Source organism: Motacilla alba, chromosome 1 (assembly GCF_015832195.1).
Source record: "Motacilla alba alba isolate MOTALB_02 chromosome 1, Motacilla_alba_V1.0_pri, whole genome shotgun sequence".
Taxonomy (NCBI): Eukaryota; Metazoa; Chordata; class Aves; order Passeriformes; family Motacillidae; genus Motacilla; species Motacilla alba.
The window spans coordinates 18942826-19087004 of NC_052016.1; the positions used below are offsets into that span (position 1 = coordinate 18942826).

General features: G+C 40.4%; 1 protein-coding gene and 1 long non-coding RNA gene across 7 annotated transcripts; both read right to left on the minus strand.

The window, feature by feature from the left end:
- Positions 1-1999: 1999 nt before the first annotated feature.
- On the minus strand, positions 2000-75224 carry NRIP1 (nuclear receptor interacting protein 1). Of its 6 annotated transcripts, none has more exons than XM_038148168.1 (4): positions 74940-75224; positions 68136-68220; positions 25015-25063; positions 2000-10828 (listed from the first exon to the last, which is right to left on the minus strand). In XM_038148168.1, exon 4 carries the CDS (start codon positions 10477-10479, stop codon positions 6985-6987), a length of 3495 nt encoding a protein of 1164 aa, XP_038004096.1. In that variant the 5' UTR covers positions 10480-10828; positions 25015-25063; positions 68136-68220; positions 74940-75224; the 3' UTR covers positions 2000-6984. The 6 variants fall into 6 exon arrangements, with proteins under 6 accessions (XP_038004096.1, XP_038004925.1, XP_038005776.1 ...); XM_038148997.1 differs by lacking the exon at positions 74940-75224 and adding an exon at positions 74678-74911; XM_038149848.1 differs by lacking the exon at positions 25015-25063.
- Positions 75225-85300: 10076 nt separating this feature from the next.
- Positions 85301-96453, minus strand: LOC119707808. The gene is made up of 3 exons (XR_005258927.1): positions 96303-96453; positions 96049-96174; positions 85301-86700 (listed from the first exon to the last, which is right to left on the minus strand). It is a non-coding gene; the product is annotated as an uncharacterized LOC119707808 (long non-coding RNA).
- Between the last annotated feature and the right edge of the window lie 47726 nt (positions 96454-144179).

Below are 144179 nucleotides of genomic sequence, written 5' to 3' on the forward strand. Positions count from 1 at the left end.
CATTGTATTCTTTAGTTTCAAACCCACATTTTTTCTTGGCACGTTTATGGAGTCAGTGAAGAATAATTTGCTTTACTTTTCTTATTTAAATACACGTCTGTACTACTGTAGTAAGTTTCTCTAGTCTTACGAAGGCTTCCACAATGCACATCCCTGCAAATGATCTATCAGTCCACACCTGTCCTTGACAGTCCACCCTTGACACTCACAGTCCACCCCTGACACCCACAATGCTACAGCTCATTTCACTCAGGAGCAGAGAAGACTGGGGTGCCAAGTGCCATGAACACTATTGCTGTCCCCTTCCTCCCCCCAGTTCGGAATCTCTGAAGCAGAAATGAAAATTCCTCCTTTCAGCAGCTGTTTTGTGGAAAAGAGCCACCAACACCACATGCAGTTTTCACTCTGTGAGGAACAAGCTGGGCACCAAGATGATTCCATGTGACCACAGGTCTGTCTGTGAAGAGTTCACTGGCAGCGTGAAGCACTTCTCAGGGAGTTCATCCTGAATCACCAAGCAAAGGCAGTTAACATTCCCTCAGAGGGGAATGGTTCTTGGGATATCACACCCATTCCACATCCCCATCACCCCACAGGCTGTTCAGCACACCATACGCTCAGCTCTGCAGCCCTGCTTGTTCTGGTAGACACTGCAAGTTTTACTTTACAACACAACTGATTAAATATAGTGAATTTACAAGTGCCTGAAACCCCCACCAAGTAATAACAGAAAAGTCAGAGGTATTCAGGTGCTCCATGGAACTGTCCTAGGGCATCACCACTGAAGAGACAGAGGTAGTGTTGGCTTTGCCTGGTGGGTAGACTCAACACTGAAAGAAACACAGGACTAATGAAACCACGTATTTCAAGAAATTATTTCCAAGCTGCACTGCCATTAGAAGATTAGATTGGCTCCTGAGTGATACTGCTTTTTCAGGTGGCTGCCTTTTGGCTCAGCCATTGATCCCCCACATCAAGCCTACTTAAGAGACAGAACCATCTGGGCAGAACCTGGGTCAGGGTCCTTTCCCTCTGAAGCCCAGCTGAGCATCACTGGTGGCATTACATCCATACTGCAAGGTGGTGTATCCAAAGTGAGACGGGACCCCCATGCAGCTCCATTTTGGATACTGAACAATTAAAATGCTCAGTTATACAGTTCAGGAAGCCCTAGCTGAGCATTACTGATCTAGCTGAGAATTACTGTTTTAACATTACCTTCATTTATTATATTTTCTGCTCTCCAGAATGCTTCCAAAGAACCTCAGGCACACAATTTATTGCTGAGACCAGGAAGCATAGGATGATTAATGAAAATAGGTGTTACTGTTACCCAAGACAGTCATGACCCATCCTATGTGCTTGCTTGCAACTGTACGGCTCCAGACACTGTCTGGACACAAAAATTTTCTGGAAAAACAGCACTTGCACTAATGCTGCAATCCATCATTTGCACTAATGTCATAAGCTGACTTAACTCCAAAAAATGCTGGAAGTGCACTGTTAAACCATTGTGTGGGCTTCATGGGCAAACTGTGTTCACTTGTTATTCTATTTATGTTCTTAAGCAAACATGTAGAAACTGAGAAGCCTTCTTTGTGATATGAACCAAAGCAGATTTTAGTGAGAAAACAGATCTTTCTGCCCTGCACAAGGGACCTGAACAATGTTTTAACATTCAAAATTATTTTCACATGAGAATTCCCACTTAGAGGTTTCCAGTTTATGGTCACTGATTTCAAGTTAATAAGCAGAAGGGTATTTAAATAAAACATAATACAGAGCTTTGTGAAGTAAAGCTGCTAATCTGATTTAGATTGCTTTATTTCCAGCTCCACAACACTCAGCTTCCAGTCAGTAGCCTTGCTGAAGGCTGCCTAAGTTCCTTGAGGTACTTTTGTTGTCAGAAATTTGCATCAACAGCACTGATGCAAAGAGCCCACTAACAGTCCAATAATGCAAAGTACACATGAAATAAAGCAGATCTAAAAACCATCAAGACAATGCATTTTTCTCATTTATTCAAATCTTCTGCAGGAAGTAAACACTGAAAGATTTAAAAAAACTTCACACTGCAGTATGTACAGTTTTGTGACATCACATGAGGAAATTAATTTCTAATAAAAAAAATGAGACCAGTTAAATTACTGAAGACACATCACAATAAAACTGGTTGTGGTAAAATCCCAAATTCTTATGTATGGCAATGAAAATCAATACTCCTTTGTTTTACAGGGATGGAATAGTCCAGGTACAATATTTCAATTACGCAAAATGGAGTCCTGAACTTACATGACTTATTATAGTTGTATGAGCACTTCATGTATTAAAAGTAGGTTTGCATTTTTTTTTTCCAGACCCTTTTGAATTGAAGCACATTCTTTCACAAAGCTAAAATACCACAGCAGAAGTCATGTCCAGAAGTGGAATACTGTTGTGTTTTGAACTGACCTGACTTGTTAAGACTTTTTTTTTTTTTTGCCAACGCACAGATGCACAGGGTCCCCCATGCACTTTTCATGCAGCAGTTAATCACAACTTTAAATAAAAGAATTTTTCTATACATTCTTCCAGACTTGCAACTGTATACATACATGCAAAAGTTTTTAAACCTATGTGATCATATTTACACTTATACATGGAATATACATAACAAAAAAGATTAAAAGTTTTTTTTCCTTTGCATTAGAACAATACAAAATATGTATTTTTCATTAAGGAAACCACTATTTACATCACCTTTTAAAAACCAATTTCAACATATTATAGGTGTAACAAGTCAACATATTTACATTATATATAAATATATATATAATATATACTTACCAGTTTACTCCTCTGTAAGATGTGGCAGAGAACAAACTGGTAATATCATGTCACTGACGTCAATGAGAGCTGTAATACTTTCACCAACATTTAACAGGGAAAATTTAAACCGCTCATTTCTTTCTTTTAAAAACATTTGTAAATCAAAAATTTAAAAACTTCACTAAGAGTAAATGGCTACGAAAAGTAAAAGTTATGGCTGAATTCCCTTTTGATCTCATATAAACCTCTCAAACTGAGCTGCCCAGCTGTGTAGTATCAGTAGAGAAGCCCTCCAGCTCTCCACTTTTGATTCTGTAGTCAAGCATTACCCACCATCTTTTCCTCAAGCTTTGGCAGAAGAGACACTAGAAACGTGGGTATCTGAGTCCCAGACACCTCCCTGTGGAAAGAAAAGGCATATCTGCATGGCAATTCCGAGTCAATCCCCAAATCCAGCGGGTTTGGGTGCTCCACCAGGCGCTGGTGATGCCCCTTGAGCAAGGCACCAGGGTCTCCACAATGCAACTGCTGCAGCCCCAGGCCTTCCCAGCCAAGCGGGGCCAGAGTTGATTCAGGCTGAAGTTCCAAGGGGCTGCAACTGCACTCTCAGTGTAGTATAGAGACAATTCCCTAACTCGCTTCCTCACTGAGAGCTGGAGCCAGCTTTCCCCCAGCAGTCTCTGCTAGCTGTAACTGGGATATGCCCTCCCTTCCCTCCCTGCTCCTTTGAGATGGCAAGATCACACAACAGCACCCATTGATCCTGCACTGCTCTGCCCAAACAGCTGCTGCTGCCAAGATCTGCCAGGACCCCATTTTGCTCCAAATCTGTAGTCTAAAGGCCTAGAGGAAACAGGAGTTGCTGAGAGTTACCAAGGGCTACTCAAGAGATGACCTTGGTTTGCAATTCATCTACAGGGACTGCTGGAAATCAGGGATCTTTTCTTGCTTGGGAAAACGTGGCCAGCCCTACCAGTCCCTCCTGGGACAACAAACCCAGCTCCCACACCCCTCTTTTCTGATGGAAAAGTCCCCAAGGAAAAAAATAGCAACTCCTTTTTACTCACCCATGCTACAAGACAAGAAGTAATTAAAGAGCCTTTGGTCCTAAGGTGTCAATGCTGTAAATGTGGATGGGGTAGATTCAAAGAAGACCTCTCTTCTCTAGGGAGAGAGTAACACCAGTGATACTGGAGAATTCCACATAGGAGAAGAAAGTTGCCCTCTTAGCAGCTGACTGAGCATTCCCTTGGCATCTCCTGCCCTCTCTCAAGGGCCTTACCTGCTGTTTGAGAGTGCAATGTCTACAGGAGAAAAGATTCTTCCATGAACACCATGTCTCAAACTTAAATTCTTGTATATTAGAGTTTACTGACGTCTGTGAGAATGGCAATACCCTTTTGTTAACATCAACTAAAAAGAAAGCTAAATCCTTAACTGGTCAAACTGTTAACATTTTAACTTTACTGTTTTACAAAACTTTCAAAACTAAATGTTCAAAGGTATATATTATAACAATAGACTACCCTAGATTAAATACAAAGTTCAGCGCATTGCTCGATTCCAGTATTATTTTTTGTTAGGGTCAGAATCTCTTCTCCACTCTTCATTTCAACTTAGCTTTGGAGAAGTTTTTTCCACCAGATAATTCCACATCCTCTCACACTGCATTTTTCTGTGGAGCTCTTCAAGCAAATTATAGCCCTGTATTTAGTCTGGGGACCATCTATTATTCTATATTGTATATATTTCCTACCTATATACACATTGTTTCAAGAAAAATAATCAATTAAGACTTTAAAAGACATTTAATGGATGGAACAAATACCATCTTTTTAATATTTCTGCTGGGTTGACTCATATAAAAAGAATTCAGTTTCACTGTCAATCCAAAATATACTTTTTTTCATTAATGATTATTCTATGAGACATCTGAATTGTCATTGGGCTACTTATAAATGCAATATTAAAGAGAAACAAAGTTTTATTTTTATATTATACTTCAGACAATGACATTTAAAATGATATTAGATTTGTGTGAAGGTTTTAAAATATAAATCTTCTTTGTACAGCCCATTAATATATTATGCTTCACCAAAGTAACATAAAAATATATCTTTAAATTGCTCTGTTATTTCTCATAAAAACCAGGGGGAATGTTTTATACCAGATACTGCCAAATATTTGTGTTCCCTAAAAGAAGGTATCCCCCGGAGGGAGGCAAAACAGAATAGTGGTGCATTTTCCAGCTGTCAGACAGAAGAAGTCCCTTTCAGCAGGAACTGCACTGGAAAGAGGAGGAACTGATCTCGGGCTGGGGACAGGAACAAGAGGGGGACAACAGCTTGCTCTGTCTCAGCAAGCCAGGAGTCTGGGAAAAGGATCTCTGAAACCAAACCAGATGGAAAAGAGCAAAATGTCCCGTCACTCATGTCTGCTATGCAGACATGGGATGGACACAAACAGCAGTTTTGTCATGTCATTGGCTTTGCAATGGTGAAAACAAGACAAAATTAAATAAGAGTGCAGCTTCCATTATTTGTGCAAGCCAACTGCTTAGCTGCCTCCTGATGGCAGAGAGGATTATCTGTGAAATCAAGAAGCCACAGAGAACTTTTTTTTTTTTTTAAAGGGAGTAAAAAGTTGAGCACAACTTCTGCTTGCCTATAATTCATATAATTTAGAGCAACTGGATTTTGTCCTCTTCCTGCCCCCAGAGAAATAAGGGCTGCAAATGGAGTTAACACTGACAGTGCTAACGGGAAAGCAGAGCCACACGACTCTTCCCCAGCCAGCAATTCTTTTAAAATGTCTCAGCTCTGACTGCAATTTTCAGTTCCTCCCATCTCAGGCTGATACTGCCAGATGTTACAAATCACAGCACAGGTGGGGATTGAGGAAAAGGGCAGGGAAGGATTTCTCAGATATATCCCACTATCCATTACAGAACATGACAAAACCACAGTTTTATCCTCAGTGCTACCTGGAAAATTATTCTAAAGCCAGATTTTCTGCAGTGAAAGGGTAGTGCATTAAACCATGTATCAGCTGTTCAGAGAGTAATAAATATTGGCAGATTATAGATTCTTTTCCCTGGTTGTAGGAAGAGGCCAACACATTTTTCATTAAAATCCTATTCCATCTCAGAGTGGAAGTCTGATGTGCTGCTTTAGTGCAGATGGTACTCTTCCACAGGGAAGCAGGATGGTGCTGAACACACAATTCTGTTCATCCCCTTCATCAGCTTTCCAGCATTTTCCTCACTGAATACACGTACTAAGCCTTCTCAATCACACTACTCCAAGAGGCATTTTGGCTTTCCCCTTTTAGGCAGGAAAGCGACAGGAATGTGCCGACAAAAGGACTCATGCAGTATTTGCACGGCCTATGAAAATCCGCCTTTTTATAAAAACCTAGAAAAACCCCTTAATTCTAACTAGTAACTCATAACTATGGCTAAGAATTCTGAGGAAGGCATTTGTTGAGAGCAGAGCAAGGAAGAAAAATAGATTTTACACCACTATTCTGGCAGGACCACAAACAAGATTTAAAAATAACAATACAAATTTTGGAAGCACTAAAAAATACATTTCAGTGCACTTCAATTATTAACACTGACGCAGGTTTTCCAATATGATGAGCTAATACCTTGGACGGACTGCTCCACTTCTTAAAAGTTATTCTTAAAATTTCACAAAACATATTAAAACATTCAAAAAAAAAAAAAAAAAGTATGCTGTCTCTATGCTCAGGCTTCAAAAAATAAGGATTATTTTACAGGGAGGAAGGAAACGCAGCATTACCATCACCTAGGCCGTACGCTTACACTTTATGTTATACCAAAAGCTTGCAAATCCAAATAAGACTCTGATCAAAGAGTACTCATAACTTAATCTGATACATACAGAAATGTCTTGTACAAATTACAACCCTTCTAGTTTCCTTGTGACAATCTACTGTAAAGCAAATTTTATCTACATGTATTTTAAATAACATCACCAGAAAAATAAAAAGTTTATCAAATGAAAACATTTCAATTAGACCATGCTTTTCTTTTTAAATCATGCTCAATTTATACAGTAGTGAAGTTCATACTCATTTTTCTTTTTTCTTTTTTTTTTTTTTTAAACAAAGATTCAAAACCGCTGATTGTAAACTCACTGAGGAGGCTGCAGTTTATTCTGGCTCTTTTTTGATTGTTCGCACTTTTTCCAGAAGTCCATGCACTTCTCCATTCACACCACCATGCTGATGAGAGGTGTTACTCCCCATATGGCTGTTGTAAGGGCTTCTTAAGTTAGTGAAAGGAGTTTTGAGCTCTGCGTCAGATGTCAACTCCTCTTTGATTGTAACCCGAGTTGAGCTCTCGGTAAATGAGGGTTCATTCCAAATTTCTTTGTCATGTGCTTCTTGGCTGCTGACAGAGCTGCCACCTTTCTGTAACATGTAGTACAATATTGGATTGGTTTTGGTCAGTCTCGGAGAGTCTTTCTCATAATCATTCTTGTCCATGCCCGTGATCACCCACCTGATGGGGCCCTTCTCACTGGGCATGGAACACATGCTGAACTGGTCAGACTCCAGCCTGGACACCGTACTCCCCACATGCTCAGGGAAGGGGGAGCTGGCTGGACTTTTTACTGCTACGGGATACTGAAATGTTCTGTGATCTACACAATTGTTCTGCTGCACAGGGCTTCCCACCAATGATCTTACTGAAGAAATGGTGAATTCAGGTTTATTGATTGTTGCACTGGTTTTGTTTCCTTTTTTCTTGCCCTCTGTTAGTATGTTATTCCTATGTTGTGACAGATCTCTCTCACAGTTTTCTGAGAGAAGCAGCTGTTTCAACACATTAAAGCCTTTACTATCTCTAGACCAACTCCTATTTTCAGTTTCACTATTTGAACCATGACTTACAGCATATTTAAATTCAGCATCATTTCTGCTGAATTTCAGTTCTTGCTGGTTAAGCAAAGGCCCGTACAGCGCCTCAGTAGGAGAAGTGTGATTGTTTCCAGCATCAGACACACTACTTTTCACCTTTTTTAATGGGCTTTCCAAAGGCTCAGCATGAAGCTTCCTCTTCTTCGGTACTGTGCAAAGACTCTTGGATTCAAGGTGTGTCAGCTCGTTGTTTCGGTGACTCCTGTCCAGCTCATCTGCAGGGTAATTGTCTTGATTCTGTCTCAGCAACCTACTTAGCAGGCCATTTTTGGAAAAAGAGAAATCTTGAGGTGAAAGAGGCTCAGATTTCACCTCCTCGGATGCTGGAGAAGCAGCTGTGTTTCTCTGCAGTGAATGAACAAACCCTTGGAATTTGTTACCCTTGCATTCTCTTACTTGTTGTGCATTTGAATTATAAGGAACATTTGATTCGTCAGATGGTTCAGTTTTTATTTTCACCGTCAATATTTGCTCATTCAAAGCCTTGTCTGCCTGTTCTTGAGAACTTTCATCTCTTAAAAGCATCCTCTCTTTCTTTTCACTTTTACCTTTATTGGGAGTTCCCAGAAGCAGCTGAAGGACAGTGCGCCTTTCAAGGAGATTTTCTATTTCCGAACCTGGAAGTCCTTGTTCAGCCGGTGCGGGTGCGGGCTGACAACTGAATATTTTGTTATTTTCTTCATGCATACTCAATTTATTCGTAAGCAGAGGGCTGTTCAATCTATCAATCAAGCCCACAGGTTTATCCATGTTCCCTGCCAGCAGCTGTTTGCTAGCTCTTTGTTCCTCACTTGACATGGAACTCTGCATGCCGCACTGAGCCAGGTTCTGCAGCAGCTTGCTGGCACTGAATGCTGAGGAGTTCTGGGGACTATCAGTCCTGTTCAGCTTAGCTCCTTGGATTTCCTTGCTTTTGGACAGGTCTATCAAGTGTTTAGATGCAGAATTCATCAGTCTGTCCGGCTGGATGCTGCAGGCATAGGGCGGCGAGCTCCGCTTGACAGCCAGCGACTGGTGTGAGAGATTTATAGGAGAGTCTGCTTTTGTAGAAGCCAGCAAGGGTGGAGTGCTTAACGGAGTCATTCGGTTGGCACTGGGACTGTCAGCAACAGGAGTCCTTTTCCCAGTCTGTACAGTGAATTTTGCCACATCAGCTGTACTGTGTGGTCCCTGAGGATCATTACTCTTGTCTACCTGTTCTTCACTCTTATGCCCAAGTAACAGCTGAAGTAGTGTTACCTTCTGGTGGGGATTTAGCTTAGAGGCTTTCGGAGTGTCTTTCTCTTCCTTGTTCTCCGGACAGGAAACTTTTGGATCCCAGTTACGAAGCAAGGACTGAGTCAGGTTATCCAGTGATGCAGGTGGACCTGCATCTGGTTTATCTGTCCTCTGTTTAAAGGAGAGGTCTATAGGAAGACAGTTAGAATGGGAGCTTTCATCATCACTGCTGTCTTCTGTAAAACTGGGATTGTTGTCTGAATACTCATCAACAGTTGTTGGTGTGCTGCTGTCTTCAAAAATGCTGGCTCTCTCACTTTGCTCACGCCCTTTCATGTGCTTGGTGGTATTCTGGCTTTTCAGCAGATGTAAGAGCAAACTGTTGCTGGGAGAGGTTTTCAGGTTACTCCTTTCCACAGTACTTTTGTATCCCACAGTTTTGGGAGGTGAGTGCATGATTCCCACTGAATTCTGAAACGGTGCCATATTGCCTTTGCTAGCGACTGTTTTAGGGGATGATCCTGCTTGACCATTGAGATGGCTTGTCATTCCTTTGGCCAAACCAAACTGGCCTATGTCCTTCTGAGCACTTTCTTGTAGTCTGGCCATTGCTGCAAGTCTCTCGCTTGCAATCTGATTGGCATTTTGTGCTTTTAAAGCATGTTCCCTGGAGTACTGCTGCAAGTGGGCCTCACTGGAAAGGAGCAAAGCCAGCTGGCTGCACGCTACGCTGGGCTTGGGCGAAGCAGCAGGACTGGATCGTTTCTCTACCATGCTTGCAACAGCTTGTAATCTCGCAGCACACGACAGGGGCTCATTCATCACCTTGGGGCTGCTCTGCACTGCATGAGGAGATTCGATAAACCTCTCTTTGGGCAGGTTCTTAGTGATATCAGGCAGGCTGTTGTCCAGCTTCTGATCTTTTGCTTTGCTCTTCTTCAGCAGAGTCTTCAGGTGGCTGGATGCAACACCATAGCACCTTAAATCTTTTTCCACTTGTAAAGAATCATGGCTAAGGGAATACCCTTGCTCCTTAAGACTCTGTCTAATCTGCTGTGACAGAGCAACACTCTGCAGCCTAGAGCTGAATGACTGAAGCAAAGAGGCAAGTAATGTGCTATCCTGTTTGCCTTTAGGCACATTTTCAACCATGCCAGCCAACAAAGCTTCCTTTTTTCCATCTAAATCCACAATGGAATCAGACAACCGCCTTCTCTTTGCTGCATTCCAGTCTTCTGAAGACTGCAACAGTCTTGCTTTTTTGAGGTGCAGCATGCCAGATCCCCGATACGTATTTGAGTTAAGAACTGGACCATTACTCTGACAGCTGGGAAATCTATTTCCTGAAATCTTAAAGTTTTGATCCTCCCCACTATGCCCAGTGGACTTCTTGTCAACTGCAGTACCTGAGCCTCCTGCTGCTTGATGCATTAGTAATCCCTCTAGGTAAGTTAGAACAACAGAATCCTGGTGCATCTCAGAGCCAAGCTCTTCTCCATGAGTCATGTTCAATAAAAGTTTCCAAAAAGGCTCTGTTTCTGTTCACTTCAAATACTGGTTTTGCTCAATCAAGATGCAGAGTTAATAACAGGTAGATGTCTACAGTGTTTTCTTAGAGACTTTCAGAAACAATAGAAAATGTAGGCAGGCTTCTCCCAGTGTACACTGTTTGATGAGCCAGGTTTCCAATCATAGCAATCAGCTGATATCTAGGATATTATGGATGAAGTCTAGGAGGAACACTCAAAACATGGCTTCACAGAAAAAAAGTTCCATTAAATATTCACTGCCTTCTTTCTTCTGGAGGCCAGCTTGCTTTTCTTCCTTTTCCATCTCCACCAAGCACATAAAATTCCTAAGTCAGAAACACAAAACAAAAAAAAAATATTTAGGATTAAGATATAATTGCATAAAACATTTTTCTCTAAAAAAAAAAAAAAATCCAGACCCAACCCCCTGTGCATTGTTTTAGGCAGAGATTCAGGATACATGAACAACACATATTCCAGAAGAAACTAAAAATCAAATAAAGGACAAAATACATGGTATCCAATTCAAAAAACATTATGAAAACAATTCTGAGATGAGGTTTTACACAAAAATTAAGCTTACTTATCGTAAGCACAGCTACTACAAGCCTTCACTGAATTTCACTATTCTACAGCTAAAAATAAGGAATAGCAAACCTGACAGGAAAATCTGAAATCACTCTAAACACAGTTTAAAAAAAAATCCATTGAATTTTCAACTTCACAGTTGCATGAACTTTTCTTCTGTAAACATAAATACACAGGACATGCAGCCTATCACTCTTAAACTGAACTAATAGGAAAAGGCAGGCCTAAAGTCAATGTTTAGTTTCACGTTGCATATGTTCTGAAATAACAGAATAGACAGCATCATATATATGAGTACATTTCTGTTTGGCAGGTGGATGATAATATTGCTGAAAGTAGAAACAAAGTTGTTAGCACTGCCCAAGACCATGCACCAGTGCAAAATCCAGTATGGTAACACAATAGGGGTGAAATCTGTTGTCTTACAACACCCAAACACCACATTAGAACAATCATGTGATAAGAGTGGGGAAGAGGTTGCATATGCACCTGATGCAACAAAAATCTTGGCATCAAAATCCTCCCTTCCCTGGAGGATTTTCACCTTTGCGTTCTCTCTACATGAAGCATACGACGGCAAAACCAAACCAAACCAGTTCTTCCCTGAAGTCTTGTTATTCTTCAGGAGTGTATAACAGCTCTACTAAATACCTCCTTGGATGCGGCAGTATGGAATAAAAAGCTGTTTTAAAATGCACAGACATGGCACTTGTGCTGGATGCAACTCTTCAGTTTCACTTATAGGGCTGGTCAATGGCAGCACCAACATTTCAGTCACCACACCTCAATAATGGGACCATTACACTACATGTGCATCCTCCACTGACTCAGTACTAAACTGGCATAAGTATTCAACATGAGCAAAGGTAAGTGTCCTTCTGCATACTGAACTCTGTAATTTGCTTTTATGGGCTAAAGCCCATTGAAAATTTGTATTTACAAGTTTAAAAGGGATGCACACAGATGAAATCCTTTCCTCCTTAAAGTGAATGAATATTTTATGATTGATTTCCCAGAGGCAAGTTTTTAATTCAAAATCTACAGGCAACTAGAAATCAGAAAATAATCAGATCTTAAAAATGTAAAGAATAAGAACTACTAAACAGCTGTAATGTTAACTGTCCTTAATCTCCCTGGGCAAATATTCCCTTACTTGGTTTTAAGTCATCTAGAAAAACTCTAAAAATGGAGCTATCTTAAAAAAAGAAGCCAAAACCAAACCCAAACAAAAAGTCTAACCAGCAACGCATTGTAGTGTAAATGTGTATATCCATGCATTTAAATATCAAGTGCAAAGCTGTTAGCAATTATTGAGGTCTCAGTATTTCTCTCAGAAATATATTAACCAGCATTTACAGAATTACCTGTGGAAGACACAGTGTTCCTTCAAACATGAAACAACTTAAATGTGGATTCAGCTAACTGAAAATTACTGATCATCTTACTGTTCCTTAAAAAACTCTATACCTCTGAGTGGGCTTCTACAGAGTTTCAACCCAATACCAGAAAAAAAATCACAAATAAAAATCCCCCCCCCCCCCCATAACAACAAAACAAGATTTCTAATGAAACTATCAAATAGCCAGCAACAGGAACAGCAATACTAATTTCCTCAAACATCTGGGAACACAATCTGGAGAATATATTTTTCCAGCTTCCAAAAGTGTTGCATTTAAGACAATAAAACTGAAATTCTGTCAGGATTTCTGACTCTGGTAAAAGCAAGGCTTACAGGACACCTTTAATATACAGTCCCAAACAAATGTACCATTAAGCCAATATTCAGTACAACTTTACTCACTACATCTTTGGGTAATTCAAAAAAGACAATGCATTTATGCAAATCCCTCAGGTACTCCAAAAGCCTCCTTCAGGAAAAGATACTTGTAGCCAGTACAGTTTATATACAATAACTATTCTAAGAAGTGTTCTGCCACCTTTTTAATTTTTTATTTTATTTTAATTACCCAGTGCTAGGGAAATACTGATAAATTTAATGAAATTGGGTTGCTGCAAAGAAGCTTCTTTAAAGATAATGAAATCTGGAAAGCACTTAACACATTAGAACAGGACATCAGCAATCCTTTTAAAAAGCTTCTTTTGATTTAGTGCTGTAACAGATATTAGTGTTAAAATCTCACATGACAATGTCCATCTGAGGTGTAGTCATGACAAATCTAAACCAGCTTTGGAAATTAATGCTCAGCGGGACACTAAGGCAACCATTCAGCCACCTTCTAAATACATACAAAGTGTACAAAAGAACTTCCCAGGATCCACTGAAATGTTAATATTTTTTCTTTGAAATAAATATTTAAAAAATTATCAGAGCAGTGCTAAGGAAAAAGAAAAGAAAGTTAAAAGAAAAGGCAGAAATGGAAAAAGGAGAAGTCAAACAACAACAAATTCCTTATTTCTCAGCAAGGGCTGAAGCAACTGTCAAGATCTACGAATCTCTAGATCTAGATATTCTGATATTCTATTTAATTACTATGACAAAATAAATTGGTAAGTTCATGTGCTTTCCTGACCACAACTACTCTAAATGCTCTTCTTTTTTTGTCACTTCTACTATCTTCTCCCAGACTTCTATACCATGAGAAATAAACCACCCAATTGTTGTGCAGAACCTCCAGGAACACCAACCGATTACAGCTCATTAAGCCATGTTTACCTAGACAAAACTAAAGCAGCAGCAGAATCCAGAGCACAAATGCTGCAACCTGGCGGTTAGACACTCCCTAAGTGAAGCACACCATGAGAAATCAGTTCTTGAACCTTTTAAAATGTGCCTAAGGAGAAACCGTAGCCAGTATAGGGAAAATAAGGGAATATTAAAATGTTCACTGAAATGCATACATCCAGAAAATTAACTCCATTTTTGCAGTTGAAGTTTTTCTTTGTTTGCAAACTACAAATATATTTATCCACCACAAAGATTTTAAAGGAATAATAACAACAAACTTTAAGATCCTTTGCTTACCATGTATTACTGCTGCAAAAGATAATGAAATCTGAGAACACAGCTTCTAACACATTAAACACAACAGAACCAATTGCTTTTTGCTCCTGAATATCTGTTTTTGATTTTTAACAAATTCTTTGAATGAATGAAAATCTCAACTGCAAACCTAACTGATATTCTAAACAAACAGCAGACTTTTAGTTCACCCAATAGATATTTCCTGCTATTTAAGAAATTCTAGACAGTTCACAATTTAACTAGCAAAATCACATTCCTAAGACATTTTTCTGATATCTCAAAACTAGCATTTACAGTTAAATCCTTTTGCTAAATGGAACAGAGAGCCACAGTAAATTAACAACACTAGACTAACATTATTTGATTACGAGGGTTAAATAATCTATTAGGTAATTCAAAAAACTTGCTATTATCAAGGTGTCTTCTTCTGCAGTTTCAACTCAAGATCATAGGAAAAAAATCTTACAGAAACCATTAAGGTATTCATTTAGGAAACTGGCAATGGCTAGCAGATTGCCCACATGAACATTTATTAGAAGACACATTACCCAAACTCATGCACATTGTTAGAATGATTAATAGAGGTTGAGATTAGTATATGTTCACTCAGATAAAACATTTTTATTAACTACATTTCAGAGTTCTTTCATGATGATTAAACTCCTGTAGCAATTTTATGCTCCATTTTTAAGTTGAGATGAATAAAAACATGCATTTGTAAAGCTAAAATCAAACTGGTCTGTGAAATAAAAATCTTAATTTAATAAATTTGGTGTTTTAATGCTTAGCTACTACTGGAAGAGCCAGAAAAAGCCTCTTACTAGCTTCACTGACTTCCTGTTCTCACATTCCCAAATGTAAAGGCTCCAGCCCACCACATCAGCCAATGGCCCAGACTGTCATTTTAATTATTACAGATTTGAGGAATGCAGTACAGTGATTACAGTGGCAGCTTGGGATCCAGGGGTCCAATTACTCACTGTGCTGCAGACAGGCTGTCTGACTTCTGGTTTTACCTCTCTGTACCCTGTTTTCCCAGATGGAGTAATAATAGACAGGAACTTCAGAAAGACAATTGAGGATAAATGTATTAAAGACTGTATGTTACTCAGCAGCTCCAGTACCAGCACTGAGAAAGTATCTAAAACATAGGATTTTAAGTAATTCCCCACCCTTATGGCTGCCTGCAGTGAAAAGTTGAAGAAAACAATGACATTAGGATCTCAATAAAAAAAACCAAACAAACCTAGATGCACTGGGAATTGCAGCAGAATCTTGCAGTGAACTAAGAATGAGTGAGGGTAATGAGACTTGCTGTCCCAGAATTATTTTGTTATTAAGCTCAATTTGCACACCTTTGATTTCAGCAGGAATGATGCTTTCCGAATGCTGGTAAAAAGCACTTCAGTCTTCAGTTGGCTCTTTTTGCAAAGGTTCTGAGCAGCGAAACAGCCCTGATCAACAACCCCAGCACCAAATGCACAGAGCTGCACAAGAGCAGGTACTTCAATGGCACTTAAGCACGTGCTTTAAGAGAATCAAGTGTTTAAGTGCTTTGCTTTCCAAAATCCACGCTTTATTTGTGTCAGAAATCTGTTCAGATGAATGGAGCAGCTGAGACCTCTTCACAGTTTTGATTCAGGCAGCCAAGACATTTTGAAGGTTCCCTTTGCAAATGTAATTTGGAAAAAGACAAAAAAAAAAAAAAAAGAAAGAAAGAAAGAAAGGCAGAAATGATCAGATGGGGGAGCAAAACTCAGCAATAAGTGGGTGAATTCTCCCACAGCTGCACTCAAAAGAACTTGGGAATCCAGAAGCCTTTTTTTAACAACTAATTCATTTAAATGAAATGAATCAGGCTCCTCTCCTACAACTGCAGGGTATCAGTTTGAGAAACTTCCCAGGAGCTTGGCAGATTATTCACTCCTCCTAGGCCTGCTGACTGACTCCAAAAGACATTTTAAACATGGGAAGGATAGCCTATCCCTTTCAGACAGCTAAGGCAGGAGAGGGCACATGAGGAATCGTGTTGCAGCAGCAGCAGGAGCTCCTGCTGCTGCCAGGAATTCTGAAGAGGCTCCCGAGACTGTGACCCCAGCAGAGCTGGCATTCCCCATGGTAAATTGGGGCTGTTCCCTCCAGGCTGGCACAGAGCACACGGCAGCACCGCTCCCTCTGTGAAACACGCCCTTGGATAATGCAGGATTAGCGACAGCCACGGCTTCGCGGCCAAATTCTGCACAAGCACGGCAATGGAAAAGCCTTTCCCCCTGTGTTTTGTTAAGCTGTGTGCTGCCAAACCCAGCCCAGGCCTGACTTTAGGTTTCAGACAACAGAAAGAGGTGTTTTCTTCACTATGGGGATGGGGCAGCAGTGGGAAGGGGTTACGTGTGGAAGGGATCAGACCCAAAGCAGCCTGATCAAGACCTTCTGATTATTTTAGCAGTTTCAGTAATAGGATTTGAAAAATACTAGAGCAAACCAATTCCATAACAGACAATGGAACAGTTCAAAAGGATGCAATATCTACCGTTTTACGAAAGCCCACAAATCATAAGTAACTGAATCTTTAAGTCACACAAAATCGACAGAAATACAGAACGAAGAGCACAGCAGGCACAAGACACAGCTTCTCCTCTGAGAATAAGACCTGACAGACCACTGGACTGAAATGTTAGCAAACCAACAACTGAGTTGGGAAGAAAATACCCCAAGTGTTCTTGTGGTAGAGACTATTTAGATTTACTCCAGCTTTTAAGAGACCACTAAAACGTAAATGCTGATTACTCTTGTTAATAGCAGCGCCAGAGGCACATAAGGAAGGGGAGGCTGTTCCTATACATTCCATTTGGGGTGTGGAAAGTGGGATTCAGTCACCTCATCTCAAGTGTCCCTCCACTCCTCAGCTTTCACATGGGATTCTCCAGTCCGGGAATCTGTGACTCACTCAGACCATGGAACACCACCCCATGGCAACAACGAGGAGCTTTGGGATAGCATGTAATATATATCAAGGGGGAACACGACATTTCCAGCGTGTGCTGAAATGAGATGTGGAAATGTCAGGGAGATTTCCATACCCACGCAAAGGGCTGCTTGGGGAGGCGGCGAGGCGAGGCTGCGCACCCTGCCAGGACACACAAGGAGGAACACCTCAAACTCTGTGGCAAAGCTCTGCCTCATGGAAAACCCAAATTCTGAGCACTGCTGGCTACACTGAGACTCATCTGATGCTGGCTCTCAACCCATCCCAGCCACATCTTCTAGATCATGGTGCACAGCTTGCAGAAGGCCACAGGCAGACATTTCTCCCTAAGTTACATGTGGTTTTTGTATCTTACTTCATAAAGCTACCAGTAAGGAGTGGGAAAGAAACTGAAAATTAAAAAAAAAAAAAAAGCCCTAACAAAAAGCCAAACCAATCAACCAAAACCCTACCTGAGAAATAAACAGAAAAAATTCCCTCATCCAACATAATCCTAAACCCAATGAAACCCCCAAAAGAGACGACGTACATGTGAAGGAGGAAATGGGGAGCAGACAACAGCCATGAAAGCTGAGTTTGTGAAAGCCTTAGTAGCACCTCTCCAAGGTTTACAAGTACATGTAAGCACCGTACACAGCTTAATCCAAATGTGGCCTGCTCATCAAAACCTCTGTCTGCAAAATTTAGAGACTAAACACGTGCGGCCATTTTTCATGCTGTGACACTCTTCAAACAATAGCTCACCCTACCTTAAGTATTTCTTATTCTAACAAGTAACAAGAACATAGCATCACAGAAATAATAACTCATAGATGCAGAATACCCCATGCCATTCGTATAACTTACTATTCACCTGGTGTCTCACAGACGTTTCAGTCAATTCCTTACCCAGACTCACATACATATATTTGTTCTTACAAATACTACTGGAAGAATATTTTTATTTTGTTCTCTAATGGCACTGTAAAGGACATCTTTGAGTTCACCTGCTGATTATGGTCTGCTAACACTCTAAGCATGAACTTAGAAACACACTCTCTGCCAAGACTTTGCTAACCGTAAGGAATGAGGAAGAACAGACATTCAACTTACGGACATCACCTGTGAGGGACGCAAGTATTTGACACCTGAACCTGTCCCATTAGTCACTGCTCACTGGTCTTCTGCTGCTGAAAACAAAAAGGGCAGAAACTAAAAGATAATGGCCCCTAACTAAAAGAAAAGTTACACCCCCATCACACATCCATTAAGGACCGGGATCCAGAAATAGCATGTATCACTGAATCTCAACTAACGTGGGAAAGGGTGTCGATCTGAGCTCGGAAATACAGTGAGCAGAAAGGTTTTTGGTTGAGTCTTCTTATTCAAGAGACCAAGAGCAAAAAACATACAAAAATCTATACAAAGACTTGTTTTCAGAACAGAGGAGGACAATATACAACAGAATGGACAGAGGATGCACCTTTCCAGCATTTGGTAAACCACTTGCCTATAAATAAGCAATTAAAAGGAAACTCAAAGAGATTTCCACTCCCTCTGACACCTACAAAACCAAATCACTGATTATACATTTAACTGTATATCAAATCCCCAGGAATGAAGTGTGATTAATATACACTGAAGAAATCAATGTCCTCTCCTGGGCAATGCTTTTGAGTTATGATCAATGCATGCAGACAATGCATTTCCACACACTCTGACCTCCTGCTTCTTGGAGGGATCTAAAGATACAGGCATTTACTGATAGCAGAGCACTAAAATGGTTTATTTCTTGGAATAACTATGTTAGGTGGTTTGGCATACGTTAAGTCACTTTATGTTATTTTAACCAAGAATAGGTTTCAGATGTCAGAGTGCAACAAAGGACTAAAAAGTAATGCACAGTATTTTATTGACAGTAATAGCTGTGTTTCACTTGGGACCAAGCATCTCATGATTATGAATGAAAGTCACTTTGCAGACTTCTCAACAGGATAGGTTTCAGCTAAATGAACACAAATACACAGGAATTACAGGCAAGGTGAAATACAGGATCACAGCCACATAGCATTCAACTATATGTAAAACCCCCATAAATCCATGTTAGAGACCCAGATGGTCTGGGTGGCTTAGGTTGTTTTGTTTTTTTTTAAGTGAGTGGAGGGGACACTACAGCTTCTGTTGTAATAGGAGATTTCAGCTTATTGTGGATGATGTTTACAAAGGTTGTTGTGGACACAGAAAAGACTCAAATACCTACATTTAAGTGTGAAAGGAACAATCTGCATTAGCAAGATGGTCTCTACTAGCTCAGTTCAAATATTTTTTTTTCTCTCCAAAACAGCAATAAACCCAAGCAAAATCAAAGATAAAACGTAAGAACCAGCTTTAGTGAAACCTTGGGAGGAGAGGCTTATAACATCCTGTAAAGACAAAAGGACCATGAGTCCTTATCATAATGCTAGAGTTAATCTAAAAACATTCACAGCATAAATCCCTAAATAAAACATTAAAAGGACTTGAAGTCATATAGATGTATGCAGAGGTGATCATCTGACCCTCACACATAAAGAACAGGATCTCACCTCTAGCCATGAGTCAAACGAGAACAATTAAAATACCAACTTAACTTAAAACCAGTGAAAATAACACTTAGTGCCAGAAAGACATAGCAAAAACAATGGATAGCTGGTAAGGGGAAGTGTTTAACTATCCCTCACTGTAAGGACATACACTTTTAAATAATTTCCCAAAGTTTATGATAATGGTGTCATGCATTTTAAGATGATAATATGCCATCACAAATTTGTTGAAAATAAACATTTTATATCTGTTTTTAATGAGTTCTTCATGGCGACAACAACTGCAATAGCAAAAAAAATAAAGCTACTTATTATTATTGCTTGTTCCATTACTATCAAGAGAGTTAAAACAGATGCTTATGCCAAATAAAAAGTACAAAACAAAGTAACATAGATGTGCGACTGATTTTAGAAGAAAGCATGCGATTTCCTACATAAAATAACATTACCCCAGAAATCAAAGACCTGTTAAAAATAAATCTATTACTCCATACTTGCACATAAGTATTAGCTAACTTGGGACCCTATTTCACAATGCCCAAAGTGCCAGTGTTACACCAACCAACTCTGCTGCCCTGTTTGCTCATGTTTAAAATAAGGGCTGTGCTCAAGAATCTGCTGAGTGCATGTGGCACAAAGCTGCTGCATGGCAAGCCAGACTGAGGACCCTGTCACAGACCAAAGAAACCCCAAAGATCCTGCAAAGTGTTTGTTTTTGCAGTTCTCCATGTGGGAACAGTGATTACAAGTGGCATGAGGCAGGACAAAGACCAGGGGCTACTTTCAGTGCTGAACCTCACTCAGTGCCACTGGTGAGATGCTTGAAGAGAAAACCCCACCTCCAGGCAGAAGGCCCATGCTGAATTTAGAAGAGTTTATTGGTGAGCTAAAGATGTCTTTGTAAGAACCATCTCCCAAGAACAACAAAGTCAATGTCTTCAAACCCAATGAAATTTTAAAAGATGACCGAAAATTTTACTGACCCAAATATTTTAAGTTTTATATTTTACTAAGGTATCCTGTGAAGCTGGAGTATAAATCCTATTAAACTGAACTTATTTTGTCCATCCCTAAAATAGATTTGACATACAAACACAAACACAAGGTCAAGGTCACAGATCAGCAAGAAAGATTACAAAGAGGACTGATGTAAGAGCTGGCATTTGATCAAAGCTTCTGGATGTATCTTTTTTTTAGTAGACTTACCAGAAATATCACCACACTTCATTTTCTTCACATTGGTACATTGCATGTTTTAAGTATTCCCTACATTTAAGAGCAGCTGCTCTGTCCTTATTTATTTTGATAAGAGCTACTAGGCAGCAAATAAGCAAAGGAAAAGCTCTGATGTTAAATGAAAAGGAAGTGAAAGACACTTTTTGCCATCCTTTTCACTCTATTCAGCCATTGCTAATACACGGTAAATTACAAATCTAAAAGGCAAACCTACTCAAATACACAGCAAGACCAGTGCTAAAGAATCAGGACCTCAGGTTTAAACTTGCAGCAGTTCAAGACACTTATCATATATAACAATTGTGTACTTGGATGTGCACTTCCAAGCACAACACTTGCTTATTTATCCTAATTATCTGTGTGCACAGCATATATTTCTCAATTAACAAAAAAAACCCACAAGGTCTGTGCAGAACACAATCAAACTAACCTCTTCTGTAATCAGGACAACATTTACCTCCTAGAAAGCCTCTCTAATGCTGAACACTGAGTAAGTGAGCAGATTAAACACAGTAGCAACAGTTGAAAGACTCATTAAAACTCAGCTGCTGAAAATAGTCAGCAATGAAAGTCATTTACTGATCTATCCATCCATCCACGCACTGATACATTCTCCAAGCTTCAAACACATGCAGGAGAGCATTTTGCTTACAGGTCACGTCTACCACACGCACCCTTCTGATGCCTAAACACGAGGAAGAGGTGTCTTGGGTGACACAATGGCATTCAAAGCTGCACTGCTGCCACAAAGTTTAGATGCTCATTGTAATAGGCAGTAATTTAAAGAATAGTGTGGCTTGTACTCTTAATTCTTAACCCCCACTTTCAACACCAGCACTGCTCTGATGTTAGTCTAGACATGAGTGGGAGCAATTTATATTTAGACAGAGAGGTATGTCTGTGACTACAACTGCCTGTGTTAATATTAAAGGTTTTACTGGAACCTATTTGGGGTGACCTGCACAGCTCACTAGTATGTGGGCATCCTAGACATTGCCAGCAAAACCTTCATGCCATCACATACCCTCCTGCACCTTGTTTCAGCTATTTAATGTTTGTTTACTGATTTTCCTCCATTTTTGCAGAGGTAGTACATTTGCAGCTCTCTGCCTGTATGACTGGGTTGTCTCAGCTACTAATGAAAATGCCTCAAATGAAAAAAAATGGGAAAAAAAAGTTTAAAAACTTGTCTCCTTTTGGAAAATATCCTTCACAAGAATTAGGTTTGTGCCCTTTTAAGCTATAGTATTGCCTGAGCTACTAGGGCCAGATACAAATCACTCCTGGAGCCTGGGATGCCAGCTTCTCAGCACAGTGGTTTAGGTGCTTTTAACTCTGATAGTGATTCATCAGACCTTAAAACAGTCACTGGTTTAAGACCAAATTGATTTAAGTTGTAGACCTTAGGGCTATACAATTCTGCTCTTCCTTAGTCCCCCTTTTGTAAGCACTTTCATCAAAATAGAAAGAAAAGGGGAGGTTGGTTAATTTTTTTTCCAAGTGGAATTTCTATCCTTCTTACTTTGTGAAAAACTGATAAAGCTTCTTACTGCATTGAAGAGTTAGAAAAGGAAAAATAAAAGTAAATCAGGCAATGATTACAACAAACCAGCAGAAGCTTCTTCCACATCCACAAATCAGCAGCTTACTCTGAGAACCAAGCACACATGAGAATGCGTATATAGACATTTCACAACTAAAAACATTTTAGGAAACACATCATTATTAGCAGCACAGCTGCCCAACATGTGAAACCCTACAGCAAGTTTATTTGGAGTCACATAGCTTTTTTAAGTTTACAAACACATGAAAAAGCCTTTGCTTTAGCTGAGCTGCATTACAGTGAGTAACTGTTCATTCAGTGTCATGGCAAGTCTTCTCTCACGCTTATACTATAAAAACCCTCTTTAATCTTCACAACCAAACCTTTGATAAAATAAGTCAGCAGCCATTGTGGGTTTGGGTTTTTTCCTTTTAAATACAAGCTCACACTCTTTACACACAAAACCTGCAGAAGCAAGAGGTTTCTGCTTGTTCTGAACTTTGGATCAAATCCCCCACTCATCGAGCAGCAGGGATATCCAAGTGCAGGCTGCTGTCAGTAGCAGCAGTGTTGTCAGTGGTGGTTTTGGCTGTGACATCATGTAGAAAATATCTGCAATCCTGCTTATCCATTCCTCTTTGGAGAGTTGGAACAGGCATCTTTCCACACAGTGATCCAAATGTAAAGAACTTCAAGGGTGCTGTCTTTTAAAGGGGGGTAATGACAAACAGAAGTAAACAACCAGCCAATACAGCAACAACAATAAATATGACAGCTAGCAGAAGTACTTCTGCTCAATTTAGTAGTCAACAACAATCCACAACAATGGATCATGTTGAAGGGCTGGATGGCTATCAATCCCCAATTTTGTAAAGGTAAAATTTTTACTCATTTTCTAGAAAAATTATTGTCCATAGTTATATTTACATGTGTGAAATGTCAAATAAGCTTCTAAAAATCTTAAAACACCATATTGATGCACAGTGTAGTAATAAGTTCTTGAACTTTGTACTTCCTTTTTACTTACTTATTTTCCCTGACGCAAGTACACATATGAATTTTAATGGGACAATAAAATAATGGCAAAGTTACGCACACATGCAGATCTGTGCCTGAGAGAGGCATCTAAATGATTAAAAAACATTAAAGTTACAGACACATGCATAGGACAGAGGGGTATCTACCATGCTAAAACCCAGTAACACCTCACCAGTTTAACCATCATGACTACTAAAAGCAAACTAGTGAACATTTAAAGTTTCAGTGTTCTTCTATCATTCAGGACACAGCATAGGATTTCCAAGATGTCCAACATCAGTTATTCCAGAACTCCCATTCCTCAAGTTGTTCAATGAACAGCAACCATTGCAGGAGATCTGGCTTCCCACATGCTGGAAGTCTGATATCAATTCATCATAAAATAAAATTTGTAACAATGAAAGGCAGTGGGAGGTAGGCGGTGAATTTCTCTCTGCAAATCTTGTCTCAACCTTGGGGGAAATAGCTCAAGATTACAGTTTTAATTTATTCACTTGATGAGTACTGAAACAATGTGGTGAGAGTGGGGGAAGCTGTCATAATAGAAGACCTAAAAGTCAAGAATCTAGCAAATAAACAGGTGAAACTGCACCAAAGTAGCTGAAGCCATGTATGATGCAGTATAAAGTCATTATCTGACAGTTACTATCTATAACCACAACTCTATTGATTCAGCTGATCAGCTATGTATTATTTCCAGTTAATCCTGCCATAACAGAGATTTGGACATGGCTGACAGGTCACAACCCATGTTCTCTGTGTTATATAAAGCCATCTTTCCTTGATGAAAATGAAAGAGTAATTTCCCAGCTCAATGTAACATCAATAATGCCAGTGTTTTCTAAATCAATATATAGAGTAAGGTCTTGTCAATAACCTGAAGGTAAGTTTCACTGACTGTCCGCATTATTACTGAAGAACATTTTTTGGTTTCTTTTCTTTTTCAATCTATACAAAATCTTGCTAAAGAAGAATAGTTTTGTTCAAATTCTGTTGCTTAACTTCATCAGCGAGTGACACCAAAAGAACTCAAATGAACACATTAATGTGATTCCATTCAGTAGCAGTTAAGACTTGTGAGTACCTGCAGAATCTTACAGAACCACAAACAACTCCCAAATACCAAATAAATACTGAAGCAAATCATATTGGAAAAGGAGGTATGAGCCAAAGAGGGCAACAAAGGAATACCAGAGGGGAAAAAAAACAAACAAACTACAAAACCATAAAAAACCCACAACCCAAAACATTTTCTCAAAGGGACTTAATACTCTTAAACACATACAATTTAAAATCCATTTGTTGAGAAAAAGCCAGAAGTTCTGGTGAGCAGGTGAGCATGTCTTCAGCCTCTCAGGAAACTTAGCAGACTGCTACCTCAGCACCCTAGTTAGCAATGTCAGGAAAACGAGATCAGGACTATACATGGATGTGAAATGAACCATCTTCTGACTGGGAATTCCTGAGAGGGATAAGGACCAAAGCTATTGTGAATGAGATAAAGTTACCACTCCATGTCCAGGGTGAGAAAAAATACAAGTTAATAAACTTTTCAAGTTCAGGGCAGAAACTCATACCTTTCAAATGTCAATGCAGGATCTTTGTGAATCTGGTGTTCACTCCTCCCTGCCAAAAATAAATACATTATAATCAGGATTTAGAAACTTATGGTGGAAAATAATTTTATTTCTACAGTAATAGGAAAGTAATTTTGTTAATTAAGTCTCAGCTCACAAAAGAGAGCCTGTCTTACTTAACAGGGTATAAACAGATTAATATAAAGTTTTCCCCCAAAAAGCTGGTTATACTTGTGGTTGCTTTGTGAGAGTATCAGAACCTGACAAATGAAGCTGAGCTGAGCAAGATGGTAAAAGTAACCTGGCCAGGAGAGAGGGGATAGCTCTCCTTTTCTGGTTAATACTACCCACTTTGTAAAAAAAGCTGTCATCAGGAGATTATCTTTGTTCCAACACTATCCATTTACCCACCATGACAAAAAAAAAAAAAAAAAAAAAAAAAGCCCCAAACAAACAACCAAAATGAAACCAGGAACACACAACACACCCATAGCACTGCATTCTGCTTCTCTAGAATCTTACTTATTTTCTCCTGCTCTCATCGTTACCCTCATTCAGTCCTCCCTCAGCTCCCCAGTTCCACAACCTACACTTGTGTAGCATTAACGACATCCAAAGACCATTCCACACTACACAAAATACAGCTGTTATTGCAATCTTTCCCGTGAAGACACTCTGTTCATATAACCCTTTAACTTTTCAATTGTTTTTCTCTTGCTCTAGATTAAGTTTAGAATTTCTCATCTGAATTATACAAACATTAATAACTTTCATTTCTATCCACATGACCTAACCACTTATTCAGTCGTTTTTCTTTACCCTTTTGTTTCCACAAACACTCATTTCTACTATAATACTCAGGCACCTCTCACACAGGAAATTCCATTACGCTTCTGCACTGCTCCCCAGGCGAAGATCATCTACACTCTGGAGGCTCTTTCTTCCTCTCCTCCAGCAGTAAATTACCAGAGCAAAAATTAATCCAAATCCACCAAAATACCTCCTACAAGACCACAAGCCAAAACACAAATGATGTATGTTGCTTGCCCTTCCCCACAGACTTGTTTGTTCCCTTTTCTTCATCATAGTCTATATGAAGTTTAAAATAAATACATCTGCACCTGTGAGATGCTGACAAGTTCAGCTGGACAGCAATTAAATGAAGCCCTAGAGGAACACTGGCCTCCGAAATGTTTTCTCTTCCTCTTACAGAAGAAAAAATTCATTTATTGGTTTTGCAGTACAACAATATGTGCTGCTGTAATAACAGTTTTCACCCAATACCTTTCTTTTACTATGTATGATTGCAAGGGAAGTTAAGAATGATATACCCTAAAAGATCAACAGAACACAAAGACTAATGATACAAAGAATAGGGTACAAAAGGTCTAAAATATAATGTAGAAGGGCTAAAATATAGCATCAAAGGGCTCCCCTTCTCTTGAGCTGCCACTTTTTAAAGGTCTGCTGAAAGCTCTTTCACTTCTCCAGCTGGTACGATGACAATATCCCTACCCTGATGCAATCTGCTCTCACTTCAGAGGGCACAGAGGCAAGAAAGACCAGAGAGTGAAAAAATACTGCTCCTAGGAAAGGAGATACTTCTTTTCAGAGAGACCAAAACTACTTACTTACTTTTAATCATGAGAACAAACAATGACATGGATGAAGAAACTTTTGAGGAGCAAGGTGAAGGCTGAGGGAGCACCTGTCCCAGAGACTGGCTAAGCATAAACCCAGACCTCCTCCAATGAAACCAAGGAAACTTTCTGTGCCGCAGCTGCCTTCATAAAGTCAGCCCAAACAGCAGACCTAATACTGCAAGGTTCCATTTTTTTGAACATAATTTCTCCACCTCAAACCAGAGTGGTTTGATTTACTGGGTCTACGTTTGAATTCTGTTTTACTGCAAATAAAACGTAACCCTTGCTTCCAAAGTCACCTCGGTATCTCTCTATTAAATCATGTACACCAGAGCTTGCTCGTAGCACTTAAGAAGGTGAACAGTTTGCCTGACCAAGAATAACCTACCAGGATGCAAAATCCACTTGCCTTCTTTATATTCTGCCAGGTTTATGAGAGCAAGTTTGTCTGTGCTTGACATTTGGCATAATTACTATTGTAAAATGTTTTATATTCCTGTAAATTCAGACTACCACCCCAAAGTGCTTACAAACTGAGGTGAGATGCAGAGATAATGAAGCAGAAAGGAAAGATGTAGGGGAAAAGTAGGTATAAAGAGGAAGAAAGCATCAATGCCAGGAAAGATTGTGAGAATGCTCAAGCTTCCTGACCAGCATGGAATCCTGAACTATAAAAATGACAAGCAGAAACAGGTAAGATACTGCACACTGTAAAACATTATAATCAATTTGCCTCACTAAAATATAAAGCCAGAGGTGAAAATCTAGGTAGCATGCTTCCTAAAACACCAGCTATATTTCCCTACCATATTGTAGGAAGCATTTCCACTGAACTGCAGTAAACTTTGTCACAATGCATATGAATGGAAAGTACAAAATTTTGAGGGGTTTACACTATTTTTATGGTGACTTTGACCAAAGGAACAAGACAAAGGACTGTAAGCTCTAAAACATCTTGACTCTAATCTGTTGCTGAAAAACAGATGGGAGGGGAAAAAGGAGAAAAAAGGAAAAAAAACAGTAAATTGCTGTGTATCCATCACCACTCAAGACCAAAAAGCTCCCCTTATATGGGGGCATGGGGGGTAAGATTCCAAAACAAAGATGAACAGACTTTAAACCATTCTTGCAATTCACTTCCACATGTAAGAGATAAAGCATGCACTGAATGCAACTTATTTTCACCAGTTGCTTGATAAGACATGAATGATTCAAGAACACAGAGTAACAACAATCTCGTTTTTGCTAATATATCTGAAAACTACTTTCTTGTGTTTCCCACAAATTCTTGTATTTCACTTCAGTTACTTTACTTGAAGCAAGTGTATATTTTTCAAGAGCAAGCATGATCCATGTTACTCACAAATAATAATCAAAAGAAAGCTAACAGTATTTATAAAGTCTTTCTAATGCAGCTTTACTTGATAGGGATTTGTATGCACAAATCTTTGCCACTTCATGTACTAAAACCTCTCTTGTTTAACATTTCTTTTTGTATAATTGGCAAATTTGATTATGAGCTTCATTTCTGCATAGTAAAGCTCATCCAGCCAGTTTTAATTTCAAACTGGCTTGCACTCCATCATAACTAGCTGAATGCTACAAAAACCTTTGACATCACAACCTCATAAATCTTGGAGAACAGAAGAAATTTTTGTAGGAGAAGCTGTTGGTAAGATAGTTCTTCCACCACTGACTGTACTCGGTCAGCTGTAACTACGTGCAAGTGCCCACACTAGCAAATTACAAAAAAACATGCATCTGAACTACCCTTCCATGAAATTATTTTCTCTGGTAAAATGAAAGTCACAGGTAGAAGAGCTAAGAAGAAGAAAATGTTTGAAGTTGACCAAGCATCAGGGGCTTTTTTGATGAAACATACAACCATAATTTAAAAACTTAATAATAATACTAATAAAAAAATAATCTTAATGTACTCCACCACCAAGGTGTAGAGTATAAGCAACATCCTAAATACAGAAAGGACTTCCATAGACTTATCCATTCACTACATGAGTCTGGAATTAAAATCCCAAACTATTGCAGATTTGTGTGAACTACAGAATTAAATTACATATTGCTTATACATAAACTCAGGTCATTAAAAAACCCCACTCACAAGCAAACTAACAAGTAAGAGGCATTTCAGCTACCAGAGACCTGTTTCAATCTGACATCTAAATTTCTGATGTTAGATGGCTGCTGCTATTTACAGACTGATCATGGTAATTTCACTCCTCCGTTGTTCACCAGGACCTCTCATTACATGCACTCTGTGGGTCTAAACTATGTTGGAGGCTACTGGGTATTGTCAAAATGGCAAGAAAAGAGAGATTCCATCTTGGAACAAAACAGAACATCCATGAACATATCACAGCAGGGCTTTGGAATATTGCTACTCTAGAACACAAGAGGAACAGCAAGAACAGGAGAAGATTAAGCTGCTGGCTCAGTAGCACATTAACTCCATATCCATAGCAAATAAAGAAAGATTTTCTGAATTTCAGCTGAATTACAAGATATTTATTCTCTCCATAGTTTGTAGGTGTTTTGGTTTCTGGGGTTTTTCCCCTACTAGTGAAACCAAACAACAATTGGGTACCTTAAACTTGAGGAAACAATGGTGCCTACTACTAAAGGAGTAGGAATTGCACACCACAGTAAATGCCTTTCTGTTCCAAAATAAGACCAATTATTGGCATTCCCATCACCCTCAGGTAGAGATGTACGTCAGTCAAATGCAGTAATATGGGTGTTCCACTATATGTGCTGAAACAACAATATGTTCTCTCCAACAAAACACCACATCAGTACTGAACTAAAGTATCAGTACTGAAGTAAACATGAATGATGGCATTATGATCAAAAATATAATTCCACCAACTTTCCCTATTTCTCAGGGATCTAACAAGAGGAAGCAGTCCTAATAAACTGGGCAGGAACTATTACATGGACTGGAGCTGCAAAAACCACTGCACAGCAGCTCTTCTGATCCACTGACCACTTTCAGTCTCTTTCCTAACCAAGTATAATGAAGTCCTTTCTATCCTGAAGCAAGGGTCTCTCATAGCCAAGTATGTCTGTACACACATCTAAGCACTTCCTGCCCAAACAGGTTCATTTTTAATTCCTTGCTGTAGAAAGCTGTTAAAACCTGGCTTTTAACAGTCTAATTCAGCTGCAATACACTCACAGCTCAAATGGACCAGAACACAGGGTGTGCATTCATCCCTGGTTCCACCACAGAAAAGGCAGAACTGCAGCAGCCTGTGCCAGCAGCAGCGAAGGAAGTGATGCTGCAGCACCAAGTGAATCCACACAGACAGATTCTTTTGCATGTGCACAATTGCTCAGCGGTGCCCAGCCTCTGGAATACTGAATTACTCCAAGCCCTACTGAGCCTCCTCTGCAAGTCTCTTGAATAACTAGAACTAAGCCTGCAAAAACGAGTGTGCTCCACCTCAGCACAATATTAGCATTTTTCCCTGAAGAGTCTGTACAAACTCAAATTCTAGCTTCAAAAGCTGGAAGTTTCCAAACTAACCAAACTCAGCCAGTACCTTGGCTGCTATACCTATTCAACTGTAGAACTCACAGATACCTGCCACACTGTTCTCTTTGCCTGAGTGAGAGAAAATGGATCAAGCAGTTGCCAGTGGCTCAAACATCTAAGTCTGGGAGGAGGGGAGGCATCCCAAACCTACTAATTGCTAATAGTCAGTGCCACCTATGGTTGAGGTTGCAGAAACAAAGATCCAAAGAAAGGGGAAAAAAAAAAAAAGTTTTTGGAACTTTTAACAAGGTTTTTTAAATGGCTTCAGAAGAACAGATTACACAAAAAACAACAAATATTTTTCATCTATTCTAGATCATTTACCACGGTTGCACAAGGTAAGGTGCTAGTATCAAAACCAGGTCCAAATTCTTCATATGATTTTACAACAAAAATATCTTAAAAACACACTGAAAGTTTAAAGTGCAGCTTTCTATTTTCTTATCTTACCACACTTGTCTCCTCAAGTAAAACTCATCTCGTTTTTATTAACAGCTCCATTTCAACTTGGCTCTGTTGCTGCAGATACTTTGTCCAGTGGTCAGGAAAAAGATGCCAGGGAATATTTCATCACGCCTTACAAAATCCTCCCCCATCACCCCAACAAACTACCAGCAACAGACTATATTTTCTGGGAAAGTTAACCAACACAATAGACACAATAATTCCCTCCAGAGGTTTCGCAGCAGTCTCAGTTCAGTACACAAGGCCATTAATTACACAACTGCCTTTAGCATTAGCAGGATTCTGGTAGTGACAGCACTGGTTGAGTTAAGGCTGCCTTCAGTATCTGCACAAAAAATCTATTTACTTGAAGTTATGCAACACCTCCACTTCCTCTCTTCTTTATTATGGTAGACCATGGTAACAGAAAGAAAAGGGGTGGAGATGGGGAACAAGCATTTTGTAATCTCAAGCAGGGCACAGCTACCCTTCAAAAACAGATCTAATCTGGAATTCACCTCTAAAATCTGCCTAAACTGGTAATAACACTCAAGCACCAACTCTTACTTAAAACTTAGATTAAGTATTTCCAGAGGAAAAGCTGTGTCATACAGGTAACCAATGCTGGAATCAACTGCATACTTCCATTATAAGCAAGAATTGGTTTTAAAATCTGATTTACTTGGTCGGGGTTGTGGTTGGTTTTGGGTTTTCTTCCTCATTTGGCATCTCCCCCATCGCCCTACCCACAACAGAGCCGTCTACCCCAGGCCAAACAGTATTCCAAAATTCTCATCAAGATTCTAATGTCATCAATCATGCTCAATCAGTAAAGTTGGCAGTAAAAGTTTTAATTCAGCAAACATCCTTCTACTTTCCATTAAAAAAACCCAAAGAAACAAACAACAAAAACCCCACCAAAAGCCTAGGAAAATCACAGGCTACTCAAGCTGATCTATTCCATGTCACCAAGAAAATCAAGACAAAATGAAAAATACCACATCATCAGTCCTCCTTTAACTATGATCTGAAGAGTCTACCTCATTGTATCTCTAACGATACGCTGAGAACTGACAAAAAACAAAACTAAACAAAACCCCCACAATTCTGAAGAACTGGCTCTTCTCAATAGAGGAATTATAACAAGCCCCAAAGCAGTCACAGCAATCTTGACTGGTAAAATGTTTTCAAGGACTTGGATTTAATCACATGTCATTTTCTTTTCCTCTGATCATTTATTTCAAGTCATAGGTTGAATTATTTATGAACAGAAGTTAATTGCATTGAAATGCAGTATTGCCCTGTATTTATCTAACACCTTTTTCACAGCTCAACCTCCTGTCACCAACTGGTTAAAATCTACAAAAAATTATTACAGAATTTGAGATAAGAATTTAACGTTTCTATAGCATTACTGAAATTCTCTTAAATACGGTTAAATATGGTGAAGTCCCTGGATCCTCCCATCCGCTGTGCAAACTGTGCAACTGTTCTTACCAACTTTTCTTTTTCTTACAACCTGTGTTTGTGTTTTAAAAAAAGTAATTTGGGGAAAGAATAGCTTATTCACAAAATATTTTGTTTGAATAACTAAGTTTTGACTAATTAGTTGCAACTAAAGTCACCATATTTGAGTCCAGTCACATCACAGACCCTCCCAAATTGGGGTTCTTCAAAAATTTTCTCAGCTGTCAAGAGATCTCAAAGATCAACAACTTGCATGTAATAAGTCTGTATTGACACTCTCTGCAAGGTGTAAAATAGAAGCTCAAGGGTACACTCATATAAATATACCCCACATCCATAAAGTGTTAATCTTAAGTCAGCAAGGCTGTATGACAGAAGTAACTATTACAGAGCATGACTGCTGCTCAGGACATACAGTGTTTTCCAAGTCCCTCATTTCCTTAAAGCAACTCATTTACTTGTCACCTGCCAGGACAAAGAGTAGAGTGAGAATTTCACAAATACCTCTGTGGCTTGTGCGTGGTGATAACACACCAGGAAAGATAGATTTTCATTTTCTCATCAAGTTATTAGATTAGGTTTACACGCAGATTTAAACGCCTAGGAGGAGTCTGCCACCTGTCCTAAACTTAATTAGTCATGAATGTCTGCATGACAAGAGCAGATACTTCAGATGTTTTGGACTGACCACAAGCAAACATCCAAATAATCAGCAACAAAATTTCAGTGATGCCAAGAACGAACCACTAAGCACAGCCCTCTGTGAAACAGCCTGAATTTTATTAATGGAGTGCTTCATACTTCCCACACTACTGACATCAGCTGAGCATCTGTAAAACCAGAGAATCAACTATGTAAAGTCTTCAGCTGGATTAAGGAAACAAAGAGCCCTAGATTTCCCATTAAAACAGGGGTGCATATTTACACATTACTAAAGGGGGTGTGGTGTGTGTGTGTGAGATATGAAGACTCAAATCCTCTAAGACTTTTCCTCAGCTTTGTTCTTGTGCTGTTAATCGTAGCAGCACATCTAAGATTTGCAGGTTTTTGTACCTTCCCTAAACCACTCACATACACCCCCCCCACATGTAGGACCCTCACAGCAGATTAATAACTAGGAAAAACCAACACATTTTCATTTAAAGTGGCGAACATATCCATGTTCAAGTATATTTCACATTAATCATCTTGCAAAAAGCTAAACCCAAACCCCCTTAAAACATTAATTAGAATTTTATCTGTGTAGGTACGTAGCAACTACTGACACTGATGTGAGTAACTGGATAGAATACAGAGAATTCAGTTAATCATCTCCTTACGTTGCCATTGGCACATAAATTTGTCTCATTAGCAGGGGCTACTTAGTTTGCTGTAGTAAACAAAGCTGCCGATATGACAGCCTTGCACACTTTTCATTCATTCACGTTTTTTTTTTTTCCTTAGACTTCTAGCATGTGCCTTAGAAGAGCCGAACGTTAAACATTCCTGGAGTGTCACAATATGTAATACAATAAAACAGATTACAACCATACCTTTCTTTCACAGCAGTGGTGCCAAGCACAGGTACACTGTAGCAATCAATTTGTTCTGCAGACAGTAAGGCTTTCATAGAATACTAATGCAAAATCTCTTTTCTTTCTCCTTCGACTTGACTCCCCAATGCCTGGGTCCCGACCAATACAAGGAGGAGGGCAGAATGTCTTCTGCTGAGATAACCACAACTACTAATCAAGTACACGTGTACAAGGGCACAGGATTAAACCTCCACCGGGCTTGACTCGGGCACTGAGAGCAGCTCAACACATGCACAGCAAGGTCAGAATTAAACACACACACACGCACGCGCATCTACTTGAGCGAACTAATTTATCACACTTTACCACTGACGGCTTTTTACCTCAGGGGAGTAAAATTACATCCTGGTGAACTGACGAGGCTCAGACACAACAGTTTCCCACAACAAATCAGATCTCTCGGAGAAGGGAACCAGGCTCAGAGGTGAACGCTCCTCTCCCGGCTTCTCGGAAACTCTGTGCACACCACGCCGTGTGTTTGTGCTTGTGTCCGTGTGTGTGTGCTGGTGAGCGCACACACAGGTGTGACACACACCACCAGGCATTGGCTAAACCAGAACCACAGCGGCGAAGTTCAAAAACAGGCACTAACTCCCTTCCAGAGAGTTCTCTTTCTGATTATATTTATCTTTACCTCTTAACATAATCAATCTATCAAGTCTAATTACTTGAGAAGAAAGCATTTTATTATTGTCTAACATAGCAAATGTCAAACAAGCTGTTCATTTACCTTGAAGTTTATTAGCACAGAAATGCAACATGAAGATGCTCTCAAAACATTGTCACTTGTATTCACAACATTTTCAAAAACCTACTTAGCAGGTTTTTATTGCCTGGCATAGTTGGATACTGTTCTAGTTCTTAAAACAGGAAGGGCATTACCTTAACTGTATCGCCCTTGAGCTGATATAAGTAAGACTTTTCTTTAAACATCCAATTTATATTTAACTTTTCTCTTTGGTTCTCTTTAAACAAAGACTTTTCCCACTTTCCAGTCAGCTGCACATATGTGGATACACGTGTTTTCACAAAGGTTCACATATGTGCCTTCCAAGGAGTAAAAAGTAAAACACTGAAATTTCAAAGCAGGGAATTTTTTCCTCCCTCAAGTTCTGCCCTGTCATGCATCCTTCCTGGCATTTTCCTTCCAATACAACCAGATGTACATTTTACCATAAACATCAAGATGAACCCTACAAATTATCATCAGCAGGGTTTTAACAACACTGCTTTTGCACATGATCTGAATTGAGAAGAAAACACTGCACAAATGCTCCCCCTAAAAATGCCTGGCACTTTACCTAGGACAAATTAGCAAAATATTTTCCAAATATCAGTGGCTTTGCAGAGACACCAGCAAAAAAGCGGCATTAATCAATACTGATGAGTTTGTCCTTGACACAGTGACCGTGTCATCGGGCTATTGTCATGTGATATCATGTCATTTCCCCACCTGGCTCATGACCTTGTCCTTTAAATGACCCAAAGCTTCCCTCAAGTAGCAGGAGGCCCCTCCCCGCTGCCTCAGCAAGGTCGAACGGGTCAGCGTGTCCTCATCTATAATCCACCACCATTTGTCAGCAGGGAGGCTGGAGGAGGCAGGCTTGCTACAAGGGGAGAATGCCCAATTAGGCAGCTGTCACACAAAGCATAGGCTGCAAAATTATCCCCTGTCAAAAGAAAGAGCAGCTGCGGGTGCCAATTACAGCAACCTTTCAACCCTTTAGGTACTGGAAACTACACAGAAGTAAATGAAGTACAATTAGTGATAACAAATCGATGAATTAGGACAGTAAATTAGAAATTACTAGCAGGTGAGCTTAGGTCTCCCATAATATTAAGGGCACAGCACACCCCAGGCAAGGGCAGGAATATACAGATTTCACAGAGCACATCAGTTTTGTCTTATCCTTGCTTTCCTTGTGTGGAGCCTGTTTCCCTCTGTCTTTTTTTTTCACAAGCCTCGCCTGAGCCAGATGGTGCAGGGAAAGGAAAAAAGAAGCAACCCAAAGAAGTTGTTGTAGCACCCTATCCTCCTTTCTCAGGAGGTCCTCAGAGCCAGCACAATCTCTTTCTAGTAAGCACACTCCATCTGACATTTACTGCACTGCAAATTCCAGCTGAACAAGGTTTATCCCAGGGAAAAAAAAAAAAAAAAAACCAAACAACAAAACAGGAATAAAAACAACCAGAAAAAATAAAACCCCCAGTAAATTTTATGTCAGCTACTCTTGAAACACTTAAATCTGAGTTAAGTGCTAGACTTTTGATGACAGGAGAAGACTAATTTCTGCCCATTTCATTCTCAGACAAATCATGCAGTGACATCTCTGAGCATATACAGAGACCAAACTCTGCAAGCAAAGTTTCTACTCTGTGAGGGTTTTTTGCCTTTTAGCCCTTAGTGAACAATGCACAAGTGGTTGTTGTTTTTTTTTTTTGCCCTCACTCTTTTATTAAGCATCCAAGCTGGAAAGTTACTGTGTGCTGGCACCAAAAGGCAGGTCCTACAGCCCACAGTAAACCCAACTTCTCCTCTGGTGCATCAGGTCAATCCTTTTAACAGTAGAGTGCTACCCATGGATACCTGGGGCTCTGCATGCCCAAGGCAACCACAGAAGGGTGGTCACCTTACCAGCCCCTGGCATTTACAGAATAAGAAGCTTAGAAAACAGAATAAGGAAAAGAAAAATAGGAGGATAGGATTAAAAGTATAAATAATTAACAAACAGCCACATGAAACCATTTTGAGACAGTGGTACCAACGTCTTTGTATTCAAGCGCTTTGACTCTTAAGTGACAAGCAAATTCAAAGAACAAAATTCAAATGCATCTCTTCTTCCTAGCCATCTCACAGTCATTTCAAACTAAGTGAAATTGCCATTTCTTGTCAATTCTCTCTTTTCATTTCTCATTCCCTAATCCCAAAATCCACCTTTAATATATTCTTATGCCTTGCAACCACACTGAGCACTGAGAACAGGAGTCCAGATTCCTCCCAGAGGCAGCTCTGAATAATACCTGTATACTTGCACTATATTTCATACATGTACTCACACATGCATACATATATTAATGCTAATACATTCATCAAAATATGAGACAGAGCAGAAATTAAGTCACTGATCTCCAGCAAGCAATTTCCTATAGCTATCTCTGATCTCTAGCCAGTGAGTATTCCACTGTTTAATAAGAAAAAAATCTTGCTGTCATAACTCTGATAAGAGACAGGATAATAAAACACTAACTTTAAATAATGTAAAAAATGCTCATTTAACAGCAGTTGCAATAATGCTCATCAAGTTTGACATTTCCTTTTGAGTAGCATATGGAAACCATAGAGTACTGAAAGAGTTAATGTGTTTAGAATTCAGTTTCCATCATACTTGGGTGACTATCTCTTTAAATAATTTAAATCCTCTCCATCAACTACAAAGCTGTTTTGAAGCCATTTAGCTTTGTTCTTTACATGTGTTCTAATTAAGAAATGACCTTGTCATCACACACACCAGAAATCCTGGATTATTTCCTGCAGCAAAAATCTACGAAGCCAAAAAAAAAAAAAAAAAAAAAAAAAAAAAGACAAAAAGAGAAAAAATATATACTTCTTCCTTTAGTGAGGAACTGAGGAAGTTGTTGGTTGGCTGAATGCTGAAGCAGTTTCACCGCATAATTTCTGTGTGTGTGTGTTGTTGAATGTCACAGGGCGGGTTAGCGTGACCTTGAGCTGCATCAGCAGCACAGCAAGGGTCGAGATGCCTGCAGGCGCCCTTGTACTGGATTTGCAAGACAAAAACCTTCAAACTGGCTGAAGGACATCTTAAATCTCTTCAAAGGTTTTCCCGAACTAATCTGGGCTGCTCTTAGCCGGATCTGTGCCAGTGTGAGAGGCAAAATTAAAAACAAGGTCTTTGACAGGATGTTGTCTCCTCTTAACCCTTCCCGTGCAGGCGGCAGCATCGCGGCCGTGCTGGAGGGACGCTTGCAAGGCACCGAGGAGGCTCAACCCGCAGCAATTCTTTCATAACCCAATTATGTAAGGCACCATTTCCTCGGAACGGGGCTCCTGCTCCCGCCCAGCGCCCAGACGGCTCCCCCGCACCGCCAGCCCGTCCCTCGGCTCCCCCGCCGCTGGAAATGCCATTTCCCCAGCGCTCTGCGGGGACAGACAGCTCGCCGGATGCATAGGGGAGCTCGGTGCCTCTGCTCCCTCCATAAATACCCCGGGAAAAAGATGCTTCTTCCAGGTGGAAGCAGCAGCACCCATCACGGCATGCTGTGCACGCTAAGGCCAGGTGAGGAAGAGGAGGAGGTTGCTGCGGCAGGCATCAGACGTGTTTTATGAGGAGGAATTAAAAAGTGACCACTTCTCGTCCTAACCTGTGATTTCCTTCTCAGTCATCCCGAGCCAAGCAGGAAGCAGAGCAGAGGGCATTAACACGGGACGGGCCTACCAAGAGTTGGAGAGCATGACTGTACACACGGGGAACAAAAACAAAGCAACTGCCCAGCCTGCCTGGGACTGCTCATCATGACACAGAGGCAGAGATAACCTCTAGGAAAGGCCCTAGGAACACATGGTTACTCCATGAAACCACAAGTTTACCCAATGGGTTTAGCAGCTTTATTCAAATACAGCTATGGGCACACTGAAGGGATGGGTGCTTCCTTCAGAAGTGTATTTGCACACAGAATCACCAACTCCACCTCCAGTAAAATTTTGCCAAGTAGGAGAATGCATAGTTAGAAAGCAACATGGATCCCCAAATCTGAGCGAGGAGAGAAAGGCATCACCACGTTCCCCCCATCTGTCTGAGCGGTGGTACGTTAATGGTCAGATTAAACTCTCAATTTCTACAAGGGAAAACAAAATAAATACAAACGGGTTAAAATAACCTCAGTGTGAGCTAGCATCACACTTCAGAACTATCTTTTACTGTTTCTAGGATATCACCAGGCAAGTCCTTGAGGAGAATAGGAAGGAGTCACTCACACCAGCAGAGGGTGTTGTGATTCTTCTCTGCTTGAGCACGGTAGGCTTCGTTTAGTCTGGTTTTGTACAGTCATTTTCTAGGCACTAGAGTCTGTTACACGGTAACAAAACGCATCTAAGTTTACTGAAGAAGGACACAGCTTTGGCAGTTATGTCACAACTGCTATAACACTACCCTTCACCTACCACTAAAATAGATTCACTCCCTCACTCCCAAGAACCACAGCTCTCCTTACAAAACACCCTCCTTGTTAGAAGGCTTTAACAATTTTAAGCATTAGTTTTCAGTAGCATCAGTGACGGTGCCTTCTGCATCAGTAGAGGAGGAACTTGCACCATACAGATGCTGTTCCACAGGCCTAAGGTTTCCAAGGCATTTGTTACACCTGGACAGAAGACCATGGTGTTCCCACAGCACCTGGTTGTCAGAAAAAACCCCGTGATTACTCAGAGGCCCTCCCATCTCTGCTCTGCAGCCCCAGGGAAGCAGGGGGCTGGAGGTGGCAGACACCTCATGTGCCTTCTCCAACCCATCACAGACCATGGCAAATGGAGACTGACCAGCCCCACACATGGAGATTCACTGATCTTCCTGCACAAAGGTGCTCTTTTTGCAGCCATTCAGTGACAGGATGCCATACAGGCAGCCAACTGTGGTGGGTTTTTGGTTGGTTTTTTTTTTGTTTTTTTTTTTAAAGAAGAAAATAAAGTGTAGTCACTTATTTTGTAACATAACTATTGCAGTACTGCATTCTATGCTGCGCTTCCTAGAAAACTTCCCAGTGCACCCCCAATTGCCAGTAAGAGGGATTAGAAGAGACCAGTAGAAGTAGCTCCCATGTTACAGGCTAGCCTAGTAGGAAACACTAAAATGAATTTTCATGGTATGGCCATGCAACATCCATGATTTCTTAAGCTTCTCCAACATGTAACATGACAAAAATATATCATGGTTTTTCCAAACACCAAGTGTTGTGAAAACCCCAAAAACAAAGAACTCCTATTGCAATGTTCCAGCTGAGCAGGGTGACTCAAAGACGCAACAAAAGCTTTCAAGCCACACGGTCCTTGCTGCCAAGTATGGGACACGTTGTGTGGCCCTGCCAAAACTAGAAGCCAAAAGCCAAAAATACAAATTAGCAGCTTTTTTCCAGGGCCACAACAGTTCAGTAAAAACTTCCAAATCCAGCTGTCCCTAGGAGGTTCTGACAGAAGCAGTGAGTGCAGTTACACAGCACGCCCACCCACCCAAACCATCGTGACAATGTCACATCTGTGGAGCTGGACAGTCACTCGTTTCTACTCATCCCATGAAAGTGGTCTTTGTTGCTACAATTTCACATGCACAGCAAACTGCAGAGAATAAGGCTGTTCCCTGCCTGCTCCTACCACAGGGATACTCACAGGAGTACACACAAGCTCTGCCTATACAGGACAGGACGAGCATTTTACAGACCACCCAAATACAGGCTGCCCACTCAAATCTTAATGCTGCCATTTTCTAACTGTTGATTCTGAATACACAACATTCATATTCTTTAAACCTCAGATTTATTTTGTACACAAGGTACCGCAGTGCAGCAAAAAAAAAGAAAAAGGGATAAAGATGGCAGAAGTTGATATAATGTATTCTCTTATCAGTTGGACACCATTATTAAATAAAAAAATATCTGCTAAGGATGCTACTGACAAAGCCATTCTCTTGGAACCATACATCCCATTGGCATTTGCAGAAACAGCTGAAAAATCATTTTGTGACTGACTACATCTCAACATTTCTGGCCTAACTTCCAACCAGCACCCAAAGAAGCCCTTGGACTACCAGAAAAAAATGAAAATTAATACTACTATAAAACATTAGGTATCTATATCAACTTTGTAAGAAGCTTTATCAGTAGTGGATTAGTTTTAACTATGCTTGATATAGCTGGCCTTCTTATACTAGTATGCAATAACTGAGTTATACTAATATAAAATAAATTATTGTAATTACTACCTGACAGTAACAGGTAAGGCCAAGAAGTACTCAATAATGTATATTAAAGTGATCAAATACTGTGATCCTTTCCATATTTTCCATATGGAGAACATCTACAGGAGGGCCACAAGGTTGGTAAAGGGTCTGGAGGGGAAGCCACAAGGGGACTAGCTGAGGGCACTTGATCTGTTCAGCCTGGAGAAGAGACTGAGGGAACATCTCATTTTAGTCCTCAGCATCCTCACAAAAGGAAGTGGAGAGGAAGACACTGATCTTCTCCCTCTGACGACCAGTGACAGAACCTGAGGGAATGGCCTGAAATTGTGACTGTGTCAGGGCAGGCTTAGATTGGATGTTAGGAAAAGGTTTTTCACCCAGAGAATGGCTGGGCACTGGAACAGGCTTCCCCAGGGAAGTGGTCACAGCACCAAACCAGACAGAGCTCAAAAGGCTTTTGGACAACACTCTCAGGCTCATACAAAGCTGCATCCAGCTCTGGGGTCGCAGCACAGGAAGGACAGGGACCTGTTGGAGCCAGTCCGGAAGAGGCCACCAAGGTGATCAGAGGGATGGAGCAGCTCAGCTACAAGGAAAGGCTGAGAGAATTGTTCCACCTTGAACAGAGATATAATTGTGGCCTTCCAGTACCTGAAGGGAGCCCACTGGAAAGATGGAGAGAGACTCTTTACAAGGGTCTGGAGTGACAGGACAAGGGGAAATGGCTTCAAACTGACAGAAAGCACATTTAGACAAAATATCAGGAAGAAATTCTTTACTGTTGAGGATGGTGAGGCACTGGAACAGACGTCCCCGAGAAGTTCTGGATACCACATCCCTAGATTGTTCATGGCCAGGTTGGATGGGGCTCTGAGCAATCTGGTCTAGTGGAAGGTGTCCCTGGCTCACGGCAAGGGGTTGGAATGAGATGATCTTTAGGGTCCCTTCCAGCCCAGGCCATTCTATTATCCTATGGTACAAATGAAATAATCTTATTCTGCTGAGATCTCACCCAGAATTAACACTCAGGCATCTTCCACAACTTGCTAGTAAAGCCCAGTGTTTAATTTAGGTCTCCCACTGACTCTCAAATTCTCACTGCAGCAACCTTCTGCAGAAGGCTGAAACCTGCTATTTTGTAAAAAACAGTAACTCCCGAACCTGGAACACTTTTTCAAAAAGCGGATCTCAAAAAAATAAGGCTGATGACCCACCCAGATAGCACCACTCACTTTTGGTGTGTTCATTTCCTGCTTCAATCATCTCAGATACTAACTTACTGTCATTATCAACTCTTCATACTACATATACTCACAGATACATTTTATTCTAATATTTAACTTGTGTCCGATTGTGAATTACATGAGCATTTGCAGAAGAATAAGGACTGTATCAGTGTTTAAGACTCTATTTTGCTGAATCAGGACCCTGAACTTTAATGCAGGTTTTTCTCATTGCTGTGCCAGTTTATTTTATTCAGTACAAAGCCACCAACAACCTTTGAGTTCTTCTGCTCAAGGTCATTTTTAACATTCACAAGCACAGCTTTTTGGCTGTCTGCAGAGCACAGAATTTTTTTTTAAATTGGATTTCAGAGCAAAGTGATGTCTGGAAACATCTTTAAATAGTGAAAAAGCACCCTTTAAAGTTGCCTTAATCAGTTGCCTGTTAATAATTCTACTTGGCTACCTTTAATATCATAGGCTCTAATTTAGTCTCCATCTCTGTACCCACCCATATCTGGAAGGTATAAACATGATATAAAATCAGTTTCAACTCCTGTAATCTCAACGTTTAAGCTACACCTCCCACTCTTAGTCTTTGAAGGCATCCAGTACAGAGTCAGGTCCTTGAGCTCCTTCCCCTGTTCTGCCAGACACAACATTTTCTAAATTTGCACTTAAAAGGGGGATAAGGGTGGGGAGCTACCTACATTCAACAATAATTTGCAATATTTAAAAAAAATACCAACGTTTGTTTATATTATGTTTTAAAAAGTTTAATAATTCCTTATTCCTCAGTCATCTTCTTTCATCACCCCAGCTAACCTCCTCAAGCTTCTGTATCATTTCCTTCTGCTTATAATTAAGGATGTGGGATTGAAGGGGTAATATAAGGAAGCACTTATTTTATTTACACTTCTGATTGTGCTGTATTAAATATTATTAGTATTCTATCAGCACCTGACTGATAAAGAAACATCACAAGCCTAGGAAATGAAGATGTTTTGGGGGTATGTGTTTTGGAGGTTTTTGTGTTTTTAACATATATATCAGTCTCTGCATCATCACTGAAACACTACATTGCCAAAGTTCACCTTCAAATATTCTTGTTTAAATACTCTTTGTTTTGTCTGTGCAAATCTCAGTACAAAGCAGGAAGCAGCATACTGATTATAGAAAATACAGCTAGCCATGAAAATTGAAAAGATGGAAGTGTCTGGCAGGCAGGCATGTTTTGTATACACTCCTTCCACATGTGTGCATCTACGCTGGGCATGCACTTCATCCTGGTACTCCAGGCCACTGAGAAGAGAAGCTAACAACCAGAGAAGCCCAACAAGAGTGAATTATACTTGTAGGGTTCCAGCAATGATCAAACTGTAATACTGTTTCCACGCGTCCAGCAAAATAGCTGGAGCCAACAGCAGTCAGCAGCAATTCCTGGTTAAGCGTATTTATGTATGCAGCTGCCAAAAGCACTTCCTTCTCCAAAACAGGCTTCATTAATTCCTAGGTCGTGCAGTGGCTCAGACTGCCAGGCTCTCCAGCTAGCAAGGGTGTCAGAAACCCACCCACCACAAGTGTTCTCTTGCTATTTTTTCATTTCACTTTACAACAGTCTCAATTTAGAATTACAGGTGTTTTGTATTAATTATACTCATGCCAGAGATTCCCACTTTACTGCACACATCTAAATTTGCAATGTCAGGCTCTCTTTTTTTTTTTTTTTTAGCTGTAGAAATCCAAATGGTTACGAATTTCTAATACCTTTGTAAGTTTCAGAACCTCTTGACTACTTCTTAGCATAGAACACGAAAGTGGTATCAAATCTCACATTAAAGTTAATAGACACTTAAGTAGAGGAAAGTGAGATTTATCCTGTTCCTAGTCAAGCCATAAGCTTAAGCAAGGACCACTTCTTCATTTACAGAAGAACCAACAGTTTTAAAATACGTAACAACAGAAATAACAAAAAGTAATGGAAAGAAAGTTGCTAGGCAATTATCCTGAACTGCTCTCCTCCTTTTCTCAGAAACAATAGATGGATCCTTTTAGAAACAAAGCCTCTGATCTGTCTTGCAGCAAACATAACCCCTCAGCCCAAACACAACGCCTCTATAAAACGAATACACAACAGCTCCTTACTCTCAGCAATTTTTCTAACTACAGCAGGTCTTGCCAAACTACTGGCTTAGGAAAGCAGAGAGTACACTAAAATTGTTCTGCTTTTTCAGAAGACACATTAGGTTTCTATTTAGTGCATACCACAAAACATAAGTCCAGTTTCTCAAGGTGTGCAATGGCTCATTCAAGTTTGTCTAATTCTTAGTATTTTGCCAATAGTACAGCTGTTACCACCACCACCCCCAGGCCGGCTGATTTAAAGAATCAGAAATATGAAGCTTTCACAACTTTTTTAAATGCACCCAAAGATTTCAAAACATTTACAAAACCCCTGTCACTTTTCAATTATTTTCATTTACGGATGACTAACAGTATGTCTGTGCCAAACACAGACATGAAATGCATTCTTCAAAAGACATGAATCTACATAAAAACACAGATTTGCCAAATTAAAATACTGGGAGAACAACTATTTACCTCAAACAAAATCATAAAGCAATTTAATTTGTCAGCTTTCCAAACTTTCACAAACATCACAAAAATGGTTTGAGTTATTAGCAACGTATATAATGTATATAATCATAAAAAACAGCATTATTCCATTGTTACATCTTTCCTGATGTACAAGTGAACCACTGTTGAGAAACCACTGATGAGCAGAAATGTAGTGTTGGGAGAAGGCAAACTGAGTACTAAATTTGAAAAAGATGAAGATGGAATGTTATTAATCTAAATATAACTCACATAATTTATAAAATAATTGTATAGATAAATATCAAACGTCCTCCTAGAGGCTGTTTTAACTTCCTGTGGTTAATGGATCAGCCATAACAGGGAGAGAATTGACATAACTCTAAACCTTTCCTCCTTGCTATGTTTATGTGTTGGTACTAACAAACATCAAACAAAGCATCAACAACAAATTACTGTCCACAGACAAAATAAAAGTTCATTTGCTCACAAAAGCAAAATAAACATTATAGTACTCTCCAAAAGCATAAGATGCCCAACAAAAACAACTGTACATACAGTTCACCTACATAGATGGCTCTATGTTGTGTATCCCCACATCACCCATAGGATCACCCATGCTCATGAAGCAGCCTTCTCCCCTCATCTGTCACACTGACAAATGGCATCCAAAGAACAGAAAAGAAATGTATATCAAGAAATGGAAAAATTCTTTCCCTTAATTCTCTTATGTATGAAGTTCACAGCAGGAACATTTTGGCTGTGGAATATTCATGCTCACTACCACCTGACATCGAGGTTCATTTCTCTGTGAAAGAGTCTCCAAAGGATAATAAAGTAAAAGCCTGAACACTTACAAGAAGCATGTAATAATGCAGAAAAGCAGTAAAGATTACTCCTGACCTAAGCAAAGGGAATAAATAGATAATAGTGGAAAAGAAACTACTAAGATCTTTCAAAAGCCTCCTACTTAAGAACACAGGAAGAGCCTGGTTTTTCAACGTAACAACCATCAAGATCTAACATACATCTTTCAAGGCAAGCTGGAATTCATATAAACCTTTTTTTTTTTCAATCCAAACTGGAATGCCCAAGTTGCAGCCTGCTGGCCAGATCCAATCCACTGCAACAACTCATTTGGCCAGCTGCCCACTCCTTACTGTCCTCCCCAATGGCTAATTAGATATAGGAAGGAAGCAGGCAAGGGCTCAGGGAATTACCCTCACATCTGATTTCCCACCGCTATGTTTCATAAGGGCCTGCAGCCTCTGCTCTATCAAAAAACAGGGCGGAAATTACCACGTGTAGTGATGGTGCTCGTGTAACTCCATATACCTTTTAATAAATATGAATTTTGCTCCATGTCTGCTAGCACTACCAGCCCTGTGTCAGCACAAGTGTGTGTTACCCATGTGTTTCTGTTACAACACACCGTGCACACACCCTACCCAAGTTATCCACACCTCTACACTTACCATCATCTGCAGTCCTGACCCTCTGCCACCAGTGCAGCTCCCTGGGAAAGCTGGACACTAGTTCTCCAAACCAACAGGTTTTACACCAACCCAGGCAAAAAATGTCTTGAACTGGGGTGAGTTTCTTCCACAACAGGCCCAGCTCATGGAGGAAGGCTCTCCATGCTCCCTGAGTAACATTTAGCTCTAAGTTGAGAGTGACTGCTAGCTGCCACAACTCCATCAGGGCATGCATACTAATGCTCTTGGATTGCTGCCATACCATCCATATATGCTTTATTACAGCTCATCTCCTTGATGTGCAAGACATTTATCTTTGATTCTTTCAAAATGAGAAAGAAAAAAAAAATCCCCATACTGTAGAACTGGTTTTAGTGCTGTTCAGACCATTTAACCTGGGTCACTGCAAGCTCTTCAAGTAGATGTTTCTTTGTTACCACATACAAGTACGAGCACTAAGTTATTTTTGCCACATTAACAAAATTTTCTGGATTGCAAAGGGTAGAATTCCTAAACGATGATCAGGTAAGCCTCTAGCCACAGTTTTTCCATTTACCAGTAGAAAGTTTAAACACTAAAAATACAGAAAGAGCAGGTTAATCACATGAATCAACCTACCAGCCTCAACACTAGTCAGTCATGGGCAGCAGGGGTGACAGATGGGTGATGGGACAAACACAAAACTTACAAATTTGAGCCCACAAACTAAAAGGTAGATCAATGACCATGACTGACAGAAGAATATCTCAGAGACACCAAACAGCCAACCTCAGAAATATGAATCTCTTCCCATTCCTTAGGTACACAGTGAGATCAAGGAATGCAATTGAGAAAGAGCATCATTTCAACAGCAATGCAACTCATTGATATGTGCTCTTTGGAACAAACGTACTGGACTAGAATGTATTCTTTTAAAGTAGTGAAACCCTTTGCCAAAATGGTTTTATTTTGAAGATAAATTGTATGAAATATCTTGTGAAAACATGACCTGTCCTAGAAATCTGAGAATTAGTGGTATGAAAAAAGAAGAAAATAAGTAAAACTACCAGAATTGATATGCATACTTCAGTTAACTTGACCAATTATTCATAAAAATTTACCAACCCACATAAAACAAGGATTTGCTAGTTTTTCATAATGATAAGGAGCCTTCTCTGTTCCTGCTCACTCCATGCCCAGTTTGTTACCAAAAAATGTATAGAACAAAACATCCCCACAATCTCTTTTAAAAAACTTAGAGGTTTAACAAGCAATGATTAAAACTTGCTGAATTCAATAATGTCCCTGTAAAAGATTTTACCCCTTTAGTCAGATGTAAGACATCTTAACTCTAGTTCTGTGGATGTAAACAAAAACACTGAGTAGACAGTCTTCTACCCTGAAAACAGGATTCATTTAAGAAAGAAAGCGTTCTTGGCAGTTGTTCCCTTGAGAGGGAAGCTATGCCAGATGGTGAAGCTGCTTCCTATGGAGGCTGGCAGGTAAGAGGTGGACCCTGGGATCTGCTGGTCCCCCCTCCAGAGCAGTCAATAGTACAGCTGAGCACCTGGGCTACGCCTTTCTCTCATAACAGCCAAAGAGAACAGCAGAAACCAAACTGCAGAGTTACATTTCTCCATCGAGTTTTGTCTCACATAACAAAACTCTGCAATAGGCACACGTAGTTGCAAAATCCCCAAAGAAACTCAAGACTTTTGTCATGCCAAACTTGGCTTTTCATCACCAAATTTTTTCCTTTTTTTTTTCTTCCCCAAATTTCTGGAAAAAAACTTACTCTACGAGAAGGGGGAGTATATTTTAAATAACCCACACTAAATTTTAAAAGAAAGTGGATGGATACAGCTGTTGAGGGCAAATAGGAAAATTTATCAGTTCTCCTTTAAGGTCTAAAGAATGATGAAATGTCAACAAAACACAAAAAAAGGTGATAGTGACCACAGACATTTGTAATGAAGAGGATAAAGGATCCAGATTGAGTTCTCATCAAGAAAGAAGACATTCTGAAATAACAGATTTTCAAAGCACTGATTGAAAACATTAAATAGATCTGCAGAAGTACCAAATGCTAAGGGTGGCAGAATGAATTACTGCAGCTGGTGGCTGAAACAGAACGCTTATACGAGTTCAAGAAAAACCAAAATTAGTTTCTAAGTTAATGATGGAGCAGCAGCTTCAAATACAGTCACTTTACTTTTTATTCACACAAGGTAAATCTTATTATTACATGCCATCATTTCAGTGCACCTTCTAGGTCTTTAATATTGTACACCATTTGCCTTTTTTAATAAAATAGGTTGTACATCCATTTCATTAAGATGTAACAGTGATTAATCTCGAGCAGGAAACACTGACATGCACTCGTACAAGGATCAGACTGGCATTCCCAAAAATCATTTTTTAATATGGATTCAGACCACTCCAGACCTCAGATATAAGTGAAAGGCATTCTGAAAAGAATGAGCCCTGGTACTACAGCTCCCCCAAGCTGGAATCCCAAATACCAGCCAAGGCTGACGTTCTTCCCTCCTCATTTTCCCTCCTGTGTTACACAAGAGGAATCATTACACAGTCCAAGGCTGTGCGACTATTTCAGCATTGATCTGTGCCTGCAAGACAACACGAACACAGACATCCAGGGCTAAGCTGAGCCTGGGCACTGTCAGAAGTTTGTCCTAAACTCTCAAAACATTTGATGTTGCTTCTATCATTTTCAAGACCTGACTGAAGAGTAAGTCTCTTTGAATATGCCATGAAAGAGACATGGAAGATATACAGCAAAGTAAACACTGCTTAGGGATAAGCCATAAATAAAGAAAAAAATTTTTAAAAAGAAACAAGAAACACATCAAAAAGTACCCAACCCAGATTTAAAAGGAAAAAAGGCAAAGATTCAGAAAAAAAAAAAAACAAAAAAACAACCCAGACAAAAAACATTAGGAGAGCACATCATCCCAAACAAACAAAATAATCAAGAATACAATGAAAAACAAAGAGATTAAGAACAAAAAAAAAAAAAAAAAAAGTGTATCAGATTTAAGCCAGATACTTTTGGTCAGTCATGTTACATTATTTCCTACATTTCAATCAGCATGCACGCACTCACCCAAATAGCTGTATCTCAATCCACATCAGCTTGGTTTTGCTACTTAGCTCCAGATGACATCGTCCTTCCCAGAACTGAGACTTTGCTAGGGTTTGGTTATACAGCCTGCCTCATCACCCTGTGCACTTCTTAGATCAACAGAGACACCTTCTCTCAGACCTCTCCAACCTCCCCAGCAGCATCTTCTTCAAGCCCTTCAAAGTCAGTGCCTGGGTCACTCACAGCCCCAGCACAAGAGCAATTCCTCAATGGCTGAAGGTCAGAAAACACACATGAGGACAGGGAGAAGACTTGTGGAGGGCTGGGGAGCACAAAACAGGGAAAAAATACTGGAAGAATAAAAGGAGGGGAAAAAAGAAAGTGGTATTTCCAAATATGAAGTGCCAATTAGGGGGGAAAAAAAAGTGAGAACCATCTCTTTAAAAATATAACTTTTGGCTTTAAAACACATTAAAGGTAAGAATCGGCCTTACTAGTCAATTAGCTACAGCATTGCTGGGTATGAACTCAGCTGCTACTGTTGCCTGAGCTTTCTCCACCTCCCACCTCCCCCCAATCACTGTTTCATTGTGAAAGAATTTAATTATTATTTTCATTACCAGATGCATACATTATAAAATGAGCCTGCACAGAGACAATGAGCACTTTAAGAAAATAGGTGTAATAATGAGAATGATATGTTTACATTTTTCTGCAATAAAAATGAAGACATTCTCAACTAGGCTACTTTTTAAAATATACTTGAAAAAAATAATTCATAATAATCATAACACTAAATGTAACACTCCTCCTTTTCTTAAAAGAGAATTAGTCCAGTGCCTTAAATTTTAAAACAACTTAAAATCAAATTAAAATAGGGGTTTTATTAACTTCTCTATCAAAACCTTCCACAAAAAATTAACTTGAACACATTTCACAATGATGGAATAGTAAAGCTGTTTTGTTCTTAAAAAAATAAAAAAAAAAAAATCTCTTCCAGAGACAAAGTGTACTGCATACCCAAGGAAAGAATACTGCAGCCATCATACAATATGCTGGTATTCCAAATAAACCACCAAAAAGTTCAAGAGAAAAACCCGGAGTTTCCAAATTAAATACAGATACGTGTGTATATTTATTTGGGATTTCTGCAGCATAAAGAAAAATCTCAAAGCCATGAAGCAATAAAAACACATTTTTATGGATATAATAGAAACAACACAATGGTAACATCTGCATATTACTTACAGTCCAAAACTACTGACTTAGTAACAACAAAACCTGAGTTCTTGTGCTCTATGTGAACTCTATTCACCAACACAGGGCAACACTCTGACTTCACCCAGGAACTAGGTTCAATAAATCATGCACTGCTCATGGCCCACCAAGCACACACAGAGTGATTTACACGTAAGCACCAGGGCTGTCACCAGCACAGAGCCCCTGCTCTCAGTAACAGTGTCCCCATGGAGCTCCCCGTGTGACCACCTGTCACATCCGCACATGCTCACCTGTAAATCAGTCACTGCTACAGGAGACACCTTATAAGCCACTGCTTCCAGCTCCTGGAAGTTTCCCCCTGCTCCGGAGCTGGAAGAACTGCCCACATGCACCCACGTCTCACCAGGATTGTGCCTCTAGAGCTGGGATCCACCCCTGGTGTCCATGGGCACCACAGGAGCAAGGAGTCACCGGGGTTGGCTCCTGCTGCTCGTGCAGAGATGGCACACAGGCGATGCCCTCGCAATGCCTCACCACGAATTGCTGGCCCTACCTGGGCAGACCTCTGGAGGCCCTGGAATGCCAGCTTCCATTTTGGAGAGGTGTTGAGTCTTTACTCAAGTAGGATGAAGGGCATCTGACACTTAACCACAAGCCATAATAACAGAGCAACCTTCTCTCCCCATTCTTAGATGTGGATGCCAAGCCACGATTCACTTGACCAAATGAAGATGTTTACAGTGTAGGTGTCTGTATCTGAACAGGTCATGTTGGCCTCCCTTTACAGCCCATGGGAAGAACTCTGCTCTTGGACTGAACTCCTCCTACAGAACATGTCAAAAGGAGGTCAAATGAATCACGTCCTACAAGTGCCTGCTCCTGCTCGCCGCCTGACAGGAGTTCTCCAGGACGCCTGTTTCTCTTTGTTGGACGCCTACAGAAGGGTCTTCCTTTCACTTCCACTCAAGAGTTAGACCTTAATAACACAGGAGAGACAAAACCCACACTGACCTAACATCAGCTTAATCCTCCCAGTTTAAAAATGAGTTACAAAGCACTGTTTGTGTAAATTCCCAGCATTTCCCATTCCATCAAGTGGGTGCCTGATCCCAGGTAACACCAGTCCTTCATGTAACTGCTTTCAGTTACACGACTCCAATTAGTGTGTTTATTTCAACATTATTTGCGAGCTTGCACTTATTCCTTCAGTTCTTTTCCTCTCAGATATTACAAGAATTGCCTGACTCTGTGTAGCAGCTCTTCTCATTAGCACAGAAACTTCCTCTTTTTGTTGCCAGTCTTCAAAAAAGACTTACCAAAAGATTTCTCTCTTTAGGTGTGACCTATATTTTCTTCTACCTTATTTCCTTAAGTTCTCAATTTCCTAAACCTTTTTCCTTTTGTCCTACACTTAAAATATATAACCCAGTATCTGCTGAGACCTGTGAATCTTCATTTGACTTCGAAACAAGCTACCTGCTCAGGTTTATCACCTCCAAGAAAAGGGTTTAAAAAGGGCGTTCAGGAAAGGGAGGTAGGTATTTTTTTTTCTATCCTGTCCAAAGCAGACATGGCAAGCTGAACTCCCTCATGCTGTAGGGATAGGCAGTGTCTCACCTGAGCAAAAAGACATGATATTGATGTACTGTTAGAAAGTGGTTCCACACTGAACTAACAAGTCTTAGTTGCTTAAGATGAAATTTATCTCCCCTCTTTCTTCCTCGTATCCTATAACCAAAGTCATCTCAGTTGGTTGTTGGGCATTTGCCAACAAACTCTCAGATATCTCACAGCAGCTGTAGAACAGAGCTTTTCCAGGCCAAAGTTGTGACTGTATTTATATTCCAACAGTTCATCGCTCCAGCTTTGGCATGCAGTTGCCATGTAGCACTCCAGACAAAATCCCTCCTCCTCAAAACTGCTTTTGATCCTGAACATTTTGCTTCAACAACTGATCAACAAATGGCACAGCTAAGAAAAACACACCAAACACCTTCCCCTGGGGCAAAGTGGGCCCTATTACAGCCTGTTCAACTGTGAAACCTGGAGATGGTGTTTTAAGCTTAAAGCACTTGGTGATGGCTTCAGTGGTTTGACAAATCTCTCCCAGCAGGAAGGAAACTTTCCATGCCTGGCTGTAGAGTCTTTCACAAAGCTGAAAGAAAATAGCACTTATCTAAATTTAACTTGCCATACTTTTAAACTGGTCTGTGTGAGGAGACGTCTTTTGCTTTCATTTCATGCAAAACATTCAAATAAATTCTCTCAGGAAAAAAACCCTTCCATACACTAAGGCACGTATGCTATTTTTTCTTTCACATATATTTCACTTATCTTCCCACATGGCTCAAGTAGAAAAATCTTGGTGCAGTGATTATAAACTCACATTAACCTGCTTTTCTTTGGGGGCAAAGGAGAACAGGAGAAGCACTGCGCCATTCCTCATCTCCATAGGCAAAGAAATAAGATAGGCTTGGCGCAGAGCCCGCCCAGCGAGCCAACTCCACCAGACCAGGTTGGGAGCACATTCCACAGGCAAAAGTACTTCTCGAAGAACTTCCTGCCAATGGCTACTTGACATTAAAAAACGAGGATGATCTAGGTCAAGTATCCCAGTTGACATTAATTGCTATGTTGGATCAAAAAAAAAAAAAAAAAAAAAAAGCAGGCAGCCTCTCAGCTGGAGCTCAAGTCACATTAGGCTTAAAAGTAACCGAGGCCAAAACCTTGAATTGTACCCAGAAGCCAAAAGGAAGGCAGGCAGCTGCTGAAGAACTGCCCGAGCATGTTCTTGCAGCTCCTGCCCGCCCTGCGCGGAGCTGCCGGCTGAAGCTGGGGAGCACTGACCAAGGAGCGGCGATTCTGTGGCCTCACACAGAGGTCACAGAGTCGCAGACAGCCCCCGGGACACGCCACCTCCTGAGTGCATTTCTCTGCGTCCTCATGCAGAAGATTGGGGGTCTGCTGGCTGCACCTACCTCAGAAAACCAGCAAGTTACAAAACACTTTGATAAAAGGACAGGTGAAATGCTCCAGAGGCTGGTAAACTATAGTAGCACCTGTCTTTACTGCTTATCTCTGTTTGCTGCTTCTTTTATCTCTACATGCTCTGAAGGTAAAGCACGTGCCATGCCCAACTGGAAAGGAAAGATTACCTGGAAAAGCAAGTCATCTTTTGATTGACCAGAGTAGAAGACCAGGTGACTCTCAGTTACCCAGAAAATCCAAGCCAAGGAGGCCAGATTCTGGAACAACTGCTACCATGTGAAGGATGTGTCCTTTCACATGTTCTTCCAATTATTTCTGAAAATGTCTTACAGTAGATGAAGACCATTTTCAGGTACATAATGAGTTCATGACAAGAAGAAACAACTCCATGAACCCTTACAATTCATATAGCTGAAACGGAAAACAACTGTGGGCTCATCTTAGTTATCCACACAACTTGAACACACAGCCTTTTATACAACGTGCATAAAAGGAACAAATTAATTTTTAAAGAGCAAAAGATGAAAATATATAGCTGTGCTCCATAACTCATAGCAGGTTTCCAAATTGTAATCAAGATTTTCTTTTGCATTTAAGAACTGCTGAATCTTAATGCTTTTTAGATGTCCAAGTGCCAGAAATAATAATTTTATTATAGATAACTGTATGTGATTAGAGTCTGACTGTAGTTTTTGAAGTTCTCTGCAAAGCCAATATGGGTTAAGTGCCCATTTGTATTGTTATAAAACTTCTTTACAGTACTGTAATACAATATTCAGGCAGCAGACTCTGAGCTAATATTTAGCACACGACCTGATAACCTCATATAGACCCAAACACAGCTGGAAAACCTAAAGTCTACAGCAAGTTCAACAGTATTTGTATTATTTTATTCAAACGTTTAAAAATACAGGTGTCAAAATAACTCCTCAAAGCAGAAACAATATTTGAGAAAAAGAACTTATCAGTCAACGGAACTATTCAACAATTACAGCAGGTGCAGTACTATGGACCATTGACAGCTTATTTAGTCTAATGACAACATAAAAAAGCTTTTTTTCCCCCACATACAAGCTCTTTAGCCAGTAAAAATAACTAGACAGTAAAAATTTTTCTCCAAAATTTTACAAATAACAGTCTGGGGCCAAGTACAAAGCTGTGTCAAGGATAATTTTCTAAAATCCTAGCCAGTGCCATTTAAAAATAAATAATCACAATCAAATCAACAACAACAATACAACCCCAACATAAAACATTCAATCTAAGACATATTTACTTAAGAAGCTCGGGTGGTTTTTCTACTTTACAGAACAGATCCAGGTAGGGCATAAAATGTTCAGATATTATGAAAATCAAAATTAACCCTAAAAGTACTTGTAGGAAGAAGTGCACAGCATTTCTCTATGTATGCCAACAGGAAGCACCACAGTCTGCTTGTATTACTGGGGGAAAAAAATCTGGTGACCCTCCCAGCAATTATGGACTAGAGCAGATCTTTCCCATGCCCATTTGGACATTAGGGAAAGGTTGTTTACTGAGAGGACAGTCAGTCACTGGAACAGGCTCCCCAGGGAAGGGGTCACGGCACCAATGCTGCCAGAGTTCAAGGAGCCTCTGGATGACACTCTCAGTCATGTGGTTCAGTGTTAGGTAGTCCTGCGAGGAGCAGGGACTCACACTCAATGAGCTCTATGGATCCCTTCCAAATCAAGGCATTCCATGACTTTATACACATATTTTTAGTCATCAAAATGTTGATAACCTATTTAAGAGTTTTTGAAAGGTTTTTCTGATTTGGAAATATCCAATTGTGCTTTTTCTACTCTGTCATTTACAGAAGGGCATCAATACTTTGTGATAGGTCCCCTGCAGTCTTCAGAGCAAAGCTCTTGAACACCAGGGGTTATCCACAGAAATTCCTAATGAAGACAGCTAATCAGCTACACAGATTAAAGATGGAAATGAGTGGTCTTCATAAACTCTTTTTTGTTTTTTTGAGTTGGTTTTGTTTGTTTGAATTAGTTTTGATTACTAGATGCATTCAGAAGTTACTGTAGCAATATCTGCCTTTTCAGCCAATACTAGGCTAGAATAGTCATTTATTAACAGTGGCAGAGTTCTATTTTACAATGAAAGAATGTAAAACTGATGAGTCAGGGCTTGTGTTTTAATAAAATTTCCTTTAGCAAAAGTGGAACAGAGTATCTCATAAACGTGATTCAGAAACATCCTCTACTTAAATATCTGATTATGTGTTTTCTTGACTTTAAAGAAGTGCTAAAAATAAATAAAACTGGAAAATGAAGACAAAATAAAGAGGGCTCAGAAAGCTTCAAACACTGACACAGTCCCTCAGAATGAACAGTCACCTTTTTGCTCAGAGAATCGCCTAACATATGTTACTCATTTTATTTATTAACTTTTACTTAACCCAACTCCTGCTGCTGTTCTTGATTACCTGCAAGGAGGCTCAGGTGAGCCTACTGAGGAGGGAGGCAGCAAAAAAATGTATAAAAATATTATCACTTCCAGTCTCCTGCTTTTCCTTTACTTCCACTTGTGCTCTCGTGCAAAGCTTTCCTTAGACATCCTCCAGCTCTCCAACACTGATCAGTAACACCACCCTATTTTCTCATCCTGCAGTGGGCTCAGGAAATGAAGATGGCACAAACATTTATGCTTTTAATATGACAAATAACTGCATGTCTCTAAAACTGCTCCCATGAGGGCAATACCACAACCCTGCTTGTACCAGTGAAGTGGCAGGACTGAAACTGAGCTATAAGTACCAATCTGTGCACTTTGTCTTAATCTGTAAGGAGTCACTCTTGCTATACTCTTGCTATTCTCTTGTATTTCCATATCTAATTAAGTGAATATGCCCAAGCTTTCCCTCATATGTGCAATGCCAGCCTTTGTGCAAGCAAAATCTCTCATTATTTGACAGTGGTTTAAAATGAAAATTCTTTACTGGGTGCTAGACCAGTGCCACTGCTACCACTGAATCCTGACTGCACCATTCATTCACACAGGCAGCAGAACTTCTGCCTCCACACGATGAGCTCAAGTAAGAGAGGTACTTTAATTTCTCAGACTAAAGCACAGGTGCCTTCCAATCTCCAAGTCTAGCAAGAAGAGACATAAAAACCAAAATAAGGGATATTTGCTCAATTTATTTCTAAATATAGACTGTCTGGTGAGAGGGTTACCTGTTGTCATACCTGGCCTTAGTCTTGTGCCTGTCTCATCCACAGGCTAATCTCATGCAATGCACTGCCACGAAGATGTTGCCCTTCCTGCTTGTCCTAGACAAGCATCTTTTTCCAGTGTTCTATTGTAAATAATGTCTCCATGCAACTAAAACCAGGTGTTTGTCAGTGTTAAACTGGGATAAGCCTGTGAGACCCTGGGATGGCTTTCTTGCTACAGACTTCCCTTCTGGATGCTCTGGCCAACTTAATACCCCACACAATTTAGCCTGTCAAATTTTAACAGCCCCATTCTTACCCTGTTTTAGAGCATGCATGTGGTTTTCTGCTCCAAAACACAATGGACTGCTACTTCCAGCAACCATTTCTGTGCTCCTGTGTTACAAAACACTCATTAGCATAGGAAATGAAAACCACAGCCAGACTTGGGGGTGGAATCACTTGTTCCTTACGTCCTTCCAGCAAAAGGAAACAACAATACCCAAACCAAACCACCAACTCACAGAAGACCCTTCAGTTGCACCAATTTTCATGCTAAGCTCCCGTTGAAATCAGTAACTGGTATGGGGTTAAGGGAGTGACTCGTCCTTGGAATAGGCACAGTTACTGCAATGTAGCTATTAAAAGGAACAATTAAAACAAATGTTAGCATACTGTAAGCAGTGTGAACTGGTAACAAGGCTCAACCTTTACCTCTAAAAAAGAGCTCATTTTGTGCAGGCAGTAGGGCTATTTCCCCTAAATTTAGTTGTGTTCCATTTAAGCCTGATGTTCTCTCACACTCAGTGTCAAAGCTTAAGAGAGCAGGAAGCACTGAAAGCAAATCAGGACAGGTTTCCCATAAAAATGAAATATTTTTAAGCACCAGAAACATGAAATTTGGCATATTGAAAGAGATGCAAACAGCTATCCCTTGAAAAAGCCTCTTTTAGGACCAAAATATTTTACGTTCCCTCTCTCACAGCTATATGTTCACATGCTCTAATCTATTTTTAGAATGTCCTTCCTAGATTAATTTTTAAACTTGAGTCTGGACACTTCTCACCCTCTCTCTGCCCAGATATCCCTGTTGAGTCTGTTCTACTACTGAAGGCCACAAGGACATGGAAGTCAGCCTGCCACAGGTTTGCATCCCACCCTTTCCCACTAAAAGCAGAAAAAAACAACACAAGGATATAGAGTGTGTAGAGAGGAACAGGGCACAGCACTTACAGGGCAAGAGCCATAACTTCATACAGCAGGCATGCTATTACGTGTACTTTCTGTCACAGTAGATGATGACTTAAAGCCATCTCATTAAATGCTGCAAGGCTTAAAAAGAAGGAAAAAAAACAGCTGTTCCCCAACTTTCAAGGAAAAGAGTATAAATAAGCATACCTGCCTTCATCCATAAAGTAAGCAGCCCAGACTGAGGCTTGACAGTATATCTCTAAGAAAATAAACCCACTGTAGACTTTACAGGATGAATACATAGCTTAACTTTCTGGCAGCTCTCTTCACCAGACATAATTCTACAGCTTCAGCTATGTTAGCTCACAAGTGCGACAATTTTAACCCAAGCCTGTTGATATGCTTTTATTTAGAAGGGTCTTGTACCTGCAAGTCTGTATACATCACAAATCTTTTGAAAGGAAGCAGATTTCAGACAACCACTGATGTCAGTGTGAACTATTTAAGGAGTAGTAAGTTGCTTTAGACTAAGCCAGTTCTTCCCATTCCACTTAAAAACAGCTGGGGAAAAAAACTAAAACAATGTAATGGTGATTAAAAGGAGTGGGTAGGGGAGGAGGGATTTAACCTGCTACTTTACATAAGATGCTCAATGACAATTTCTGTGGACTAAAATTTAATCTGACATTAGTTTAGACTTCTGTTATTTACATGTGTAGTCCCAAGGACTGGTAAACAGCACTTGTAAACTGAGATGAAACTGTGCCCACAGACCACAGCATATCAAAATATCCAGTGCAGGTCAAACCCAGACAAGTCTCCCAGCCATACCATGGCCTCTCAACTCCTCAAATAAACGTTTGCATTTCCAGACAAAAACGTGTTCTCCACATTACACATGAGCAATCTGCAAAGACTAAAGAGCACACATGAGACAGCCAAGGAGAGCTAATAAAAGCACAGATATTACACCTTTTTCTTCTCTTCTGTGATCTTATTTTGGTAATTACCAGTTATTTCTACATATCTTAAGAGATTCACTTGTAAATAACAAATACAGGAACACAGTGCTGGAACACACCAGTACATGTACAGGGAGTCAGAACTCAGGAAAGTGAGTTTACCAATTATGTTTACACATTTTTAATATAGTCTAATGATTAAATCAAAAAGGAAACTAGTAAGGATATTTGCCCTTATCTTAATTAGCAAGGCTGTTTATGCAGGCTGAAAGGTAAGCATGTGTTTGTTTCTCCATCTCATTTTTATGTATTACAACTGAAGAGCACTGCATTAGTTGAACTCTCGAAATTGTAAGTAGCTTCCAAACAATTTTTTCACAGATGATACTTAAAAATTTCACATTTGATCTATCCAAGCAAGACCTATTTTACCCAGAAAGAATAAGACTCTCATTTACCAGAAAGATTCGAAAGCATGCAAAATAAACACTATTCCCTTCCCAAACTTCTATCAATACATTCTACCCCCTAAAATTTCTACAAGTAAATTGCATTACTACAAGTTCAATTATGCCATAAAGTGGCTTTTTGCCCTAATTCTTCCAAACAAGAATGTATGAGGTCATTTGATTGATATCTTAACCTCAGAATCTACATTGGGATTGAAAACCACCCAACAAAACACAATCCCAAAACTGACAACACCTAAAAAGCTGATCACAGTAGGTGCTTTATCCCAGACAGACGGAAGGGGTTCAGGAACTCTAAAAATGGTTCCCATCCATTACTTCCCTCTCACTCTTAGAAGTATTTGCTGTTCTCAGTATCCCCAGCTCTAGCACACCTGTCTCCCATAGTCTTTCTCCTATTTACATGATATTGCAATACCTTAAGTTACTTTCCTGAATTATTTAAACAACCACTGCTATTTCTACAGTGCAGGACATCCTGCCAGAGTTTTCTGAATCCTGAAGATGATGTCCACAGGACATGGGCAAGTTTTTAGATTAAAAAAAAATAAAAAATTAAGAAAAACCATACATAGGACAGCTGCACCTCCAAGCAACTCTCTTTGCTCAGCAAGGTACAGAAGTGAGTGAGGAGATGACACACCCTGACTTGTGACATCTCCCTGCATGGAAGGGACCTTCTGCACAGGAATGGAGCAGGTCACCAGGGTCAGCAACACCGCCATGGACGAACCTGACAAAGTCCACCTGCCACAGCACCAAGCAATAAGCTAACAAAAATTAGATCAGATAGCAGACCTCCAAGTGTTTATAGCCCATGACTCAACTTTCCCTCCTGTACAATGACCTTTACAGAGGACAGGAAAAGGAGGTGAGCATGCTTATATGTTAAATTCATACAACCCATTATCCAAAAGAGTAACTGGTATCAGAGGCTCCAAATCTACTTAAGAAGCAAAGCAGCAGTGGCCTATGATATCCCCAGAAGGCCAGAACAGAGGAAATTTGATTGTTTTTGTGCTCCTGGTATCTTGTGAAGCATGCACAATTTTTCCTCAAAAAGTAACAACAAAGTCATAAGGTAGAAGACACAGAAGTAGTGTGATCATCAGCACAAAGAGGATATTTTAAGACCTGCCTTAATGCTCAGGTTCAGTTTTACAGAGACAGAATACACCCGACATTTGCCTGGACAAGACATCAGAGCTAGAGGAATATAGCATTGCAACCCAAAATACTCAGCATCACCTCAAAAATAGTGTCCAAATCACCTCCTCTATCAAGTGTTTGAATACTCTGAAAACAAAAGCAGAACAGGGTAAGGCAAAAGTGAAATTGCCTGGAAAGCCTGAAGGGCACACTGAACAGATTCTTTTTTCCATTTAGGAAATTCACAGTAGAGTATCACTAATGGTAAAACTTGAGGTCCAGAAGATAAAGTTCAGCAAAGTGACCTTTTATGCATTTCAGATCAAAAACCAGCAGGGTCATATGCATGCTCAGATAGCCTTGGGCATATGACAAACAAGCTTAAAAAAAAAAAAAAAGGTTTGTGAGCAAGCACACACACAAGACAGCTGTGCTCAAGAGCTATATCCACAAGACACGCTCAAACTTTCATGTTTGATATTGTAATCTAAAGATGAGCCAGAGTTCAGTAAACAGTAAATGTGATTCTGCACAACCTTGTTTTCTTTTCATCTCAACAGTTAAACCTATGTGAGGGAGTGCAAAGAGGTTACAAAATACTATCAGCACAGTTTATTTTATGCATTTATCTTGTAGCAGGACAAAATTTAAGGTAGCAGAGACTTAACCACTGCTACGTCAGAGGACCAGAGCAGATTCTTGAAAAATCTTTGGAGTTCCAGAGGCAAGAGGAAATTTTTCTTCAATAAATTCTGCACTCTTATGTGGCCACTGTTTACCAGATTGGAGCAGTTTTGCTTTTAGTATGTTAGCTAAGCTAAAGTGCATAGCAAAGATGCATAGATTCTTCCCTTATTTTTCATAAACAGGATCCAAAGTAATGGATTACGGGGATTTTTCTGCTGGTTTTGCCCATAGCCATGCACCTCTAGAGATCCGTTATTCTGGGAGTTCTAGGACTTTAACATATGATCTTGAAATTTGGTGAAATTTTGGACTTGGAGAACTCAACAGCAGCACTCCCAATTTCAAAATTGAAGGATTTCACACTTATCTGTAGTGTTCCATCTCCCCAACACCCCCAGTCCCTTTGGATCATTACAGTCTGGTTTTGAACTTGAGCTTCTTATATTTCTCACCTCTCACCCAAAGAGATTTTGCTATCCACCTTCTGAAAGCAACTTTAGATCATTTCACTTTATGGCTGTTAATATAAATTCAAGAGAAAACAAGCTACTGTCCTATCTTCACAGTTAGGAAGAAGAGAATAGAACCTGAAATCTTCAGCTCTTGCAGAAATGGGAGGGCAAAGGGTGCTCTTGCGTTTGAGTTACAGAGTATCTCCACAATCTAGAAATATTCAAATAAGACTATGTATTGAATTAATGAGCATTTGAAGGATATTCTCATTCTTGCATGATTATTTTAGCACATAAAATTCAAGTAATCAGAAGAAAGTTAGCTACCTCAACAGTGAGGAGCCCACATGCTTCTCTTGTTAGATGAGAGAAATTACAAACACCAAGTACTCTGCACAATAAGGTAAACACAGCCAGCAGTCGTTGTTGCCCAAATGGATCCAGAAATCTGAGCAGACCGTTACGGCCACATTTCACATAGCTTTGTCCTTCCCCACCAAACTCAGTCCAGTGTAGGACTGGCAGAACACCCTTGCTTGGATCTCCCATGCCAGCAGGGACGTCTCCTTCTCCATCTGGAAGCTGCAATCCTAAAAAAACACCATAAGACAAAAAAGGTGTGGGAAAAAGTTTTTTTGGGGTCTTTTTGTTCTGTCTAGTATGACACTTGTCACGTACGCTTCTCTTTGCCAACTACATAAACTCCTGAGTGGAGGGAAAAAGAAAAACAAAACAAAAACAACAACGCACTCAGGCAAGCAATTTTTTCCATAAATGATAAGCAAAACTACAGTCAAACAAAGTTGAAGGCTACTGGCAAGAAAATGGAGGCCTAGGCCCAGTTCTTTCTATTGCCTGAGAAATGAAGGCAGAAGCCAGTATCTTGATGTTCTTCCCTGCTGTTTCATGCTGCTTTCTCACTGTATTTCTGCAGCAGTGGGAATAAAGACAAAAGAAGCACCAAGAACAAAGCCTGAATCTCATTCTGGCAAAAACAGGGAGGGAGAACAAAAGACAGAGTGGAAGTGGATGGACTACTTATAGCAATTATTGTCAAACATTTTTGCACTTCCTTCCTTAATGTAGCTCCTTTTGTACACAAAGGCCTCCAAATAGTTCTGAGAGGTTCCCTTTGTAAAACAAGGAGAAAGGAAAACTGTAATAAGACTATGCAATGAAGATAAATCTTCCCAATAATGCAAGCTCCAGGAAACACATGGAGGTCAAATAAAACTATTATTTGCCTTTTCAAACACTATTTTCTTCAGCTGCTAAATAAAAACATTATGAGGCCATTTTACACAGTAAAATTTAACCTTCTATTAACCTTCCATATTAAGTAAACAAACCTTTCTAGCCAATAAGCATCATTGTGAACTCTCCGAGATGATAAGCAATACCTTAATTACATTCATTTACATGACTTTGAAATTGTTCCAGACCAAAGTCAACAACTACAAGGTCAAAGAGTATGGAAATCTAAAATAAGGAGAAATCCATAGTCAGCCAGTTCACAAGGATTGTGCAGCATCTTTCTAACCCAGTTTGCAAAGGGTCAGAGATACCAACCAAGTACTCACTTTTCATCAATTAGATCAAAAAAGCAAATCCTCTAAAACACCAAAGTCCATCCCCTTTTTTTTTTTTTAGGACTATTCAAAGTTGAAAGCAATGGACACATCAGAATTGTTTCTAATGCCTAATGGCCAATCCAGCTGTATGAACACCTTATGCAAATGTTTTATAATATTCTAAATGAAAGCCAAAACATAAAATATACTTTTAAAAAATACATCCGTATCACTGAGAACTACTGAATATTTGGTACAGTGCCTTTACCTTGCCCATACTTGGGAATGCTAAACTGACAAGTCTGCAACTTTTAGAATGCTACATGAACACCTTCATTGCTTCATCCATGGTACACCTAGAGTGGGAAATACCAATAATGCTTAAGCAGCAATTAGAAAAAACTTTTAACAATGACTGTTGCAAGAAAGTTCATAAAGTATGACATGCCCTGAAACAGCAGAAAAGCATAGACACAGTCCATCCATTCCAAAGATATTAGATAATGGCTCAGATATGATCAATAGCAATCAAATTAGCCAAAATGGAGCACACATGCACGCTGCACTGATGGATCATTTCAGGATTACATTTTGTGCATTATAACCATGAAATTATTACAAATATACATATAAAAACCCTAAAGTACAGCTTTTGGATTTAGGCAGTCCAATATTGATACACTGCAGCTGACAACGTTTTCTTAGTATTAAATTAGATAAATCTCCCTGCACCCTACTTTACTAGCCAAGCACTTTTTATACAACTCTCAAGCCAGCAACCTTCTGCAATTTAAGTATGATTTAGTGCAACAGAAGCAATGAGTATTATAAAATTTATGCTTGTTCACCTTCTCTCCCCACAGAGAAGGGCAAGACGTTTTTTCATGTAAATATGTATTAGATCCAAATCATTTAAATAGATATTATTCCATAGAGAACATGATGCTGCATATGCCCATTTCAGATCCATGTTACTAAATAAACTGCAAGATAATGATGTTTCCTTGCTCATCCTAAAGGACACTGTAAATATTTCTAGGCATTTCAGACAGAAGTAAAAAGAAGAGTCATTCACAAGAAAAAAAGAAAAACTAGGGTGGCTCTTATAGAGCTTCCTAAAGTGAAGATAAGTTACTGGCAAATTAGGAAATCTCTTTAGGAACAGGTCACAGAAAAAATAGAGCTCAGGTACACAGAATCTTTACAGCATGAATAGCATATCATTGCCATCATCCAATTTCATTTTCTTTTAAATGAAGAAGGGAAAGATAATCACATTTGCAAGGAGAAAACCAAGAAACTTTACACAGGTGACTACTTCTAAAAGCTAATGTAGAAATGCTAAATGCAGGGTGCCAAATGCTAATTTGTCTCTAATACGTCTCAGTTATATTTAGCTACAAGTGTCACTGCTTGAATGGAAAAGAGAAAGAACAGGGAAACCTTGAAAATGAGAGCTTTAAGCATGACTTCTAGGTGAATGTATATATCTCCCTGCTTTTCACAAAATGCACCAGAAGTTAATCAGCATCTTACAAAAAATCTTACAAGTTAACCATTTATTTCTAAACCCCGTATATATTTAAAGTGAGGAGGACTGTCATTTGACTTGAAGCCATCACATACCATTTGGGCCACAGTCAGTTATCTTACAATACAGTCTGACCTCTACTTGATTTTAAAATAGGATAATCACCTTCAACTGTGTATGAACCTTGAACATTATCAAAAACAGTTTTATTGCATCAATGATTTATTAATAGTCTTATATTAATAGTAATGTAACTTTGACTTTACAAAGTCATAAAGATGACAGGAAACACAGTCAAGACTTATTGTGCTACTTATTTTATTTTAGGCTTCTAAGGCAACCTCATGACACAATCAGAAAAACTACCCGGAAAGTAAGAGCTACAAAGGAAAAACAACAGAATACGCATGTATCGTCCCAGTTCAACAGCAGAGCAGGAGGGATACAGACAGCATAATGAGTTCAGAAAACTGCTGAAACCTTTCAAGTATCAAAACTGTCCTCCAGCCAACTGTGCTTGGAACTGCAGAAGCGTTCGTGCTGAGACAGGTAAGCTCTGGACAGCACACGAGCAAGGAAGAGGCGTGAGCCTTACATGGGAATGAGCTAAGCCAGATTCCCCTTCCAAGGAAAGCGCTGCAGAACACCCAAAGCCTACAGGCCCACATTCAAAACAAACCTGAGGAAGGAGGAAACGCTCCTCCCTGAGTGTTTCTGGTTCCCAGCTCTCACCGTGGCACTCCTGCCGTGCGGTCACTTCTAGAGCTGCTGGCCCCATTGCACCACAGTTTAAACAAAGAGCGGCTAAGAAAGTACAATATTCTCTAACTGGCATTTACAGCATCGGCCTTGGACTCCTAATCTTTACCAGACGGGCACACAAATCAATCAACTCATAAAGGTATGCTTTTTAACCTCCAAAACAGATGGGATTGGCCAGAAACGTCTGGCATGTCAAACTGCTAATCGAGGCTGCCCTTTGCACAAAATAACCCACTTAAGTTGAGGCATGGTTGCACTGTAACAGACATTAGTCTGTGGGAAACCCATTTAACTGTCACATACTCCCGCCACTCTTGCTCTCCCTTAATTAAGCCTAATGCCTTATGCTTTGACCTTTTGTTCTAGCCTATTAACCCTATCTAGTACAAGTTCAAATATGTTAAACCTAAAAGTTTGCTTTTAATATTAAATGCCAAGGTACAGAAAGAGTGAGGGATGCTTCTCTACCCTGCAAGTTACCAACCCCTGTGTTAGTCCCCGAAGACAAAATATGTTCAAACATTGATCAGTTTACCAACAGAAAAAGCGGAGTTTCTTCCACTGGCATAGCCTACTTTTTCCTCTTCAGAGGAGGGTGAGGGGAAAAAAAAGTGAAACTTCTGCAAACAACTTCATATCCTCAGGCTTTTGGGTTTTTATCCAACAAGAAAAGCACACGTTATCAGCCAAGATCATACTGCACTCATTTGCTGTTCTCTGAAACCCATCATTAAAAATAAGACATAATTGGTTTACAGTGACCAATTTCTCCTCAATTAAAGGCTGCCTCTGCCAACCCTCCTCACACTGAGTCACCATCTTGTTCTTTTGACAAGATACTTACACTTGCTATTAGTATGTAATTCTCATATGCATCTCCAGGTGAGTTGCATCCTTTGAAGTGTCTCAGACTTGCACAGACTTAAACAAAGACACAATTTATTCATTCTAGCTACATACTTTTCCTTTTATGCAAGCTCAACTAAAGCATGGCTGCCTTCTGCTCCACTGTCTCTTAATTCACAAAGATTACACAGCATCAACAAGACCAGCAGATATGTTTTTAAAGCAGCACTCTTTTGGAGAAAGTCTACCCTAAGGGTCCAGAACTCTGACTTAAACAAGAACTCTAATCCCAGTGACAATAACAAACCTCTGATCAAGACACTACTGGACTCCACAACAAAGCGATTTATGTATGCAAGAAAGCTTGGTATACCAACAGAGGTATTCCACAATTAATGCTCATAACTAGTAAACAAACTTATTCCCTACTCCAAAAAAAACGACTGCCCATAACTGCTTTATAATATAGGTTAGAAACAGAAGACAGAATGCAAACTGTGTGGAGATTACCAGCCATGTGTGTACACTGACAAACATGTTCTCAAATCTTTAGCTTAACCACCTTACTGGCAAGTTGAACACTTGGTGCAACATCCTTCTTCAGAGTTTATGCTTCCGCAACTCTGACTAAATAGAACTCCTTTTACAAAGAAGAAACAATCTTGAACCAAAGCTCTGAATTACTTTGAAGATGCGAAAGATTTCAAAAGGCTTGTCGCCACAAAAGCCACTGTCTACTAAGCTCTATTAAAGCTGTATAAGAGACCATCTGCTGCTGATCACAATTCTCCAGTTTTAAATTGCTAATTAATTAATTATGTTTTAATTCCAAAGTGCCTGTCTTACTGATTCTGCAACCAGCAAGTAATACCATTAACTTTTCTGTAAATACAATTGCTCGGACAACTATAAGATGCACTACAGCAACATTCAACTTCTTTTGTTGAAAAGTCAAACAGAAAAACATTGTGGGGGGAAAAAATGGATTTCTAATCTCAATTTCTGGTTATTTCCAAAGCACTGATTCTGGTTAAATCCAAATCCCTACAATTTAAAAAGTGCATATATTTTCTAGTGATTTCACTTGGCTATATTCTATTGTGTTGAAGATGCTCAAACAGCACTACACAGACCAATGTTGTATTTGAGTAAAGTCAAGCAATGCATGGATTTATTTAAAATAAGAGAAAAATATATCCTTGCATCTGCAATCTATGTCATTACAATGGATATGAGAAAGCTCTGCAGGCTGGGATTTGGTATGACTGCCTCCAGCTTCTAGACCTTCCCTACTAATGCTCACAAAAGTTGCCACTGGAGGCAATGCAAATGAGTCCTAAGAGAGACAAGAAACAAAACAACAACTGCTTGTCAACCATTACATGCCCAAATTGTATTCTTTATGCTCATCAGCATTCTCAAGTTCTTAGGCACGCATGTAGGCCCACCGAGGACAGTGGGGCTACTCAAGTGAATAAAATGACTCACAAACCAAAGTGCATATACATAAGCAATCACTGGACAACACTCGGGGAATTATTCCCTGGTATCAAAGAAAAATAGGATTTAGGAAATGGGAACCAAGGGAGCAGATCTGAACAAAATGACAGCGATGCTAAATGTCTACAAGCCATTGTAATATAACATCTAATAATGATTTTACTGTGATGGTCCCTTGCCACACAAGCTCAATTTGGATCTGTTTTATTTAAAAAATAAGATAGATGGTAACACAGTGTTATTTAATCTTTTCTTTCACTCTGAAATTACATGTAAATCCAGTTCTTCACTATTTAGCCACCTCCCAAACAGGTGGGCTAAATCTTCAGAACTTTACAGCAAATTACACACAGAAAGTTCAGACATTACAAAAATACTTATTTTTCTTTAATCAGCACACATATTAAAAAAGCCAACTCTTACAGTAAAAGAGAGGGATTAATGTGAACAGTTATCACTTCAAAACATATTATAATCCTAAAAGGCTTATATATGGCACACAGCCGTCTGACAGCTTTGGCAAGACAAAGAAGAAACCCCAAACCAGAGACAAGGAAACAACCCAAACAAATTATTTACCTTGAATGTGGTTCCATTAGGAAAGCTCTTCCTTCAGGAGTCCAGGGATGCATTAACTATCTTCCTCAAAAATTTCATGCTCGATCTGAAAAGAACAGCAGAAATCCCCCTATGAAATTCTGCAAATCATTCTTTCCTACCTAATATGCCCTGATCTACTTTCTTACTGTTGGTGTAACAGAGATCAATGCTTTATTTTGTTTAGTACAAATTGCAAATAACATTTTCATATCAGAAGAAAAATGTAGTTCCAAACTTCAGAAATCAAAATCTTCCAGACAGAACCATGAGTAAAACTAGCAGAGAAACTCATGCATAAGGAACATGATTCTGCAAGAACAAAATCCAAATTCAGCTCTAAGCCAGAATCCTCTTTTCCTTCCTTTCATTCAAAAAACAGCTGTGACATGAAAGCCCTCCTTCCTATGTAGTGGTTACCGCTTAACACTTCAAACTTACACCCATGAACATCAAAATCAGTTTTTAAAGAGCCTCTATTAATTTCCATATACATAGAGAAAAGACAAGAGTATAGTATAACAGATGAATGCAATGCTAAATGCAACAAAATTAGTTTAAAAAAATAAACCAGCAGAAATTGTAATATTTGCTTTTGAGAGATTTAAGAATAGTATATAACACTATTTTATTTTAGTTAGAGAATGTTATCCATTACAATCCCAGCCTTACAAGTTCTTCTCAGCACTTGTCCATTATTCTTAAGTGAAATTTTGTTAAAGGTTGCAAACTTAGAGCTAGCGCAGATCATTCTTATTTCTACTATTTCAGCCTTGTTGTTGTGACAAGCCTCACTATTAAAGGTCTTTTTTTGGTTACCACCAAGGCAGCAACCTCATTATTATGCATAGAGTCAACTTCTGAAACAATAAAATACACTTCAAAAATTAAAAAGATACTTTCTCCACCACGAAGCTGAACTTTCCCCTTCCTCCTTCTGCTTGGCAATAGGAGAGTTCCTCTCCTTATTTCAACACCTTTAGCCTCTGTTCCCACAAAAAAAAAAAAAAAACCAAAAAAAAAAACCAAACCAAACACATACAAAAACTTTTTAAGCAGAGAATTTCTCTAGCATCACGGATCCCACAGGTGGGTCCAGCTGGGTAGGATAGAGGGGGAAGAGTGGAAGTGTGTGTGCTGGGGGCACATCTGAGTGTTTCTCCCTCCACAAAACCACTTGGGTCCAAACCAGATTAGAGAAAACATCTAACTCTGACCACTGCAATGTGATTGCTAACTAGCAAAAAAGATACAGGTATTGATAAATGGGTCATCATCCAAAAAAACACCTATTCAAAGCTTTCAGGGACATGAAATAACAGCAGCATGCTGGACTATTGCTAGCAGCACCAAGACCCAACAAAAGATGCCCAACAATAGAGCCAATTAAGCTGAAAAATAAGTAAATACCCTGGAATACTACATGCAGACACTACATTAAATCCTTCTTCCATATACATAACAAAATGAAACAATAAGTTGCACCACAGAAGCAGTGCAGTCCTCAAAATTTGTACTTAGCCGGGGGGGGGGGGGAGGAAAGATCTACCATCACAGTAAAAATTAACAGAGAAATGACAGGTACAGTGACAAAGGTGATAATAAACACAGTTCAAAGCCTTCTCAACTCCATTTTACTGAAAGGGTAAATAAGCTGGATGTGGAATCTTTTGTAAACAATGAAAACAGGACAAGAGGTCCCAAAGAGCAGAAGAAAACAGCGCTATTAAAAAAACAAGCCACCTGAATTTGAGAAAGATAGTTAATTCCAGTATTACTGCTATATACTATAGTATATACTATAGGTATAGACAAAATGTTGGTCACCGCTGACAAGTGGGTGAATTTAATCATTCCTACTTCCAGGAGAAGAGAGAGATTGCTATGTAACAGGAAAAAAAACAGAACAAGACACAAAAAAAGCACTCCACACAGTATTGCCATCAAGGTTCAATGTATAGATGGGATTTCCTTTAGGTCAGCATTCAACAGTCTTTTTTGTATTATTCCAAGTGACTACAAAAGGTTTATGAGAGTTCAGTGAAAAGACAACAGAATTTGTTATTTCTGGCAAAAATTCCATATTCCTTCTATGTTATAAGAACTGAGGCAGAAAAAAAGTAACTTTTCTAGACTAATATTTTATTCCCAAACTCTTTGCATCTTAACCACTCGTTTTACACACCATATAGTTTTTGGAATGTTGATTTGTGTTGTTTTATGGACTACCAAATGCAGGATAGGTGATAACATGAACACCACCAAGAAGGCCATCTCCTGGAGCAAGAGTCTCTTTTTACATCTGAGGCAAGCCCTGGTTTTGACATCACTGAAAACACCATTTCAGTTCACCTTCCCTCTCTCTTTTCACAGTGGGATGGGGCACAGAGAAGAAACAGAGAGCAGGTAGATATGAATCTTAAAAGTTTGCTATGAAAAAGAACTCTAGGACCAATGAGAACAAAAATATGGCTCATGTGTGAGCAAGACTTACTGCTTGGCTACATTTCAACACAGAACTTCATGGACTATTTTTGTGGGCAAATTAAATACTCCCTTATTTGTTTTCAAGTAATAGTTTCATCCAAGACTGGAACACATTTTATATCTAGCACCTAATCTCTTCGTAAGGACTCCCTCACAACTTCCTTTCTTGAGAGGAGGAAAGACCCCTCCAAAGTATTTCCCAACACCCAGTTTCTCTCCTACATTAAACTCACAGTCTTAGAAACCAGTGACTAAAACAGAAGATCTGTAGCTTCTGCTTTTAATCTGATTTTGTCTACAAGCAACATTGGTTTTCCTCTGCTGAAGGCAATTTAGAAATAAGTGGTATGAAAACAAAATTTCACTCAAGACAGGCAATTAAAGAAGAGCAATGAGCTCCAAAAACAATTTAAGTATGAGAAGACTATGCCAGGAGGGGTTTGACCCAAGCTAAGATGTCTAGCAACTGCTTCTTCCCCTTTCTACACATGAATATTTATTTACATGAGTTTTAGTTTCTATTCTCCTTCTTCAACCATCAAGCCAAGTGACCTGCAACAGACAGCCAAATAAATTACCAAATTAATTCTTTCAAGTGCTGGATAGGTCTGCAAGCATTTCCAAGTATTTGAAATAAATAATCCAGAAACCCTAAAGAGCAGGCATTCATCTTTACCAAAAGAGTCCCTCTGCCCACTTTTCCCAAGGAATATCTTCCCACTGGGCAACACATGAGTTTTCACATGATCCTAGATTTTCACCCAGAAGTACTGGGTGCCAACCCTTGCATACTGTTCTGATTCAGTCTTTTCCAATGCAACTAGTGAACCCCTAACACCAAAATGTGGAAAAGCAATGCCACAACCCTACTAAACACCTCTCCCCAGCTCTCCCTCTGTTTGCAGGCAGCCCAGCACAGCTCAGAGTTACTGTTCTTATCGTTTTGGCCTGTTGGCAGGAAGAAAGAGAAAACCACAAATGCTGTTACCATTAACCTTTCTGTGCTTAGTTCAAGGCTGTTTAGACAGACTGTCAAATTTATGCTTTCTATCTTTTTTTTGTTATGCATATAATTTCACACCTTCTCCTCTTGCTCAGGCTTCACTCCCTAGCTACGTACCTTTCTGCTAGGTTGTCATTGCCTGCCCTCCTGAGCAGCAATGATTTATACTTTAATCGGCACTTCTTGTCCCAAAAGGGTATTTAAACTTTTTAATCCATAGGCTAGCTATCCTATTAACCCCCTGCTCATCACCCAACCCATCGCTCAGCACGTGGGAGATGAGTCCTGCCCTTCCTGCAGGCCCCACGCATGGGACGGCAGCCACCAAAGCCCCCCATAGAAAAGGGGCTTGTGCCCCCAAACAAGGCACCCAGCTGGGAACTTCCCCAGGCTCTCTTCTGGATCCCCTCCACTCCCTGTACATTCACATACAGGAAAAAGAAACAAAATCACAACACTTTTGTGGTTCGAAGTACAGGCAACCTCGGAAGAGTTATTCTAAAATAATAATTCAAAGATCTTATGGTCTTCATGTCTTCTCTGACAGCTCTGCAAGGAGGTGTCAAGCACAGCCCTAGAGCAGGACAGCTGACTGGGGGAAATGCAACTCCCTGGCTTTGCCTTGGGCAAGTTTATACATGTGCTCGGCACAGTGCAAAACAGGGTTTATCTTTTATTGTAGTCATGTCCCGCACAGTCGCTGGTAAAGTTAACAATGCTCTCACTGCTAATGATAATAAAGCTGGCACTATATAAACTTTTTGCCAATGCTCAAAGCCTGAAAAATAGTTAGCTCTGAAGAGACAAAATAAGCTTTAAGCAAGCAAGACTTTGTCAATTCTTTTAAGCAAATCCTGCAATAAGCAAAACTACAGGCAAATACGAGCATCATAAAGTTAATTCCTGTTTGAATTAACTGAATCACTTGAAGTTTTTTCTTGATGCCTTTTACAGGACAAATTTACCCCAAACACTGCAGGTGATACAACCAGTGATTAGATCACCCTTTTAAGTTTACAATAGAAAAACATTATTTACTTTTGCTTCTTTATCAACACAGTTTTTATGACTACAATAAATTTCGGTTAGCACATCTTTCACTTTAGGAAAAGAAACAAGCATGGGGAGCAGAGAAAAAGAGCATGTTTTTATCTGCAATTTTCTGCCAAAACACTAAAAGGGAAAAAACCCCAAAAACCTCAATCCAGCACGGTTTGGCATTTGACTGCATGTTGTATTCTGTGCATGCATGGCCTACAAAACCTGAAAGCCATTGATAGCTCTTGCTCATTAGATAGCCCAGAAGCACAGGCCAGTCTAGCAGCAGGTCAGATTTCACCCCTGCCCAAAACATGCAGTCAACTACTCCCTACCTCCTCCATCACACTCACAGAACACAAACACCCTTACAGATGCATTTCACTCATGACTAACTCATTGTCTTGCTTTGGAATCTATGTCAGCTCTATCTCAGGAGACCACTGACAGAACAACAAGTCAAACTTCTCGACCACAAGTTTGGGAACACAGGTGCCTCAGACAGCAAAAACCCCAAAGCTGCCCGAACACTGTTCTCGATGAGAACTTCCTTCTGCCTTCCAAGATGTTAGCTACTCATGCTCATAGAGCAGAATTACTCAGATGCCATTAAATCTGATCCCAACCACAAGATATCCTCAGCTCAGAGAGCTTCTGTCATCTGGCATCTTAATGTGTCACTCTCTCATGTGTTCAGTCAGCCCTAGAAGCAGTAAATCGCATTTGTGTATTAAAGAAAATGTTCTGCTCTTGCTCTGGAATACACCACCCCCTTTCCACAAGTGACTGCTTCCTCCCCACAGGTCTTCCTTTGCAGATGGGATTTGCACTCTTTGTTAAATAAAGCTTTACGGTATCCCTGAACATTTATAGGGCCATGACTCAGTTAAATTCTAATCAGCCTGTGAGCTGTCTGACACTGCAGCAGGTCCCCCCAAAATAAAACAAGGAATAATATAGTCTCCAGATTCCAGAGAGATGAGGCAAAAGAGGACAACTTCCACGTCAGCCTTCTTAACAACAACATAATCCCAAAGCCAGAAATCCCACTGGTCTTTTCCAACACCTTCAACATGTGTCAAGCATTTTAGCCGAATCCTTCTTTAAACTAAAAGCCCAGTAAATCAGCAGGATACACAAGACAGAAGAAGAAGGGTTGCAGCACAGACACAAGGCTGTCTGCTCGCTACAACGCTGCTCCGGTTTTGCCTATACTACGTTTCCTTAGGTTTCACTACCTTCCAACTTAATCACCCACTGACACTTAGAAAGAAGAGCCTCAAACAACATGTTCTGCAGGGAAAAAGGAAGGGTGGAAGTGGCAGGAATTAAAAATTATAAAATTCACCTTTAGAGGGCTTCGGGGACACACCAAAAAAAAAAAAAAAAAACCCAAAAAAAAAAAACCACACCACGTCTGGAAAAGTAACCTTTAGTCTAGAAGGGAAACAGCGACGTCCCCAAGGAGCCCGGAGCGATGAGAAGGCATCTTTGGGGGGCGCAGGGAGCCGAGCCTGAGCCGCGGCCGAGCGGGGACGGCGGCGGCAGCCCCGGGCTGGCTGCGGGCCCGCAGGTGGCGGCGGGCGGGCAGCGCCAGGGCCGGGGAGGCGGCGGGGGCGGCGTGGCCTTGCCCGCAGCCCCGGCAGCGAGGCCGTGCGCCCGCGCCGCCGCAGCCGCTGCGCACCGAGCGGGCGGCCCCGGGGATCGCTCGCTCCGGGAGGGGCGGCGCGGGGTCCCCGTGGAAGGGGGGCCCGGGCGGGCGGCCGGCGCTCGGCAAAACACTCGCGGGTCCCGGGGGGACGGACTAGTAACTTTTCCGTTCCGGCGGCTCCCTCAAACCCACCGCGGCCAGGCAAACTTTCCGCCCGCACCGGGGGTGCCGCCGCCGCGCCGGGCTCACCCCGGCATTGTTCCCCGGTGCCGCCGCCCGGCAGCGCGGCCCCGGCCCGGCCCGCCCCGCTCGGCCATTTCCCCGGCGGAACAGCGCCGCACTCACCCCGCAGCCGCCGCGGCTCCTCCCGGGCGGGCTGCCCGAGCCCCCGCAGCCGCTCCAGCCGCAGCCGCCCCGCACGCCGCCCTGGTTCCGCGGCCGGTCCCGGCGCGGAGCTCCGGGGGAGCGGCGGCTGCCGGAGCCGAGGCGGGCGGACGGGTCCCCGCGGCTGGAAGACAGGACAGGGCTGGACAGGGCAGGACGCGCCGCCTCCCGCCACCCCCGAGTCCGCGAGTCGCCCCCGCCCCGCGCATCCCCGCGCACATACAGGGCGAGCCGAGCTCCGCTGCGCTGCTCTCCGCGGCTCGGGGCTCTGCTGCAATGCCTGCGAGGCTGACTTTCAAAGCCTAACCCGCAGCCGCGATCCTCCCTCTCCGCCTTCCACCTCGCCCGCCGCGGCGCAGCCCGGCCCCTCCCCGCGCCGCGCCATTCATCTCTCCAGCCAAGTTTCTTAACCCTTTGGTAACCTCCCGGCAGGAGGCAGGGCGGGATGCGGGCATGCAGGGATGCGCCCCCCGCCCCGCCCCGCCCGGCGCGGCGAGGGCAGGGCAGCGCGGCCGCGCTGCGCGTACGCGGATCCCATCCCGTCCTGCCCTCTCTAATTAATCTGACTCAAGTCGCATAGCCCCCGGAAACAAACTTACGAGCGACAGCACCGGAGGACCCGTATCTAATGAAAACGGCAGCGGCTTAAAAATAACACTTTTTTTTTTGTTGTTGTTGTTGTTTGTTTTTTTTTTTTTCCTTTCCCCCTTCGGCTGTTTTGGAATAATGGGGGGGTGGGCGCTGCTAGTGTTACTAGTACTTGTCGGTTTAGAGCTTATGTTTTCAGCCTGTCCTCCGAAAAAAACACGCGCTAGAAACTTCAGTGCTGTTATTATTATTGTTGTTATTGTTGTTATTATTATTAATATTGTTATTGTTACTACCGCTATTCGGAAGGAAAAGCCGGGATGCTCCCGGCAGCGGTCGACGTCACGGAGGACAGCGGCCCCGGCACCTGCGGCTGCTCCCGGCTGGCGCTGCCCCCGCCCGCCCCGGCCGCGGCCCTACTCGCTCCCGGCACGTCTCCCTGTCCTCGGCCCCAGCCTCCCAGGCCACCGGGAGCGGGGAGCATCCCTGCCGGCTCTGCCACGGCGCCCGGTGGTCCCCCGCGCCGCAGGGAAAGGAGGACAGGCGGGGGGAAGCGCTTCCAGGATCGGGGGCAGACCAGCTCATCAAAGCTATGCTGTCTGCCCACATGGCAAATAAATACAGCTTGGGAGGGGAAAAATAAAAAATAAAACAACACGGAGTTGGGCAGTGCTTCCCAAGAAGAGTCAGCCCTACATTTTGGTAGGCGACGTCCCCAAACCTCTGCTGTCAGAAATTGCACTGAATGTCAAGTTGTTCTTTAGACTTTGCTGCCACCAAAGAGGGTACGCAGACATACAGGCTGAACTTGGCTGTATAAACGAAGCTACAAAGTGCATGCGACCTTCATCACACCTCCTGTGTGCCTGTGTTTAACAAACGTCTCGACGTGTCGCACACTGTCTGCCAAACGCTTTGCAGAGTGCTTCATGATACTTCACTTCTACAAGTCAAAGACTGACGAAAGAGAAACAAATTTGTTTGCTAGTCACATATAAACTGCATGGTAATTACTGCATTAACACATCCCAACCTTTTAGTTTTAAAACTCAGGTAAAATAAATTATCTATTCAAGCGTCTTTTTAGTAAGAGACTAATATTAAAGAGCACAGGAATTTCCACTTTAAAGAAAGCAAAAGGGAGTCACATTTATGAAAAGCTAAATATTTTAACTGAGAGATAACATGAATGAAAGTAGATGTAGGAATGTTAAGCAAAACCTCTTTCACTTTGGAATGTACGGATTGTGTACAGGCTTAGAGTGGAGCTAGTAATGTATTACTTGACCTATTTTTTTAAGCCAATGAAAGATTTAGGTTAACTTCATCATGTGTTTTTAACCACTTTCTTCCAGACATGCAGCAGCATTTTCTAAAGCTATTGCATGTCACAATGTTTATACAAGTCTCTTTTTGAGAGCATGTATCATAATATAGCCTGATCATACTTCCATTAAAAGAATGGGTTTGCTCTTCATTTCCATTATAGGCTCATTAGCAAATTTTGATCGTAAAGAAATTATCCTTAATTTTTTTATTTCACAAAGAATCTTCATCTCAAATTTTTTTCAATGCTAAGCAGCTGAGTTATCTAGGGAAAAGGAAATTTTCTCATTACTGCAGCAATTTATCTGCTATTTCAATCAAGAGTGTCTGTAGTAGAGACGTCTTTCATTCTTAACCTTAGGGAATGTATTGCGTAGATGAGAGACCTACAAAATGAGGAATCTTGGACAAGTAACAGAAAAAAACGTGTGTGTGGAGTATTTGTTAAAATAATTGTTGTCAGGTAACATATAGTTGCTTGAGGACACAAGTTTCAGGAAGATAGAATCAACTGAGACTGTATTGAATAATAAAACATAAAGATTTAGTAGGTTATTTCCACTACTTAATAGTTGTATCACAATGAATTGTGCCACTAGTCCGTGTTTACTTAACTATGAGAATTCAAACAATCTACCAAATAAATATCCTCTGCAAGTAAAGGAAAAGATCTATCAGACAGTAAAATCCGTCTCTCAAGAAGTATGAAAGTACTGATGTGTATTTGTTGGTCCTTTCTGAACATTCTTCAACCAAACCTAAACACACTCACTCCCCAAACATAAAAGGTGAGCATCCATGGCGGTACCCATCTACCATCTGTGGGTGGTGTCTCTACCTTTGCTTTCCTATTGACATCACAATACAGGACACTTTGTTTGATTTTTGATTTTTTTTCGAAGGGAATTCATCACTATAGGATGCTGTTATATGGAAGGCCAGTTGTGACAGGGAAGCATAAACTACCTTTGCATCAGTCTTGGAAGGGAAAAGCATATTTATAGAGCTTACATTAGAACTCACTCCCAGAACTGCAAGCACTTAGTGGAGAGCTATTGGTGTCATACTTTGGTAATATCAGCAAACCATTTCTTTTTTTATATTTATAAAAGTATATCATAATACACCCCCTCCTTTACAAGACAGAGAGGTATATTCTTGACCTAGGAAAACTTCTATCAACCAAAATATAACTATGATTCTGACATTCTTGAAAAACAAAATTAATCTGTCTGACCATTTAAAAAATGATTAAATAAATAGTTGATGTACCTACAACATCTCTTTGATAAATCTGATTATTACAATACTGCATTTAAAAAAGATAAGCAAAGATGCATCTTCAGTAGCAAACTTTGTCTTTAATTTGCTGAGGCAAAACATGTTGGTCTATGCTATATGGTAAAAAGACACATATTATTATCAAAAAGTAAATGCAAATGCGATTTTATTATTCCCAAACATTTTTAAGCTAATGCTGGCTTATTTTTAAATCACATAAGGTGCTTTGAAGAGCTTGGGGGAACTACACTTGCTTTTATTTTGATTTTTATTTAAGGTTATCTCAGCCTCTCAAAAAGCTAACCTCTCAGAAACTACCTTTTTCAATCACAATAATTAAGGCCTTGCTTTATGGCATCCAATCATTATATGAGAGGCTTAGGATGTGGTCGAGAAGCTAGCTAGCTTTCCAGAAATGCATTTCCAGACTAAATCTTCCTCTAAAATAGTTTGTCAGCCTTACATAGACAAATAATGAAATTCTGTCCTTGACTCAGCCTAGTTCAATTCACATAATATGTCAGATTAGCCCCCATTTCAAAGGTGCCCTCGCAGAGGATTAAATCACCTAGTTGTTCCAGAATTTAAGGAGACACACACAAACACACACACCAAAAAATAGAAAATAAAAAGAAAAAAGGAATAATTATGAATCCCGTTATTCAGTAAAGGACTTCAAAGGAGGTTTGCTTTAATTAATGATCATCATATAACAGTGTTCATCCATAAATCTGGAGTAGTAAGGTGCAAAAGTCTCCTGTTCTTCAGGACTACTGTGTGGGAGTACCTGAAATCAGTGGGAACATTGCAAGTATTATCAGAGGAAGAACTGGTCCAGGGAAGGGTTCCTGCAGGGGGTACCACAGGGCATCTCCTGTTTTCCTCATGACAGCAGCAAGTCTGCAACTGTTGGTGATGGAATTGAATTACACAATAATGTGTAAAAGGAAGAGTAGTACACTCTATAGCTGAAAGTTATAAAATCTACACACCACTGCTTTTTCATCTACCTACATTTAAAATTATATAAGTATTTGTAGGCATACATCTATCATTCCCTACTGGAGCTGTTTTCCACTTCCTTTTCCTTTTTTTTTTTTTTTTTTTTTTTGTTTTTTTTAATTACAGAGCCTACTTCCATTTTTACAAGTACTTCCAAGCAGGTCATCTGAGAGGAATGTATCCTTAGCAGCTCAAATTAATTTTTTTCCTTCATTATTTAAAAGTAGACTTCAGACCGTGACTATTTATTCTAAGAGTAATAAGCGAAGGACCAGATGCTAGAGTCTTTTCAATTACAGAAACATTTAAAGACAGCTGTACCATATAAACTCTCATGGAGGAATCATATGCTTGCAGCATCTGGTGAGTTTTGGCCATGCCCCCAGCATGCCGAATCTGTTCTGAGGCACGAGCTAGGGTGAGGCTCTTCACCATGTGTGTTTTTGGGGTAGGGATGTGCAGTTTTTGACCCTAAACAAGGACTAACACTTCAGGTCTTACATTTAGTGGCAGGAAATAAACACTACTTTACACCTTTTATGGAACAGTCAAAGGGGCTGGTGCTAAATTGATATTACTACCTTACATTAATTATTTTACCAGAATAAAATACCAGGATTTTTTATCCAGAAGAGAGCATCCTGTACTCTTGAATTTCCTTCAATTTCATCCCACTTGCACAAACATGAAGATTGTATTTCTGAGAACATGTTCTGATGAGTCACGTTCCTGGTAGTGTGAAAGCACGTCCAGAAAATTGCCACGCTGGAGTCCCTGTTCCTAAGCTGGCATGGGAAAGTACCAGTAGAGCAGGCATTGCACTGCACAAGCACTGCTCCTACTTGTGGGTCGATGCCCATGCAAAGATAACATTTGAGAAGGTTATGGGCATGTAGCTGGAACTGTTCAGAACGTTCATTTTCCCTTCTGAATTTGTATTTGCCTCTTTTCTCTGTCAAAGTTGAGTTCCCCATGTCGGCAGTAACAGATTAAAAGAGGACTGAAGAATCATGCACTCTCTCACACTCTGCTTTCAGAAGTTACTCTCAGTAACAATTTTGTTTCACAGCCCCATTTTTCTGGCTGGCTAACATGAGCTCTGGGTAACCCTTTGTCATGGATCTCATGATGACACAAGCCATGCTGTTGAAACAGTATGTTCTGAAATGAAATGAACAGTGCGTACGAATTATACACACATGGTCTGGCAGCCAATACCACACTGCAAATGAATAAAGTTCTGGAGAGGACCATGAGGAAGCACCTAAAAAAGCAAAGCTTAAGTGTCCTGTGTTTGCCCTTCAAAATAACACAGCTGCTGGACAAACATTTTAAAATAAATGAACACCTTAATTACGTATTAAAATTGCAATAATATTCTTTAGTACAAATGATACTAGGTGCTCTGACTCAAGTATAGGAAACTGCTGTGTTAAGCTAAACTGTGCATCTCATGTATTTTTATTAAATCTATTTCCCTCCCCACATATTAGCTTATGTACTACTAAGAAATTCCAAAGAAAATATGGCTTCTTTGTCTAGGGACCTAAAAAGAGACTGTTTTGAAAACATGGTTCCAGTTCTGAGGATGAAATATTCTCCAAAAAATTGTTGCTTACCTACCTAACATCACAAATTTAGTCACAAGTGATTAATTAGTGTTTCTGTTTACATACAGATGCCTAATGAGAAAATCCATTTAAATTGTGTATCAAAAAACTTAAAGAACAGAAATCACTGGGCTATGTAAAGTTAGATAAGTTTCTGCTTGATTGTAATTTACATGAAGAGTTTATCCGACTCATATTAGCTGTGCTTTTATAACTGATCCAACTATATATCTTTGCATATTTTTATTAGCATACAAATATCTAGGTTTTATTAGGAGACATTAGCTCCACTAAATATTAGGTATATAACAAATCCAGCTTTGATGCTGTTGATCATTACACCAGCAGTTTACATCTGACATAAAACTGTCAGAGGTATAGGAGTGACTCAAGTCACCATAAACCACGAAGCAACAGCTCTGTCCACATAAGTTACATCCCCTTGCAGAGCTGGGGAATTTCCCTTGCCAATTTTTGCATATATTTTAGAGAGCTGCCTAGCCAAGACTGCCCTTGCTTTAAAAGGAGTGGGAACGTGAGGATACTGCCATAAATAAACAGCAGATACTATGCCCTGTTTCCATATATGTAATTCTAATTTTGGAATAATTGCACCTCTTTTTTTCTTGTTTGATATATGATTAAAAAAAAAGTGGAAGTATTTTCTGTGGAGAAGAAAATTCATTATGGGTTTTGATGACTTAGCACAGAGAATATCTGGGTTACATTCTTAATTTGAACAACATCAATTTTGCTCCATTACAGTGGCCAAAACAACCACTTAAAAATAAAAGCCTGACTAGAGAAAATAACTGCATTTTGTTTATATTTTGAAAATCTTGTTTCATGTTTATTTGGTTTGGGAAAAAAAATTAAGTTTAACCTGCTGAATTTTGTCTAACCTGCTGTGCCCACTTTTTGCTGTGTTTTGTTATTTTATTTAAGCAGAATACTGTTGTCTTATACAAAATGCAAATGGATCCATATTTTTCAGAAAAATTCCTTTCAAAATTATTCCATCCCCTAAAATCCTTTCTTTATTGTGAACGATACTGAAACTCTTGGTACATCTTAGTGTTGTTAACTTTCTTAATACAAGGGTAAGGACTACATTGCTTCTTACAGGAAGCTCCTAAAATTTGTTATGTTCCACATCCCTAATAACTCTTAAATATTTCAATGGCCTGGCCCATTGTCTACCAGCAGAAACATACAAAAACAGTTGCTTTAAAAAATGTGTTTGAAAATAAAAAAATAATTGTCTGTGTGGCTTGCCTAAAGCAGATTTAAACTCTTGAAAAGGTGATCACTAGTCATATTTATTTAACAAATAATTATTAAGCTGTTAAATTGGCCAGGTTGTGGCAACAAAAAATAATTAAGTCCATAAACGTTTTTTCACCTGTCTCAAGCCACTTTATGTACCAGTTATTTGTAATTTTCCACTCACACTGTTTGATTATTGTCGCTCATATGGATGCTTAAAGAAAGCTAATAAATGACACAACAAATCAGATAAATTCTTGGATTTTTGAAACAAATAGTTTCATGTGCTTTCCAGAGTTATTACTTCAATGGTAAATAGATTTTGTTCATGTCCTTTCTATAAAGAAAAAGAAAAGGTATAAACAATTTACTGTGTTGCGATTCTCAGTATTCTCTACTGAAATTCTCTTTCCCAGTATCAGAGATGTACTGCAATTCCAGTAATAAGCTGTACTTGAATTTATGAGCAAAACACAGTGTAAATCATGACATGAAGACATGTAATTTTGTTTTCTATGACTCATCAGCTTTTTTTCCAGTTCCCAACTTGATATCCAAAAACCCCACCTTTTTTTAAAAAAAATTGTATTATTATTTTTGGGATAATTTGTATGGCCCAGACATTCCAAAGGAGAATACTTTTCCTCTGATTGCACAGCTGTTCTCTTCTGAGTTTTCATTCTTTCTTTCCCCTATCTCTTCTCTGAGAGTTGAAATATCACTGAACATTTTCACTGATATTTTCTGATCTTGCTAGAATGCTTTTGGTAGAAATAAAACCTATACCAGAAAATAAAAATAACCCACTGAATTTTTCCTAAATTCTCAAAAATTTATTAAAAAATGATTTGCAGAACTTGTCATGCTATAATTAGGTTTAATTGTCCTTTTATTGTCCTTTTTCGGCTAAATGAAGAAAGAGCAGCAATAGCATTATTCAATTGCTCAAATCCAGAAGAAAACAAGTGCCACAGCAAGCAATATTTCTGTTTGTTATAAGTTGATACACAACACGAAACATAAAATCCCTCCAAGAATTTCTGTGTTATTTTATATCTCCAGAAACCAGCATCACCAAAACCATAAAGGATTTGCTTTTGACTTCAGTGAGTATGGAAACAGATTCTATATTCTGGGAGGGGTTTCCACTACTTAGAATTTTCAGCAGGACAGCAGAGATGTAACCTTCTCCTAAAGGCAAGCTCTCATACACCAGCTACTCTCATTTTGCTAGATCTTAATGTTCTTCTTGAATGCCTGAGGAGCTTTATCTTCCTATTTGGCACAGTTCTAAATTGGCTTAAATCATATTTATCCAACATTTACCTACATTATATTTTCAAGGGTAATTTGTGTCCTTCTCCCAGAGCATTTTTTCTTTTGTGCTCTGTAGGGTTCCTCTCTGGCCCTGTTCTTACTCAGCAGTCTGAAGCTGCCTGTGAGCAGTGTTGGTCATTGGCATAATTCTGGATTTCATTTCTATGCTGACAAGACACAGACATTGTCAACCAAACCAGCAATTTCAGATGGTGTTATTACTATATTGACAAGCTGGTAAGCATAAAAGCCTCTACAAGCATCAATTTTCTTCAGTTAAAATCAGAGAAAAACCCTGAGCTGTTCATGGCTGGCTCTTGCCATCAAACCACACCCACTTGAACTTCTAACCCAGCTTTAAAATTCAATGTAGGTTCATTGGCTAAAAACCCTGTATGTTTTATGATTGCAAGCTCTTCTTTCAGTGTTGCAGTCAAAAGATTAAGGCTTCTTATTATTAGTTGAACTAAATGTGCTTTGCTTATTGCTCACTCATGCTTTTATGTTGCCTAGGCTAGATTATTTTAATGCCCAGCTTGTTGATCCGCCGAGGAGGCCGATTATCAAATTTCATCTTGTGTAGCAAGTGCTGTTTCCAGAGCAAGTATTGTACAGACTAATGCAGGTTTCATACCTGCTTTTTCCTCATGGTGGTCACTAATACACCACAAAATCTATTTAAGCTATCACTGCTCTTATACTACCAGGTATTTTTCATGAACTTTGACATATTATAAGATATATTTGTCAGGGGGGCTGATTCTACCAGGTTAAGATAACAGAAGCTTTATCACTGACTTCAGGCAAAAAAAATAAAAAATGTAAACCCACATATTGTCTACTCATTATCTTAAAGCTACTGCATGGGCACTGTGTGGTGGATTTCTGCTTGTATCCTGTATATATTTCAGAAAGTGTTGGTGTATCCCACCTGGCAGATTCAGAAGCACTTTTCAGCTCCTGAATCCCAGTGCTCATGCACTATGGCTGCACCCTGTGTATTGAAATAAGACAATGTATAGGCACCGTTTCTTTGCAAAGTCTGATTTTCTTCGAAAGGAAGGCTTCTCATGTGTCATTTACTTCTGCCAGGCTGATCAGAGCACTAGGACTGACAGAGGCACTCTGGGCTGCTCTGCCTGCTGATAGTCTGAGTATGCTCATGATTTGCATTGTTTTCTGAGGGGTTCTGGCTTCAGCTATGTCTGACAGCAGCCACGAAATGCTTAATAAGTGTTTAATGTCTAAGCTGTTTAATTTTATTTTGATCTTTCCTGTGAAAAAGAAAACGTTAAGAGTTTTGTTCCCAGGACTCAGCTTTTAAATGACCAGAAGTTAAACCCTCCAGAATACTCAGCTTTTAAATGACCAGAAGTTAAACCCTCCAGAAGGTCATTAGGACCTTTTTTAAGAACACAGAACTTCAAGAGTCAGTGGTGGGGAGTAAGAGAATTTACAGCTCTCTAGCACTGACAACAAAGGTAATTTCACAACAGACTGCAGAACTTGTTTTTAGGATGTCCTTACAAGAGCAAGAATTTCTGCACAAAGGAGTGCCACCATTTAAAAGGAAAAGAGCAGTTGTAGAACCCCTAAAGTTGGAGCTAAGAATATGGGCCTACACCGATTTCACTGAAGATTAAAATATTTTGGCTCTAGTGTCTGCTGTAATGAGAATATGTATAAACTGACAGAGCTGAAAAGTATTTTACTTAGATGGCAGCCTACAAAAATTAATGTGAAAATGAGAATTGCTTAGGGGTAATAGATTGAGGATGCAAGACTCATTTTTTAAGTGTTAACCTTTTACATGACAGTGTGATACTATAATAAAAATGGCAGCATTCTTTGTTTGGGGAATTTATTTTATGTTCTTAATTGTTTTGTAATTCCTACATTATGATTTTTTTTCTGGCAACTTCTGACTGACAGAAGTTGAGGATTTTTCATATCAATAAAATAGAATGAGTGAGCTTCATTGTACTGAGCAAAAGATAAAGCAGCAACTTGTTTTAATTGCTGTAAATTATTAAATTAAACTATTCCTGAATATTAATATTTGTTCTGGTCTATTGTGAATGTGAACATGGGAAATCAATTGATTTCTTTCTAGTAACTGGATCCTTAAGAACTCACCCCAAACTTTGAGCCACTTTGATGTTCAAAGGCTGAGATCAGAGATGAGAAGAAAAAGAATGGAGACCTCTTCACAATATTTTTACCTTTGAAGTCTCAGGTTAAAAGTACTACTTCTGTGTGCTTAAACAAGCAAGGGAATGAAGAATAAGATCATGAGTTATGATAACAGACAAGTGACAAATGTTTTGCATGAAGTACTTTTCCTTGTCGAGAGAGAGAATGTTCTTCTAAGAGATTTCCAAAGAGATTGGCAATTTGTAGAGTCAATTATTGGGAAGGAAGAGATATATACTGTATTTGGGTTTAACTGTTTAACTGGGAAGAAAAGATTCATTTGGAGCTTTTCCCCTTGTTTCCCTCTACATTTCATACAAGTGGTAGCAAACACGCACATTATCCAACTGTCAGCAAATCCCCTAGACTCAAGCCTGGAACATTACATCCCACGTTTCCCCCATGAAAACCCTTCATGAAAGCTCCTCTGTCATTCAAGATCATACTATTCCCTCCTCTATTTATTTCTAAGTGTCACTCAGCTCCATTCCACCAGCTTGGAAAAACGTCAAGAACTTTTATCTTCAGAGTCAGTTGCCAGTTCTGTTTAGTGAACAAGCCAGCAGGGACCTCTGGTGCCATCAATGCAGCTCCGTCAATGCCCCTCTCTTTAGGGATGGAGTATATCATTATCCCGATGGCTGGACAGAAAAAAGCTGCATTTTTAGAATAGTTCTCAGGGAGCAGTTACTGGAAATCTCCTCCCTTGAGACAGACTATTGGCAACAAGTTTTGCTGCTGTGACATGAGGTATTGCATCAAGGCCCAGTCCTGCCACTAATAAAGTTAGTGGGAAACGTGCCATTCTTTTCAAGCGAAGTCAACAGGATTAGTGTAGCAAATCAGGGCTAAAAAATGTACCTTGCATCTACAAATGCAAATGGAAAGTCAGATCCCAAGTGAGAATGTCATTTTATGTCTGGTTTCAGAAACTGGCAATGTGTCAAATCAGAATAAGTCCCTTCCCCAAATTTAAAACTGACATTATAGAAAAGGGAAGTTTTATTTTCGTTTTGCAACACTTCCATTTTTGGTTTTAGGGTTGTTTGTTTAAGTTTGCGTCTAAAATAAGCCAAGAAGAGACTGTTTCAGTGTTGGATTTCTTTTTCCTCTTTAAAAAAATAATTACTTTCCTCTAATACAAGGCATACTCATTGTACAGGTTTTAATTCTTTACAAAACTATATTCTGATAGAAAATGCTTCACTTTATGCTTTTTTTTAACCAGCTCTAGCAGACTCTTTTAATTACCAACAGACACATTACACAGCTGTGCTAAGAAACATTACTTGACCTGCTCAGCCTGAATGGAGAATTTCTGTTGATGTCAGCTGTCAGACCCACAGGCTCTTGACTGCACTAACAGGTAACAGTCCCACTCTCATGGCAAGGGCCCTTTTCCTATAGGGAAACATGGTGCTGGGTTATTTTAATTTATATATATATATGTATGTGTGTGTTGGTTCATTTTTTTTTATAAGATATTATCATACTTGGCAATACTGGCTTTAATTCTACTTAAAATGACAGAACTGGATTGTCATCATTTTTAATGGGAAAAATCTATGCAGTTCATCAGAGGTGCTGTAAAATCTAATCAGAAATTAGACTGTAAATTTAATAGGCCTATATTCCCTATAATGCTATTTTATAAATCTGAAACTGTAGCAGATTTAGAGTTTCACACATGATGCAATTCAGCAGTGGTGGAATCTTCAATTTAAACAAATAACATGAGCAGTAACTGGCACCCCATGCTAAAGAGCTACTGGCTGTGTTTTGAGTAGTAGGGTACCAAAGCTTTTCATTCCATGCCTGGGCTTTCATTTGAGTGTATTTCTATACCACAGCTCTAGGCCATGGGATAACTTCCCCCCAGTTTATTTTTCATGCAGCAGAGGTTAAGAATAGCTGTGAGACACTGATTTTGACCACGCAGCCCTTGTGTGCGAATATCCAGGAGACGGGAGGGCAGCGCTAACTCTCCCGTTAGTCGGTGAGGAGTGACTGGGAGAGATGGCCGGGAGAGGCACGGGGCAAGCTGAGGGAGGTGAGCAGCGCTGTGGGGAAGGGGAGCAGAGGCAGCAGCCCCCAGCAGTGCCCAGTCCCGCGGGGATGGAGGCGGCGATGCTGCCAGCATCCCCCTCCCCGCGCTCGGCTCGGAGCCGCAGAGCCTGGCCCCGAGGCTCCCGTCCCCAGCAGCCCGATGGGAAAATCCCAAGCGGGACTCCGCAGGATTTTCCTCCCCGTGAGAGCAGCAGGGGGGGCGAGGGGCTGCCGAGCGCGGAGCCTCCCCTGCTCCCGGCAGGATCGTGCAATCTGGCGGGACATATGTGACATATGTGACATTATGTAAGGAGCGGCTGCTGCCGACCGTGAGCGATGGCAGGGCGGCAAGAAGAGACGGCAAAACCTCCTTCCCCGCGCTGGAATGAGTCACTTCCAAGGGTAATTTGCACCATTTGAACACCGGGTACCTCCCGTGTAATGATTATACAGAGTTACCATAAAACCTCAGGGCTCATCTGCAGAAACATCCCTTACGCCGGAGTTCTCTGTGGAGACATACTTATAAAAATTGGTGTGAGGGGAAGATTAAATAGATAAGAGCATAAAAACAGATTATAGAATAAATAGTCTTGTAGATGGGTTCAATGGGAAGGCAGGAGCTCACACTCCTGATTCTCCTGCTGAATTCTGTAATGCTGGGCACATTCCTTCACCACGTTTCCCACCTCAGTTTCCCAGATGTGAAAGGCCTATTTCAACTCTTTCTCTACCTTATCTAAATGCTGTAATACAACAAAAATATATTCACTGCTGTCTAGCCTATGGAACCTGGATCTCAGCTGAGTCTTCAAACTTGGAACAAACAATTATCAACACATAGATATGCTTTCCTATGGTTTTGGATTGTGTTCCCTTTTCTTGTAGATCCTGCTATTCATGCCATCCCAAAAAAAAAGTGTTTGCCAAAGGCAAAAGAGCAAAATATTTTTTAACAACCTGATAGAGAATAAAACACAATGAAGAAGATACTTTTTTAAAAATCCAGTTTTAAAAAATCCTTGAGTAATATTTCTTTACATTAGTAAAGCCATTGCCTAAAGTAATCATGTATTACACCATTACTGCACAGCAACACTAAAAAAGCTGTAAACCTTTGAGAAAGAACTTAAAGGAATGAATCTGTAACAAGGAATACACTTTCTGTCTGTCATAATTGCACATTTAAGAGGCCTCTGCTTTACCAGTGGCAATTCAAAGTGACAATGCCTGGCTTAGTGCTGTTGTCTTTTAGCTACTATTATAGAAATTGTAGCTGCACAATTTTCAAAGTGAACAATTTTATGAAGTTAATTGTGTAACACTGTTTATGAATTTAAACCACACAATGAATGCATTATTCACAGACACACATAATGGACTCTTTCCATTGAATGATGGTTTAAGAAAAAATGTAACTGATTTTGAAACTACAATGATTGATTTATGAGGTAAAAATTAGAAGTGCTAAGTATGTATTACTTGTCTGCTCACCAGCTAAGTGGATGGGGGTGGCATGAAAAATATCTATATATAACTAATTGCAATGCATGGATACCATGGAATCAGAGAAATTATTTCAAGAAAAGCAAAAGGATTACCCTGGAAGTAAATGGTGAAGATTTAAGAAAGGCAATTGGCTATCAAGGGAAACGAGACAAGAATTAGATGTGCTTGCCTATAAAAATCTTATCTAATATGTAATGGAAGCTTTATTCTTAGAAATTTTAAAACAGCTGGATCGAACAATATCAAATTAAAAGACAGCACTCCAGTAATACCTCTCATTAATATCTTGCTTTTAAAGTAATGGTGGGACTTTAAATTAAATGGTACCAAATATGAATAATGGAAACTACCTGCCTCTAATGAAGAAAGGACTTCTGTGGTACCAAGGGATGTGACTTCTTGGTACTTACCAAGAAGTACTGGAAGAACTTTCCATTTTTAATTCATTTGGAAGGAAAAAAAAAAAGATATCATTATACATGGTGAATATCATACGAGTTCACAAGCAGTTCCATTAAAGAGCTTTAAACTAAGTAAAAAGCTTAGTTAGTTTAGATAAAAATTATGACCTGCTCTTCTGCTGTAGCTTTTTATATGAACAGATTTTAACTGAAAAACAAATTGAAGGAGGTACTTGTTTTATTTCATTTTCTGAGCTGATACCTTAACAAAAGGAGGTAAAATCATATTAATGCAGAGGGCCAATTTAGAAGAAACATACCAAAGCAATGCACTAAACTTGCTGCTTCCACCATCCACTTCTACTAAGCAAAGAGTCTCAATTCACTGTTAGCTAAATCCCATGAACATCTTGCTATCCCTTATTTGAGCCAGCCTGCTTCAGGGTAAAAAAATCTATCTACAGGAAAACTATTAGTAAAGGACAGCTCTCATCAAAGGGCAGAAGGAGATGGGTTTAGCAAGGCAGTTTTTATAATTTAATAAAAAAATTAATCCAAGTGTTTCCATATTGATGTGTCTTGATTTAAGCTCTAAAATTAAGGAAGGTTCACATTTCTATGAAAAAGCCATGAAGAGCAGAATATAATATAACTTACCTTTAAGCTAGAGCAAAATAGCCCATTTGTCTTAGATTGGCAACTGTCACACATTTTTAGGTAGAAATAGGACAGATGGATTACTCATTACTTTGATTTTAGATACCTAATTCCATCAAAATATTACAAGGCAAAACCATTGCATCAGCATGGAATGTTTTATTCCTGAATTTTTGATGGGCAAAATACAATAAAATTTGCCCGGATCTTGTGAATTGTATTTTCTGATGAACACACACTCACACACACACACACACATATATATATATATATATATATATATATATATATATGTAAATTCCTATGCTACACCAGTTTGTATATAAACAATGTAACATGTCTAGCCTATATAAAAGCTGTTTTCTTTTCACTCAGATTCACATTATTTGTCTATACCATATGACTTGTAACTGGTTAAGTATCAACTTCAGTTCATTTTACCACTCAGCTTTGTACTCCTTATCCATTTATTCTCCTGCCAAAGCAACCTGACCCTTCTTCCACCCGAACATTAACACGCATTATAAGTTTCAATTCTTCCTCTTTCTGGAAATTTATCTTCATACTTTGTGAACTTTGTAACTCATATTTTCATCAAGTTTCAGTCACGACACTCTTATGGGTCTAAGTGACCACATTTTGAGTGTGTTTACACTCTTATGTCATGTGTGCTAGAATGACCTTATGAACTCCCACCAAAAAAAGCAGAACATGCATACAGTACATCAATAATGTTTATAACATGTCCCATAGAAATGAAATGGAAGTTCTGACACTATTGCCTTTTCTAGTGTAATTTATTGAACTCGTGGCCTCCAATTTGAAATGTTTATACATGCTAACAGTTCTGTTCACCCCCTCCACTGGCTCAGACATGGTGATATTCTCCCTAAGAAAGGATGGCCATTAGGCACAATACAATAACTCATGGAAAGCAGAAGCTCACATTTCACAATCTAACAACATACTAGTAGAAGACTAGCAAAAGCCTAGTAGAAGTTTACAAATAAATAGCTGCAGTTGTCATAAATTTAAAAAAAAACCCAAAAAAACCAACAAAACACCCAAGTTTATCTGCTAGATTTCATTTGTTATTGAGTGAATCAGAGTACTCTCTACTACAGATGACCTGGTGGCTGTCTAGAATTACAGACTGGAGCAGGGGCTATCCAGCCCAAAGGTTAGGGCCTGTGTCCAGAACTGGAAATGAGGCAAATGTTCATGGCCAAAAACCAGGAACCAGAAAGTCAAACCAAGGGTCAGCAGCCAGAGATAGGAATAAGCATCTGCCCAGGAATCACGGCCTGAAATCAGAAACCCACAAGAAGAAACTGCAACCACAGGGCACAGAGCAGAGGTGGTTCTGAAAATATACACTGTGATGTGAGGGAGGATGCACCAGGGTTCCACCTCAGACCTGCTCCTGAGCCGTGGCTGATGTGCTCTGGCTGATGGGTCCAAACTGCAGAGACCCTGATTTACTATTACAGAAGAAGATCTTCTCACATATTAGCAAATTTTACCTGAAAAACATGGCAAACAAACCACCCTTCTACCCTCCAAAACTCTCTAGATGTTGAGAAAGATGGAAACTCTCTTCTCAGTATCACACTTGTTTGGGCAGACTCATAGAAGGCTTACAGCCCTGCTGCAGCCAATCCAGCAAGTTCCAGAGGAATTACATCCACTTAACATTTTTATATTTTATACTAAGATGCAACTTCCAAATCAGTTAAAAGCAGGAATGAATTAAAACAAAGATATAGAGTATGGCTCCTTAGAGTTTTGATAATCCTGTGATATTCCTAAGGGTTTTTGTACTATCACTGGAGAGAGGGGTGCCAAATGGCCAGACTAGATTTCTACCTGTAATTGTGTATGCATGAAGCAGCAGTGGAGAAAGGTTGTATGCAACAGGGCCTGGTGTGGCAAATCAAATCAAATCAAATCAAAAGATAACTAGAATGGCTTGGGTTGGAGATCATCTGGTCCAACTGCAGTGAGCAGGGACATCTTCAACTAGACCAGGTTGCTCAGAGCTCCATCCAATCTGACCTTGATCAGCTTCCAGGGACAGGGCATCTACCACCTCTCTGGGCAATCTGTAATAGTGTTTCACCACCGTCATCATACAGCATTTCTCTCTTATCTCTAGTTTCAATCTACCCTCTTTCAGTTTAAAACCATTACATCTTGTCTTATCGCAACAAGCCCTGCTAAAAAGTCTGTCCCCATTTTCCTTATAAATCACCTTTTCATGCTAAAAGGCCACTAAAAGGTCTCCCCAGATTCCTCTCTTCTCCAGAGGCCCCAGTTCTCTCAGCCCATCTTCATCTACCTTGCTTAGATATGCAAGGATATCTTAAGCACATTAAGAATTTAAATATGCAAATATTGTGCAGTGGGTCAGAGCACCCACATATTTCTTAGAAAAAAAATTTTGTTGAGGATTTTGCTATGACCTCACCCTATTTTCCTGTGGGAAAGAAAAATATTGTCTGGCTTCCCTCATAGCATATTCTACATTTTATTGACAAATCACTTATGACACTAATTTATTAGCATAGAAATATTACTACACTCAAGACAGCCTGCTTTGATTTACTACATCAGGGTTTTTCATATGCCAAGGTCCTATCATCTCTGCTGGATCATTAAAAGTCCCTTGGCTTTTTTTTTTTTTTTTTTTTTTTTTTTGTGCAATGTAAGAGTTTTGCCCTGTGGCCCTGGCTAAAATCCTGGATATTGGACTGGATTTGCTGCTCAAAGGAAGATTCACTGACCTGCTGCTTAAGTTATACAGGATTTGTTTATCAAAACCATCTTTACGTTAGCTCCTTGCCGAAAAAGTCAACGGCAAAGAAGGGAAAAAAGGGGGTCATAAACACAGAAAAGTAAAATCCAACCATTAGAGACAAGCTGACTAAACTGCAGCACTGTTTTATCCTCCTTGTGTAAAACCTACATGTATGACATTCCAAGGGAAGGAATGCAACTAAATCCATCTATCCCTTTCCATACAGTTAGTGTTCCAGGTGTCTGCTTAGCTTTGTGAAAACATCAACACCACTTTAAAGAAGCTGGGTGTAATGACTGTATCCAGAGGCACCTGCTCAATTCCACAGAGATGTGGAGCATTGTAAGATTCAAGAGTCTTTTTGCCATCACCATTATATTAAAAGGAAGCTGGGTGGCCAATTTCATTAGCTGTTGTTCCAATATTTTTTCCCTCTCTTCCATGGCTTCATTTCACTTCGTGCGCAAGCAGTGAGTGACTACTGGTCCTAGTCAAAGTAAGCAAGCCCTGCATCATCAATATTCCAGACTACATGAGCCCATTCAGAAAACACGTTAAGAATAGAAAACTTGAGACTGAAGTAAACCTTATGCTCTGTCCCTCACATAAATTGATTTGGTATTTTGAAAAAGAAATCAAAGTCTCATTAACCTAAAGCTCATGGCTCAGATGAAATCCATAGAAAATCAACTGGCTTATTTTTAATTTAAGGATCTTTCCTGGAAAAAGAAAAAAAGTACATCTTAACACCTAACTGAAGATAACCAATTACTTTATCTTGTCTCCACTTCTTCTGAAATCAAATAAGCCCAAACAATTTCACTGTTACTTAAAAATGAGCTATTGAAATGGGATGTGAAGAAAAAAGTGGACATGTTTTCAAGTCCTTCTTGCATTTTCTGAATTTTTAATATATATTTCAGCAAATGCTATTTTAGCTGTAGTAGTAAATTTGAGCACCTGTTGTTTGTGTACCTAACAGTCTCTCAGAAACACCAGTTCATGCTATAATACAATTCCTAAGAGTATGTTCGTATTTTGTCTGAAAAGTAAACAATTCATCTCCTCACAAGGAAACAAGTCTGCTTGTCAGCACAGAAAATAAATGCATGGTGATGCTACATATCCAGCATAAAAAATAGCACAGAGTTTTGAAATAAAAATAAATATATCAAAACAGCCTATGTGTATAAGTTCAATTAATGTAAACAAGCAAAAGCTAATTAGTGAACATTTCAGCTGCATTATGGAAAATAGGCTACACGTGTAGGCACACACACCTTGAAGTCTGTGCGGAGCACACTTGCTCCTCTTTGGAGGAGCACACCTCCCACCATCACGGCTGATAAGGCCCTGAAATGCCCTGATGTTTTCCCCTCCCTCTCCCTCTCCAGCAGATACGGCAGCACGGTGGAGATACCCGGCTGCGTCAAACGATCGCTGGGGAAGCGAAATCTTCAGCAGGAACTTTGTACCCGTATATATCTAAAAGTCAACACGGCTCATTGTCGCATTAGGGAGCTGCTGCTGTCCCAGGATTGCTGAGATACTTGGCAAGACAGACAGGCAGCCTCTCTGTCTCCCCGATGGCGTCTGCCTTGCTGCAGATTTGTCATGCAATTCATCGAGATGAACTGAACACATAAATTTTCAGTTATGACTGGAAAGTTAGAAAATTCTCCACAGATGAAAACTACATATCCGTGCTGATAGTCAGGCAGGAAGCACCTTGGGGAGCAAGAGCAAGAACAAAGGATCACTCCCAGAGTGTGAGAGTCACTTAGAGAAAGGAAGAACAAGCTAAAAGTAACACTGGTGAGAAATTAATTCAATGTTAACTCAGAAGATCCTTCTACATTGATTCATTTTCCAGTCAAAATATCATTAAATTTTTAAATCACTCCCACCATAGGTGGCAGTTTATTGAGATTTGTTTTTGAGAACTGGGAGTTCAGCAAACCAAAAGCTTCTACAACAATCTCAACTCTGAATTTAAAACCAGCATCTTCACAATAAACTGCTGACCTCCACCCTTAACTGTGGCAAACCAGCAGCCAGACACACAATGGGGAGATCATGCAAAACCCTCCACTTAACACAGAGGCATATAAAATGAGATTTTTTTCTTATAAAATCTCGTGTCAGACAGGAAGAACAAAAACAACAAGGTCCTTTCATAATAAAGACTCAAACCTTTCTCATATCATATATCTTATAAGTTGTCTATCATAATTCATATGTTGTAAGCAAATGTGGTTTTTTTACTCTTTTTTCTTTCCTTAGACAAGCTTATTTTCAATCAATATTTTACACAGCACAGGCCATGCTCTATGGCTGAAGTGCAAAAACCTGAGCTTCTTGCCAGGGAAAGACTTAAACCTGAATATGAGGAAACAAACATTACTTTTGAACAACTCTTTTGAAGAAGTTTGTCAAAGTCCTTATATAGTAAATATATGTAGGCCTATAAAAACAACTTCATTTTAGTCCACTCTTTCCTTCTAATTTTGTTACAATGTGGGTAACTCATCTAACGTGTACCTAACATGTTCCATTATTACCAACATGTAAAATAGTGAGCTACTCAGAATTCTCTTTTAATTTTAACATTTACCCAGGATATTTAATATTTAATTTCAAATTTGATTTCTTAAAAAATTGGCAAAGTCCTAGTGTGTAAACAGTTTTACTGAATATGACACCAAATGATCAATGTCAATTTGCTTTAGAGAGCACTTTAAATATCTCTACAAGCATCTTCTTGCTGATATAACACAACCTACATCAGGAAGAAGCAATGGGTGGTGGAAAGTTTGCCTTAACTACCCCAGGAGAATAAAGCAGTAAAACTGTAGCTTCAGACAAGCCTCTTACCCTACCCAGCCAGTGTGGTCAAGACTGAATGAAGAAGGCACTTGGAAAAGAAAGTTCTGAAGAGGAGAGCAAAACCAAATTAATAATGAGAAACAAATAAAAATAACTTTTGGACTGTTCTGGTTTGGCTTCTTTCAGTATTCCTGCCAAAGGAAATCCCCCTGCATTTTCTTAAGATACCTGTATTTGCATGAGCAGGAGGAAGCTAGATGGGAGGGCTTTTCTGATAGCCTTACCTGGAGGGGTTTGAAACAGGGACTGGGGAGTGTGTAAACTGAGAAGAAAACATTTCACAGGCACTGATTCTTAGTGGAAAGATACTAGTTCCCAGATTAAAAAATATCCTGCAGGTCATATTTGCATGCATACAGCGTTTTCTGGCCACTTTTTTTTTCAGAAGGGGCAATAACAAGTCTTCTCTTTTGAGAGTCTCGGCACCTTGAATAAATTCCAACTTTTACTTACCTGTTAGATCTCCCTCAATGTTAGGATCCTAGTAGATCTGCAACCAACTAGTACGGCACAGTCCTTCTCTGAGATCTGGTTCTTGGTTCAGGCAGGCAACAGGTGGGTTGATTCTCAAACTATTTGCTGAGAAAGAAAACAGGCCACTTTAAACAAAAGCAGGTACACCCAGGCAAAAATTTAAAATAAAACAAAAAAGGGAAAAACAAAGAGAGAAAAAGTAAAGAATCAGAAAACTGAAAACAAGAATTGACCTGCAAGTAATTTTCCTGTTTATTCTTGTATTTCTAACTGAAGCCAGGTGACAGAGGCACACAAGACTATGATGAAAATGGGGCAAGGGGAAGGCAAGAGGGAGATGCAAACATTCCCCTATCTACTTCAGTGGTGCCAACAACCAGCATAGTTGCTACCTCGCAAACCCAGTCCCAGTTCCTGTTTTGCATGATTTGGACTATGTACCTGAACTTCAGCCCACTGCCCCGGCCCATGAAACTTCACTAACCATGGGGCTACAGGCACTCTCCTCCTTCCTTCCATTACCTTACCTTCCCCTGCAAATATATTATTGTTAATATGTGGTCAATGCCAACAGAAAAGAGTGAAGGAATCCCACTCCATACAGTTAGTAACAGCCTGACAGGGTCCATCTTTTCAGATGAGGCAAGCCAAGGCTCAAATCTGTAGTCACCACCCAGAACAGCTCTGTCACCTGAAGGACTTTTATCAGTGCAGCAAGCAATGTACACATTTTATAGCTGTTAACTTTATCATCTTCTCCCCACCTTTTGTGTATTTTCAGTTGTCAGAAGTGCTGGGGAGGGTAGCGACAGTCAGAGTTTCATAGGAAACAGAGATTCCAAGGCCAGGGATAATCAGCCTAGCAAAGAGAGGCCAGAGTCTCAGATGGAACTTCAGCAGTGGGAGCAACATAAAATGTTACTCATCATTGCTCCTGTGTCAGGGATTTGCATCAGTGCAGACCAAAGGAACTGCTTACGGATGTGCTCTGCCACAGTCACCACTTCCAACAATGGCTCAATGACTTGGTCTGCTCACTGCAGCGGTTGCATGCAGACAACAAAGAGTAGCAAGAAAAAAAAGTCCCTAATATTCCTGAGTTTCCATAGTCCAGGACAGGAATGGAACATCACAGGTGCAGTTCCTGTTATTTCTATTTCTCAGTATTCACCCTGGAAGGGCTCAGCCATTATAACACATTATTTTGGATCTGTGGACCTCGGCTGACCTTTTTTTCCCCCCACTTCTTTTTAAGCCCTGAGTACCTCATGCTCTCTTTCAAGTCCACACAAGCCATGGTCTGGAGTGTTCACTGTAGGGTCCTTGTTAGATTCTTAAATATATTGCTTAGAAGGAGAAGGTCAGACCTGAAGTAACAACAAAAGCACAGAACTAACCCACCAGAAGAAGGCTCCTCTGGTGTTTGGTGGACTCATGAATGTTTGCAGGAAGGAAAAAAATCATTGTTTCTAAGCACACAAATCTTTTGGTCCAGAATTCACGTTTTTGGCTACTACAGTCCTTCCATGAATCCTGGTTTTAATTGTGGCTCTCTATAATTAAATTTATTGAACCCAGACACATAGCAGCCATGATACAACGGGGGCAGACTTCTGATGTCTGAGAAAGTTTTCTGAACATGCATGTTCCTTTCAGTGAGGTGAGATGACAGCAGTCTGCTCAGACCTGCGGCATGCTGTGGGCACTGAGCACTGATGACTTGGTTTACCACCCGTGGTTTATCATCCTTTCCATCATAAAGGATGTGGCAACAGATAGGAAATTTTTCTCTTTCTGTAATACAGCTACAGCACTGCCTGAAATATAAATTCCTCCAAGGGTGTTTGTACCAGCCTTTGCTCTCAGCTGTCAGTCTCCGTTCTCACTCAGGGTCTGTGCTTGGGTACAGCAGCCTTTGATATGACCACAGCTAATCAAAAAAGCTACACAGGTGGGTTTTCAGCCCTTATGAATAAGAAAGTTGGGGTTAGCTTCGAAAAAGCCTCTGAAGGAGGTGAAAAAGGAGGATTTGAAAGCAGGATATCCAGACGCATTAAGTTCTCTTCACCCCCATGGTGTGGAACACCGTTACCGTGACACAAAGGGAACACAGGGACTAGCTTTTTTTCTTTCTTGTTTCTTTTTTTAAAAGAGTTGTTTCATCTATTTGGATATATAGAATTAGCTGTTCATTTTTCCTCATTTAAATACATCTCAGGAGGAAGGAGAATGCACACGGGCACTACTTCCCACATGCATCATTTTCCAGCTCTGCTCCTTCACAGGGGTTTGGTGAGGTCACTCCATTATGCAGCACATTATTTTTAAACACTTCAGCAACTCCTTCCAAAAAGTTCCCTCTTTAATGAAACCTGACATGACAGAAAAGGGAAGGGGAAGTTTTTGTTGGTTATACTTATAATCTTATGTTGCTTATCCCGAGTGTGTCAGACAGCAGGGCCATGGGGCCAGCAAGGCTTCAGCCACTGACCTCTGAACCTTGGCCAGACCTTGCCCCGGTCAGCTCCATGACAGGAAAACTGGCAGACTTTGAACCCAGGCTTTGGGGCTGTGAGCAGGGGAACAGCTGCACTTTGCAACACGAACTTTGTACTTCGACACATGGACATTTAATCTCCATAAAAGAGCCTTTGTTTCATTACTTATTAACATCTCCTCCTTGAGTAAAGTTCTTTGTTAATGAGGCTTTAGAGCGTGGTATGAGGGTTTTTTCCCCACTTTCCTATGCCCAGAAAATAAAACCCACCACTCACCTTGATAGGATTACATTAAATGTTAAAGAGTTAAACAAAAAAAAAATCAATTTCAGACTTTATGCACCCTCTGAATACTGTGGATATTTGCTGTGTGCTCTATTCTGAGTGATCAGTTCTAATAACCAGAGCTAAATACAGAAATCAGGCAATGTTCTGAGGCCTGTCTTTGCAGAGATCACTTTTTGAGATGATACCTACAGTAATTCAGCCCACAGCGACATTCAACCTTACTTAATAAATCAGCTAAAAAGATGAAATAGTAGAAAAGTGTCAGCCCATCCACACTAAAAAGCCATACTTCATGACAGTGTCATGAGTTTTATAGTTGCACAGCTTTTTGCTACCAGTTTTACTTTGGAGCAGTGTCAGTACTTGGCTTCTGTGTATTTCATCATAAAATATGCTAACACACACAGCCCAGCAAATTTGAAGAGAAGACATTTGTGTCCTGTTCTTCACTAAAATAAATCTTTGATCAGGAACAGAAACCTATCTAAACATCAAATAAAAACCTCAGGAAAGATGCCACCTAAGATGTTTTAATCATTTCTGTACCAACAGTAAAACTCAAGATGCCTGTATGCATTTACTGTAACAAAACTGAGTGACAGAAAAGTACTGGAAGATCCTGGTAATGCTCCATTATATCTGTGCTGTCATAAAAATACCGAGCAGCAGAAGAAGATTAAGAAAGTAAAGGTGTACTGAACAATTCTTCATCTGCAACTAGAATAAAACAAATACTTGGAAGTATAATATTTGTTACACCTTGTTAGAAATAAATTATCCACAGACAGAGAGGTCCCAGTCACACTTTCCCTATTTTTCATCACTACCATTTTTTCTACATGAATTTCCTTCCATGCCTCTCTGGTGAGCTTTTTTCTCTTCCTTTTTTGTTTCTCTTCCATATGATGGGGGAGACACCCTCACACACACCTGACCCAGTTTTCCTTCATTTTCTTTAACAGTATGATACAAAAAAGGAAATTTCCAACTAGTCTAACAAGTCAGGTGGGTAAAGAATAAATGATGCGAAGTGATATCAAAGCACTCCCTTGCATGAGCTGGGCTAGCTGGACTCAGAAGCGACCAGATGAGGATAGTCAGCTCCTGCTGTTCCCTAAGAGAAACCCATGACTTTTCTCATTTGGATGTATTTCCCCCCCCCCACACACACACACCTTCATGGCACTGCTTTGTCAGCATCATCATTCATCCAATCCCAGAGTTTGACTTGCATGCTTTGCAGAGAGAGGACTGACAGAAAATGACACAATTACTTTCCTCCTGTTACTATGTTTTGGGTAAGACTACTTTTGCCCTGCTGTGACCTGCAGAGCAGCTGGCACAGCTACAGCTGTGTTACACCTTATTATTTCCTTTTGTATATCCAGCAAGCTGGGACTTTTTCCTCCTTGAGGAGCCCCCTCAAGATAAGGCAGGCATTATGCATTCCTCATCACCTCCGCCCTGGAACACGGCCCTCCAGTCACACGGGCCTACCATCATGATCATAAGATTTAGCTGCTGCTAAGAATAGGCACGATCATTTGGAAGAGATCCTGCTTTATTCCTGGGTGCAGCTTCTGAATGCTGTTAGACAATAAAACCCTTTAGGCTGGATTCTGGATGGCACCTGCCTGCTCTTTCCATCAGCTTAGGGGTGTCAGACCTCTCCCCATGAGGGCAGGCACGAAGGTCTGTGCCATTTGCTCAGCTAGGGACAGCTGCAGATGTGCACAGGAAACATAATGTCTATGGGAACAAAGCAGGAAAGCCTCTGGGAAACGACAATACCTTTAATTAAAATAAATATATAAGCTAGGAAAGAGAGCTGAGAAGAGCGACAAGAATGATTTTGTTCCAGGAAAAAAAAAAAAAAAGACTCCTTCCAGTGAGACACTGAACTAAATGTATTTTGCTTCAAAGAGAAGATTATAATCTTTAAGGGACTAGACAAGAAGAAGATATTTCATAAGACTCTAAATTAGTGGGCAGACACACAACAGAATCCAATATTTGCAAGTTCAATCTGAAGATAAAAAGCACGTTTTAAGTATAATTAGCTACTGAGATGAATTGTCAAAAGATGCAGTAAATTCTCCATCACTAAGAAGCTATTTTAATTATTATATTCTTAGCTTCCACTAGTGCCCAGGAGTCTCAGACAACACAAACCAAATAATCTCTAAGTTTACCTAGCATCTAGCACAAGCCACCCCCTCTGTCTGAAAAATGTTCCTGTTGCTAATTTCAATGAGATTATTCTTTTCCCAAGAAATTCAAGGTGTTAGAATTATGACAAGTGGATAATTAGGGCATACGACATCAGGTCACGTAGACATTATTTATGTAATAGGAGCATTCCTCAGTCCAGTCCTTCCAGGGTAAAAAATAAAAGGCATTCCCTAATGTCTAATTCAGGTTAGAAAACCAAAATAACAACAATACCCCAACCAAATAAAAAAGGACTATCACGTTATACATAAACTTTAAAATATGCACTATTGTGTATAGTACTGTCATGTGCTTTTATCAGTTCCAGAATTCACCACAGAATAACCTAAGTTGGAAGGGACCTTAAAGATCATCTCATTCTAGCCCCCATGCCGTGGGCAGGGATACATTCCACTAGACCAGGTTGCTCAGAGCCCCATCCAACCTGGCCTTCAACACTTCCAGGGATGAGGAATCCCGACCTTCTCTGGGAAATCTGTTCCAGGGCCTCAGCACCTTCACAGTAAAGATTTTTTTCCCTAATATCTAATCTATTCTAAACCTTCTCTCTTTCAATTTGAACCATTCCCCTTGTTCTGTCCCTACATGCTCCTATATATAGGAATATTTACAGTATTTATGTACAGAGAAGAAAGGTTTCAGACTGACACTATCAGGCACTCCACCAATTCCCTCCTGGAACATTTTAGCATTGTTCTATACCCTAAACAAAAAACCACAGCTAGGAGAACATTATTTCTCTTTTGGCCCTCTAGGAGTTTACATGGGTAGCTCCTATTAAACTAATCAGAGTTAAGGGCAGAAATCCCCCATGGACTGCCATGTTGTCTGGGGATATGTCCATAATTAATATGTTCTGAGAGTCTAATTTTGAAACAAAAGTAATCAGGCTTAAGATGAGTTATATTAAGAGCAATAAACCTGTGACTGCCTATTTGCCTATATATATATGTATATACTGCATCCAATGTCAAACTAATGTAGTCACAAGACAACTTCTACAAAACGAGCTCTATCTTAGCTCAGTTTGGGAGCATGATATGTGAATGTGCAAGAAGAGAAAAACACAGTGGGGTTTGTCTTCTTTCTGTTTCTTACTCTTCTTTGCAGCACATTGTTATTAAAAATGTCAGTGCTCATCATTGTTCCTCTTCACATCATAGTGCCCAGGCTCAGCAAACCTAACATAATCCTAGCACTTCTGATGTTACAAATTAAAATTAACCGTGCAACACCATGGGAATATTTGTAATACGAAAGATGCGGAACGGGGACTTTGTGATAAGTACATGGAGGAGAGAAGAGGAATCTAGATGGCTTGAACATGAGTGGTTTTGCAAGTAAGTGATGCTGTAATGGGACAAGGAATACAAAATAGAATCATGCCAACAGAACTTGGTTTCAGTATTATTTAGGATTTCTGTCACAGAAAGAGACATTTTCAAGTCTGTGGCTGCTGATGCTCCAGCACAATTGATGCCCAAATCATACATAATGTATTATATACAACACAGTATATTAACTCAGCTTCAAAGTGCTAATATGTCATGAAACTTAATTCAGATATCACAGATTATGCAAAGGAGGTAGAGATGTGGAGACATGCTCTCGTTTCTCAAAGGTGTCAGGCAGACAGTTTTGTGTCCTCAGTCCAGGAGAACATGGCAGCAGCTTGCTCTAAAGCTTTTTCACAAGGTGAAGGCTTCATGGCTCTTCACCCCAGTGTTTTTGACAAAGAAATTCCATACTGAGGGCAAACCTATGCATTAAAAAGAAAAAAGGCAGAAGAAGAAAACAGCCCAGGTTTTGCAGTGTCATAGCTGCCAAGGTATTTTACACTACAGATGTGAAAACTGTATAATATAAGCACAGAAGAATTTATCATTTTCTTTATCTACAATAACCCCAAGTCCTAACTAGTTCTGTATGGGTAAAAAATCCAACTGTACCCACTGAATGTCCATGAATAAACAGCAGCAATGGAGACAAACTGTTTTCCTGGTCAGATGCTGGGAAGAAAGACCACAAACCGAGTTGGGAATGGAGTAGCATGGAGACTTATCTAGTGCCTCTGTCAGCTGGGAATGGAGCTCACGACAATCCACAGAACTTAAAATGGAGGTAGAGACCTTCTTCCATTTCCACACACACTGTTTTTGTGAGTCTCTCACTAACTGCTCTCTCCCTGAGGAATTCCATGCTTCACATAAGCTGCTACTAAAGGAGACCATAAACAACACCCATCAAAATTACATTGGAAGCAACAGAAGGAAAGTATCAGAGGAAGCTTTTGCTCATGGTATGAAGCTTTCAAAATCCCCTTTGGAGTCACTTCAGCTGAGGGAAGGGGAATGTAATCTAACACTAAAAGTGAAGTTTAGCTCCTGACACTGCCATATGATTTTTGCATGAACTTGGGCCCTGATGCTTTTAAAGACAAGTGGGAAGAGATTTATCTAATTGTCTCTGTGTGTCACTTCATCTGTGGAAAAGGGAAAACAGATTACAGTGCTCTGCCTACAGAGATAATATAGGTAGATAACATTAAGCATTGAAATATTAAGATAGTCTGGACACATATTAAGTCTTTAATATAGACTGTCCGCTAATAGCTATCATCTTTCTGGGTGTTTAACTTCAGGTTACAGAATGCAATAACAAAATCTCTTATGCAAACTACTTAATGATTTTATTCAGAAATTCTATAGGACTCCCATTATTTGAAGCAAGAATTCAAAATATAAACCAAAGGTGGATAAATAAGTGCATTTTTCTTTGTTAGGAAAAAAAATCCACCTATTTTTAATTTAAAGTCAACTCTGTCTCAGAAGCCAAACACGCACACAAGAACCCAAAACAAAAAAAAACCCTTTCTAACTCTTGAAACTTTGAGGAATCTACTTTTAGTAAATGAATTGGGGGAGTTTAAGCCTCCATGATTATCTAGGTTATGGCTTTTTTGTATTGTCTGTACTAAGCCGAGAGGAAAAAGAGATGCTTTCATTATTCAGACTTAATGAACACACTCAATTTAGACCAGTTAGACAATCCAGTGTATTTGGAAACAAAGAAAACTAAACTAGGAAAACATATGAAGTCCAGGATTCCCTGGAAGAGAAAGCAGCTTGCAGGGCTGCTCATAGCAACTGAAGCAGGGCACATCCATCCTCAGTGACCACTTTGGGGAGGATGGGGAGAAATGAAACAAAGCAAGTCTGCAGTAGAGGGTTCACACACATAATAGAGAAACCTTGCTGAGAGGTTTAACTTTCATTAAATACTGTGAGGTAAAGGAGTTGCATTCTGTATACTTCCACAATTTACTAAATATATTCATCAACAACTGATGCTACCAAGGAGAAATAACAACTCCTTGAACATTTGCTCAAGAAAACACCATTCATGATGGCTGATAAACAATTTGGGAGTCTGTTAAGCCATCCTGTGACAAATTCACACCACCAATGTAGAGATAAACATTTTTTTTTGTTTTTTTGTAAATGACAAAACAGTAAAGTCCATGACCAGGTCATATTTGACCATCACCTTGTCCCTTAACTACTTCAGGGGGCATCCAGCCAACACTCACCAAATTAATTCTGTCCCATTCCGTGGTGGCAGAAGCTCTAGGTTCTCCTCATCTCCTCTTGGCCAAGTTAGAGCATCCGGATGTCTCTCAGGTGCTCCTCATGAGGGCTCACTCCCTACTTTCTCCTCTAATGGCAAATCTTATTCTGGAGCTCCTGCCAAATATGGCTGCAAAGGCATAGTTTTCCCATCCCCTGTTTTCTGCAATTAAACTTAGGATGTAATAGAGGACTTAGGATATGTAATTAAGGCTTAGGTTATAATAAAAGGGACGCTCTTTTGTTTAAATTCTCTGCCTTACTGTGGCCACTTTAAATTTGTATTTCTATCATTCTCTAATTAGTATCTCTCTTCAGTCTTTAGGCTGGCTTTTCCTGTTTAGAAGACTGTGGTAAAACATCATAAATCATTTAACCTAGAAAAAAGTGATCGTACCAACAGCTTACCAAAGCTACAATTATCAGTTTCCTCTCAATACCACCTGGAAAATACAGACAACAACAATTCCAACAGAAAATGAATGTGAGAAAGGGGTTACAAGAATGATTTAAACTCTTCTTCCTGCACAGACAGCACAACTTCTGGGGACTTCCTCCCAGTAAATAAAAATATCTCTATGAAGATAATTAGTTCAGGTGTGGCAGCAGTCTAGAAGGTGGTTCACCTGGAATCACTTCAGGTATTCACCCACTACCAAACAACATGAACATATTTTTCCCATCTCTCATCCTTGTTTCAGCAAGCATCCTACCATGCAGGGAAAGGCAAAAGCACCAACACAGCAGGCTCACCAGGACTAAGGGCAACCCATTAAAATAGGTATAAAAGTCAGAAGAGTGGTAATGAGGAACTCATAGGAGTCATTTTCCTGCAGTTCCTCTGCCCATCTATTTTCACACATCCCTCCCCCCATTCCTCTGGGACAGCTCTTCAGGTTCTGTTCTAATTTACCCTATGGAGAGCCTAGGTCGGTTCGCCCAGGATCAGAAACTGTAAAAGGAAAAAAAACTGCAAAACAAGTCAGTCATCAGCTTTACAACAGCGCCCTGCAGAACACTAATTCCTTCTCCATCCTTTGTTTCAGTCCCACAACACTCATATTCTGCACTTGCACGCACTCCTCTACATGAAAACAATTCATGTCCAATACATAAAAACTCTTTTTTTTCCATTTAAAGTGCACACATTTTCAAATTCTGTCCTCTTCTGCAACAAGGAAAGTGTGTGAAGCTAACTACATCCTAAAATGGGCTTTTGGCTCAAAATAACCCAAACAGAGAATGTATGCTTTCAATGCTAGGATAAGTCAGTCACCAAGGCATAAGGCACTGCTCAATGAAACCAGTCAAAGCAGAGCTCTGACAGGTGTTCACAATAGATTACACAAAAAAAATCAAAAAATCCCCATCGACTTCTGCACTGTGAGATGAGACCCAGTTCTTTGAGGCTGGGCCATGCAGTAAAGAATCTATTATGCATCTTTGATCCTGCATTCCAGCCTCTGCCAACAAATCCACTTCGAATGTACTCCTAACGTTCCAAGTCCTGAGAAGCTTTAGTCTGTATTAATTAATTTAAAAAGGAAAAAAATTAAACAGATATCCATGTGCCTTAGGGCGATATTCAGCCTGATCCCTCTGACAGCTTTCCTGATGGCTTTGAAATTTATTATCTTCTGCAAGAGCAGGAGCTTTGTGACAACTTTCAAAAGGAAGCTTCTGCCTTCAACACAGGAACTGTATTTGCTTCAGTGGCAGATCAAGGTCTCCATGTGGTACAGAACAGCAATTACCCCGTGAACATAACAAATATGCCAGAAAGCACGAAGGAAAAAAAGTATTTGCAAAGTCAGAAGCTAGTCAAAACTCATCCCAGAAAGTCTTTTCTGAGCAAAAGTTCATGGGAGAGGGGATTGGAGAATTAAAACAAGTCTGGCTGCACATCTTGAACTTGCTGAAATCCGAAGACATTTAAACCAAATACAGTAATTTGCTCACAGAGGCTGAGTTCTTGTTTGTACTATGACTGGATGGGGAGGAACAGAAAACTCCTGCTAAGAGTTTCTTCTCCTGGGTCAACTGGACCTAAAAGGATTTAAAAGAAATTGGATGCCTGGCCTAAGGAAAGCATTACTGCAAAAGCTCTACCAGCCTGTGGACTTAGGAGAGCTGTGACTCCATTTACAGATGCTAGACCAGAACACTGGGCACAGACTCCTTTGTAACCCTGCTACAAGAAAAATTGTCCCTTTAGCACGGTACAGGCTCTAAGCCCCACACAGCCAACAAAACAGATGCCAAAACCATGCCAAAAACTTCCCAGAAGTTTTCATTTTTCAATGGAGGAGGTGAATTAGATTAAGTCAAACCTAAGCATGTCTCCCATTCACTCGATATGAACCTGCTTACCTGCCTGCTTTCCTTCTATCTGAGCTGCAGTACCAGTTGTGGGCCTTGCACCTCCCAGTGTGTGTCTGTCAGTAAGGGTGGGTGGATCACTGTGGCAGCCTTCTCCTCCTGCCCATCATCCTTTCCAAAACACAGGAAACAGCTGTCAGGTCAGTTCTGAAAGTTGGTTAATAATTACACAGACTAATTATTAGCCTTTCATCTTAAGAATTAGCATTTCAAAACTGTTTTATTAATCAGTCTTGTTACAGGTATGGACCATTGTAAGCTTTGGATTTTTATTTTTTAAATGCTTTTAGAGTCCTTTTTTCAATATTAAATCACCATTGAGGCTTCCAGAGGTGCTATTACAGAGCTTGTAATAGCTTGACACCCTCCACCCCTCTTTCAATTCCAATTCACTATCTAGGTGAATGACTATCTAAAATTATCAGCATACTCTCCAGATATCACTATCTAGAATAATCTGGCTCCTAATGCTTAGCAGATACAGTAATAACATACCTAATTTTTAACTTTCATGATAGGGTTCCCCTGGGAGAGAGTAGAAAGAAGACTGATTTATTATTAATATTATAAATAATTAAAATTAATGAAATGCATGAAAAGTGGAAAGTGTGAACCAAAGGAAGAACTAGCACACAAGCCTTAATGTAAATTAGTGGCTCTGTGTCTGTGCAATACCAGTCTGTGCTCCTTTACATCCCTGCAAAGCATGCATAAAATCTTACTAGAACAAAGTGATATAATTTCCCACTCATTTTCCACACATAGAAGTATCCACAGAAGGTGCAAGGCAGGGGAGAGAGTGGTCAGTCAATCGTGTTTTAATTTACAGCTATTTTTGTCTAAGCCCTGAATGGCCTGCCAATTATGAACAGTACCAGCTGGGCTGTCAGGAGAGCAGGCTAAGAAGGACACACAGGAAAAGAAAACAATCATAATGTAAAAATGAAGAGCAGGAGAAAAGTTTGGAGTGGGGAAGACCCGATGGGAAGTCCAGCTCTGGTTTTTCAGTGTCTCACTGCAGTCCTGTCTTCCACAACCCCCCCAAATAATACCATGAGAATGATCATCACCCTTATGGGACATAGGCCCATAACACAATTGGGACTATATTTTTGACCGCTTGGGGCATAATCCAGATACCTACTAGCTATAAAAATTGTGACTTTTCTGTGCTTGAATAAGCAGCAAAAATAAGAATTTCAAATTATGTGGAAGATGAGAATCTTTCAATGGATCTTCCTTCCATTTTTCAAAAAAGTAACAAAAACTCACTATTTTCTTTTTCTCAGCAAAATGGAAGCCCTACTGTTTCAAGAACCTCTTTGCCCATGCTCTCTTGCAGGGACAACATAGAAAACAATTTTTCTAAACAAAACCTTATGAATGCTTATCAGCAGAGTCATGTCTTGAGCAGCTATTGAGGGAGAAAGGAATAAGCATGGGCATTAAAAGACAATTTTATTCCACTGCTATTAGGATGTGAGTGCTGGACCACACTTGTGTATATATAGAAATGTTGCATTTGGCAAAGGAGCAATTTTGGAAGCTGATCTGCTTTTCATGTCTGCTCTTTGTGAAAAAAAATTAAGATATTTACCCATGCTTTATTGTAATCTGCTTATTTGTGGATGCAGATGAGTTCAAAAAGGAGAAGTATATTTATGCTCATGCACTTCACTGTATATCAGCATCATGCTGACAAATTCTCCAGTATCCTCCCCTCCACTCCTTTCCATAGCCTTGTAGGAGAGGCAAGGCAGACAAGGCAGTCTGAGAAGCCAGCAGGCCATAACTCCTCTCCTCCATACAAGCGACAATTAATCACATTCAGCAGCAAGGCAGGTAGCTCTTGTCCTTTAATACTGAAGGAAACATAAAGCTCCTTTCTCTGAGCACTGATTGTCCAGTTCATACTGGAGCTCTCAGGAGCAGCTACTGAACTGCCGAGATGCTGAAAAACAAGGAAACGCAAACCCTAAATATGCCACTCTTCTGCTGTTCTATTAATCCTTATTTTTCAAGGGAGCAATGAAAAAACAACCAGCAGTTGGAGTACAATGTTCATCTCCATTTTTCCCCACAAGGTCATTAAATTGCTCCTCCCCTGCCAGTGGTTCAAGGCCCCAGGGGTCATTCAGGCTCTGATCACAGCAGCCCTGCTCAAAGGGAGCCAGCCCCACTTATGTCTGTGGGAGTGCAGGGCCAGGAATGAAGAGACATCACCCTCCTTTGGAATAGGAAGGAAAAGAAAAAACCATAACACTATCAAATATGTCTACTGTGGGACTAAGAAAAGGATTATTGCTTTTTTGTTGGTTTTGCTCTCAAGCAACTAACCTTTCTGTTTTAGTTTTCTCCATATAAGCGTAACTCATTGATTAAGTCTGAAAATTACATAATGCTTTTGAAGTGCAAAGAGAGACCAAAGAGCATATCCAAAATCTGGGACAGCCATAGCTCATCTGTTTCTTATGGTTTCCTAGCATAGGTTTTATTTCCAAGTGAGTCAGTCACATTTCAGTGAGTGTAAGAGATATTTTTGTAACCCTTCCAAAAGTCCCTCCACTAAGATAAAATGATGTCCCCCTCGGAGGGGGAAGGGATGACAGATATAATTTCAGGACACCATACAAAAATGTTAAGATTATCTGTGGAATCCCTCCTTCAGTCGCTCAGCAGCATCCAAGCACTTGGAAACCCTCCTTCTTGGAAAAAAAAAGACATGAGTTTTATTTTAGCTGCTGAAGATTATTTAACCCAGAATTGCTGAACTAAAAAAAAAAAAAACCACTTGTACACGGCAACTTGATCCCCAGGTTAAGGGAGCCCCTTGCTGGCTTTACTAACTCAAGTGTAATCCCAGTGAAAGAGGAGAGCTGCAGTAAGGACGCGTGAAACGAGGAGTCCTGTTTGTTCTAGAGGTACTCTCATCTCACTTTCACACAGGCTCCAGCCTCCCGTGGACCCAAAAGCTGATGAAAGGAACATTTCAAGCTTGTAAGCCAGAAGCGTAGGCAGAAATGGGTGATGACTGGGGCATGTCAATAATGTCACACTGCTGGAAAGCTGCCCAGTACGTGGTGAACAGCTGCTCTCCCAATGACTAATCACACAGGAGGAGGGAGATCATAAAATTCTCCATTTTCAGAGAGAAGGGTACTGCTCCTCCTGATGTCACCTCTTGTAATGAGCTTCTCTTTGTCTTTCCAGGTCCGTGTTGCGATAGCCCAGCCACAACACTTACACCAACAACATCTCATGCACCTAAGTGTGAACATTAAGTGTGCTAGCGTTTTGCCTTCAAAAAGTCGTTTGTCAGCACTGCTGCACTGCAGATGTAGAAGGATCAGTGAACTAATTTCAGAAAGTTATGAAAACAAAAGCAATTTATAAGAACAGTTTATAAGTATTCTTCCTACTACTGTTCAGTTACAGAGAAGAATACAGTGATGCTGTTAAGTTCTAACAAACCCAACTCAAAGTTCAGTGCTTTGTCTATTGAAATTATCGCTTCAGTAAAGGAATCACAAAAGCCTAGAGCCAAAGAGGTCCCAAAGTGGTAGAAACCAAGATACAAGGTACATCAGCTCGGATGTACCTCACATGTGCAACCACAAATTCTGAGAGAAAATAAAAAATTGAAAAATTCATAATAAAATGCTGGAAGTTATTTTTATTTTATTCAGACATCCTGAGTTAGTCCATCTAAATGCAATGCTGTTTCCCAGATGCTTAAAGATGATAGCAGGCAGGATAACATCCATAAAGCAAGACAGAATACAGCTTTCATCATCTCAAGTGTTTGAAAGCCCAGCCCATGCCAGGACAAAATGCCTGGTGTTTGCCTCTAACCATGCCAGTCATCCTGTTTTTGAGGATTGCAGTGATAAACAATTCCCTGAAGTATATTGTAATTCTGCAGCACTGATGAGCCCAATATCAATGCCTGTGCTAAGGGCAAGTTCAAAGACACTTCAGCGTTTGCTTGATAAGCTTCTCAGAGAGGTCATTAAGTAGGACAACTCTTCATGCAAATTTTCTGCATTTATTTCTTGGTTTTGTTTTTTGTTTTAAATATTTTTATCATCAAGATCCCATTTTAGGGGACCTTCCCCTGCTGCCTAGGATAACCTAAAGGGAAAGGCACACATGTAGCTGAAGTTGACACGCAGATACTAGATAGCCTGTGAGTCTAAAGCATGGTTTTGGTTAAGAACTCTTACCCACATGAGACCTGGAAAAGGTTTTAACTAGGTGAAGCATAAAGCTCTTACAGGATTGAAGACAAGACAGGAATGGAGTAGAAAACATTTGCAAGGCTTAGATCCAGTAAGGAAGTTTTTACAGGAGATGCTTAGGGTAGCTTCTGGTGATTCTCCTCTCTAGTACCTGAGCATTAGATGTAAACAAAACCACCCAGATGAGAACCTTGGTGGTACCTCATCCTCCAGAGCTAACTGCTGCTGCTTAAATCTCTAAATCAGCAGTGGTGTGGTGGTGTCCTCCTCGCCCTGCATGTGACACGTCATGGAGGTGACCAGGCTCAGCCCCATGGATGCAGTGCTGCACAAAGCATCCATCAGGACAGCTCTAGCTGTCACAGTCAGCCTGGGACAATTGCTCCTCAGCCAACTCCTTCCAGCAAGCCATCTACAGAGTCTGAAACAGCTCCAGAAGAGCTCCTGACACAGGAATGCTGTTCTACCACACCAGCAGTTTTCAGTCAATGGAACAACAAGACAGAAGCAGCTGCCGCTCTCAATGGACCATTCCCAAAAAGCTGCTCCAGTAAAAAGTTTCAGCTGCATCCATGCAAGGTGTCCGCTGGTCGGACAACACCAATCCCCCTTGGAAAGAGCAAATCAGGCCTGCCTAAGTCCATCACAGCTCCACAGATCTGAATAAATGGCAGCTTTGTAGGGGATGAAATGCTGTCTATTGCATGGCCCAGAGGCTCCAGCAAAGATCTTTAAGCAGCTCTAAGACCCAGAAGCAACCAGAGTTGCCTGAGGCCATCATAGGCATCAGACATGGATTATTCATCATGAGAAGTCTCAGAGAGTCCCTGTCTGTCTCTGAAGGGCTGTTGTTGGCTGTTCCCCAGCCCTGTGGAGCAGAGACAGGAGCAGGATCCAGAGGTGCCATGAGTCAGAACCATCAGGAGAAAGAGCTACCTGAGAGGCTGCTCTAAACAGGAAAAACAAAAGCTACATCCTGAAAGATTTCATAGCCAGATTTTCAGTTTTATAGCAGAAATTAACTCAAGCGGGGGGACAAGTCAGCTGACCAAACCAGCAGGATAGCATTAAAGAGAGATGAAGAAGCACAGCTGGGTGGGCTTTTCCCTCCTTCACAGCAGTGGAGGGGCAAGAGGGGTGGTGGTAGTGGGAGTACCCAGGATGGCTCTGAAGGGCCTCATCAGCACCCATGTATTGCCATAGAAATTTCAGATTTAGGAGTCCTGTCAGGACATACACAGAGCTCTGGCCCCAGAGGAAAAACCAAGTATAAACCTCTCTTTTCCTTTGTTCGTCAAGAGCTTCTTCCTTCCCTAAGTCTAACTGCTGAATAACCAGCCAGAGCAAATGGATCAGGCCTCACACACAAATGCTTTTCATCTCAGAAGATCCTACTTGGGCAATGTTATCAAGAGACAAGGTTTTGATGTGAAACTTTACCCTCCTACCCTTGTATTTGTAGCCAGGATGATATGTAAGGAGAAGAAATATACTTTGTACAGATATGTACATGTGGGGGATGAAATTATTTACTGTGAGGCTGGTGTTGTTTTGCTGTTTGTTTTTAATTTAAACTGATTTTTGCAGTGCCAACTCCACTTAAAAAAACTTGCTTGGGTGTATGAATGATGGATAAAAAGCTATTTTAAACAACCTACAGCTACTCTGGGCAATCTGTTTAGCTTAGCTGATTGTTAAGTACTGTAGAAGTTTAGGTTTATGTAGATAGTCAGTATAAAAGATAGTGATATCAGCCTTGCTCATTTATTCAAATATTCCAAGTCCTGTGAGCCTCAGATATTCCCTTACAGGAAGAAGAATGAAAACAAAGGGGGAAAAAGAGAGGAAGGGAAAACCATCCTGATACACACTTCTCTCTAGACTTCCCAACAGATGCTCCTCAGAGAGGAGCTGGCCAAGCCTGAATACTGGAACAGGCAAGCATTTATATATATGCATTTATTTATAATTAGGATTACCGAATATTCCAACTGGAAGGAATCCAAAAGGATCATCAAACCCAACTCTTAAGTGAATGGCCCACACAGGGATCAAACCCATGACCTTGGCATTATTAGCATCATGCTCTGACCAGATGAGTTATAGAACCTTAGCAGATATTGGAAAATATGGATCCAAAGGAACAACACATCCACCCTGGAATGCAGCATTTTTACCACCCTTGAAGTTGTGGAATATTTTTAAATCCTCAAATTTTCCACTGTGTGCATATTTTGGGGTTTCAAAATGTAATACTACGTTTCCCATTTCTAAAGCAAAATAAACAACAATGAAAGCTTAACAATTTGGAAAAAAAAATACACTGTCAAAATTGAAGCACAGCAAATCAGCTTCCCTGGATTTTACCGGTGGGTGGATGAAATGGATTGAGAGGGGACATGCTGTTGATTTTTATTTTTCTCCCCTGCCCTTTCAGCTAATGCTGTAAAAGAAACATTTTTTTGAAATCGCCACAACTCTTACACAATAGGGAATAAAAAGAGCACAACCAAATCAATCACTCTCCAGCTGATACCACTGCAGAATGAAATCCATTCAGAGATCTCCTGGAAGCTGAACAACACTTCTGAGTTGCAGCAAATCAAATGTGGCGATAAAGGGGCTGCTCTCGCTTCCTCCCTCCGTGACAAACGGAGGCACAGGTTATCTGCTCCAGCATAGTCAAAGCAGCTGGAATTAAGCAAGTCAGTTTTTATTATCAGTCCACCTTCCCAAGGAAGTCACTTCATATGACTGCCTGCACAGGTGCTTCTATCCATTTGTCTACCTTGCAAAATAACTTCCAGTTTTCCAGGGCAGTTTCAATGAGGTTTTGACAGGACAGTAGCAGTTATAAAAATACTGTCTGATTGAGTCCTGTACATGTATGGATGGTAGGACAGAGGAAAGATAATGTCCCTCCCTTTCCTGCAGAGGGAAATTTTCTGTGTTAATTTATTGTACACAAGAAGATTCAGACATTTAGCACAAAGATACAGGAAATCAGATTTCATAACTTCTACTCATTATGGCACTACTTTTTTCCTACAGTTGTGAGATCCCGAAAATTACAGAATCTCAGGCAAACAGAAAGATGCATTTTGTACTGTATCAGCACTGGTTTTTTATATAAAATACCAACTTTGGAATATGAAAGTAACTGAGGTGACACAGTAATTTAACAAATCGGCAATGAAAACACATATACCTGATGAAATTAGAGGAGGGTCCAACAACAAAATCTCTACTTAGATTTTATGCCTCCAACTGTCTCTATGTATGATTTTATCAGGGATTTAGCTTAGAACAATCGTTGCTGTACATATAGAACGTCAGAGGGAATGATTGTGGAATACACATCAAAATGATGACAGTAGTCACATCTCTGGCAGGTGTCACTTTTCACTTGCCAACATGTTTCCCTAAACCTGCCCAAATATTTATTCTGAGTCAAGACTGTGGTGTGTAAAATGGAAACCATGTCTTTTATTAGGTGTTTAGCCTCTAAGTTAATTGTGTTTTACTGGGTCCTGAATATTGTAAGTAGGAAAAAACAAGCAGAAGTATATGCTTCTAAAATTTTAGTTTGCAGTTCAATAAAAGAATCACAATTCTCAACAAAATTGTGGATATTGGGCTACAAATTATTACAGAAAGTCACATTTCTTTTTACTTTCTCTGCAGGTTACTGGGTGAAGAACTGTATTTGATTTTTGTATTCTAACAATAATTGTATTTTGTCTGTTGAAAAAATCCCAAGCTCTTTTAGCTAAAGAAAAGGTTATCTAACCATCCTTTATTTGGGGCAATCAGCCATCACAAAACAATTCCTGAGAGTAAACACCATAGTTAGAGACATGCAAACAAAAACTAGCATTATAAATGATAGCAGCACACATGAAAGTAAAAAAAATCAAAGGCATTACTACATGAAGCAAATCTGTATTATGCCTCCCACTGAGCTGTAATATTTTCCCTGTACTCTGCTTTAGGGGGTTGGTGTTTGTTTGTATGCTTTTCTTGTTGGGGTTTGTTTTTTTCTCTTAAGCAAAACCATGTGTATCAACAGGGTAAATCAGGTTAAAACCATTATTTTATTTTAAGTTTTGAAAATTACATAGAGTTTTGTTTCTACCTCTCTTCCAGCATGTCACTGTGATAAGTCTCTCAACACAGATGTCAAGATTTAATAGAATTTAATATAAAAAAACACCCACACAACAAAAACCAGTGCCACACACACATTTTAAAATTTCGTCAAGTTGTTTAAATTCTAGAAAACAACTAACCAAACAACCAACAATGCCAGTCACATAAAATCAAGTGTAACTTTCCTATTAATTTGAGACAAGGTTGCCTTTATGTGAACAGTCAGTTAAAGTCGTAGGCTTTGGGAATGGGCATTAATCTGCTACAGACAATGAAGCAATGCTGGTCTGCACCAGTATTTGATTTGGCCAAATATCTGAAAGAGACAATCACTACCTCAAAACAAGAGGTCTCTTTGCTGAAAGGAAGGGATCCTGTTGAAAAGTTACTAGCTGAGCAGCATCTCATTTCTAAGTTTTATGCATGAATCAGCCTCAGGGAAGGTTCACAAATATACTCTTAATTAAATGCTTTTCCATTATTCCTCCAGCCTAAAAACATAAAGAGAGGAATTAATTACATGGGGACAGACCTTGAATCCATTAGTTGTTAAGGATGTCCTGTGTATCAAAGACTAGATACAATATGTAAAATAGCATTCATATCATTAAAGCTTAGAGTCATTTCAGCTACTGGTAACTCTTAAGAAAAATAATAAAAGAGCACACTCCCTGAGAAATGTAAATTGATTTGCTTTCTGAAAGACTGGTGTGAAGCTGCACGTAATCAATCAGCTCAGTTGCTACAGCTGCACTGTCAGAAGTGTAGGGGTAGATTTACTGCAGAAAGGTACTGACAAAGGGCCATGACAGTGACATGAAGATGCTCCAGAAGCTCCTTTCCCCATGTATGGTCTCCATCAATTAAAACCACAATTAACCAAAAACATCAATAACAAAGTAACACTCCTGAAAATTCAGCAGGAAAGTGAAACACGAAGTGGATGCAGTAAAACAGACTCTCTCTGCAGCCAGGCATAGCAGCCCCATATTAGCTACAGAGTACCAGGGACTGCACTGCTGTAATTCACCTGTCCCTCCCTTTCTCTTTATACTGTCTTTATGCATTGGTGTAAGCTGTATATCCATCATATATGGGAGAAATGGGGGTTTCTGGGCATGGGATAATCTATTTTATTGTATGCTCTTATGTTCTCCAGTTTCTTCTTCCCACATCTGTTTTTCTTGGCTCTCTGTGTACAACAGCTGCATATTTGGGGATACCAATTTAAAACAAAGGAGAAGTATTCCTTACTTTTCTCATTAATCACTCTTCAGATGGTATACAACTTCAGAAATTCAGATAATTAGGCCACAGCATCAGGGGTTTTTTTCATAACAAAACAAATCAGCATTGTTTCCCTAGTGATATTCCCCCCTCTACCTAAAAAACCAACTAGATAGAAAATTAGAAATCCAATTGTTTATATCTACTTCTGCCCCATAAATTAGTGTCCAGCCTTTTATACAGCTCATTTCATGCCCTATTCATTACCACTTTCTGGACTGGAAAGAACCTGAACAAACAATAGGAATTACAATCTTAAAACAAAAGGAATGGAAAGATGTTGTGGTCCACAGAGAAGATGGCAGGATCCATGTTCCTTCCCCAAAGGAGGATAAAGATATTGACCCCAGAGCAATTTCAGCCAGCATGATGCAGTTGCTTCTCAAAAGGCAATTCTCAAGCACAGAGAGTGAACATGACAGGAGCATGTCACCATCAACACAGAAGAGCTGACAGAGCACCAGCTCCTCTGAATCCCAAGCCTGTGTATTCCTCATTTACTAAACCCTAAAGTCTTCATTCAAGCCACATTACTGCTCAGCTTAAAAGGAGTTACCATCAAGGAGATACACAGCAAGGTTTTAATGACAAAGTAGAATATGCAAACACGACATCTGCCATATCAATAATAATTCTGTAATAGAAACAAAATTATATATAGTTAACATTTCCGTGCTTAATCATTTCATATTTATACAACAAAGTGAAGATACTGTGAAAATGCTACACAGAACATTTCTTCTGTTCATTAGATATCCATGAGACAGTTAAGAATGTATGAAGAATGTGAAATTAAAACCAGTAAACTCTGTGCCAAATGTTACGGATTCCATTAGTTTAACGCCCTTCCCAAAATCTTTCATAAAAATCATAATGCAGCTTCACACCCAATTCATTAATTGGCCCTATTTTGTTAAACACAAGGCAGCCTGCAGGCCTTCTGTGTGTTTGTTTGTTCTTAATTCAGAGACTGATAGGGCATCTGAGGTGGTTTAATAACAGCCCTGTGCACAATCTAATTTTTCCAGTCTTTACAGTTTGACTGTTAATTTTTTTAAGGAATCAACGGTGCTCTTTGAGTTTATGTGCAATAAAACATGGCCAGTGCCCATGAGATAAGTACAGCCAAATATTTGGTTTTAAAAGACAGTACTGACCAGACTATTTTCCAGATGAAGTGACTCCTGCATGTGGTAGGAGTACATGGTAGCAGCACTGCAGCAGTGCAGTATGGATGCACATGCCTGACATGCAGATTTTCAAAGTGGGTGCATCCATTAGAAAGCCACGTACAACGAGCATCAGGTGAAACCCCACAATCTGTCTGAAGAAGGAAATTTCAGGCAGCCCCACATGTGTGTGCTCAGCCCAGTGCTGTTCTAATCCTGCTGTTACTTAGAGGAGAGAGTACTTTAGCACAGACCTCTAAGAGGCACCATGGGTGGTCTCTAACTTCCCAAGATGCTGAAAGCTGCTTGCAAGCAGGTCTGCTGGCTCCACTCAAACAAACAAACAAACAAACAAACAAACAAACAAACAAGCCCCTTACAGTCCATATCTTCTGGTACCATCAAGACAGACCTACAGAAGGTCTTGACTAATGCCAAGTACCATTGGCCTTTGCACTGCACAGATCCCCAAAGGCAACCACAAAAGCAACCCAATCACACTAAAACAAAAAACAAGAAACAAAACAAAACAACCAAAACAAACAAACAAATAAACAAAAACAAGAAAGAAAGAAAGAAAAAGAAGAAAGAAAGAAAGAAAGAAAGAAAGAAAGAAAGAAAGAAAGAAAGAAAGAAAGAAAAGAAAGAAAGAAAGGAAAGAAAGAAAGAAAGAAAAGAAAGAAAGAAGAAAGAAAGAAAGAAAGAAAAAGAAGAAAGAAAGAAAGAAAGAAAGAAGAAAGAAAGAAAGAAAGAAAGAAAGAAAGAAAGAAAGAAAGAAAGAAAGAAAGAAAGAAAGAAAGAAAAGAAAGTAAAGAAAGGAAAGAAAGAAAGAAAGAAAGAAAGAAAGAAAGAAAGAAAGAAAGAAAGAAAGAAAGAAAAAGAAAGAAAGAAAGAGAAAGAAAGAAAGAAAGAAGAAGAAAGAAAGAAAGAAAGAAAGAAAGAAAGAAGAAAGAAAAGAAAGAAAGAAAGAAAGAAAGAAAGAAAGAAAGAAAGAAAGAAAGAAAGAAAGAAAGAAAGAAAGAAAGAAAGAAAGAAAGAAAGAAAGAAAGAAAGAAAGAAGCCAACCCTAAAACTTTTTTGGCAAGGGCACTGTAGATGGGCTGGAAAGAATGAAAGGTGAGAGATTTCTGCTCTGCCATTTGCCTAGCTCTCATTCCCTCTGGCCAGCTGATGGCTTTGCCTTTCATCATGCATACTACCAACATTCTGCAGCTGCTCAAAGAGAAACTTCCCCCCTCAAACAGTGCACACCACCAGTAGCTGGGGAGCGCTTCTGGGAAGCAGCAGCTGGGGGGATCAGCACCGGCAGGCTGAGCTGAAATGCTGAGGCATCTCTCATCACAACTGCACAGAGCCAGATCCCAGGACTGTTAATCAAGCACAAGTCAACGGGAGCTTTGCCCAATTAAGTGCTAGAGTTTGGCTCATTCCAGCGAAGGATTACACCACAACAGCAGAAGCCCTTCAGTAACCAAGACTGAGATCAACACCCCTCTTTCCGCTACTGGTTAACTCCCTTCTTTTATCTTATTCTCTACTAGTCCTGAATAAGAGGATTTAAAGACAAACTGTGAAGTGATGCTGAGAAAGCAGGGATGCAGTCCAAAGGAACATGGGGCATTTAGTTTTCAGCTCTCTCTCTCAGTTTTACTACCCACCCCACTTGTACCATGAAGATCCTTATTCTCCTCTTCTCCCTAAATAATTAGAAAACCACAATATTTTTTTCTTTGCTGAAGCCTAACCCCAGAATCCTCAGGTATACTCCAACCCCTGTGTAGCCTCCCACTCACATGCAGCTTGGATCACTTTGTTTCCCCTCCTGAGATCTTTCTCGTTCCCTCCAAGGAGGCTATCACCAAGGTTGGCTGACCTGCTGAAGCCTGATGTGTCTGCTCTTTGCTAAAATCCAGTCTCTGGCTCTTTGCAAGATATAGAAACTTAGTTAAGGGAAGGAAAAAAATTCTTATCCAAGAAATGAAAATATTAACACAAAAGAAAAAAAAAAATATCAGTGTATCTTATTAAGTGGCTGAAGTGTTCAGACAGCATCCCAAGCTGCTGAGAGAACATCATGAGAAAGTATCCAAGTCAGGAAAGCACATCCTGCAGAAAGAAGTGACATGTCATATTTGCTCTTATCTCACATTACCCCCCTCTTGGATCTTTGATTACTGGAAAGATTACTTTCTCTAAAGAATCTGAAGATGTGATCTTACATGACAAGATACAAGGGCACAGTAAAATTAGAACAGATTCAGTGAGAAAGTCAGTGGCTCTCAGCAAAATAATTTTTTTTATTCAGTGACTACCACAAGTTACTGAGAAGATAAGAGCTACAAACTTTTATTATCACATTTATTTTGCAGCAAAATTTGTTTAAAACCAAATTCCAATACCAGTTTTGCAATAATGTCTGACTGCAGGATTTTCAAGCTCTGTTATCAAGAATAAATGCTTCTTGTCCCTTCTCCCCTTAAATAAGAAGGCTGCTGAATAACCAGTTACACATTTAAATCTATTTTCTATTTACACTGATTTTCAGAAATGAGTGCCACGATCATTTACATGTACACACTGCCTGTGGTCCCACGGAAACCACTGCGATTAGGCTCAGAGTAGAGAATCAAGCATGTGCATAAATCTTTGCAGGACCTCAGCCAAGGAGGCTTTTTTATTGGGAAACAATAAAGGGACACAGGCTTGTGGCAACTCTGTGAGCCAGACCCTCTGCTCAGAAACACACTGATTCCACTTTGGGGGTGTGGGGTTCAAACACCCAGCCATAGGAAGTGAGGCAGAGACAGGCATAAGCCCTGTGCCCCTCCACCTGCAGAGAGAAGAGTTACAGCCCATGAAGAAGCTTCCTCACTGTGAGGACACAGAGGCATGCTGGTGTAATTTAGGTGCAGTTTTGGCTGAACACTCCAGGAAAACATAATCCTCTGTGGTCTCCTTGGTATTCCAGAGTTCTCATTGCTATGGGGGTCACATAACAGGGATGTATCCAGGTAGGCTCGAGAAGCGCGTGCAACTTTTTACAAAGGATAATGGATAGCCTACATTATTCATAACATCACTGATTTCAATTGCATTATGCTTTACTTTCCAGATTTTCAAACAAGGACATCATAATAGAACTGTACATGTATATTTCTTCTAAAATTCATGCTGTACACTGGAATTAGATGTCTTCCACCAAAATCGTTATTAAAATTAGCACTACACATCCTTAGATTGGGGCCTAAAATGTCATGGTTAAAATGTTGTCCACAATATTAATATCTTCTACTTCTCTGAGAGAAACATAGAGAATAATGCAAAATTTTAAATTAATGACAAGGACAAAAATATCCCTCAGGAAAACAAGAAGCAATACAGATCTAAAAGCTCTTGTACTGTAATGTTTGATGGTTGCTAAATGAAATAAAATAAATAAAAATATGCTTCTGAATTACCCCGAACCATCTGTGAAACAGTAAAATGGAAAGGAAAAAGCCCAAGTCAAACCAACAACAGAATTGCCAGGGCAATAGAGAATGGCTTGGAGAGGATATGAATTTAATTCTCTCCCTTCAAATTCATAACCATGTTTTTCTTCCCCAGAGATATTTTTCATGTGCAGTGCCTTCACAACATTTCCTTTGGAAAAAGAAAACCCTGCATGTAAACACACTTGAATTTGTCACTGTCTACACTGCGACACGGCTAATTCAGTAAATCTGTTCTAGAGGCTATCATTGGTAATCCACAGAGAAGAAAACACTGATTTTCATCTTGAACCAAAACCTGATATGACCTTTTGTCCCTTCTATTGGAAGAAAACCCACCACAACTCTCCCCAAACTCCAAATCAAACTGCATACTCCCACACAATGAGAAAGCAGAGCTGAACTAGATTCTACATTCTGGACTCCCAAAAAAATCTGTTCTCTTCAGTATTAAGGTGAAATTTTCCTTGAAAAAACAAAGCAGAAGGTGGTGTTCTTGTTCTTACTAGGTATTATCACTTGTTTGCAATTTATTTCAAGAACTGCTCTTTTAAGACAAACAAGTTGTTCAAGTTGGTTTTTTTTTTTCTTTCCTTACATTCACAAGACAATATTAGATGTTGATTAAAATCAGTTCAATCAACTGGAAAGGGTCCATCAATGTCAGCATCACAAAAAAAAAAAAAAGCCCTGAGACCCTGTTCTGCAGTGTTGGAGAAGAAAAAGAGGCTCCTTTAAAATTATCCAAGAAAAAAAAAAAGTGCAAAAATAAGTATTCATGAAATGTTATTGTCCAAGATAGAATAGTATAAGCTGAGGAGAACAAACAATATGAATAGAGAACACATTTTTCCTTGCCTGCTTCACAATAGCTAAGATTCTTTAAAACAAGAATAGGTAGAAAGATAAGACATGCATGCCTGATACTGAAGAAAAGACTGTTTGTACCCAACATGCTGGATAAATTGTTCTAGAACAGTTCAGCCATGTCAAGAAATGACCCTTTCATGCTGCCAAGGTCAATTAGACCCGTAGCCAGTGTTAGTCACAAAGGTCATCACCGCTCATATATTTGAAATAAATTCACCTGTTTTCTCTTAGAACCTCACAAACTCAGCAGAGACCAGTCAGGTAGGAGATTTTAGGTGTGATATGCTGTGGTTGGCATGTTTTATTGATGGATCAAGAGCTGCAGGCAATATTTGGCCCACTCCTAAGACTATCACAAAGGCTGTATGCTGCTGCTGCTGCTGCGGCCCCCAGTTACAGGTAGAAGCAGGAGGGTGACAGATATACCAACAAAAGGGGAGGCCTGACCCCTAAACTTCTAATTCTTGGTTAAATTTTCCCTTCACTCCTGGTGTTCAAGACAACATTTGTTTTAATCTTAACCTGATCTCTGGAAGACCCCCTAAACATAGCAAGGAAAAATTAATATAAGCCTATTCCCATGGAAATTCATTGTACAGGTGCATCCTAAGAAGCAGTTTACCTGAACAGGAAAAACAACAACAATGCATTAAGATGTAAATTAAATGCATGATTGTAGTTAGTCTTCCACTCAAGCAATTCCCATTGTTATTCTGACTTACTGATCAACAGAAAAATGCTGGAAAGCAGAAACCTTTTAACATCTGCTAATCAATTATATTATTTCTCTAATTCCATAGTTTTGTTTAAAAATACTGATTTCAGGGAAAATGTATAGCTAAAATTGCCTGATGCTTGCTGAAACGGGGATGGAGCTCATTTTGGCAAAAATTAAATAAATAGTTTTGTGGTCCTCACCTTTTTGCATGAAGAGTTAATAAACAAACAAATGAATAGGAGCAGTTGAAACATCCAGTGGGAGTTACTTCACAGATTTTTCTTCTTTCCAAATTTATAAGCTGCTCTTTTGAGACAGTTGCCTTGCAGAGTATATAGGGAGGAGAAGGCTCAGCTGGCATGCTTCTCACACAACGTGAAAGAAATAACATTCAGCCATACCATGATTCCCAATGTTATTTCACAACAGCTCTGGCAAAGAGTCACAATTCTTACAGAATTGTTGCCTGCAGACAGTGAGGTTTCTGTTCCTGAGGTTGCCTTGTTTTTCTAAGGGAGACCTAGGTGTAATTATGCCCACACTTCCATTGCGTACACTAACCAGGCAGGATCCCTGTCTGGGGCAGAGGAAAACTCAGGGCAGGCAATGGAATTATACCATTTTAAACAAGCTGTAGCTTTGTCCCATGGCGGCTAGTCAACAGATATGTACCATTGCTAATTGGCTGGCTGGTCTCATCTGTCCACAGTTGAAAGATAAAAGTGTAAAACAAAGTCCTCTAGAGTTGAAGGCCAGAAGAAACTGAAGTTCAATTCATTTTCATGTGGGTTTTTTTTCCAGTGTTTTCAGAACCTGAATACTGAGTAGATTGCTCCTGAACCCTTTAAAGAAACTTCTGTAGAAGCTTCCTCCCCCAAAAAACTCATTGAAAAACTCTACCCACTTAAAAAGAAAAAAAAAAAAAGTAAATAAATCACCTTGGAAATCACAGATCTCTGTTGTGTTCCACAGTCTGCCAGCAGTTAATGACATTACAATGCCTTAGGTGAGAGGGCAACAGCATATCCAGTACTCAATAGAGAAACTAAGAGAATGGAGAGGGAGGGGAAAGAGCCTTTTCTTCAGTGAACAAAAATGATGACAGAAATCAAAGTGAAACTAAATCAAAATGCACTGGGAACCTGTAATATTTGCCAAAATTGAAGAACCCAGGAACTCCTGTGCTGAAGCCAGGCCTTCTGATTTTTGAGATTTTCTATTAACTGCACCTGCCAATGATTACTCATTGAGAAAATTTTGTATTCATACTGGAACTAAAGTGATTGTACTGTGCACTTACTGTCCTGCCTCAAGAGTGCTCTGGTAGAGTTGAAGACTTGAACAAGCAGTGCTGAGATTCACTCTACCTTTCCCAGACACAGGCTGGAAGCACCTTCCTGTGCTGCTGGAGGATGCAGAGGGTGCTGAACATGCCGCACTTGTGTTCCTCTGCTGCATGCACACAGCTCTTGTTTTCTTTGAATGATGACCTCTGGCTTAAAGCTTGAGAGCCAGCCCAGGCCTCTTTCCGCTCCCAAGCCAGGACACCCAGTTCTCTGCACCACTGAGCTGCAGAAGCCAGCACAGGTGGTGTCCCATTTCAGAGGCCCTGTCAGTGCTACCCTTCCCACCTTCTCTTCTCCCAACATCCGTGGTCACACAGCTGTGAGCAACCCTCACAGAACAGGTACTAAGGCAGGAAAAGCAAAAGAGGTCTTTTTTAGCCTATGAATATCTGGAGGAACTGAGAGGAGGCTGAGGGGTACAGCCTGGCTGTGTCCAGCTGCCTGCATTGACAGGGGAGTGGTGGAGGAGATGGAGCTGTACTTTCCCATCAGTGTCTGGCTGGATGAGACACTATAGCTGAAAGCTGAAACGAGAGCTTTATATATCCAGTCTTTATATAAGACTGGATATAAAGAGCAGTTTGTTGTCCATGAGGGCAGGCAGGCAGTGCAGGCTCTGTTGCTGAAAGCTTTCAAGAGCTGCCTGCACAAAGGCTTGAGTAACATGGTCTGGTGTCACAGGTGTCACAGGTGACCCTGCTTGGAGCTGGATGACAGATCTTTTGATGTTCATCCTAACCTAAATGCCTGTATGGCCCTTTTGAAAGAAGGTGCATCAGAGATGTGATTTCAGGACAAAGTAGGTATTTTCTTCTTCAAAGTGCTCCCACTCCTGTGTGCTTCATAAAGGTGAAGGCGTGGGTGCTCTGGACTTCTGTGTGGGAGCAGATGAGGAATTTGGGAAGACCAGGTCATGCCATTTTGGAACATGGGCAAGCTCTGGTTGCTGTCACATGCATGGTGACCTCATAGCTCAATGCAAGACCTTCTTGTCATTGCCAGGCAGTCATGCCATTTGTTGCTGACAAAACAGAACCTAGACCAGTTACAGATAAAAGCCTTAGAGGTTTAATTGTTTAATGGCAAGATTCTCAGCAAATTCTTATCTCGTAACACAATAAAAACGCATTTTTAAGGCACCTCTGATATACAATATTTAAAAATGGTCTCCACACAAAAAGTACTTGCAGATGCTTACACACCATGTCCATTAAAATGTAAACAGACATTAAACTATTTAAGCAGAAAATGCAATGTATTTTTGGGCAGCTGATAATTTAAGATCAAAAAAATGAGAATGACTGGAAAGCTCACAGCATTCAGTAGTTTGAATTCAAGTAACTGTTAACAAAGTTGGTTGTCTCAATTCAGCAAGTCTCATGCTATTTCTCATCTACCTTATGGATCCCACCAGTGCACTTAACCTCCTTGCCATGACTCTCCCCAGAATCACAGGATGGTTTGGGTTGGAAGGAATCTTGAAGATCATCCAATTCCAACCCCTGTATTGTGAACAGGAATACCTTCAAATAGACCAGGTTGCCCAGAAAAACCCAGAAACCAAAAAGCTAGAGACTCCAAAAATCAAAGTGGTTTCAGTGCCACGTCAAGGCCAAAGCAAAACCAAAACAGTGTCAAGGGAGATTTGAATTAGTTTTCTGTCCTCTTCATTTATTTGGTGTGTGAACACAGGTCCTCATGTTCCTGAGGCAGACTTTGAACACAAACATATTCTTTGGTAAACCTCAAAATAGATGAAGGGGCTGTCCACAATTCAGGTCAGAAAAACATTTTTTTTATATTTACGATTTTGAAATCTCTCTTTAGAAACAGTCTTCTTTTAAAGTCCCAGATCAATGTCGTTAGCAGACATTACACTTATTACCACTTGTGGCTCTTCATTTTTACATCTATTTTGTCTCCTTGAGTACTCTGTTCAGTTTTGGTCACCACAACATTAAAAAAAAAAAAATTATTAGAGAATGTCCAAAGGAGGGACACAAGGATGGTGAAGGGTCAGGAGGGGAAGCCATATGAGGAGCAGCTGAGGGCACTTGGTCTCTTCAGACTGGAGGAACCTGAGGGGAGACCTCATTTCAGTCTTCAACATGACATGAAGAGGAGGGGCAGTCACTGATTTCTTCTCTCTGTGACGAGCCACAGAAGGGAATTGCACAAAGCTGTGTCAGGGGAAGGTTTAGGTTGGATATCAGGAAAAGATTCTTCCCCCAGAGGGTGGTTGGACACTGGAACAGGCTCCTCAGGGAAGTGGTCACAGCACCAAGCCTGACAGAGTTCAAGAAGCATTTGGACAATGCTCTCAGGCACAGGGTGAGATTCCTGGGGATGACCCTGTGCAGAGCCCAGAGCCCAGAGTCGGACTCGATCCTGCTGGGTCCCTTCCAGCTCAGCATATTCTGTGATTATATGAAGACAACGTACTTTGAAAGGGTGAGGAGGAAGCTATCCCTTACAAGCACATAACATGATCATAAGGTATCTTTATGGGAGGTTTTAGTCATGTTTCAAAACCCAAAGCAAGCTCCACAGTGCACCCATCCATTAAGGACCCCTGCAGGGGGGTGAGCTGCACACCAACACACATCCAGGGGTGCTCAAAGTACCTTCTGTGGCGTGAGGGAGGTGCTGGGGCGCAGCTGGCTCTGCCTGTCTGGCAGTAGGGGGTGAGGGCTGGAGGCTGGCAGGCACTGCCTGTCTGGTACCCCCACGCTGGCTGTGGGGCTCTGCGCCATCTCCGTAAAACTCCATCAGACAAACCCCAAGCATGCACCTGGGGATCCCACAGAGCAGCACAACCATGTAACAGAGCTGGGTATAACATGTAAGGGAGCCTAATACCTTTAAGGCTGAGAAAATTACCACTCATTATGCTAAGTAATGCCTTATATCAGCATGTAAATAACTTTTCTTTGTAAGCAATCACCAGAGCATTCTCAACAGAAAATTAATATATCTGATTTGTTTATGTATCCACCTAATTTAGGGCAGAAAGATTTTTAAACTGAAACTAGATATGGAAATGTGTCACCAAAATTTTTCTGAACCATATGTACAGATTCATTTATATTTATACTTATACAGACACACACACACAATTACATGTTCTGTCTCTGTGATAGGCTGAATCAGATAAGATGTTAAATATACAGTCCCATGCTGAATATTACAAGAGATTTCACACATCTTCCTATTTCTGACAGCCATAGTTTTGGTGGGAAATTAAAACGTAATTTTGGAGGTTTTTTGTCCTTTTCCTTATCAGCAGTGCCTCCAAGGCATGCTAAGGTATTCTGAAAGTGACCTTCATTTTACTCATGTCATCCTGACACAAGTGATTTAGCCTCCATACTTGTAGGAGTAAATATAAGTAACACCCACTGACTGACAAATATTTCATCAGAATTCAGCCACGTGTTTGTTCCTGGGCATGGGAGGGAGGGTGTGTGAGATAGTGACCTCATTTAGTGAGGCACCATCATTTAAGTTCACCACCAGTATATGGATATTACCACTACCTTTTGCACTCTCAACCTGTATCTTTTTGTCTTCCTTTAAGGGTTGCTCTATTTTATGGCCCATTCCACGTGCAGCTGCCATGCACTGATGCCGATGTGATTTCCCAGATGGACACAGATCTTTTAAACAAACCTGACCTGGACAAGGATTTTCCCATTTTCAAACCTACTCCCAGACCAAGCAGGCAAGCAAATTTTGAATGGTTAAACATATAGAAGCTAGACAAATAATGAAGGGAAGAGGACAGAAATGCATCCAGCTCTGCTGGAACTTGTTTTTTCCAGGACAGTAGTGGCACCACTGCTCACAATTGCCAAAATCTCTGGGCCATTAAATCCAGTGGGGAAATCTGTGCACTCACAGCTACTCTCATATAGAAGTCCTTTGTTGGACTGGGGTCTGGAGGGCAGTTGAAATGGCTTTCAATACATTAATTACTTGTGACTTGCAATTGTGAGGTAGTGGTGGTAGCTTAATAGATACAGTACAAATGTGAAAAGCAACAGAGATGGAAAAAATTGATGGAGATAAGGGCTTTAGTTTGACTGGGGAAAAAAAGGAAAAAAAGAAAACAAAAATCTGGCATGTAGCAATAAACTGAGTCAAACAGGCTCTTGAAGACACAGGACAACTTTTTTTCTGAAAGAATTTAATACTTGAGGCATCAGAGAATATGTTCTGGGTTTTACAAAACAGATGTCACAGGATTATCAAGAAAGGTGATTTCAGCAGTACCATATCACACAGACCTGGGCTAGAAAACCATGTGAAAAACTGAAAGACTATTGTGGCAGACACAGTAAAGGCTATGAGGTTACAGATACAGAAGGAAGAACACATGCACCAGAGATTCTTTATGAGTGCTTTTGGTATAGTCTCGAAAAAATAGAGTATATATAAAAAATAATGAAAAAAAAACCTCAGAGACACGACATTCAAGAGAAGCTTAAAACAGCACTCAAACAGCAACCAAATGAAAACTCAGCTTTGACTGCAGATGACACCACAAACTATTTGTCTGTGTAAGGTGAGGGCACACACACCCCCCTCACTCCTGGGCCAAGAACTGCTACAGCACTCATCTGCATGGCACCCGAATTACTGGATTATTGAAAGAACTTCATCATGCCCACAGGAGAATGGGAAATAGCTAGTTCTTCCATTTGGCTTGGTGATTTACTGTGCTGCTCACAGCTGCCCATGATGTTGTGCCACATGTCCATGCATTACGGAGTCTCCTCTGCTGAGTCCACAGCAGACAAGAACTAACCCAACTGGAAGTGCCTGTTCCCTCCTGGCTCAGCAAGAGTGCCCCAGATGACTCCCCAGATACAGAGACAAAGCACAAAGCTTACAGAATTGACCCACTGCTCTGTCTCCTCTTTGCTAAAAGGATCTCCCATCTTCTGCTGAAAGCTTTGATAGAGGGTGCAGAGTTCATGTCTCTCTCAAAAATACCTTGTCATGCAGCACCTTTCTGTCACATACAACGGAAAAGAAAAATTAGGTAGGTTCATGAGAACTTCTCTTTCTGACTCACATTTACCCACTTCCAGGCCTTTGCATGTTGTTGTGGACCTTGACAAGTTATTCTCATTTTCACTTCAGATCTATGTTTTAACTCAACACCAGCAGAAAAATAGGTCACAGAAAAATGACCTGGATACTCAACAACTTAAAGGACATTTCTCACTGAATTTTAGGGGAGAAAAAAAGTAGATACTGGCCATTTAAAATAAAATAAAAATTAAAGAAATCCTCCAAACAGCAGGAGCTATCGGGGATCCATTACAACAAAACTGATACAAGAAGAATCAGGTGACTTGAAATTACATTTAGTTTAGCACACTTTGAATGCAGATCTACCAAACAAGAGAAACATTTTCATTGCAAAATGCAATGACAGTTTTATCATTCAACAATACTGCATGTGGGTTTTTATCAAGGAAAAAAGACCACCTTGTGAAAAACATATTTTGAAGAGTTTGTACCTACCAGAGCCATCTCATCTAGTAAGGTGAGAACAGGATTTAAGGCCTGGCCACACAGATATAGCAGTTAGGAACATGAGTCAACTTCATGAACTCAAATAAGATTGCACAACAACTTAAAGTATTTGATGGACATGAGGCTAAATCAGTTGACCCCTGAAAACCCGAATTCTTTGTTTGCAAAGCCTCGTGTTACTATTTGGACATATCTAGAAAGAAACAAGAAGTCCTAGCAACAAACCCATCAGGTATGCAGGTGCCATGTCAGAGAGTGTAAGGAGGTACTTCAATCCTGCTGCCAGGACCAGCATATCAGAAAGCAAGGAAGTGGAAGTGATTTCCCAAATCAGGGCACAGAGTGTGCACACAGAGCCACTTGGTGTACCAACACACAGCTGCTCTGGGAACACCTCTGTGCTTGTGTGTGCTCTCCCCATCAACACACACAGGTCTCCTGCAGCAACAGGAACTGTCAGGAGAAGGAATGAAGTTGGAGTTTGGGGATTGTTTGTTTGTTTTTAAAACTCATACCTAGTCTTGGCTTTGTGTACTTGAACCAGAATCCAATTTCTATTAATCCAGTTAGGGATCAAAACCAGAGCCTGTAACTAATCTGTGTAATTTAACTGGTAGCTTTAGTTTTGAATATTATATTCCTCCAACAAATACTTGTTTGCAGAAATTGTTAAGCAAATCCTTCTATGTAGCACATAAATCAAACTGAAGTGGAAGCAAAACTAATGAAGGACTAATAGGCAACAAATTAGTCACTGAGTTCTATCCAAAGCCCTCTCCCCAACATAACAAAGTACTGCATATGAATAATTGTGATACTTTTTGCTGCTCTCCTTGTTTTGTCTTCTTTTCAGGGAGAGGTTTGGTTGCTGCCATCATCTCACTAGTTAAAACATCTTTAATTGCATTACATCTACACTGTGTGCATACATGTCTCTTAAATATAAGAGCATACAAACACACAGTCTGCATTTTCATTTCCATTTTGAAGACATCATCTAAGAATTCTTATTTTTCAAGCACTTGAATTTCTGAACTGTTTCTTTTCCTTTCTCTGACACCTGACACATTCCTGAAAGGTTTATGCTTTGTAAAGGGCCAATACAACTGCAAAAGCTACAATTTCAAATATTTTGACATATATGTAGCACTCAAATCCAACTCAATTGGATCAGAAAATTTCATATCAACTCCTTTACGAATTACTTTAAAAAATTAAATTTATATGTGAAAGAGCAGAATAAATTATATTTAAAAGCTCATCTAAGACATTAAAAAATAATAGCTAACTTTATTGAAAAATCATATTTACAGCCCATGTAATGGATTAAAAATTTCAACCACCCTTATTAATGCTTTTAGTCCTTCTACCCAGTTTTTCCTCTTTCTTCCATATCCCTTCCACTTGTTTTACTCTTTGCATCCGTACTTCTTTTCCCTCTTGCTGAACTAATTCTACATACCTCCATACATTAAAATTGTCCTTCTTAAAAGCCTTCTCTTCTTGCTTCCCCCTATATTTTGAACAATTTTCAGCCCTTTTTCCTTGGCCTATCTTCTGTGCTCTCTCCCAGCTCAGGGACCAGCCTGCACGGGATGGTCGTGCACAGGATGGACTCCTCTCAGCCCTGTGGCACCACAGGGCAGGTGGTCCCTGCAGGGTGCCCTGGCCATGCTGCTGCCAGTCCTCCAGGCTGGCTTTAGGGCGGGAGCACCAGCTGCACACACTGGTTTCCTTCTGCATGTGGGTAGGGAAGGAGCCCTTCTGCTCGACCCAAGCAAGAGGAGGAATGTTGTGAGGGATGATGCTGTGGACTACCCCAGACCTGCAGACACAAGAGTTGAGTCTCAGGCTCCAATTTCAAGATTTATTCTTGCAGTTCTTGCCTTGCTTTAGCTCTGGTCTGATTTTCTCTTCACAGACCTCACGTATTGTCTCACAAAAAGGCACAAGCTTTAGCAGCAGCTTTAAGCTGTGAGCCCTCTGTTATTTCATGACCTGCAGGAACATAGAGAACATCCTTCCCTGGCCTCTTGGAGAGGGACTTTTCTGCCCCATAGTCTGGCACACATTTCACATGTGAGGAGGATTTCAGAAACTCCTGGTGGTTTTGCCCACCTCAGCTCCAAGAGCACAAACACCACCAGCTCTACAACACCAGCTCTACAACACTTTGAAGGGATACAGAGACTCCAACAGTGGCACTTCTCTACTGAGCTGAATCCTTGTGGAGATGTGCCAGCTTTGCAAAATGTTGCCTGGAACTGGGCTGTGGAGGTAAATCCCTCAGCTTCAGGCTGACCAGAATCCAGTATGCTGTTCCTTGTCTCCAGCCCTCCCAGTAAAAGCTCTCGTACACTTGCAGGTGATGTTTGCCACATTGGCTTTGTAGGCAAGAGCCTCCAGTGGCAGTTTCCACACACATAAGCAGAAGCTGGGGAGCACTAAGCCAGAGGACTCTCCTCATGCTCAGCCTCAATGAAAGCCCTGCTAGTTTGTTTATTTATGGCATGTCCAAGTCACCCATCACCATGGCAGCTAAGCACCGGGGAAAACGCTGCAGACTGGAGCAGATCAGACAGCAGCACCTTTAAGACATAACCACAAGACTCTATGTCACATCCTCCCCTGGCTGCTGCCATGACCCACTTATGATTTCTACTTGAAAGCTGTGCACTACGGAAAAGTTTTATTAACATACCCAAACTATGCTCTTCAAAGGTCTTATACTAGCAATACAGGAAGCCAGAACATAAAAGCAGGACAGAAAAAGGCAAAGCAATACTCAAACTAAAATAGAAAACAAATCTCATTGAAATTAACATTGCAAAATATGCTGCAGTGAGCCATGCTAAGAAGAATGCATTCAACTTACACCGTGCCTCAAGCAACTTCAAAGGAGAAAAAAACAACACATTTAAAATATATACAGAAGCAGCTCAGGTTTGTCATCAGCACAGAAAACTGAAGAGTGTGAATTTGGTCCAAAATCAAAAACACAGGTCAGAAGGCAGGTGATCTCAAATACCCTGAGAGTTTTCAGCCTCCTTCCAGCTTACTGACTTACATTACCTTTTTTTCCTCCTTTTATATGCATTGACATTACATCAACAAAAATTAAACAAGTTACTAATACTTAATATTTTCTTTGGCCATTTCCATGATCTGACATCCAAACACTATTGAGTGTAGAACTGTAGTGACCCATTTCTGTAAGAATCAGCCCCTGTGCCCAAAGAGGGAAACACCACCATATGTAAAGAAACAAGTCAGAATTGCCTTCTTGAAGGTTTCCTGAAAATGACCAAAGTCTAAAATTAAAATGAGGCTTTCCTTTTTTTGGTGGGACTGACCTTTTCCCAATGCAGCAGATAAAGAGACTGATCTCTGTTCATCACACATTCTTATAAAATTTGGGAAAGACACAGCATATGAAACCTGAGGTGCCAAAGGTTCAGGGTGTTTTCTACAGTCTGTGACACTCCAAGCAAATCTGTCAGACTGGCACTCCCTGCCCAAAGTAGCTACAGGTCTTCGGACACAAGCAAAAGATATCCTAACCCTGATCAACCCCTCTTTCTGCTTCTCTTACTGGGAAAAGGGATTAACTGGTGGGATAATCAGACATTGTTTACTCCCCAGAAGCTATGCAGAAAAGATTAAGGCCAAACCCCCATGGCAGGGGGGGTTGGAGCCAGATGAACTTCAAGGTCCCATTCCATGATTCTGTGAAGGCTTTAGTAAGTGGGAACCTAAAGTTAGTAAGCTCATACTGAGGTACTTACATGATCTGATTTTTTTTTTCTTTTTTTAAACCACTGATCTCCCTGTAACTCTGTGAATGAATACCCACTGATAATCCAACCTTTATATGTCTTGAGCCAAGATTAAAAGTGTCATTTGAGTAAGAAAATTATCCTCTGGAAAAATTAAGTTTGGAAAAAGTTAAGAATAGACAATAGCACTCCTATAATACCAACTGAGTCAAAACTCCAAGCACAGCAAAGGAGCAAGGAGAAGGAACAGTGAAATATTAAATGCAGTTGCTTCTTCTATTTGCAGATTAATAATTCAAGACCTATATTTATTTATTCATACTAATTGACCAAAGAAGTTATGCTGTGGAATAGCTGAAGAGAAACTAATTGCTGTCTCATTTTATTTTAATAGTATATTAAAACACAGGCTAGACTGGAGACCTCTTCTCGACTTGTGCTGATGTTATCTGCCCTGAGACACTGGCAACTTGCCAGGGACTTGCCTACACTGATATTTAGGGCTAACCTTAGGAGTCAGATTAGGTGATTGTGCCTTTGGCTATAATGGACCACAAATGTAAAGCTCATTTCTTTTTGAGATCAATCTTTCCTCCTTCCCTTATTTTTTTTTCCCACTTAAGTTGTGTTATCATTTGTTCAGCCTGTGCAAAGGGCCCTTAAAGTAGATGTAAATGAATTTTGCAAAACCCACACAGGACCCCTTAATACCGTTGGAATAATTGGGGTTTAACTGCAGTGAATCCTGCAGCACACCAAATACAGGCATTCCCAAGCCTTTCTACAGGCTCATGACTAACATTCCCACAAGAAAAATGAGACAAAAGAGGTGCAATATGCATTCTGCCATAGAGCCCTCTGTCAGTTCCTGATCCTTCAGTGCTTTCCCCATGCACTTTCCATGCTCTCCTGGTAACTATATTGATGGCACTCACTTTGGTGTGGAGAGGCATTTTTCCTCTCCCTCCTTGCCCTCAGGTCTGGGACTCCTCAACAGACCCTTCCCATCTCCACCCCTGCCCAACTCCTGCACATTCCCAGCCTCTTTCATTGGCAGGAAGGCTGCTACCATGGCTCATGGTGCAGACCTCATGCACAGCAGCTCTTCTGCTCAGCTGCCCTCCCCAGGGGCATCACCCCTGCTGCCACAGCATGAGGGGGAGCAGCATCGCAGGCAGAAGGACAGAGCCACAGTCTCTGCACCACGGGCCTAGGCACAACAGCCACCAAGCCAGACCAAAAATCTGACAATGTTCCAGTGTCTCATCTCACAGGCATTTGTAGTTGTGCTGTTATGGGTACACCCCCCTTACCAGGACAGCACACACAGGGCACCATCAGCAGCACATGGTGGGACAGCAAAGTCCCCCTGCATTCAGAGCCCAGCATTTAGGCTGGTTCACCCCACACAGCCAAACAACATACCACTGAACTGGAGCCCTGGCAATTTACATACCCTTTGCATAGATACAAATAAGCTCAGAAGGTGAAAGGCAACAGAGGAGCAGATCCTTTGAGTGCAGATGCTTTCATCTTGGAGTTTGCTAAGGACAGATGTAAAGGCAGCTTACAATCCCAATTGTACACATTCCTCCTTTGAAGCTCTGCCCCTCTCCCAGCCCAAACTTTGCCATTTAGCACTCTCATTACCTTGTAAGGTCTGCTCCTCCCTTCAGCATTTCGTCCCTCTGCAGAGCAGCAAGCTGTTTCCCTCCCTTCCCAGGAATCTTAATTAACACACTTTTTTTCCCTCTGTCTGTTTCCCCCACACACTCCTTCAGACATACCAATAGCTTCACTCGGGTTTGTTTCAATGCTTTCAAAGTTATCTTTAATTGTGTTTTTGTTTTGCATAGGTCACAAGCTGACCTTCACACAAAACATAGCATGCATCAGAATTTGAAGGCCTGTTTTGTCTGCACAGGGTAACATGTAGAGCTACACCTGTACTGCTAATTTGGACAGAGATAGCTCTGCTTCTTTTAAATGATGATGATTTCATACTTACAATAATCTAGCAACAGCTTTCATTCCTCTGGACATATTCACATGATGCCAAATCTTCCTATCATCTTTCTAGACCTAATACTTTGTTGACTGACCCAAAAAGGCTTTCCTGATTCTTCATCATTTGATTTCCTCTTATCCAGCTGATTCACATCAATTCAAAAGATGACTCCACTAGGACTGCCTACAATAATTTAAAGATGGAGGAACCTCTTCCTGTCTGAGGTCTGGATGGGACCTGAGGGAGGATGGATGGACACAGACTAAGCGTGTTCCATGGCTCTGAATTTGAGCTTGCCAGCTCAGCAAGCAGGCAGAACAAGTGCAGGACAGCTTGTACAGTCACATAAACTTGCTTTAACACATATCACCCTTTTGTTTTTAATGCATGTCTTGTTGCTTTTCTCCTTTGACCTCCGGGAGCCTGAGCAACCTTCCCTGGGAATTACTCTAGCGGGAGCAGAGAGTTGCCACTTCTGCCTTTGGAGCCCTGTGTTATCTCCCTTCTGATACCAGCAATGGGGCGAAGAACCTGGAAATCCATCCAGGAGGCAAATAAGTAACCTAAAATCCTTCTGATTTAGAAATTCTGCTCAAAACCGTGGCAACAGCTCTCCCCCAGGAGAGCACTGAGCACTGAGTGGGGCCAAGGAGGGGCTGGGAGCAGCTCTGTGCCCTCCCCTGGGTTGTGCCCAGCTGACAAATGTAGACCTTGACTCCCAAGTCCCTGTAAAATCAGCCAACAAAAACAAGTTATTAGGGATGTATTCAGTCACAGAAAGCAGATTACAAATTACCCACATGCAGCACTTGGAAACAAGATTATTTGTGACATAACAGATTGTCACCGTTGTAATCCAGAGCCTGTAAACACTTGTTAGTAGTCCACAGGCAAATGCAAATCTGTGCCAGGGTAGCTGTTTTTAGGTAGAGGTGATCTCGAAATACCAGATGCTAACATCTGAACCCTTTTCTGTGCCACTAATACTTTCCCTTCTGACCTTAACCCAAATGTTGCCTGCACCTTCAATGGCCCTAAGACTGTGTCTTTAGGGAATTCTTTTATAAATCAAAATTAGGCACTGTATTAGTAAGTGGAATTTTAGAGGGGAAAAATTATTTCTGAAATCATATTAAGTAGACTTGATTAACCTGTCCTTAGTTCCAGGAACCTGTTGACTATATTGTTGCATGATTTTAAAAATTAGTAATTAAAGTCAGAAATCAACCTTTTATAACTGGCACATAAGGTATCTTCAAACAGTTGCTCCACCACCTCATTCCCAAATGAATACATTTCAAGGGCTGACTGATTGCAGGGTGGCATCTCAGGACTGTGACAAACTGCAGAATCACACATCAACAGCAAACCCCTGCAGAGCACCCAACTTTCCAAGGCATGCTGTAAAGCTGAACGTGAAGCCAGAATGGATGCATGGACACTGTGCCACAGGGATCTAAGCAACAGTTTCATCGTGAGGGTTTTGCACTGGCAGCTATGCAAACACAGACATTTTCCCTTAAAGAAGGCTCCCCAGAGCCAAGGCAACGAGGGGCTCTGCAGGGCTACACAACACAGCCATGGAGGGGAAAATGGTATCTGCTCAGTAAAACAGTTATTACTAGGTTATGAAAGTGGTGAGGGGCAAATCAAAGGCTGCTAACCAAGGCTTTGGTGCTTGTTATGAAAATAGGACAGCAGCAACACTGTTGAAGGCATTTTCCAGCAATCACTCCATGCCCTCACTGACACATTGCCCAGATATCTCTTGGGAGCAGAAGATTCCAGCAAGCTGATAAATGAAGGGCTGGTTCCTGCTCAACTCACAGAACCACACTTGGGCCCAGCACCCTGAGAACGGCAGCACTCACTTGTGTTTTCATTATTCAGGCTTTATGGAAAATTCTGCATGACACCAAAGAGGCTGTAGGAACATGAGAATTATGTTTTTAATCCATGATTAAGTCACAGTGAAACACTCACATGGCATATGCATTTGTAGAAGTAATGGGCCATGAGAAAAGGTCTCCTGTACAAGTCCCTTAAAAGGCTGGATAAATTCCTTCTGTCTCAGAGATTCTGGCACCGAGTTATCCTCAAAAGTAGCATGAGCAGAGTGGAGGGTCATAGGAGGTAACTCCGAAACCAGAGTACATTCATGTTCTGCTGTACCAACTGCCGGCTTGAGAGACAAGGCACTACACCTGTGTTCTTACAAGGAATTTCTCATTTACTTGCTTGATACTGGTTTTAATACATTTGTAAACACTGATGAAACAGTAGGAACCCATTGTAGGGAACAATAAAATACTTAAATTGCATGCCAGATTTTTGGACAATGCACCTGTATGTCACTTTGAATCTCATATCACCCCAGCTCAAGAAAAGTTCAAAGTTTGTAAATGAGTATTTCTTATTTTTCAGAGCACATGACACAACTGATGCCATACGAAAGCAGACCAGCAAGGAATGAATTTTTCAGCTACCTGAAAGTTTTCCTCCTGAGCTCATTGTTTCTTGGCTTGGCCCCTGGCAGCAGATGCCAGGAGCCTCATGGGGCCAGTGTGGTGTCCAAGGGGCGCCATGACACACACTCAGCCCTCTCAGCAGGGGCAGCTGGGTGGCTCTTTCTGCAGCTGAGCCAGGGCAGGACCTTTCTCCTGCTGCCCAAGGATTCCCCTCCGCTGGGAGGTTTCTCCCAGGGCCGGTTGGCTGGCAGCATCAGGAAACAGTCCCAATGTGCTGTGAAACTAGGGCCGTAATATGTTAATGTGAAGACTTTTTCCAAGTAATCTTTACCATCTGTTGTCTCACACTGATGTTAGTATTAATAATTTATAGACCTTCTCCTAAGGCTGAGGGGGAAGCAGAATGCTAAGCTCTAAGACAGAGACAGTATCCTTTTTTTTTTTTAATGAGATTGATGTTGCTTCATACGATTGCCTTGCCCAGGGAATATATGGTGCTCTTCAGCTTTCTGCTGCTGTTGCTTTTGTAAGCCTTTTACTGAAAAGAGCAGTGGCAAGATATTTATTGTAGTCCATTCCTCTGTTGCTTCTTTCCTTCTAAAATAAGGCATGGATCCTATCTGGTACATAGGCAAAGTGCACATAAAGGTCAGAGGCAAAGCATAAGCTGACAATATAAGTCGCATTATAGGATGCAGTCACTGCCAGGCAAGAGCAGGCAGGGTTCCTTCTCATGCTATCCAAGGCACTGTTAGGCTGAAGGAGCACAGTTGTGCTACCAGTTTAAGCCAGCAGAATCTCCTTGCTATATTTAACCTTGATTTCCTCAGAGACCAAATATGCAAATGACAGAATGCGATGCACAGCAAACACTGCTTTCATAAGGGAGAGCTAAGTTATAGTCCCAAACAATCAAATCAGCCTTTCCTACTCACAAGGCTTCACTTTAATCCCTTATTAACAGGATTAATAACAGACTTACAGTTCATACCATCTTACTCCCCTTTTACACAAACCAATCTAGATGCTTTCACAGAGGGACAGGTGGATTAATAGTCTTAGTCAAAAACTATGGTGATAATGCAGAAAATCAGCCGAAGGGAGGGATTCCAGGGTGAAAACGGACAGCTGGAAGATTGCTATCACAGCCATGCAGTGACTTCACCCGCAGATAGAAATGTGAAATGCGTGGGAGACCCTTCTGCTTCTAAATTGAAAAGCAAAACAAACCCCCTGAAAGATAAACAAGTACAGTAAAGGAATAAGTCTCTCTATTAATAAATGCTTACCAGAGGATAAACAAGTAAAGGGATAAAGAACCTGTGAAGCTCAGAAATGTGGAGGCATTCGCCGAAACATAACTCCGCTAAGAAATGCAAAGCTCTGACGGACTGTTATACAATCTTTGATTTCTTTTAATAACAGTTGAAGGTCAGATGCCACAGCTCTTCCTGGAAATCCTAAAAAGACTGGGTGGCTCCCCAAGTTAGAAAGGAACTGCCACATCTTATGTTGTGCAACACAGAGCTATTGACTGAGCTATATTATATTACCCCCACCAGCTGACTCAGCCCCAGTTGTTATACAGGGCTTTGGTACCCGGGCGAGCAGCACGTAGCAGTCACACGCCCAGGGCCGGCCGGACCCCGGGCGGGCTGGGGCTGGGCAAGGTCGGGGGTGTCAAGCTGATTTACCCCGGCACCCCCCAGCGCAGGGCTCAGCTGGGTTACCCGAGTTCACAGCGAGCTATTGACGGGCAGCAGCACTGCTTACTCATTACAAGATCAGCAGGGCACTGACTGTCTGGGACGGAAAAGTTAACCCTTCCCCTGCCCCGTGTAGCAAAGGAAAGGTCCTTCAAAAACAGCGCCGGGAAGCCCAGGCTGGTGGAGCCAGCGGGGATGGGCTGCTGCTGGAGTATCTCTGCTGCTTGGAAAAGGAGTGGTGGAGGTACAGGAAAAAGACAGGCTATTCCCGAGGTGGGAATTCTAAAAAGGCAGGAGAAATGACACCTGCAGCCAGTTTTCACACGACCAATTAATCCCTCGTTCCCTACTCCTGTGTTAAGGTAATCAGGAATAAGGTGGGGATGTACATTGTAGGATAAAGCACATTTCTCACCATGACCCAACCCCCCGTGTCAGTCTATTAAGATGCCTGTGCCAATGTTTTCACTCTCAGTTTCACCAGTGTTCATGAAATTATTGCAGTCTCGTAACAGCACTTTTTTCCTAATAACTCAGACCTTTACTGTCCAGACCCCAGTTGGAGTCTTGTGTCCAGCTCTGGGCCCCCAGCATGAGCAGGACGTGGACCTGCAGGAGTGAGTCCTGAGGAGGCACAAAGCTGGTCAGAGGGCTGGCACCTCCCTCTTATGGAGAGGCTGAGAGAGGTTGGCTTGCTCAGCCTGGAGAAGAGAAGGTGTCGAGGAGAACTTAGAGCCCCTTCCAGTGCATAAAGGGTGGTGAGGCCCTGGCACAGGTTGCCCAGAGAAGCTGGGGATGCCCCATCCCTGGGAGTGTTCAAGGCCAGGTTGGATGTAGCTCTGAGCAACCTGGGATAGTGGAAGGTGGCCCTGCCCATGGCAGGGAGGTTGCAATGAGATGATCTCTAAGATCCCTTCAAACCCAAAGCCATTCTGTGATTCTATGTGAAAACATAGAAAACATTTTTAGGATAATTTCCAGTGCTTGTGGCTTCACCTTTTAGAGCCCGTAATCATGATTAAGTGTAAAAAGACTCCAAAAGGTGGTGGTGGGGGGGAAGTATTGTTGGTGCCTCACAGCCCTGTTAGGCAGTACTATGATTTCCCAGTAATGGCATCCTAATTTATGGCTTCTGAAGTAAAAAGTCATCTAATATATCATCACAGCCCACTAAGAGATATTAAATTTGTTTTATTTGGTACTTAAAAACAAAATAAAAATATTTCTGCAGTATAATAAAAAGTGCAATTCTCCCTTTTCCATCAAGTCAAAATCCTCTGTAAAGAAAATAGTACCATTCTATCACAGAGAACAGATGGTGAATAGCAGGTATGCAAACTGTTCATACTACTCTTCTTTATTTCACCTTCCACTGTAATTACATTTCATGCCAGATTCCAAATGAAGTATTGAATTCATACATCAGAATTTGGTAGAGATTAATTTTACAAAGCTTTAAACATTAGTATAATTTTGTGACATTTTGAGTGTAATTCATAAACATCTCAAAGTGTGCCAGATACTTAGAGGTACATCAAAAAATGCAAAGGTCTTATCACAGTTTATGATCACAAATGAAATTCTCAAATAAACAATGAAATATAAGTAAAAAAGCAGTGAAGTTTGCTTGCATCTGGCTAATGCCTCCATTAATCTTTATTAGCAATTTCTAATATTAAGATCAGGGAAGGTAGGATTTATAGCTCTTTTCAAAGAAGAGCCAATATAAATTATTTGGATTGGGCCAGTGGATCAGCACCAAGAATAGGGAAGAACAGATAGGACAGAGCCTTTAAAAGTGGCAAATGAAGGATTTCTGCAGATGAAGTGTACTAGAAGGAGATACAGAAAGACATTAAGGTGTGCATGTCCATGAAGGCAAGAGGGCAAAAAAAAAATCAAATTTTGTAGGAAGGTCAACAAAAGAATTTGAAGAAGAATGGGATTTGATCCAAGTGAAAGGTAAGATAGAAATCAGCTTAGGAAAAATAGCAGGAGCCAAAAGAGAATGTTTCACTTATCTATAACTTTTGAACTGCTGGTATATTTGTTTGTTGGAGATTGCAGGGAAAATACAATTGTGTGACTTTTAAGACTGAATGGAAGTGGGAAAAGTTGGATAAGAAGCAGTAAGTTTTAAAAAAGAGGATATACTTAAAAGCTTAACGAGCATCAAGGAAGAGAAAGAACTCAAAGTGCTTGAGTTTCACAGTTTGCTGGCATGTGGTTTTCCTTCTGCAGGGGGATATTGAGGAAGCTCAGCTGGCCAGGGAAAGGCAAGCTGTGAGCAAAGCAGAGTGGAAATGAAGAAGTTAAATCGCTGAGTTTGTAACGGGTGGTTGAAGATGTGGAAGTGTGTCATGACATGGGAATGGAGGAAAACAAGAAGCGTATGGCATTTCTGAAAGCTGGAGAACAGGTGGCTTTCAGGAAGGGAGGGTGTGCAGTCACCCTACAACGGAAGGGAGGATGAGCTTGCTGGTGACTTTCCTGGCAGTGCTGTAAGCCATTTCTGTGGACAAGGGGGAAAAGAAAGCAGATTTTACATGGGGGAGAGAGAATTGAGTGAGTAGGGCCATTACAAATGAGATTGTGGTTTTCTCTAACTTTTTTTTTGTTTTTTTTAACATGTTTAAGACATATGGAGGCAAAGAAAGGAAGCATATGGAGAGGCACTTGAAAATGGGGCTGGGGTCAAGAGAGATGGTAGGGGAAACAATAACATGTTTCAGAAGCAGAGAAGGATGGTTGAAGATGTCTCATTGTTTCTTCATGTTCCTCCATCTGCCAATATCCATCTGTTGGTTTTTTGTTTTATGCTCAAATGTCAACTCCAGTAACTGTTTAATGTCAAATGGATAATCGTGTCTGTCTCCCTTTCTCAATGATTTTTGGAGGGATATAAAAATTTTATCTTCCACACAGCACTGGAAGGGTGGGAAGGAAGGATCCATCCACTTGTTCTCTGCAGCCTAGAGGTTGTTGATTAAAAGATGCTGTTCTGGGAAGCAGAAAAGGTCAGATGTGAATCCATAAACCTGAGAAGGCCCCTGAACTTGTGAAGGGGGCACCCTGAAGCCCATTGAAGTGCTTAACCCGTTCTATAAAAGGCACTGATATCATCACCAAATCCTAAAGGAAATGCGTAATAGGAGAATCTGCACTGGGGAAGATATTCCCTAACTCCCTGTGGGCTGGAGCTTGGTGCCAAGCTCATCCAGGAGGTGAGATGCTGAAGAGACCATTTCTTGGTGTCTCTCCACATCTGCTTCTCTCTGGGTGCCCTGGCTGCTTTTGAAGGCACCAAAGTGATTTTGTGAATGGCGGTTTGTGAACCCAGGGGGAGAAAAGCATCACCACTGGCTGTCCATCTGCTGTCTTGGCTGTAGGTCACCTCTTGTACAGCAGTGGTGGCTCATGAAGGTGTGTGCTGGCTGGTTGAGGAGAAGGGACACCTTTTTGTGAGAAGCATGTAGGGGAGCAGAGCAGGCAGAGGATGGTGATGTGCAGTGCAACCTCACTGTGATCCACTGGAACCACTTGTCTCTCCCACAAGTTGCAGGAGCCAGAAAGGCACCCTGTTGCTGATACCTTGGCTTTTCTCTGTCAGGCAGGCACTTGCCCACCTTCAGGGGCCACTACACTGTGGCAAAGTATGAGATGAGCCACTGCATCACCATCTTCTGGCAATGACCTACTGGGAATACCCATCCCAGCAGTCATTTTCTCTCCTGGCAAAAATCAGCAGTCAGAGCAGCACAGAGTTGAGTCAGTCTTCCCAGGTCACCGGGAATCAGTCCCTGCCTGCTGCATCCCTGATCCGTAGTGACATTTCTGTAATTATGATTTGCACAGTTATGTTCATGATATTAGTATTTTTCTTGCTCTAGCCAAGACTCCTACTCTTTGTTCATGCATGAGCCTGTCATGCTATACAATTACAGTGGAGTCAGGGCCTGATCTGTACTATAATTATAACTGAGTCAGTTACAACAGGCTTGTCTCCTGACCTGCTTCCAAAATAGTCCCATATTTTTTAAAGCAAATGGGATTTTAGGTGAATTCTTCAACGCCGTTAATGCACTACTCTCATCTTGGATTTAAACCGGGCTCATTTCTGATAAAGCAACCCTTTTTTTAGCATAAGCAGGAAATGGTCCAAACTGGCTGTTCATTTGCATTCACTGTCAGCTCCAAGCACCCTCTCTGAATGTCAGATATTTCCCGTTTGCATTCACTCCCCACTTTGTGTGTTTGCTACTTCCTGGCATCCTTATCATATAGTAATGAATCACGCTGGAGTGAAGATGTCAAATT

Excerpts from the sequence above, each read along its gene's own strand:
- NRIP1 (XM_038149848.1), bottom strand. The coding sequence starts at position 10,479 with ATGACTCATGGAGAAGAGCTTGGCTCTGAGATGCACCAGGATTCTGTT.